Source organism: Armigeres subalbatus, chromosome 2 (genome assembly GCF_024139115.2).
Source record: "Armigeres subalbatus isolate Guangzhou_Male chromosome 2, GZ_Asu_2, whole genome shotgun sequence".
Taxonomy (NCBI): Eukaryota; Metazoa; Arthropoda; class Insecta; order Diptera; family Culicidae; genus Armigeres; species Armigeres subalbatus.
The window spans coordinates 453431158-453563251 of NC_085140.1; the positions used below are offsets into that span (position 1 = coordinate 453431158).

At 42.1% G+C, this 132094-nt stretch overlaps 5 protein-coding genes and 1 long non-coding RNA gene across 13 annotated transcripts; 5 read left to right on the forward strand and 1 right to left on the reverse strand.

The window, feature by feature from the left end:
• Positions 1-18534: 18534 nt before the first annotated feature.
• On the forward strand, positions 18535-31834 carry LOC134213784 (nascent polypeptide-associated complex subunit alpha, muscle-specific form-like). Its single transcript, XM_062693110.1, has 2 exons — positions 18535-20705; positions 29278-31834. The coding sequence occupies exon 1, from the start codon at positions 18941-18943 to the stop codon at positions 20690-20692; it is 1752 nt and encodes a 583-aa protein (XP_062549094.1). The 5' UTR covers positions 18535-18940; the 3' UTR covers positions 20693-20705; positions 29278-31834.
• A 3060-nt stretch (positions 31835-34894) lies between these two features.
• Positions 34895-39523, forward strand: LOC134218223 (uncharacterized). Of its 3 annotated transcripts, none has more exons than XR_009981283.1 (4): positions 34895-34981; positions 35048-35308; positions 35375-36262; positions 39177-39523. It is a non-coding gene; the product is annotated as an uncharacterized LOC134218223 (long non-coding RNA). The 3 variants fall into 3 exon arrangements; XR_009981282.1 differs by having other exon boundaries at positions 35375-35913; XR_009981281.1 differs by lacking the exon at positions 39177-39523 and having other exon boundaries at positions 35375-36287.
• A 7087-nt stretch (positions 39524-46610) lies between these two features.
• LOC134213778 (uncharacterized) lies at positions 46611-75692 on the forward strand. Of its 2 annotated transcripts, none has more exons than XM_062693100.1 (5): positions 46611-46843; positions 47356-49748; positions 49820-50221; positions 50278-50712; positions 75665-75692. In XM_062693100.1, exons 1-5 carry the CDS (start codon positions 46694-46696, stop codon positions 75675-75677), a joined length of 3393 nt encoding a protein of 1130 aa, XP_062549084.1. In that variant the 5' UTR covers positions 46611-46693; the 3' UTR covers positions 75678-75692. The 2 variants fall into 2 exon arrangements, with proteins under 2 accessions (XP_062549084.1, XP_062549085.1); XM_062693101.1 differs by lacking the exon at positions 75665-75692 and adding an exon at positions 60129-60153.
• Positions 75693-75732: 40 nt separating this feature from the next.
• Positions 75733-76902, forward strand: LOC134213779 (uncharacterized). Its single transcript, XM_062693102.1, has 3 exons — positions 75733-75889; positions 75955-76112; positions 76179-76902. The coding sequence occupies exons 2-3, from the start codon at positions 75990-75992 to the stop codon at positions 76890-76892; spliced, it is 837 nt and encodes a 278-aa protein (XP_062549086.1). The 5' UTR covers positions 75733-75889; positions 75955-75989; the 3' UTR covers positions 76893-76902.
• A 973-nt stretch (positions 76903-77875) lies between these two features.
• On the forward strand, positions 77876-111747 carry LOC134213780 (zinc finger protein 271-like). 3 transcript variants are annotated; one of them, XM_062693104.1, is made up of 4 exons: positions 77877-78149; positions 80475-82151; positions 92775-93694; positions 110636-110776. In XM_062693104.1, the coding sequence occupies exons 1-3, from the start codon at positions 78027-78029 to the stop codon at positions 93687-93689; spliced, it is 2715 nt and encodes a 904-aa protein (XP_062549088.1). In that variant the 5' UTR covers positions 77877-78026; the 3' UTR covers positions 93690-93694; positions 110636-110776. The 3 variants fall into 3 exon arrangements, with proteins under 3 accessions (XP_062549089.1, XP_062549088.1, XP_062549087.1); XM_062693105.1 differs by lacking the exon at positions 92775-93694 and having other exon boundaries at positions 77876-78149; positions 110636-111747; XM_062693103.1 differs by lacking the exon at positions 110636-110776 and having other exon boundaries at positions 92775-93866.
• Positions 111748-127602: 15855 nt separating this feature from the next.
• Positions 127603-129890, reverse strand: LOC134213781 (cyclin-dependent kinase 11B-like). 3 transcript variants are annotated; one of them, XM_062693108.1, is made up of 4 exons: positions 129606-129890; positions 128833-129419; positions 127952-128098; positions 127603-127856 (listed from the first exon to the last, which is right to left on the reverse strand). In XM_062693108.1, the coding sequence occupies exons 1-3, from the start codon at positions 129726-129728 to the stop codon at positions 127966-127968; spliced, it is 843 nt and encodes a 280-aa protein (XP_062549092.1). In that variant the 5' UTR covers positions 129729-129890; the 3' UTR covers positions 127603-127856; positions 127952-127965. The 3 variants fall into 3 exon arrangements, with proteins under 3 accessions (XP_062549092.1, XP_062549091.1, XP_062549090.1); XM_062693107.1 differs by having other exon boundaries at positions 127603-127880; XM_062693106.1 differs by lacking the exon at positions 127603-127856 and having other exon boundaries at positions 127908-128098.
• Between the last annotated feature and the right edge of the window lie 2204 nt (positions 129891-132094).

A 132094-nucleotide genomic window follows, 5' to 3' on the forward strand; every position in this document is an offset into this window, starting at 1 on the left:
TTCTAGGGCCTGGTTCCTATGGGGAAGTGGCCAATTTTCGTTCGCTCTTGGAACCCATCTTGCGACATATCAAACTTCATGATTTTGCAAAACAAGTACACTGGAGGACATTTCGGCGATTTTCGATCGAATTGGCCACCCTCCGGGTTCCTCCAGAAACTCCTCCCGGATTTCACCTGGAAGCGCCTTCAGGAATTCCTCCAGGAATTCATCTGGAAGTTCCTCTCGGAATTCCTCCGGAGGTTCCTGCAGGAATTATTCCGGAAGTTTCTCCAGGAATTCCTCCGGAAGTTTCTCCATGAACTCTTCCGGAATTTCCTCCAGGAATTTCTATGGAAGTTTATCCGGAAGTTCCTCCAGGAATTCCTCCGTAAAACTGGAATTCCAGGAATTTCAGGAGGATTTCCTAGAGAAGCTTCCGGAATAATTCCTGGAGGAACTTCCGGAGGAATTCCTGGAGGAACTTCCGGAGGAATTCCTGGAGGAACTTCCGGAGGAATTCCTGGAGGAACTTCCGGAGGAATTCCTGGAAGAACTTCCGGAGGAATTCCTGGAGGAACTTCCGGAGGAATTCCTGGAGGAACTTCTGGAGGAATTCCTGGAGGAACTTCCGGAAGAATTCCTAGAGGAACTTCCGGAGGAATTCCTAGAGGAACTTCCGGAGGAATTCCTGGAGGAACTTCCGGAGGAATTCCTGGAGGAACTTCCGGAAGAATTCCTAGAAGAATTTCCGAAGGCCTTCCTAGAGGAATTTCCGGAGGAACTTCCGGAGGAATTCCTGGAGGAACTTCCGGAGGAATTGCTGGAGGAACTTCCGGAGGAATTCCTGGAGGAACTTCCGGAGGAATTCCTGGAGGAACTTCCGGAGAAATTCTTGGAGTAATTCTTGGAGAAGCTTCCTGAAGGAACTCCCAGACGATATCCGGGAGGAGTATCTGGAAGAATTTCCCAGAGGCATATATAGAGGAATATCTGGAAGAATGTCCAAAGGAATTTCTTGACGATCTTTTAAAAAAAACTCGTGGAGGAACTTCTGGATGAATTTCTGGAGGAACTTCTGAATAAATTTTGGCGCTTGAAACTGGTTCACGCCGATCCACGCCGCCGCCAATCACCAACGGCGTGACGCCGCTGGCTGAAAATGATCTATCACGCCACCGCCGGTTAAATTTCAATCAGCGCACAGGTCTACCTGGAAGTACCCGGATGGTGGCCAATGCGATCGAAAATCACCGTCATGGACTCCAGTGTACTTGTTTTGCAAAATTATAAAGTTTGACATGCCGCAAGGTGGATTCCAAGAGCAAACGAAAATTGGCCACTTCCCCAAGGGAACCAGGCCCTGCTTCCTTCGGGTACTTCCCGGAGGGTGGTCAATTCGATCGAAAATCGCCGAAACGTACTCCAGTGTACTTGTTTTGCAAAATCATGAAGTTTGATATGTCGCAAGATGGGTTCCAAGATTGAACGAAAATTGGCCACTTCCCCAAGGGAACCAGGCCCTGAAAGTACCCGGAGGGTGGCCAATTCGATCGAAAATCGCCTAAATGTACTCCAGTGAACTTGTTTTGCAAAATCATGAAGTTTGATATGTCGCAAGATGGATTCCAAGATTGAACGAAAATTGGCCACTTCTCCAAGGAAACCAGGCCCTGGAAGTACCCGGAGGGTGGCCAATTCGGTCGAAAATCGCCGAAATGTACTCCAGTGTACTTGTTTTGCAAAATCATGAAGTTTGATATGTCGCAAGATGGATTCCAAGATTGAACGAAAATTGGCCACTTCTCCAAGGGAACCAGGCCCTGGAAGTACCCGGAGGGTGGCCAATTCGATCGAAAATCGCCTAAATGTACTCCAGTGTACTTGTTTTGCAAAATCATGAAGTTTGACATGTCGCAAGATGGGTTCCAAGATTGATTGAAAATTGGCCACTTCCCCAAGGGAACCAGGCCCTGGAAGTACCCGGCGGGCGGCCAATTCGATCGAAAATCGCCGAAATGTACTCCAGTGTACTTGTTTTGCAAAATCATGAAGTTTGATATGTCGCAAGATGGGTTCCAAGATTGAACGAAAATTGGCCACTTCCCCAAGAGAACCAGGCCCTGAAAGTACCCGGCGGGTGGCCAATTCGATCGAAAATCGCCTAAATGTACTCCAGTGAACTTGTTTTGCAAAATCATGAAGTTTGATATGTCGCAAGATGGATTCCAAGATTGAACGAAAATTGGCCACTTCTCCAAGGGAATCAGGCCCTGGAAGTACCCGGAGGGTGGCCAATTCGATCGAAAATCGCCGAAATGTACTCCACTGTACTTGTTTTGCAAAATCATGAAATTTGATATGTCGCAAGATGGGTTCCAAGATTGAATGAAAATTGGCCACTTCCCCAAGGGAACCAGGCCCTGGAAGTACCCGGAGGGTGGCCAATTCGATCGAAAGTCGCCGAAATGTACTCCACTGTACTTGTTTTGCAAAATCATGAAGTTTGATATGTCGCAAGATGGATTCCAAGATTGAACGAAAATTGGCCACTTTCCCAAGGGAACCAGGCCCTGGAAGTACCCGGAGGGTGGCCAATTCGATCGAAAATCGCCGAAATGTACTCCAGTGTACTTGTTTTGCAAAATCATGAAGTTTGACATGTCGCACGATGGATTTCGAAGCCGATCTGCCAGTGACCATTTTTTCCGGGAGGGAGGTAACCCCAGTACTCCCCGGAATATATCCGGAACCATGGCCATTGGACAAAAATTGACTTCGGTTCCTAAAACTATAGGAATTTTGTGATCGATTCCAGAAGATTGCTTGAAAATCCGTCAGAAATTGGCTGAGCTGCGTGATTTTGAATTTTGAGTTTTGTCGTAAAATGGGGGTTGGGGACGTACGTGTTAAGAAAAGAATGTGTGTTCCAAATTTGGTTGAAATCGGTCAAGGGGTACAGAAGTTACACTGAGTTGATCGATAACTGAACAATACTCCTCCACTCTTTTCCAAAGAGCAATCCTAACACCCCTATCTCCTTAAGATAAAGAATGTGTATTCCGAATTTTGTTGAAATCGGTCAAGGAGTTCAGAAGTTATGCTGGAACATAAACACAAACATACAAACATTGAGTTATATATATATATATATATATATATATATATATATATATATATATATATATATATATATATATATGATTCTGCCAGTGGCCCTTTATGGACAGGAAGCATGGACGTTAAAAGAGGCCGCTAGGAGAGCTTTCGGGACTTTCGAGCGAAAAGTGCTGCGTACAATACTCGGAGGGAAACTAGAAAATGGTGTGTGGCGGAGACGCATGAATCGTGAGCTGTACCAAGTATCCAAAGAAGAAAATATTGTGAATCGTATAAAATACGGCAGACTTCAGTGGGTTGCTCACTTAGCGCGAATGTCGGAAGAAAGAATAGCGAAAATAGAGAACCAGATAGAGGCCGGCGACTTCGTGGAGGGCCACGAACACGCTGGCTGCACGAGGTGGAATCGGACCTGGGGACCCAGAACGTTCGGGGAAATTGGAGGAACATCGCCCAAGTCCGACGATTATGGAGCTCTACAATACGCCAGGCATAGGTATATCGACGCTGTAGCCAACCATGTATCCAGGTAGCTATTCATTAATCATAATCATAGAATTTTGCATTTAATCATTAACCATAATCATATTCATAATTGTTTTGAGTTTATTCATTAATCATCAATTTCAATCATTGCATACCTCGTTTTTATTCATTACTAGCAGGCCCGACAAACTTCGTTTTGCCTAAAATTTGTTTATTCTCTATTTAGTTCTCAAATTATGCAGAAATTTCTGGTTCATTTGTATGGGAGCCCCCCTTTCTTAAGAGGGAGGGGGGTATCGAACCATCTTAAGAACCTTTCCCGGCCCCAAAAACCTCTGCATACAAATTTTCACGCCGATCGGTTCAGTAGTTTCCGAGTCTATAAGGGTCAGACAGACAGAAATTCATTTTTATGTATATGTATAGATATAGATATAGATATAGATATAGATATAGATATAGATGTATAGATATAGATATAGATATAGATTCTTTAATCATAATCATATAATTTTTATACCTTTTAATAACCCAATTTGGAATGAAGGGTACTTGATTATTGATCACTATCACTGGCGGAGTTAAGCTGGGGCACGATGGGGCACGTTACCTACCAAATTGAATATTTTCCCTGAAATTTAATTAAATACGCCAAATTTTTCTGGGAGAAAAAACTGATTTTCCGCCAATTTGCCAATTTTACCTAATGAAATATTTTGACTCCTCGAATTTCTGAAAGAATTTCTTCAGAAATTCTTTCAAAAAATCAAGTTCAACTTCAAGTTTTTGTTTAATTTTTTAAATTATTCCCGAAATTTCTTCGAAAATTTATTCAGTAAAACTATTAGATATTGTTTGAACTTCTCTAGCAATAATATAGGAATTTACCCAGGAAATTCATTTCGACATCCCTCCAAGCATTGGATTTTCGAAAATTCAGTAGGATTTTTTTTTTGGTAAATTATTAAAGATTGAAATATGTGAAGGAATTCTAGGAAGAGTTTCTAAGGAAATTTTTAAACATGAAATTTTCGATGGAACCCTTGAAGTAATTTCCAAATGATTCCTAAAAGAATTTCTGAATGTATTTCCGAAGAGATTTCTGGAAGAATTTTTTAAGCCACATCCAAAGGTCCCAAGGAATTTATTAAAATTTGAAAGAATTCGTGGATGAAGTTCAAAGGAGTTCCAAGAATTTTCTCCTAGAGTTTTGAAAGGGATTTAAAAAAAGGGAGAAGTTCCTAAATAAATAAAGTCATACAAGGAATTGTGCTAAAAGAATTCTTTCAAAAATCTTTCGGACATTCAATTTGGAAATTCTTTTGGGAATTCCTGCGAAAAAAATCTTTTTTTTTCGAAATTCCGTTAGGAAATCGTATGAAATTTTCGGTTGTAGCTCCTCCGAAAATTCCTTTAAGATTTACTATTTTTTTCTTCAATAATCTTCATCAAAATTCTTGCAGGAATTTTATATAAATTACTCCTAGAGGAGTTCCAGAAAGAACTTTTGTATGATTTTCTAAATAATTTTTGGAAGAAATTCCTGGTGGAATTCCCAAATGTATTTCAACGGGAAATTCCGAATTAATTCTTGAAGCAAATTTTTTAAACATTTCTGAAGGAATTTCCTAAGAAATTATTAAAGGAGTTCATGAAAGAATTTTCAATAGAATTTCCAAACAAAAACCTATTGGAATTTTCATATAAATTTATAGATTTCTACTTGAATTCCTTTTGACTCGTGAAAGAATTCCTTCTGGAATAACTGAAGAAATTCCTTCGGTTTCGAACAAACGGAAAAAAAAGTTGCGGCTACTTTTATAGAGTGTTGATTTTTGCCCATGAATTGATGAAAAAAGAAAGTTTATTTAGGGGAACTGTTCCGTTTTTCATCTCACTGTACATATATTCATCGCATCGAGAAACAAAGAAATACAGCACAGAATTCGTCGCTTCTTTTTGCTAACATACGTGCTCACTGCTGAAAAAAATACAAAAATAATAAACAAAAAAATACCTTTTCATTGCTTTGTTTTTCATGGGATGGAAATCAGAGCTATGAGATGGATTCAAGGAGCAGTAACCCTATTTTAGAAGTCTTCATGAGCATGAGCATGAGCAGGATAACCGTACAATTCGTAGTTGCTACTCCGTGATTGATTAGAACTTGCGAAATTGCACAGGGAACCAATTGAATGGAGCTTGGGTTTAGCTATCATTCTCAATGTGCAAATTTCGGAATTTCAATGCATTTTACTAAGTCAATTACGGCACCGGCCACGTCCTTACGGTCATCAAGGGAAGGAAGGATTATTAGTTCAACTCTCGTTGCTACTAGAGACCGAGTATACCTCTGGATCTCCACGATAGTCTTAGGATAGGATATTGTGTTAGTATGAAGGGATATATTATCTGGATTCACTTTGGTAAGTGATGCGATCTATGGGATAGGAATAGGGTATCTGTTCCTATATCAATAACAATAAGGCAATGGGCATATAAAATGCATTGATTTCTCACCCAATAATCAAGAAACATGAAAACAATTATGCTCGGCTAACGTAATTTTTAATTGAAAACAATTTGGTAACTTCAAAAATGAAATTATTATCACATTATAGAACTATTTAGCTAAAAACATCATCACCGCCATGTACCTATTTCAATAACATTCAAAAACAGTTAATCCTATGCTTGTACCTATATCAATAATACTGGTTCCAACACAAAATACGCACACTATTACTTGTGCGTATACGTAACGATATGATTGCAGTGATGCCGAATTCTTCAATGTTTTGTATTTGAGTTCAAATATAATTACAAAATTGCAGTTTTTATTGTAGTTTTATCAACTTATCAGTTTAGTTTTATGTTTGTCATAGATTATTTTTTCGATATACCTTATTTTACAAACATAAGAGTTGAATTTCACAGTAAAAGTTCATTCAAGCATTTTTGAAATAAAAATCTAGGTCGGCAACCCTTGAGAGTACTGCAAGCCATGTAAACAGTTTGGAATACGGACAAGGATAATTTAGACGTTGTTCGAAATAAACCTATATCAAACTATAGGAAATCGCGTTAGTTTTTCAAATATAATTATATTTATAGTGAAAATGTGATGTGCTTTATATGTTGTGAAGTGAATTTTGAAAGGATACATTTGTGTTAGCTTGAAATTGAGTGGAAAACAACGGCGTGAAAGCAGATGAATCTGCTAGTAGCAATCCAGCAGTGCATCAAACCATCAGTTCAGAGGTAGGAAAATGAAAATAAAAGTGCTTTATAATATCTTTTAATTATTTGATTCTTGTGCATTAAAACATTACTGAAACAAAATATTGAATGATATTCCAAACATTCAAGAATGTGTTCCATCCATTATTGTGTACATACGATTTGTGAAATTGAAATTAAATTGATTTTTTATTTGGTTTATCAACGGTTGGGATTAATATACGGGCTGTTATTAATATGGGAACAGATACCCTATATGAATTCTAGAAGTAAATTCTAATGGGATTCATTTTTTACAATTAGAATTTGAATGCTATTGGATTCTAATACCACGCACACGTCTACCACACCATCGCTACCCGGACGTCAACCCCACACATTCTTACTTGTATGAGGCCTGCACGAGCATAGCGACCGTGTATAGCATTCGTATGCGGGTACAAATGAATACCAATCTATTTTTACATTTTATTTACTGCTACTAAGTAACAGGTAGCTTTTTATGACAATTCTATATTTAGAATCATGCTTGCTAGCAATGAGAATTTAATTTGCAAATAGATTGAGTTATATGATTAACGAAATTATCTAATAGGAAATTGGAAAGGGCCAGGGATCAAACCCTTAATCTCCTGCTTATGAGGCAGAAGCAGTGACACAAGGCCACCAAGCACCCTAGGAGCAGTAGCCCTATTTTAGAAGTCTTCAGAGGCAAAAATGACAAAATAATGGGCTTCAATTGCAAAATTAAAGTAAATTAGGCCGTTACATATTTCATATTAAAATTATGTCCAACTGCTCTTCTTGCATGTGAAATAGCTGGTTGTCATGCCAGCGCGCTTGTTTTATTTTTCGGTATTTTACCTCTTATGCAAGGCTACTTCATACCAATTTATGTTATCGACGTCGTCGCTCTTGCTCGGGTTTAGCAATATTTTCTGAAATTCCTTCAAATATTTCATCGGAAATTCTATTCCCTCGACTCCAGTAATTCCTTCGGACTATTTTTCAGGAATTTCAGGATTTCTGAAGGTGTTTACTAAAGGAATGTCCGACATTCTTGAATTTCTCTGGGTCCAATAATTCCTTCGGAATTTCCTCCAGGTATTCTTTCGAATAATCCCCAGGAAATTACTTTGGAGACAGTTCCCCAAATTCCTTTGGAAATACATCAAGATATTCCCTAAAGAATCAAAGAAGGGATTAGGAATAAGGAATACTTGCGTCTTGGGAATTTCTTCGGAAATTCCTTCCGAAATTTCTTCAGAAATTACTTTGGAAATTTCATCGGAATTCCTACGGAAAATTCTTCGACAATACCTAAGGAAATTTTCTGGAAAACCTTCCGAACTTCTTTTAGGATAATTTATTTAAGAATTCCTTTGGAAATTGCTTTAGGAATTCCTTTGAACTTTTTTAAGGAATTGCTTCAGCAATTATTCCAGTAATTTCTTAAGAAATTCCTACGAAATCTCTAGAAAGAAATTCTCGTAATTTTTTTAAACATTTCTAAAGAACTTCATTCAGGAATTCTTTCGATCAGGGAATCATTTTTTTTTTGAATGCGCCTGCGAAACAAGCGACAAAAGAGAACCGACGACAAAGCTTTGTTTTTGTCGGAGATAATAATGACAAAGATCCGAAAAATTTTGTCAGCAACAAAAAAGAAAACAATCTTGTTGCTAACTTTTCATCCCGTTATTTTGCATTATTTGTAGTGAAAACTTCGGTTTTATGCTATCATAGTTTCTGCTTTTATGGAAATATTCGAGAATCTAACAATGATTACAAAATTAGCAGCGTATTTTCAGAGATATCAGAGCATGCAAGGCAAATGATTCTTGACATATTGTGTTCGGGTTCTGATAAAGGTTTGTCGCTAGGTGCGTTTGTCAGTAACAACCCAAGTAACCGTAAGCATTAAAATAAGCAGTACGTGCGACTATAACGCTATCACAGGGCTAACAAACTTTCTACTGGCTCTATAATAGCCCTATATAGCCGAAAAGGCGAAATAAAGTGCTAATGGTTACCTGGGAAACTCTGTTGATGACAAAGAGTATATTGTTAGGCGTTGCTCGAATATTGATTCCCTGCTTTCGATTTGTTTAAGGAATATCTTATTGGAAAAATTCTTCCAACAAAATTTCCGGAATCAATCCAGCAGGAATTTCGGTATGGATTTACTGAAAGGAAGGATTCCTGGAAATAGTTCGGAAGGATTTCCGGAGAAATTTACAAAGTAATTTCCAGAGATTTTTCCGAAGGAATCGTTGAACGAATGTCAAAAGAAATTCCTGACGTAATTTTCTAAATTGTTCCTGGAGTGAATTCCTGGAGTAGTTCCCGGAATAATTTCTGAAGGATTGCATAATTCCAGAAATTTTTAAATCAATTTCATGAGAAAAGATTTTGGGAAAATGCCTTCCCAACACAATTTCTGTAGGAATTCCTGAAGGATTTTTGTAGGTATTACCAAAGAATTTTTCAAATGAATTCTAAAGAAATTCCTGAAAGAATTCGTAAAGAAAAAAACTGAGAAAATTTTCAAAATTTCTTTAAAACGGACTGAAACTTTTGTAGGAGTATATATATATATATATATATATATATATATATATATATATTTTTTTTTTTTTTTAACGAAGGTAATGGAAATCTGCAACCAGACACCTGGGGAGGCGAACCCAGGTAGTGTGGGGATGGGATCACCACTCCCGACCCACTAAAACCAACTCCTTCCTCTCCAGTCATTCCCCCGGCCCGCAATTAAGCAATACTTCGGGGGATGACTATTGGGCATTGCGCCCTCTCCATGACGTACACAAGTGCACGTATGCGCCTCAACTCTTCGACACTCCCCATGCAACACATTTGCACAAGACACACTGGCACCACATGTGCCCCAACACTCACCTGCCTATGCCGCTTGAATGACTGCAAGGATCAAATTTACAGGTACCCTGCAGGGGGTACCCCATGCCGCCATCTCACAACATAGACAGTCCTCATTCAGTATGGTGTTCACCCCGTCCTGCAACAGGGTGGCACCACTTGTCTACCAAGCCGGAGGCGACCCTAGGTTGGTTGCTCCTATGCCGCTCCTACCTCAGCTACGTGGCAGACCCTTTCATGTCTCCTATTTCTGAGGTGCCGCAGAAGCACTCCTGCCAGTCATAGCGAGACTTTCGTGTCCCCTACTTCTGAGGTGCCGCAGAGGTATCTGCCCCCCGACACTCCTGCCAGGCCTAGCGAGACTTCACTCAATCCGTCCCTGGCAGCCGGATCACACTACTGCCTAAGCAGCCACTCTGACCATACGTACCATGCGAGTCTAACTTGTGTGCTCGCTCATACATTCAGTCCCAATCGCTTGCACCACTTGTGCACCACTCTCTTTGACATTCAGTCACTCACTCAGTGGGGTTGTAATACCCCATCTCCCATTTTATCCACTCTGTGCACCTCCTGTGCATCGTTTGGGCGTGGAACACCCGGCACGTCAAGCGTGCCTAACACTCACCTACCCAGGCTTTGGTCCTGCCAATAGGTCCCCTGTTAGGTACTTTGCTGGCAGCACCCACCCATTGACATTTCAGCCCAGGTAGTCCTCAGCCAATGTGCGGTGGTCTCCCATCCTGGAACGGGGTCGCACCACTACCTTACATGTCTCCGATTTCTGAGGTGCCGCAGAAGCATCAACCCCCGACACTCCTGCCAGACGCAGCGAGACTTTCGTGTCCCCTACTTCTGAGGTGCCGCAGAGGTATCTGCCCCCCGACACTCCTGCCAGGCCTCACCAGACTTCAGTCATTCTAACACTACCGACCATGCGTACCATGCAGAGACTTACTTGTGTGCTCACCCATACACTCGGTCCCTCATTCTGTGGGGTATTACGAGTAATACCCCAACTCCCATTCGCTTGCACCACATGTGCACCACTTGGGGTGTGTGGGTACCACCCACTGCCACCCGCTTGCCGCCGAAGCAGCCCTCACTCTGTGGAACCTCCACAGGCTCCGTTAACGACCTGGCTAATTGTTTCACCCCCCAGGCCATTCATCCTTTCGGCACGGGTCGCCTGACACCTTGGGATTCGGGGTTAGGGGCTTGTATGCTTTAAGCGGCACACGGTCGCTTGATAAGGTTTGCTTGCGGATATGTGGTTTTTGGGAGGGAATTAACAGCGCCCCCTGTTAACCCCACCACCTCCTAGGCAGAACCCCCTGACTCACAGACGGCTGGGGAGGGGTCGTCAAGCCCTTGGACATGGTCCCTGCTGCCCGCAAAATGTTCTACACTGAATTTTCCTAGATTCGAACTGCTGACCTTTGGGGTGGAAAGCGCTTACTTTACCCCTAAACCATCGGGACACACAATGTAGGAGTATATAGCTGGACCATCGTCATCGTCAGAGGACATCCCGGAGAATTCCCTGAGGAGCTCCAAGAGAAATTCTCGGAGGAGCTTCTGGGTGAATTTCTATATAAATTCCTGAAGAAAACTAAATGAATTCCAGAAAGAAAGCCTGAATGAATTCTGGAGAATTTTCCGGAAGAATTTTCAGAGGAACCCCCGTAGGAACTGCCGATAGAACTACCGGAATACTTCTCGGAAGAAATCCTGGAGGAACTCTTGGAGGACTTGCCGGTGGAACTCCTGGAAGAATTCCTGGAGGAGTTTTTGGAGAAACTCCTGGAGGATCTCCCAGTGGAAATTTTGATGTTTTCACCGGAATTCTTTCAGGATTACTTTGGGAATTAATCTAGGAATTCCTCCGAAAATTTCATTTTCGGTATAATTTCTGTATAAATGTTCGGTGGAATTCCAGGAGAAATTCTTTGAAATTTTCACAAGAAATTATTTGAAACTTTCAGGGAAAATTTTATGGAATTTACACAAGAAATTCGAAGATTTTTTGCGAAATTCTCAGGAATGTTTACTGGCAGTTCTGCGGAATTTCCACGGAATATTCTTAGGAACTTCACGGTGCAATTTTGACGTAGGACTACGTCTGTGTTTTCTATATCGGGGTACACTTTACGATTGCGAAAATCGGGGACCGTCACGAAAATATGATAGACTTTAAACTTTAATATCTAAGCCGTTTCTCGATGGATTTTCAATTTTTTTGGACCATTCGATCAAGGATGAGTCAACGCTTCTTTGTATTTATTTGAAAATACTGATTTTCAACTATTTATTATCGATAATTGATAAACAGTTTAGAAATAGGTAAACTAACCAATCACGTACATGCATCACTAGCACAGACATCAAAAATCAATCACTTGCGGGTTTGGATCTAATCCTCAGTTTGAACAAGATTTCACGCATAGCAGACGCATCAAAGCGATTGTAGCGGAGCGGACACAGCATCATGGAGGCGCTAATAACATTTTCAAAGAAAATCCATCGCATTGGTGGTGGTGCTCGAAGTGTTGCTGCAGATCATTCAACCTCAACGAACCAGAATTTCATATGAAGAAAAGGTAGACCATAAAAATAGCACTGTGGCGATCCCGCACCAAATTATCAAAATTTATTACAAATTGTGGTGTCAGTTAGTTGGAAAGGAACATTGGGAATAGAAAATTGGTTCTTCTCAGGACCAACATTTTATAAAAAGAAAGAGTTAATTGCGAAAATGGACTGTTTCGGTGGCATCGGGTTTGGCGTGGTAGTTTGGTTGCTGTTAGTGATCCCATCCATTAAAATTCACTACATCATCTCCCTCCGACGCGCTATCAAATTCGCTATTTACGATTGAGTTTTGAACTTTGAAGAAAGTTTATTTCGGATCAACTTTCTTTTGTATAAAATCCATGAAAACTATCTACCTACAGCAACTACCCATTAGTGAACGTCGCTTGGACAGACATCATCTCCCTCCGACGCGCTATCAAATTCGCTATTTACGATTGATCTCATACCCAAATTCAGAATCTTTCGAGAAAGTTTTATTGGATTCTTAGAATTCATAATTCTTCGAACGGCCCGTTGTCTGTGGAAACCCGATCGAACTGGCTCGCGCGCGCGGAAAAGCAGCTTTCTTATATCTAATGAAGTAATCCCATTAGCCCCGCCCCTTCATTAATCGTTATGAGTGCACATTATATTTACACTATATCAGCTCACAAAGGGGCGGGGCTTACGGGTTTAATTTATTAAATACAAGAAAGCTGCTGTTCGGCGCGCGCGAGCCATTTTGATCGCGATTCCACAGAAGGCGGTTCGACATCGGATGCAGCGAAGCGGACACAGCAGCACGAAGTGGGTGGCAGTGTGGCAATGCTGCAAATTTACACAAGCGATTGGATGCAGTTAGTGATTGGAATGGGAATTGGGAAGAGAAAATCGGTTCTTCTCAGGACCAACATTTTACGAAAGGGAAGAGGTAATTGCGAAAATGGACTGTTTTCGGTGGCATTTGGTTTGGCGTGGTAGCTTGGTTGCTGTTAGTGATCCCATTCATTAAAATTCTCTACATCATCTCCCTCCGACGCGCTATCAAATTCGCTATTTACGATTGAGTTTTGAACTTTGAAGAAAGTTTATTTCGGATAGTCGTATCAACTTTCTTTTGTATAGAATCAATAAAGTCGCCACCTTTGTGAAAACTATCTACTTACAGCAACTACCCATAAGTGAACGTCGCTTGAATAGACAGATGCCAAGAGATAATGTTTGGTAATATGAAGAAACTTTGTTTTGAGTCGAATTTCTGTTGTCATTCCTCGCAACAATACGCATCTAAGATAAACAAAATCTCATAACCAAATTCATAATCTTTCGAGAAAGTTTCATTGGGTTCTTAGAATTCACAATTCTCCGAACAGTCCGTTGTCTGTGGAAACCCGATCGAACTGGCTCGCGCGCGCGGAAAAGCAGCTTTCTTATATCTAATGAAGTAATCCCATTAGCCCCGCCCCTTCATTATTCGTTATGAGTGCACATTATATTTACACTATATCAGTTCACAAAGGGGCGGGGCTTACGGGTTTAATTTATTAAATACAAGAAAGCTGCTGCTCGGCGCGCGCGAGCCATTTTGATCGAGATTCCACAGAAGGCGGTTCGACATCGGATGCAGCGAAGCGGACACAGCAGCACGAAGTGGGTGGCAGTGTGGCAATGCTGCAAATTTACACAAGCGATTGGATGCAGTTAGTGATTGGAATGGGAATTGGGAAAAGAAAATCGGTTCTTCTCAGGACCAACATTTTACGCAAAGGAAGACGTAATTGCGAAAATGGACTGTTTCGGTGGCATCGGGTTTGGCGTGGTAGTTTGGTTGCTGTTAGTGATCCCATCCATTAAAATTCACTACATCATCTCCCTCCGACGCGCTATCAAATTCGCTAATTACGATTGAGTTTTGAACTTTGAAGAAAGTTTATTTCGGATCAACTTTCTTTTGTATAAAATCCATGAAAACTATCTACCTACAGCAACTACCCATTAGTGAACGTCGCTTGGACAGACATCATCTCCCTCCGACGCGCTATCAAATTCGCTATTTACGATTGATCTCATACCCAAATTCAGAATCTTTCGAGAAAGTTTCATTGGATTCTTAGAATTCATCATTCTCCGAACGGTCCGTTGTCTGTGGAAACCCGATCGTAATGGCTCGCGCGCGCCGAAAAGCAGCTTTCTTATATCTAATGAAGTAATCCCATTAGCCCCGCCCCTTCATTATTCGTTATGAGTGCACATTATATTTACACTATATCAGTTCACAAAGGGGCGGGGCTTACGGGTTTAATTAATTAAATACAAGAAAGCTGCTGTTCAGCGCGCGCGAGCTATTTTGATCTGGATTCCACAGAAGGCGGTTCAACATTCGATGCAGCGGAGCGGACACAGCAGCACGAAGTGGGTGGCAGTGTGGCAATGCTGCAAATTTATTTCAACCTTTGGAGGCTCAGCGAAAAACCATCAAGTGGCGGTCGGACAGTTGCAACGCAAGGTGTCGACAAGCGATTGGATGCAGTTAGTTATTGGACAGAAGGCGCATTTGGGAAAAGAAAATTGGTTCTTCTCAGGACCAACATTTTATGGAAAGAAAGAGTTAATTGCGAAAATGGACTGTTTCGGTGGCATCGGGTTTGGCGTGGTACCTTGGTTGCTGTTAGTGATTCCATCCATTCAAATTTACTGCATCATCTCCCTCCGACGCGCTATCAAATTTGCTATTTACGATTGAGTTTTGCTCTTTGAAGAAAATTTATTTCGGTTAGTTGGATCCTTCTAACGTATAAAATGGTGGCTTTTGTATAAAATCAATGAAGACGCCACCTTTGTGAAAACTATCTACCTACAACAACTACCCATTAGTAAACGTCGCTTGGACAGACAGATGCCAAAAGATAATGTTTTGTAATATGAAGAAACTTCGTCTTGAGTCAAATTTCTGTTGTCATTCCTCGCAACAATACGCATCTTAGATAAACAACATCTCATAACCAAATTCAGAATCTTGCGAGAAAGTTTCATTTGATTCTTAGAGTTCATCATTCTCCGAACGGTCCGTTGTCTGCGGAAACCCGATCGAACTGGCTCGCGCGCGCCCGAAAAGCAACTTTCTTATATCTAATGAAGTAATTCCATTAGCCCCGCCCCTTCATTAATCGTTATGAGTGCACATTATATTTACATCATATAAGCTCATAAAGGGGCGGGGCTTACGGGTTTAATTAATTAAATACAAGAAAGCTGCTGTTCGGCGCGCGCGAGCCATTTTGATCTGGATTCCACTATTCCACAGAAGGCGGTTCAACATTCGATGCAGCGGAGCAGACACAGCAGCACGAAGTGGGTGGCAGTGTGGCAATGCTGCAAATTTATTTCAACCTTTGGAGGCTCAGCGAAAAACCATCAAGTGGCGGTCGGACAGTTGCAACGCAAGGTGTCGACAAGCGATTGGATGCAGTTAGTTATTGGACAGAACGCGCATTGGGAAAAGAAAATTGGTTCTTCTCAGGACCAACATTTTTTGAAAAGAGTTAATTGCGAAAATGGACTGTTTCGGCGGCATCGGGTTTAGCGTGGTAGCTTGGTTGCTGTTAGTGATTCCACCCGTTCAAATTAATTGCATCATCTCCCTCCGGCGCGCTATCAAATTCCCTAGCTACGACTGAGTTTTGCTCTTTAAAGAAAGTTCATATCGGATTGTCGGATCAACCTTCTTTTGTAAGCATAAAGACCTTTTTGGAGGACACCATCCTCAAAAATGGCCGAAATAAAGGAGAAATAATCAGAATCAGAAGTGGCGTGAAACCAAACGCAAATAGATTTATATGCAACGTTTGGTTTTCACCCGCGATGTAAGCGTTCGTTACAAAGTAAGGATTGTGATGTCCCCGACTGAAAGCCAGTCGAGTGGCTTCAGCGGACAATAAGACATGTTAATTACACGGTTAGAGACTTCCATCCAACTGGGAACAACTATTCGACCTCTTGATTCAGTTGGCCTCCGAGCAGTTTGCTCAATGTTAATAAAACGACACACACTATTATGGCAAATACTATCAATTTCGAATAGCTACGTAGTCCTACGTCACCTTTGCGTACAACCCGATTGGGCTGCACCTTTGAGTTTTTTTGATGAGGAACAGCGTGAAGAATTATCGGAAGAATTTCCTGCAGAACTTATAAAGGAGCTCGTGGAAGATTTCTTGGAGTAAATAATGGTGAAATTTTTGGATTATTTCCCGGTTAAATTAATGGTGAAATTCCTGAAGACATTGCCGAAGAAGTTGCTGGAGGCATTCTTAAAGAATTCCTGATAGAACTTCGGATAGAATGACTGGAGCAATTGTCGAAGGAATTCCTGGAGGAAGCTTGCATATTGTTTTTTTTCTGCCTATTTGATAATAAATATTATTTCAGAGCGGATTTGTTTAGAAATTCAAATATCATTATTGTTGTTTAATAAACGCACAACGCGAACGTTGCATTGTGGGCATGAATGCGTCACGTTTATTAGCGTTGCGTTCTAGTACAAAACGCTGACTTCAACGCCCAGCGCAACGTGCTATTGTGATCCAGCCTTTACTGTTGGTTGTGGATTTCGTTTCAAAGTTTTTGGAACTTAGAAGGAAATAGTGCCAAGCACTAATATTCATGTATTTTCATAAAACCACTATAAAACTACGAATTAGAAGACCCAAAAAGGAGTTGCTGGGTCAGAGGCTAAGGACCGCGAGATGGGGTCTATTTTATTCTAATAAAGCCGATAAACAAATCATTCATTACAATCACGGTCGTAAAATCTGTTTCAATTATGAAAATAAAATTGGCTAAAAACAAAAAAAAACGATGTTCTATCCAATAAGATCGAAATCGGGTGATTGGAACAACACGTCACGATATGGATATAGGTACCTCCATGAATTCCGCATAAACCTGCCGATCGATAGGATTGAATGTGAAACAGCACATGGGTAGATCGTTGCCTGGATCTTTTTGACTGTCTTGGGACGGGGGTTTCCATACCACTAACCAAGCAAGCCGTCCACAACCAGGACGCCTCGATTGTGTGCTGTTCAATAAATGGTCTTTCTTCCTCCATTTCACATTCTATCGTTTCATACTTGTTCGCGCCCTAGCGAACGGCTTTCAATCAGTTGATTTTTAATTATCTTTCGACTATCTACTCCCTTATACTTTGAGTAGAACTGACCGATAAAGCCGATAAACCGATTTAACCGATTTAGCTGATTTAACGATGTACCTAGTACAAATAGTATCAACAAGTAAGATATACAAAATAAATATAAAACACAAATAGGAACACTTAACTAGAAGGAATGACAAGATCCAATAGGAAAAGAACTTAATGTCTACTAAAACCAAATAAATAAACTCATGGATGACATCAGCTGAAAATCCCATTGAACGACATTGACAAAGGCCACGTGAAACTATCATCATTCATCTCACGCCAAATCGACTCGGCTCAACCGACAGCAAACCCGCACACGGCGTGCAAATGCAAATGATTAGCAAATAAAAACTGCGCGGTATTGGGCACTTCGTGGCTACTTCCTAGAACAGCAAGGCAACGGACGTTACTAATCTTCTGAAAACGAATCAGTTATGCGCGGTTTTAGTCGATAAAATGTATTGCATTGCAAATGACTTGAATAGGTGTAGGTGCACCAATGCACTAACATTTTTAGCACTTCTTTCCCACTTTTAGTAAATCATGTTGTTTGTATATGCTACGGTAGCATATAATGTGATTGCATTCAATTTATTTAATTCTTTAATAATGATATTTTGAATATACCTCCTTCGCAATAGAAAAAAATATGATAGGTAGGTCACGGTAGACATTAGAAAAGTTCGTACATTCTCTTCAGATATTGAGAAGAGAGAACACAAAATAAAAAGGATTTTTAGCGACAGTCAGACGCTTCACGTAATGACATCGGAGACATCTCTGCTTTGCACCAATTTATTTCGCCATAAAGCCTTTTCTTCACGCAATTTCAGTAGCAGAATTACAATGCTATGGCATATTATTGTCAATCATTAGCAAATAAAACTTGCGGATCCCATATGGGCTGAATAATGTCGAAACAAATTTACCTCCCAAAGTTGTTTTCATTCCGTTCAACCGATGATGAATCTCACCAGCACATGTACACAACTTCGCACTCGCATCCACATGGCGCATGGACGGACACATACTCACGGGGCTCGACCTGAATGGACTTTTTCAAGTTTATTATACCGTCGCGTCATGGCCAAGCACAGTGTCTGCCTCTGTAACATTCGTTCGTGGCAACTGGTTAGTGAATGGTGCGTCCAATACGCGCGCTTCGTGGAGTGAACTAATATGGAAAACTATTGATTTTTCCTTTTCGCAGTCGTAGAAAATTAAAATCGCATCTAGCCATCAGTGAAAGGAGTGAATTATTGTGCAAAATTGCACAATTTAGTGACATTAAGGCAGTGGTCCAGGGCTACTGGAACAGATTGTATCAATCAGTGAAGTGATTAACAAAGGCTTATTTGAGTGGGGGATCGAAGTGAGTCAGTGAAACGACGAGAAGCAATATCGAAGATTTGCAAACCAGTTTGCTGTGCTCGTGGAAGAGAAATGAATAATAAAATGAATCGGGGGGTATCTTTGCGGATTGATAAAAACAAGCTTAAAGTGGTCGCGTTTTGCGTATTGCTTTGCGCTTCAAATTTTTTGCCTGTTTTGGAAGCAAGAAAAACCAGTAGTGGAAAGAGTAAAAGCTCATCGTCGAGCTCAGTTAGTCGCGGCCGTGTTTCAAAACCAAGTCAAACTGCTCCAGTGTCTTCTTCAGTAAGCAATCCAGGCAGCTTGAGCTACAACAATTATCAGCAAAAGCCCAAACCAGCTCCATCTGCCCCGGTTGATACCTCGGCGAATTCGCGTCCCATTGGATGGAATGTCAACAGCAACCAGCCGGCTAAACCAGCTGCAGCTGCACCACCTTATCCAGTACAAAATGCAGCTAAGCCACCATATCCAGTTCAAAGTCCCGGACAAGCAAAACCACCATATCCAGTGCAGCAGCAGCATAACGTGCATCAAACTCATGGAGCGCCCCCACCACCATACTCGGTGAATCCACAGCACGGTGCACCACCACCGTATTCAGCAGTGAACAATCCAAATGCTCATTCTCCGTTCAATCAACCCCCACCAGCATACAGCCCAGGAAGTCAAGGGTTCAAGCCTGGACAACCTGGTGGTTTCAACCAACCAGGGTTTGGACAACCAGGAGGGTTCAACCAGCCTGGTAGTTTCGGGCATCAACAACCAGGTGGATTTGGTCACCAACAACCAGGTGGATTTGGTCATCAACCATCAGGTTACGGTGGATTCCCATCCGGGGGTACCGGATATCATGCTCCAGCTGGTGGGTATAGTCAGCCACATGGTGGTTTCCAAGGCGGAGGTGTCGCTCCTGCGGTTAACTACGCTCCAGCCCCTAGTTTCCCCATTGCAGCCATCCCTGTGGGTGCCTACAAACCCCAATCATCAGGAATCGGAATAGGAGGTATCGCCGCTGGCGTCGGAACAGGACTTCTAGCAGGAGCCGCAGGTGCTGCCATTTACAACGCTCTGAAACCTGAGGACCGTGTGATCTATCGCGATCGCGTTACTGTTGTTAATGAATCCCCCGCCGCTGCCCCTGCCGCTGCTGCTCCGGGCGCTCCGGCTGCCCCCGCTGCTGCTGCTCCGGGTGCTCCAGCTGCCCCTGCTGCTGCAGCTCCAGGTGCTGCTCCTGTTCCAGTCCCAGCTACCGGTGATGCTGCAAGTCCACCGCTGGCTACCAGTGAAAATAAGGACTCCGCCGCCGCTGTTCCAAACACCCCAGTGATTATGAATAATAATGGAACCAGTGACCAACAAACCAACTCCACAGAAACATCTACACCAACGCCTCTGGCCTCGTATAATGAAACTTCAACAGCCCCAGTACCCACAGGAAAGCAGTATTTCCCACCACCTGGCCAGTACTACCCGGCCACCGGTCAGTACGTTCCTCCAGGCGAATATGATTCAGTAACCGGAGTGTTCACGCCCGGTCGCTACATTCCGGACACCAACATTTTCCAGCAAGGACAGTACGATCCTCTCACACAGATATTCACACCAGGATCGTACGATGCAGCTTCGGGACAATTTGTGCCAGATCCGAACAATGGCCCAGTTAATTTGGCTGCCGTTGCGGCAGCTCAAGATGCTCCAGTTACAGGCCAACCGTTGAACCAAGAACCAAACGGAGCTACAATCGTAATGGCCACCATGATGAAAACCCTAATGTTGACCACCATTTTGCCAACGGTTTTCGCTGCGATCGTGGCCTACTAGAAAGAGAGATGGGGTGAGTATCTTTATTAAGGACCTAGTTGGAAGAGTTCCGAAGACTTATGGACGATGCGTTCAGTGTAGCGATCTGAAAATGTAACTCGATGCTTGTTCACCCGCAACATGCTTTGAGAAACATTGACTGCTCTGTACGCTGAACGAATCGTCAGCAATGCGCTCGAGAAAAAATCGATTGATGTAATAATTCTTAATTGTCTTGTGGTATCAAATTGTTCAAATGCGTAATGCTGTTTGGGGTTGACGACAGAGTTAAGAAATTCCTTTGCATGATCTGTGAGATTTTGGGGTAGCAGTACTGGCTATAATCGCATTTAGCGAAATTGGAAATTATGTGGGAGGGACACGTCATATCGGTGGACGGATTTCCCAATGCAATTGCTTTTAACTTGACTAATCAATCCGATGCATTTTTTTTGAGTTTTGTAAAATAAACTTTCTTAGTATGTCAGTGAAACGTTTAGTAAAGGTTGCTTAGCTTACTCTGCATATCAGAAAGCCGTTGGGCGTCAGCAGCCAACTCGAGGTCATATACTGTCGTGAATCACAATTCAGTCCTATCTGTATATGGCGTCGTGCATATACGTAAGCGCCTAGATGCTGGCAGCGGCAGGTCGGAAATCAGCCACTGCTAATAATTCATGCGCATTATTTTTCTTGTCAATATTCAGGCTGACTGCATAGAAGTGATATGGCATAGTCATAAACGACAAAACGGCCATGTGTTGTAATCGTTCGGAACGCCGGATTTTTTGCGAAGTGGAAAAAAATCAACTTCAAAGAGCAAATGATTAATTAGTGCGCGACGGATCGTGAGTAGAACTTTTTCAATGCGTTTTAATGTATCCTATCATGGACAGCATCACTTATCGAAGTGAATCCAGTTAAAATAGTCTTTTATAACTCTTGTAAGAGTAGCAGGGATAAAAATACGTCTTGTTATAACTGTTACATAAGAATATTTTCTAAATCGTTTCCGTTTTATCTTCAACATTTCTCCTAAACGGTAATAGTAGTCAGTCCAATCAGTGCCAGTATTCCCAATCTTGTGCGCGCTAATGGCTTTGTTAATAAATCCGCAATCATGTTTTGGGTTGGGCAGTAGATGCACTCCATTTCTTGTTTGTCAATAAGGTCTTTTGTGAAGTGAAATTTTGTTGTTATATGTTTCATTATTCTTGTTAGCTTCTTTGTCTCTCTATTATCTTCAGACAACTTTGGTTGTCTATATTGATGATCACTCGCTGCCCATCGTTCAGCTTTTGCTGCAGTTTTTTTTTCAATTTCGTTTATTTGGTAGGCTCAGGCGTGTATGACACTTTACGGAGCCATGGTTCTTTGAGATATGTACAATCAATATCATTTTATTATGAAATTAGTAAGAGAGGGGAAGAATCCAATGAATAAATATAAAATATAATATTATATTGCGCTTTTTGCACTTTATAAGAGTTCTGCGAGATTTTTTTTCTCACAGTCATCTTTTTCTCACACTCAATACACTCAAAAAAGTTTGATTTTCCGTGTATAATATTTGTGTGTGAGTGCTCAATCTGAAAACAAATAGACGTCAAATCATGGCGGGAATCGATTTAGTGTACACGCTTACATATGACTAACGAGTAATGGGTTATAATTGGGTAAATTTCAGTAACAAAAATCGATCAACTCGAAATGAGAGTGGGTGTGAGGAAAAGAAGCGGGCAAATCACAATCTACACATAACTCTTCAAATTGGTGAAATCGGCAATATAATATAATATTATCTATATAATAAAAATGAGTTGAGATTTCCTTCCTGACGATTTTACTTGCGAACTAATCGATTCGTTTTGAGATTCGCAAGGTTTGTATGTACAAAAAGTTCTTGGTGAATTAAACGGGGAAATGTAAAAAAATATATAAGAACACAAATTTGGGTCAGCTGTTGAGAAAACAAAACAAACGCAAAAAAATGATCTAGAGTGCGGTGCTTCAAATAGTTCATTGTGACATTTGCAACACCCGGGCAAAGCTGGGTTTCTTTTGCTAGTATAATATAATATTATATAATATAATATTATATAATATAATATTATATAATATAATATTATATAATATAATATTATATAATATAATATTATATATTATAATATATTATAATAAAATAAAATATTTAAAAGCTTTCGTCCAAGCTCATTTTTATTGTGTGAGCAGCAAATTAAGGAAAAAAACACCCAAAAATGCTGAGCACCACTGGTCTAAATGAATAATGTAAATCTTGATCATAACTGGAACTTCAACGCTGCCCTTCATGAACATCGCACCAAATACGCCAACCTATTACAACAAAGTGGTTTCCGCACGGAGATTGGTAGAAGGAGATTTGTGAATGTACGCCCTAGAATGTTTAATCTGTCCTGAACTGAAAGCATAAGAAACTCAATTTCAATCCACAGTAGGGTGGCTCAAATTAGTATGGGAAAAACTTTGTTCAATTTTTTTGATGGGCCGCCCTCTTATTCGGTTCTATTTGATGCCCTGATGCTCTGGACAAAATTTCAGCCAAATCGGTCAACGTTTGGGCGGTGCTGAACTCGTTGGAAGTTTATATGGAAAAATGTATGCAGAAACATCCAAAAACAGTAAATTGCAGCTGGACTACACAACATACGATCAAGAACTATGATACTATGATCTTGGAGAATTTAATACAGAATGTTATGCAGAAAACCGCGAGAAGATTCGAGTTTGCCCGGCTAAGTTATTATCATTTCTCTGCAGTGGGGTTTGAGCAAATTTCGTTTCTTTTACCTTTGAAAAGAAATAAATTCACCCCCACAACACTCCAGTAAAATGCTAATATCTTTGCCTAATAAACTCTAATCTTCTCGCGGTTTTCAGCATAACATTCTGTATTTTATTTTACAAGAACTGAATGAGTATAATGGTTCTTGACCGTAAATTGTGCCGTCCAACTGCAAATCACTGTTTTTGGATGTTTCTGCATACATTTTTCCATATAAACTTCCAACGAGTTTAGCACTGCCCAAACGTTGACCGATTTGGCTGAAATTTTGTCCAGAGCATCAGGGCATCAAATAGAACAAAATAAGAGGGCGGCCCATCAAAAAATTTGTAAAAGTGTTTTTTGAGCCACCCTAATCCACAGGTTTGATAAAAGTCTGTGAATTCACATAAAATGTTATATGAATAATTGTCTACTTTCTCCGTGGAAAACAGGCTTTGGCCGCCGATAAACAATCAGCGTCCTACCGCCTCATGAGACGTACACTGAATGTCATGTGACAGTCTTGCAAAATGTCGTGACCATCACCAGATGATCAGATATGAAAACAAAAACCACCACGCTTTTAAACGATGTTCTTTACTGACAATCACTGCAAGCGCATCGTGACATGTAGAAGCTGACACGTGAGTACCTTCGGTAAGCGTGACACCCAGATTGACAACCACAAGCTGAGAGCCATAAAGAGCATCAGGTCGGTCAGCTGTCAAAAGTGCAGGTGAGCACCGTTATTGATTGATTTTGTTGTCGTTTGATTGGACTGACGTCGTTTTTAATTGATAAATTGGATAAATCAATAGTTAAATTAAGGGTTCATTCACAAATTACATAACGCTAAAATGGACCTGGGGCTTAAAGCCCCACCCACCCTCTCGTAACGTATTTTGTATGGGAGGGTTCTGAAATTTGTATGGGCCGTATTTGTGAATGGCTCTAACTAAGTTTTTTCAAATTTGATCCAGACTATCTTTTGAAAAAGGCCAAATTTTTTTTATTGATTTTTTCAAATGGATATGTACAATCAAAAAACGACGCATCCTACAAAAAATGTTATATGGGTGACTATCGCAAAATCAGTCAAAGTTTCTAATAAAGATATCGGAAACAATTCATATTGAGCCCCACACTGAAAAAAATCAGTTTCAACAGTTTCAAAAATTAAAACTCGATTTGCGAAAAAACGCTTTTTTTGATTTGTATGAAATTGTGTCTCAAGATAGGTGATTTTGTTCCCTACCAACCGTCCATACATCGCAAGCTGGGCACTTTGAAGGAAAAAAAGTTTTTCTAACTTCTAATTCTAATTTCTAATTCTAATTTGAATTGTTTCCGATATCTTTATTAGAAACTTTGACTGATTTTGCGATAGTCACCCATACAACATTTTTTTGTAGGATGCGTCGTTTTTTAATTGTATCCATTTAAAAAAATCAATAAAAAAAATTTGGCCTTTTTCAAAATATAGTCTGGATCAAATTTGGAAAAACTATGTATGTACTTTTCTTTTAATAGCACCTCTTAAAATAATGCACAAAAGTCAATATAAACAATAAGAACACTTAAATGTTCCCAAAAATTCTATTTTGGCTTCATGCATTTTTATCACAGCAAAAATTCATTAATTCCGCTAAGTGGATTATTCCATTGCTGTCGAGCGTTGATTTCGAACCAAACACCGCATAGGTCAAGTGATCATCACGATAGTCAAGATGACATGGATATGACAACCACAACATCAGGAAAGTTTTGCTATCATTCATGCTGGTGATCACAGGCAGAAGAAGTGAAGACATGGTGAGTGACCAAGCGCTAGTTGCTAAAATGTCACTTTCATGGTGATCGTTACACCAAGCATGTGAGATCCACATTGAGCATCACAATTGAGTGCTTGACACATGACCTGGATTTTGTTATTGTCACGCTTTGCGTGACTTGTACGGTGACACTTTGCAGCACTGGTCATGTCACCTTTCGAACAATCTGCAGGGTTGTTACGACTACGCGGATTTCGCGATTTTCGCGGATTTCGCGGTTTTCGCGGATTTGGCGCGGATTTACATAACGATTTCAGGGCTTCGCGCGGATTTGGCGTGGATTTAGTTTTAGGTGAAAGTTTAACAAATAAAAAGCTGGATCTAAGGATGTTTATTTAAAAATTAGTTTTATGTCTATTTAGATGGGCTTCATTTTCGTTAGCAAATGTTGTTGAAGACTCAAGTCAGTTACTCACATTATTTTTCGGATATTTACCATTCTAAAGCATGACGCATGCGAAACATGTCTGTTGAAGGACATGAACACCCGAGATATTTGTCAGTTTCTGATTGATTATTGTAAAAGGAACCACATAGCATGATATATCATATCATTTTTCGAAATTTTTTTCGTCAGGAATTCTGATATAGTGTTGAAAGTTACATTGCTTTCATAGCATTAATCTAAAACGAATAAGGGTTTATTCAACAATTGGAAATACACAAATGTTCCTTTATTTGATGCAGATGCCTCATTTAAATAAGTACTTCAGCAGAAATTCGTTCAAACATTGGAATGTAATTTTCGAAAGGTATTGCTGAAAAAACGCAGTGATTCTAGAAGCATTTTTTTGCAATTTTTTCAGATAACTTCCATAATTTTTTCGCAGGAATATTCACACAAAATTTAAGAGACCATCTGAAGAATTTTCACAAGGATTCTATGAGGAATTTAATAAATATATTTATGCAGCCTGAAGAGGTTTTCTGCAGCATTTTAAAACCGAAAAGTTGTAAAGAAAATTGTGGATGAATTTCTGCAAAACATCTTGGAGCACTGACCACAGGAATTACTGTAAAAAAATCGCAGCAATGCCATATTAAATTTTCGAAACAATTCTCGGTTATCCATAGGAATTCACCAAAGAATGTCTGCAGAAATTTCTAAAACGATATCCACAGAAATTCACAAAGGAAGTTCCGAATGTATTTCCGGAAGAATTTTTACAGATTCCCAGAGAAATTTCCGCAAAAATTCACTTTGCAATTTCCTCAACGTTTCCCTCAACCTTTCCTCAACGATGATCACAGGAATTTCTTTAAACAATCTTCATAAATTGCGTCTAGATTTTAACGAAAAATCAATTTCTGTATAAATCAATTTCTGTATAAATGACCAAAGGGATTTCCGCAGAAATTAATAAAGAAATTTGCACATGTTGTCTCTGAAAATGTCCCGTAGGTTGTTCTTTAAGGGTTTTTTTTTTTAATTTATGTCAAAGAGTTTCAGCTTAGTTTCCCAGGGGAACTTTTGCAAGAAGGAGGAATTTACACAAATGTTCTAAGACAAATATTCCAACAACAGCAGTTGGATTTCGGCAAAAAATTCCAGAATAATTTCCGCGAAAATTCGTAGAAATTTTCGAGATAAATGTGTGCGAATGATGAATTTTTGCGGATATTCTCGGAGGTTTTAACTGAAATTCTACTAAAATTACGAAAAATGGGTGTTAAAAATGTTAATTGGCGGAATTTTCTGCATGAACTCCTAGACAAACTTGTCACAAGAATTGAAGAAGGATTTTCCGCACAAATTCCGTAATAATTGTTGCTGGAGTGTAGGCTAATTTTTCTACAAAATTTCCGATGAAAATGTTTGCTGAAACATTTATTATTTGATTCTTGATACAATTTGTTTTACAGAAGTTTTGGTTAAATACGAAATTGTACGGTCTAAGTACCCAATGTCAACGCAAGCATGTCTTGTGATCGAAAAACAACAACAAAGCTGCATAATTTGTTACTTGAGAAGAAATTGCGGTTTCGGTAGATTTTTTATTATTTGCCAAGTTTATCTATAATCAAATCTGGCCTGAACATTCCTTGTATATCAATGCATCTCGTATAGTTCTATCAACAAGAAATCCACTGCAAATAATGAAACAAAACATGCCCAAACCAGCAACTTATCTAAGAAGCGGTGCTTATTGAAATAGTTTTGGCTTACTTTTAGTGAATCAAAGGACCATCTAGAAAAGTTGTTATGTTAACTGCGATTTTGTTAGTCCTATTTTCAATTTGTTGCAAACTTGAGTGAAGTTGAAGTTGAAAATGATATTTAATATCAGTAATGTTATAAAAACGAACTTGAAGAGATTATGTTCAGTTAAACTTGATATTTCACGTATATTTGAGAAGGCAGTTCGCGCGAATTTGACGCGGAACGGATTTCATGTCGCGCGGAAACGGCGCGGATTTGATTTTAGTCGGCGCGGATTTGGCGCGGCAAATATTTCAGGATCTCCGTAACAACCCTGAATCTGTTAGCCTACTGGGATTGGATTTCAAATTTCTTCTCATTAGCTTCGTAGTGTGCTCAGTGTGCTAGCATTTCAAATACCTACTACGATTGAATTTCAAATTTATTATCTTTTTGACCCTTCCTTCGTTTTTCCATTATTGTCATATGAAAGAATTTTAGTTTACTCTTTTTATTATGAAACTACCTAGTCGAACCTGCCCGATCTTACTCGGGTTGTTTTTTTCTTCGTCCTAAATGTCCATCGTTTAGTCGTCGCCCTCTAGATCGATTTCAGTTTGAGCTTGCTGGTTTTCTTCAGAATTCATTGAAACGTAGCATTTTTACATTTGATCAACTTCCCCAGCAAAATGTTTTATTTTTTCATTGCATAAACACAGACGAGTCCAGAACGATTCGATTGGATAGTAAATCTTGAAAATCGGTCACCCGGTCATCGGTCGTGAGCAAGGAATGTAAAATAACAACATTGCCAATGACAACAACATTGTCCTCTCTTGTAAATGTTGGGACAAACTCAACTCGCAATAAGCGTTTGTCCCAAACTGCAACAGAATAGGACAATGATCGCCTGCCGCTCATTATGAGATGTAGTCGGTTTACGATGATGTTTTTGATTAAATAAGTATCAGTTATCATAGCTTAGACATAAACTTAACCATCTGTACACATGGTTTGTGTTTTACTTCTGAAATATGCAAGTTATCGCAGTTTGAAAAGTTCACAACAATAACCTATCCATGTTTGTTGCAAATAAAACGGAACGCAACAATGTCTTTATCCTCTGCAGATGAGGACAAAGAGTTATCGCTATTCTCTTTTGTCGCTTGTTTTTCGCATTTTTCAGCGACAATTACATTCCTTGGTCGTGAGCTATTTATATTGCCTCAAAGGAAATCCAAAATCATTTTTTTAGGTATATATAGAAGATATATAAGACATACGTTTTACTTTATGAGATAGAGATTCTATCAATGTAACCAAAAATGCGAATTGTTTATTCAGGCTCGCTTTATTCCCCACATGTACTTCGTCTTCGACGTGTTGATGACTATTCCAAACCGGTTATCTTCACCCTTCAGTCTGAGCTATGGAGCTCATGGAAGAATGGTAGTTGGAAATCAACTAAATGTATGGGGAATCACATATTTATCGAATATGAGGGGGGGCGTTTGAGAGGAAAATAATTATGAAGAATGAAGTATAAGATGAAAGGATTATGTTCTGCATTTAGCTTGCACTGATTTGTAGTTTTAATAGTGATGAAATTTCAATTTTACTACCACCGAATCAACGCCATCTTTCGAATACAAAGTTTCGACTGGTACCAGTGGTACCTCATTCCGAAAAAATATTTTATAAAATAGCACCCGGGTGTACCAGGCCGATTCTATATATTGCTTTCTATAATAAGCGAAGATTATTTTTATTTTTATTACATTTTGAGCATCAAACATCTAACATAATCGTCTTATTTCTGTATTTCTAGATAAGCAAGTTGAGCTCATATCGTTGCAAGAATATACAAGCGGAGAGCAATGCTACAACCAACATTGAAGTGACTGAGAACTTAAATGACAAATAAACACCGATGAACCACCATCAATCAAATTTATGAAATCAATTCCATGATCGTGCGATTATTTTTAAACCAACATTAACGAGCATCCAACATGAATCAAAACAACAGGAATTGCATGGTAGTATACTCAAATCACTATAATTATTCGATACCATTTCAGTTATCAACGTTTGTCACGCTTTTTGAAACAATGCATCTGTTTTTTAAAACAAAAGAAAAACAAATCAATTCACCTAATAGTGATACTGCCTTTCTCGTAATAAGCCAAGACACCAACCTTCGTGGTTCATCACAGCATTCGTGTCCCTAACTTTCGACGTAATGGTCGATCGCAATCAATAGTGACCAAGGCTTTATTCATCGTCAAATTGAACTTGTCGCGAGAAAATAGAATGAGATTTTGTGTGAAAAGATGACCAATGTTTTTCTTAGCGTTTGTGCATACACACGGACAGACAGACATTTGCTCAATTCGTCGAGTTAGGTCGAAAGGTTTATAAAACTATGATAAGAGCTTCCTATCAAAAATGCGCTTTTGGATCGAAATGAAAGTCTCTTGGCACTTTGTAATACGAGAACGGCAAACATGAAATTGGCACTATTTCGCATAAAAAAAAGTAAAAACTAAGATGTTGAGGATTAGGTAACTAAATAAAAATTGAATAGTTTCAAGCGATGTGACATGAGCGAACTAATCTCAATCAATGGTATAACTAGTCAGCTATTAAGTTGAACAAATTCAAAATAACTCAATATGATACGATTAGATGTGCTAATAGGAATATGAGATAGCATTTAGCGAAGAGACTTCCAAAAACATTTTCGGCTAAATTACATCATATGTAAACATTTTGATACATTTTTTTTATTGATCAAAATGTGTAGAAATCCTTCAGCTATCCTTTTTCCATATCAACCGTTGGGCCGATATGCAAGTGCAAATGATTTACTAATGAGTTATTAGCTAATGAACTTTGTAGACTAGAGTTGCATCACTTGATAAAGTGTATTTTGATATGAAACATCATGTAGGTATATTCTGGGACGGGACTTGCAAAAAGGAAAAAATGTAACTTCATCTGCAACCAGCAAGCGCTGTCACGAATTGTCAGATGCAACCAGCACCTTTTTGTGTGGAAGTATTGGTATCCCTCAAAAAGTATTTCGAATGATTTTGTTTTACGAGTACTTTTTCACTTTGAAAAGTATTCTAGAATAGCCGGACAGATTATTATTGAACAATTAATAAATACAGGTTTTATTTCCGATAGGAAAATCTTTATAAAAATAAGTTTACAAATTCGTAAATTGCAAACACTTTTATTGTGCTCAGAAGATTCTACCCAGGATTTAGGTGAAACACTAATGCTGTCCAATGAGCAGCTCGAAGTAGCTCGAAGTTGTTCCCGTCCTGCTCGTTCTTTTTCGTCAACAAATGGGCAAGAGAGGGATGGGAAGAACTTCGAGCTACTTCGAGCTGCTCATTGGACAGCACTACTCAAGGAAACAGTTGAGAATCGATGATCAACTGTGATGAAAAGAAGAACAAGTGTCAAAACAAGGAAAAAGAAAACCGTCTTTGCAGGTCTCGTCTCAGCATCTGACAATTCGTGACAGCGCTTGCTGGTTGCAGATGAAGTTACATTTTTTCCTCTTTGCAAGTCCCGTCCCAGGGTATATTATATCCTGAGAAATATACCCAGTAAAAAATGTATATGTGATCTTTCACATCAACCTACGACGTCGATGCAATAATATCAAAATTTTGAACTGTCTCAATCAAATTTTCAGTCCCCAAATAAATTTGCCTTAAAATACATCTAAAACGAATGAGGTGGTCAAATATGCTATCAAACCAGTGTGTTTACAATATATTTCAATTTGAATTCTTACAAATTTATTTTTTCAAGCCTTTAGTGAAATCATGCCCACAAGTCTCTCTCTTGTCGTCTCTCTGTCCATGAATGTCTAGGCCAAATCTTTCTCTAGTGTTCTGTGTACATCTATCCTATTGTAGACTTCACATTAGGTATACTGTTTATAGATTTGTTGACACCATTTATATAGTGTTATGTGATACCTATTATAAACTTTTATAAAGAGATCTATAGTTTTTTTTACAATCTCAGATTGATAGTCAGTATTCCTTAGCATATTGGGAAAACATAACTCATCGATGTTTGAATGAACAATGTTGTACAAAACTTAAATACAATCCATTTGATGTGAATGAAAACAAAACATAGAATTGAACTCAAAACCTAATAAACCAAAATGCGCTTTTAAAGTACGATCATTAAATTAGTGCCGCTTTTAAGAACCAGCATAACCATCAACAGACATACCGTGTGTGTTTACTAACTGTTTGCACTTAATATTGGCGAAAAGGTGCACAAACATCGGCAACTGTTGAATCTCAAAATTTTCATTTTGTAAATAAACGATATTTTTCATTAAATACCCATATGAACATATAATTATTTTTGATGACATATCCCCGTACGTTATGAATTTATTCTACAAATTCATATCTATACACAATATCTACATATATACACAATCTATAGGAATAGGATAGGAATCAATGGGAGAGTATTCTGGTTCGAATGAAACTTGTTGCGAGTAAATCGGTTAAGGATAAGTGCCTGAAAAATGAGTGACATTTTTTTACTCATTTTTTCTATAAAAAAATGTATTTTGGCCATAACTTTCGAGCCCATAGTCTGATCTGAACAATTTTCAATAGGAAACAACGGTAGAGTATCCTGCGTCGAATGCAACTTGTTGCAAGTAAATCGGTTAGGGACTAATGCCTGAAAAATTAGTGAAATTTTTTTGGGTGGGTGCGCACAGACACACACACACACACACACACACACACACACACACACACACACACACACACACACACACACACACATAGCCACTGCGAGTTAGACCGGGACCATCGTCCCTAACCCCTAATCCCAAGGCGTCAAGCGACCCGTGCCGAGGGGATGCATGGCCCGGGGGGGTGAAACAATAAGCTAGGCCTTTAACGGAGCCTCTGGGGTACCTGGGCACCCTCCACAGTAATTGTCCCTTACGCGTCATGCTGGGCTCTGGCGTGGTGGACCTCTTTTTCCCGAGCAACTCGTGGGACCAAAATGGAAAACCAAGTCAATTCTTTAATTAGTGGTAGTAGTATAGGCGACAACCCCTTCGCAAGAGGTGGGTTGTTCAGGTCTCCGCCTAGGAGGTCAGAGGCAATAGTCGGCAGCTCAGTGCGCAGCGCCAGCGTGGGTCACTCAACCTTCCTCTCGGCTAAAAAAACGCCGGTAGGGGTTATTGACGACCCATGGCTTGTGGAGGCGATGAACCGCAAACGCAATGGGCTTTCGGCCTTCGGAACAGTGGCGATGGAACAGCTGGACGCCATCATCGACTTTGCGTCATCGAAGCATAATATCAGTAAGGACCTCAAAAGGAGCTTGCTGAAACTTCGAAAGTCGATGCTGGACCCCAAGCTGGAGAGGGCGGTCGGGACGGCCAAGTGTAAACCCGTGAAATCGGTGGAGTCGAGGTCTACCCAGACTGAGGCCCAAGGATTCGCGGACTCGGGCAAGGTCGAATCGACCGAAGGCGTGCCAGCGAAGACGGTGGTACCAAAGTCTACCCAGACTGAGGCTCAAGTATTTGCGGGTACGTCGGGGGTGACTGCTCCAACGGAGCAGACACAAAAACGGGAAGACAGTCTCCAGGGGATGAGCTCCCTAGGGGCCGCTCCAAAACGCGGAAGGTTACTACCCCGAACAAGGGTAGTGGGGCTGGGAAGCTGAACCCCGGCCAGGTACCTCCAAAACCGGGGGAGGAAGGACCTGGAATGGTCCGTCCACCCAGGAAAGACGGTGGTAAGGGGTTACGGCAGAGCTCTCAGCCGCACCAGACCAGGGAAATAGAGGGGGATGACGCCTCCTGGACCCTGGTCAAGAACAAGAGGAAACCAAAGACGTCAAGGGCCGAAAAGAAGGCTCAGGTGAATGAGGGTAACAAGAAGTCTAGGGTAGGCGCCAATCGCTCCAGGGGCGATGCCCTAGTCATCACGGCGGACGAGGCTAAGAACTCGAACGTCTTGAAGGCGATGAGGAGTGACATCAAGCTCGGTGAACTCGGCGCCGACGTACGTCGAATAAGACGTACCCGGATGGGCGAGATGATCCTCGAGCTGAAGCGAGGCGTCTCGCAAAAGGGCGCCGCCTACAAGAAGTTGACGGAGGAAGTCCTAGGCGAGACGGTTAAGGTGAGGGCACTCACGATGGAGGTGAATCTAAGGGTTAAAGACCTGGACGAGATCACCGAAGTCGAAGAGCTCGTCACGGCACTGCGGCGACAGTGTGAAGTGGAGACGCCCACCGCAGCCGTTCGGCTACGGAAAGGTCCGGCAGGGACGCAGGTAGCATTGGTTCGGCTATCTGCAGCGGACACCTCCAAGGTAGTCAAGTTAGGGAGCGTCAAGGTGGGATGGTCGGTATGCCCTGTGGGCATATACGAGCAACCCGAAGTTTGCTTCAAGTGCCTGGAACCGGGGCACAAGCAATGGGACTGCAAAGGCCCTGACAGAAGCAATCTCTGCCAACGCTGCGGATTGGAGGGACATAAGGAACAATGCTGCACGAACCCTCCCAATTGTTTGATTTGTTCCAGCAAAGCTGTGAACAGCAAGCACCCCATGGGGGGTTCGATGTGCCCGGCGTTTAAGCGTGCTGCAAAATCACAGTGCAGGTAACGCAGCTGGCTTGCTCGGCCTCGCCCGAGTGTTTGGTGTGCGCAGGTTTAGAGGAAACGGCGGAACACGTGTTGTTCGTGTGCTCACGTTTTCGCGCAATGCGTGACCACATGCTTGCCACATGTGGTCTGGACACTACCCCGGACAACCTAGTTCGGAGGATGTGTAAAGATGAAGTTGGCTGGAACGCCGTTTTATCGGCTATCGCCCAAATCGTCTCGGAGCTACACAGAAGGTGGCGCGTGAACTCAAGGATGGCTATAGTTCAGGCGCAAATAAGAGGTGGTCCAAGGGATCGGAGTTGGCTTCATGGGTCATACCGGTGGTCATGCTCTGTGGTCGAACTCGATCCTTTTATCGAACAAGTGGCCGCGCGAAGAACAACATGGTATCGTCGCTTTCGCGGCGTCGCACAGAAGAGTAACTACACAGCAAAAAGAAATGTAATTTGCTCCAATGTAATTCATGCTATGTACTTAAATTCCAATGTAATAGGCATTTTCAGATATAAATTTGCATTCACTTCAACACAATATTACATCGCTCTTCAAATTACACACAAGTAAATTCGCTTTTCTAATTACATTTTTCTATGTATAAATACGTAGAAATAACATGAATATTACATAGATGAAAATGCAACCCATTGATTATAATATGACTGTGTGAAATTACACAAAAAGAATGTAAGATCACATAAAAGTATAATGCAAATTTAAATCTAGCAACACTGTTCATCCGCTTTCCATCGCTGAAGTTTCACAACGCTCAGTCCGCTCTCCGCCATCTTTCGCAGCGAAGTATTTTTTCCAACATCATTTTTCGAAAGGTTTATTGATATTAATGGTAATATACATAATTTAGTTTATTGTTCTTCAAAATGTTCTCTAATGTTTTTTTTTTGTTTTGCAGCTTTATTGAAAAACAAAAACGAATAGCCGGAATCGCTCTCGGGAGTTCATTTGTGCGGACAATCGAACAGAAGCTATACAAGTTGCATCCAGATTCCAGACCATGTATCTATAAACCGGTACCAAGCTTGCAGCTCCCAACTAAATTTAATACCGGCCGGAGCAATGCTGTAAAAATGAGAAAAGGCCAGATTACGCCCCGTTGTAATCCGTAAAAATGTCCTTAGTCATCTGTAACCGCAATGCATTAGCCAGGAAACAGGTACACCTGCATAATAATCTGCTTTTTGTTACTGTTTTTCATTCCTTATCCACATCTGCTTTCCAGAAACCAATTTGACACCGTAGCGTAGTACGATTTGTTGTACACAAATATCGCAAGGACGGTACCGGTCGTATGACTGGTGGCACACTCCTCACATCTGCTGGCTCGATGTAGGATGCACCGAATCGACGAGAGTTAGATGTTTAGTTTACTTGTTTTTTTAAAGCTTGTCCGGAATTTTCGCAAAAAAAAACGCCGACTTTACCGACAGCAAAACTTTTAGCCAGAATGGGTTGTCGCGTACTTAGACCATCAAGAAGCTCATTAATGAGATATATACTATACTCGGCTGACGAGGAATCTCCACAGACATGCGCTGCATCGAAGAAGTGGTTATTATTCCTACCGCCCCTGCGCAACTGAATTGCCGCGTTCGAGAAACATCTGAAAAAGCGTCTGCGTCACCCCCAGGTGCGTGGTATTTCCATCAGGCTGCAGGAAGAGGAACATGAACAAAGGGTTAACTACGTGCCAGAAGTATGCGCTATGAAGGACACCATCGAAGTTGATCCGAGACCACCTTTAACAACATTGTCGTGCAGGTAACGAATCGTTCCGCACAAGGTTATAACCGACTGCAAATAACAACATGATTAAGTCCGAGAGCACTGGAAAAATTTAAACATCTGTGGAAAGAGAGTATTTGTATTGTATGTAAATTGGCCGATTTGTGGAAAGAAGTTTGTAGAAATCTGAACGGCGACATATGCATCAAATGCTGGGAGCAGTTTGCAAAGTTTTCAACGAGGAAAAATAAACGCGCTTTCACCAACTGAGGTTTGGATATGACACCAGCTGACCACAATCAATTTAGATATCCCCTCTGTACGCCGGGTAGGGCAAGTTGGAAGCAAAATCGATTGTACGGTGTCTCGCCAAGTGGAAATACAGGTAGTCAGCGAGTTGAACATGCCACCATGACCTGTGTGGGCTTCCGGAGTGCATCCATACGGGCTTTCGAAGAAATCGAAGAAATCTTAACGGGCCCTGAAAAAATTGCATATGGGGCACCTTGGGATTCCCTTCATAATCCCATCGAATTTTTCGAAGAATCCCCTCAGGAATCCAAAATGGATTCCCTTCAGAGTCCCAAAAGGATTCTCTTTAGAATTCAAAAAGGAAATCCATCTGAGACTTCCAAGGAATTCTTTTTCAGAATTCGAATATTTATTTTTCTATTCCTAAAAGGATTTAAAAGGTTTTTTCTTAGTATCCAGAAACGGTTTTCCTTCGGAATCTCACGATTCCTTTAGAAATCCTTATAGGATGCTCCTCGGATCCCAAAAGGATTCGCTTCGGGTTTCCGAAAGAATTCACGATTTACTTCGGAATACCCAACTAACATTTAATGTCAATGTAAATGTTATTTCAACTCGTCTATACGGCTTCAAGCTGAATATGTGTGCTATACATATGATCAAGAACTTCTATTCAATGCCTTTACCAGCAAATCTGGCGAATCTATTCAGCTGTTTTTGACGTGCCTGCACAACTGCTTTACAGCATGTTACACAATTTTTTCTCAATCTTTATTAAACCATTTAGTAATATAATGGAGCGGAGTAATATAATGGAGGCGCTTATTCAGATCTTTTAAATCTGTTAAATAAATTTAATACAGCCACTGAATTCATTTTGATCAAATATTATTTGAGAGGAGAGTAAATTTCGGAGTTTTTAATGTTTTTTTTGTGAAAACCCAAATATCAATTTTGTTGCTACCTAGATTCGAACTCCTGATCTCCTGATTCAATGGCCGCTGCTCTGTCATCACCGTCACTTTGACATATGTAAATAACAAAGAAAATTATGGTGGTGCTTCTTCGCACACCCTATAGGTTGTTTTACTAACGCAATTTTCAGATTCATGCTGTATAAACGTTAGAAAGAGGCATACATGCTGCTTTCAGCACATAAGCTTAAAAAGTATGCTTTCAGCATTATTTCAACCATTATTCAACCATCTGTCAGCATGTTCTGTGGGCTAACTTTGATGCATCATCAATCGCTGAAATTGTTTTTAGGCAACATTTTCTCGATCTGTATAGATGCTACTCTGCTGCTAATCGTTTAACAGTAGCCGTCAACAGCAATATCGCTTCTAAATGGCTTGTTTTCTTACACTATCTGCTAGCATTAATGACAGCGCTTTGTCAGTTGCTATAAGAGCAGGTGAATGCCTTTGTAGCTGCATTACAGAAATCAATAGCTCATACACAGCTCCGGCAACAAAAATCAAATGTAAACATTGCGGTTTTGACGTTCCATACTGATAAGCTATAAAAAGAAGCAGTATAAGGTTTACTTAAACGTTGTGTAATCTTCAAAGATACAGAAGTTGCCTAAAAGCTTCGTTAGTTCATTTATAGCGCCATTACGCTATATTGTTAGTTCTATAACAACAGCGAAAACATTTTCATTGTGAATGCTACTCACCGTAATATGGGAAGTTGCTAACAAGCAACTTAATTACATACATCAGCTCTTAACCGATAAGCTTTGTTGCTAATTCAGACAGAGCTGTTTTATGACTATATGAAAGCTGCATAAACAATAAAAGATGAAATATATTCGGCACAAACTGACTAGCTGATAGATATTTGGGTAATAGTCGAGTTAAAGTTTAAGGGATTATTTGCGGAGGCTTTTCTTTTATTCAGCATTGGCTGCTTTTATTCAAATATTATACAGCCAAAGGCTAGAAGTTGAAGCTTTTAGCACCAAAATTGTTAGTTGGGTAACGAAAGAACTCATTTCGGGATCCCTGAAAAATTCCCGTCGGGATTCACGAAGGATTCCTTTTAGAATCTGATGGAAAACCTTAAGGGCCACCAAAGGAATTCTTTTTTAGGATCCGAAGATCCGAATGGGTTTTTATTTAATTCCAAAAGATTGTCTTCGGAATCCCAAAAGGTTTCTTTCTGGTATCCAAAAACGATTTCATTTAGAATTCCACGATTTCCTTGGTAATCTCTAAAAGATTTTCTTCGAATCCCAAAATCATTCTCCTCGGAATCCCAAAAGAATGCACTTCGTATTCATTTTGGAGAACTCTCATTAGGCTTCCCTCCAAAGCCCATAGGGATTCCTTTCGGAATCCTATAAGGTCATAAGGACTCCATTCTGAATCCCCTAAGAGGTCGTACACTAATTACGTAAGCACATGTGGGGGAGGGGGGTCTGCCATTTTCTTACTCTTCATATAAACAAAAAATAATTTGTTTAGGAAAAATCTTACAAGGGGAGGGGAGGGTCGTCCGAAAAACCAAGAAAAAATGCTTATGTAATTATTGAACGACCCCTAAAGACTCTCTTTGAAATCCCATAAGAATTCCCTTCGAAATCACAGGATTTATTTTGGAATTTCATAAGGACTCCTTTTGGAATCTCATTAGGATTCCCTTCGAGTTCGATAAGGATTTATTTTGAAATCCCATAAGAACTTCCTTTGGAATATCATCAGTGCTCCATTCGGAATGCGTAGCAGGATGCTCTTTGAAATATCAAAAATATTCTATTTTGAAGCTCAAGGATTTTTTCGGAATCCCAGAAGGTTTTCTTTCGGAATCCCAGAAAGATTTCATATGGACTCTATTTGGAACTCCAAAATAATTCTATTTATAATCCCAGAAAGATTCCATTCAGAATCCCAGATGGATTCTTTTCAGTATCCCAAGGATGTTTTCAGAAGACAAGACAATTCTGGGGAATCATCAGTGATGTTTTTAAAAAAATAACAAACATGAATCGTTCTAAAAAATATCTATTATCGCTCATAAGCCTCACTTTTTATTCTCGTTTTCAGCGTTCGACGTCGCCCAAGACTCCTGAAGTCAGTGCCGCTGTTGTTTTCCACGCTGGCAAGTTATCTGGAAGTGACCTGCGAGTTTCGAGTGAGAAGCCGCTCACCTTTCGCCGCATCGGAAGGTTATATTCACTATGGCTCTTTGACCTGGCTGATATTGCCATTACATTTTAGAGCTGCGGATAGACCGATCCAGGACAACGAATCAAAAATCAAATAAACGAAAAATGGTCACCGAGTCGCATTATGCCGCTTCAGCTGTATAGAAAAACATTTCTTTGCATGACATTATTTTATTAATAGAAACATATATTATCAAATAATAAATATATAAGAACAATTAAGTATCATGCTACCCGTAACGCTGGGTAGATACCTCTTCGTGGTGTGTTACGGGGTAAGTTCTACCATGGTCACATTGCCAGCTACAGGCACATCCTGATCCAACGAATACCTTCCCAATATCCAACTCCGTGGTACTTCTTCCTTCTCTCCCTAGTGACGGTACAGATAAGCGTGGCCAGAAATAGTTATTCTAATGCTTTTGTCATTTTTGTCATAGATTGAAATTAAGGACTACACCCACCTTGATTTCTGATAGCAATCTGGACAGAGATTTCAAAGGAAACATGAGTATCACTAGTTTCCAGTCCACGAAATAATTTATAGTAATTTATTTATTTTCCATATTTCATTATATTTATTTTTTATATTTCACTATATTTATTTTTCATATTTTTACATTTTAATTTTTTAGGTTTTCATATTTTTTATAATTTTATATTTTAACATTGTATATTTTTTTAATTACGTATTTTATACCTTCCTAATCTAACATTTTTATGTATATTATTTCTGTGCATTAAAATTTTAATTTTATTATGTTTTTATATTATCATATTTTATACCTCTTTAAATTTAACATTACACTTTCTTTTGATATTTAATGATTTAATATTTTTAAACTTTTATATTTTGTATTTTGTATTTTCATATTTATATAATTTCATGTTATTACACTTTCATATTATAATATTATTATATTTTCCATATTCTTATATTTTTCCCATTTTATACTTTTATGTGCTCACATTATGACGCTTTTATATTTTTATATTTTCAGGCTTTCACATTTTGTTATTCCTGTATATGTTCATATTTTTTTGTCTTTGTATTTTTAATTTCAAATTCCATATTTTAATCTTTTGTATTTTCATATATTTGTATTTTCGTTTTTCATGCTATCATATTCTCATATTGTTATAATTTCTTAAAATTAATTTTCATATTTAAATTTTTGTCTTTCTTATATCTTTATACTTTCATGTTGTTATAATTTTATGTTTTCATATGTTTTATACTTTCATAGTTCTCTGTTATTTTTTTTTGTGTTTAAATATGTTTATATTTTCTTATTTTCAGCTCATCTTATTGTCATATTTTTCATCTCGCTTGTGACATTTGAAAATTTTTCAATAATTTCATCTTCTCATGCTTTTTGGTTTTTTATACTCATATTTTTGTATCTTCATTTTTAATTTCATGTTTTCATATTTTTTCATTTCATATAGCAATTTTTATTCTCTTGTTACATTATATTTTTATGTTTCTTATTTTCATATTATAAAATTTTCATAATTTCATGCTTTTATATATTTATATTATTGTATTATGTATCTTCATATTTTCATGATATAACATTTTCATAGTACACTACAAAACATCCCAGGAATGAAAGCTTCACAACCTGCCATGTAACCTTTATGCAGACGACGTCCTGGCACATGACCTGCTATCTGATACTCATAACATTCTAAATAATAATCAAATTCTTTACAATTTCCAGCTTCTTCTACAAGAGATGTACATACATCCCGAGTTAACTTTGGCTCCAAATTGATGTTATATTCTACAAATATATAGGGGGAGTGACGGCTTTGGCAGGTTTTGTTCTGTTGTTGGCAGGGGGTTTTTTATGACTGACTAGGCTCAAATTTTGCCTAAACATTCTTTGCATATCAAAGAATATTGTGGCCAAATTTCATAAAATTTGGTCGACGAAAACCCCCCTGCTAATAATGGAGCAGGGCCTGCCAGGGCCGTCTTTCCCCCTATATATGATTTGATATAATTTCTTATTCTAATGCTCTTTATTTCACTACATATTTTCAAAAAACTATCAAAATAAGAACTTAAACAGAACGCGGTGCGTATGGTACGGTATGTCCACGCATTCTTCAAACCCTGTAGATTCGTGATATGTATCATGCTGAAGTGACTACTTGAACACGATACATCTCGAAGAATCATCTCTGCGGCAAACACAACGCAGTGGGCCTAGCCGCTTTGAAGTTTATGTCATACCACTGGTATGCTGTAAGCCTCAATATTGACAAGAAAAATTATTGGGCGTCATCTAACTCAATGATTTTCCAGGATGCTTTCTTTGTACTGGCTGCGTTTGTGTTCGATTAGATTAGATTAGATTAGAAGAACAATTAAGTATCATGCCAATTCAATAAAAATAAATTTGAAAACGAAAATTCATCGAAATAATTTCATTCATTTCAGTGCATTGCGCACGGATTTACATCACATTCTTCTACATCGTTTTGATTACATCTTATTTTTTACATCGAAAGAAATTACATCGCTCTTGTTTATTACACAGCAAGTTCTCGAGTACATCGTGCAATGTAATATTCAACAAGCGATGGATTCAACGGGTTGCAGCGATTTCGATGTAATATTCAACAACTTTTTTTGCTGTGTAGAACAAATTCGTGGACAAAACCCAAAAAAAAATTTTCAACATTTATACGTTCTTATATTTTTTTTAGATACTTAGAAACATTCTGCATACTATGGCTTATTTAGAAGTGACCCAAAATTTTGTAAAAAAATATAATTAGGGCTCAAAAATGAGGTATTGAATTGGATTTTATTCACTTTATTCGTGGAGTATTTGGAAAATCTGATTTTTACACAACATAAATGTTATCAACAAGCTATTATTAGTACACAATGAGTAGATTATAGTTGTATGTCTCTATTTTGTTCATGTTTATGGTCAAATTAGAAATTTTATGTTTTAGGTGATGACTACTTGAAAATCACTATTTTTTTCTTTTTTTTATGTTTTTCTTCAGAGGAAAAGTTAATCTATACGGCAAGATCCGGCAAAGATAAATCACTTGGGTGTAACTTCAAGATATGGACTAAGCATTCCACGTGAAAACTCGTCCGCAAATTAGATTCTGAGCTATTTGAATAAAATGCGATTTTTCATCATTTTAAAACAAAATTTTACCATTTGCTCATAAATTACCACATATCTCGGGTACTTATTCAAAAGGACGTATGTGATTTTGTAAACAAAGATTCAGACGTCGATTTGTCCGATCTGATTGCCCTCCCACGCAAACCATCACCATAGACAGATAGGGGAAGGCTTCGGCTACCTGTTAGTGGTGTTGGTTTGCGTGGGAGGGCCATCAGATCGGACAAATCGACGTTTGAATCTTTGTTTACAAAATCACATACGTCCTTTTGAATAAGTACCCGAGATATAACGAACCCAGAAGAGAAATATTATATTCATTACATCACCTTGTAGATCAACAAACAATGTGATGTAATTTTGGGATATTCTGGGTCATCTAAACTGTTCTTGAGTTCAGAACTTGCGGAACTTTTTTTGTTACATATATTTTATTTATATTCACAGCATCTCCTGGACCAACCAACCAACCTGGATGAACCAAAACCAACTATCATTGTAAAATAGTTATGGGATATTTTGAATCAACCAAACTGTCCTTGATTTCAAGACTTACAGCTGCTAAAGTAACCTTTTCTGTCACACTCATTACATCTCTCGGAAGACCAACAAACACCGCAAGACAGCTTTGATATATATATTATATAATTTGAGTCATCCAAACTGCCTTTGAGTTCAAAGCTTGCGATCTACAGTCATGACAGTATCTTTTTTGTCACTCAAAGCTCCGATATATATCCGATCTAGCGGCGTTTTTTATTTGTAATGAATTTCCCAAAGCTCTTTTCCGATGTGTATTGACCTTCAAAGGAATAAAGTTTGAATGAAAAAAAAACTTTTTAATAGCTGTACATCTAAAGTCCTGAACTTAAGTATAGTTTGGATACCCTAGAGCGTCCAAGGGATATTAAAAAGTAGATTGTTTACCGCAGTACCTCTATAGGTACGTTTGAATGATAATCTTATTTTGGAACAATACAGATGCTTCTATTGTACTGAATATTTTCTGTTTCCGAACTTTGCTATGTTCAGGACGTTCTAGGTTGTCGTAATGCTTCAAACGCCCATACCTGATAATATTCCCTGATAGGGAGTTAAGGAGAAAATAGTGTTCAAGCAGAAAACAGTGTTTACTTTTGTGCATGCGAATTTATACAACCATTTTTCTTTTGGGATCTTGGGCATGGGTTAAAATAAGTTAGATGTTTTTTCCCTATGTATGTAAATGTTAGAAAATCCATTTAAGGATAGAGCTTTACCCAAGCAGCACACTTGTCATAAATGAGTTGCTGTCACTTATGTACGACCAAATTCAGTCATATTGAGTTGTTGCAACTAAATTGTTTTAAATTGTGCTACTCGGGTAACTACGGGTTTCTTGCTACTTTGTAAAATATAGCCATTTTAGAATCGTTCACGTAGCGGCAGCAAGAGATTTTGATTTTACATAAAACGCGAGGTTTTATTTGAAAACATATGTATTTTGAGATTTTTATCTGGTTTTACACTGTTAGGTGGATAGATTTAGCCAAAAAATTGCATTTTCCTGCATAATTGGCAATTATTACTTCATCCTAGGAATATCAGGGCCAAATAACCGCAAAAAAATAGTTTTGGCCAAGAATTGTCTTATTTACTCCTATGTGCGACTATAACAAAGTATTTCGACCGTCATCCGCCGTAGCGCTTCAATCATCGTTCGCCTGTTTTACGCAAGAGTGGACTATATTGTTAATATATAATATTTGAGTTTAGTTAGTAGTTAGTTTAGTAAATAGTTTAGTTAACTAAAATATCTTTTCCCGGCGTAGTGTCACATGAAAAATCCGGGTACAAACCTGGGTATGCGGATAGAGCCGCTTTTCTGCGCTCAAGCGAGCAGAGGGATATTTTGAAATCACTCCCATAAACAAAATTATTTTGCAGTTACTTGGCTGTCAAACATTTCCCGCTCTTCGAATTTCTCTTTCCACGCTGCATGAGAGCGCACAAATGCGCTAGACTCTACATAACTTTACGATTGTTTACATACATTCATGCTCCAATCTGCTGCTAAATCTCGTGAAATTTCGTAACGAGTGCTTTTTAGCAGCATTCCCACTAATTTTCCACTCGAAATATAAAGTGAGAATATTTGTTACAAAGAATACAAAACTCAAACAAAGTTTATTTTTATTTTTTCCTAAAATAATAACAATACTTCTGAATATTAAATCAGAAACGAACATAACCACAATCTTCAATGTTTGGCTCCGGCACAATAGAAAATTTTGGCTTCAATTTGACAACCAAATCGATTCTATCCGCACCACCCAGGTACAAACGACCCATCTGAACGGAAACTTCTATCGTATTTTGAATGATTTTTGCCTCTTCCAAACCCCATAACGATAACCAGATGATTTCTAGTATAGATAGTAGAATCATAGATGAGCGATGACGTTACAGCCCTTAACATTTCCATTGAAATCGTGACGTCATGCTCGTTTGGAGACACGTTTGACAGTTCGTTTGGAGACAGAGGATTTATCTTCGCTCATCTATATATTCCACTATCTATAATTTCTAGCGGATTTTCCTTCAATTAAGTCCACTGAAATCAAAACAAGCTGGTAAGAATGGGTAAGAATGTCCTCTGTTTTTCTCACTATCATGATCAAAATAAACAATTGTTGACTGATTTCCATTCTGATTCTGTCGATTGCATTCTATATATAATAAATTAATTTTCGATCGGATTTTGATGATTCTAAGATTCTAATATGGTTAAGCTCGCGGTATTTCTGATTAAGTAAAAATGGAAACGAAAAAATATGAACACAAAAATATCAGTTTGTAAAATCAGTAACTCTTTTATTTAAATCTTTTAATTCATCGTATCATAAGCGTACCTTAGTAAACAACAATTGAAGAATTGCTAGTTTTGTATACATTTAGTCAGTTTTTCAATAGAAAAACTGCCAAACCTTAGCAAGTATCCATTATTTGTGGCTCTTCACCCCGCGATTAGCGTATGCATGCGGCTTTTTACATAAATGAAAATTCTGATCACTAGATTGCTCTGTTGCCCGATGTCACTGAACTGCACGTTCAGCGTAGTTTCCATACCGTTGCAATGTGTAAATCGAGCGTTGTTAGTCCGTTGATAGATGGTCCGAGTTAATGTTGATAGATGGTCCCTTTTTTAACTGTGGTAGCGCCGACTGCAGTAAATTTCTGGTGCATCGCCCTATTTACAAGAATGATTTAAAATAATCTTATACCAATTTAAGCTATTTTGTTTGACTTATACATACCTTCGAGCAGTTATTCGTTGCACACAAATTTTCCGAGGAATTACAGCGTACATCACAACATGTCTTTTTCTCCTAATCAGTTCTTGACAATATTGAGTGATTTTAGATTGGATGATCGTTACATTTGACGGAAACTTCCATCGTATTTTGGATGATTTTTGTCTCTTCCAAACCCTATAACGATAATAAGATGATTTCCAGCGGATTTTCTTTTAATTTAGTTCGTCGAAATCGAAACAAGTTGAAGAACCCCTCCTTGAATGATATTATTTCTCAGAATCATATATATGATTTGTTATTCATCTTTTTAAATTTTGTTATTTACTATAAGAATGCATTTCAAATGATATCGAGCGGAAAATCATCCAATCTGGTTGATCATTTGAATAATGGAAGATCCCATTTTAGATCTAACTGAATGAGAATTCATTCATTTTCTAGCTGATGTTTTCGTTCAGTGGTCAGCGAATGAGTTGTTTCAGGTTAGCGTGTAGAGTTCATTTCTTTGAAGCGTGTTTCTTTTTTTGGTTTTCCGAGTTTTCCGTGTTTTCCTGGGTTCATGAATCTGTCACGAGTGACAAGTCGTTCATTTTTTCTTGCATGTGTTTATAAATATTTATTTCTCGGGTACTTATTCAAAAGGACGTATGTGATTTTGTAAACAAAGATTGAAACGTCGATTTGTCCAATCTGACGGCACTCCCACGCAAACTATCACCACAGATAGATAGGGGAGGCTTTGGCTACCTGTTGGTGATGTCGGTTTGCGTGGAAGTGCTGTCAGATTGGACAAATCGACATTTGAATCTTTGTTTACAAAATCACATACGTCCTTTTGAATAAGTACCCGAGATTTTTATTTGGTCGCGAAATAAACAACAGATTTTTATTTTTGGTACACAAACAAAATTTAAATTTATTTCTCAAAAGTGGCAAACAGAATGGCTAGTGACAGTGAAAATCCACCAGAAAACCTCCGTTGCCGATTTTGCTTGGCCGAGGAAATGAACGAATTGATTCCGGTGTTCTGCATTGCTTCTACCCAGAACATGTTGATCTCTCATATGGCGCTGGCTTGTACAGGACTGGTGGTAAGTGTGATAAACGATTTATCTACCAAGTCAAGATGGAACTGCCCTTCTCGTGATTAAGCCCTATTTAGACCAAGGATGCAACTCCCCAGATACATGTTCTTATAATATCGTTGGAAGCTAGGAGTTAGGACAAACACATGACCTATAGGACAATGACCCTGAGTTGTAAGAGCAGCGCTCCGGTTGTCATCAATATTCGGATTTCATAAATGAGTTCTCTATGGCCCCTCCGCCTAAATATTGCTGAACTACTGGTCATGGAAATAGAGGGTTTAGTTAATAGTCTTTCATCCTTGACCCGAAAAATAGTTGTAACTACCAGGTTTTCGTTAACACTAATAAATTACAAACTACAAATAGTCTAAATTGCCCAATCTCACCACCACCTGGAATACCTTCTCAAATTTCCGCAAAGTATACGCCACTGTTCTATATTGCTCGATGTAACTTGGTCGACTTCACCGATATAAATATGTTGTTTGAGATATTCAACTAATATTTTCTTTCAGGTATCATCCCGCGACAACATGCCACAGTACTCATGTGACGAATGCTTGGGACATCTTGATCTAGCATATGCCTGTTGGAAACGATGTCGTCAGTCGTGGGGCAACTATAAAAAAAATTCCTCGCTAAAATCGGACGACGAAGATTATCGATGCCGGATTTGTCTGAAGCACGAAGTTGATGAACTGGTTTCAATATTCTGCGTGTGCGATAGTCAATCAAAGACAATAAGCGATATTTTGAAACTTTTCGCTGGATTGACTGTAACGAAAAATGACAAGTTTCCGCAATTTATTTGCGATGTTTGTTTGGCACATTTAAGCGCTGGGTACAATTTCAGAAAAATATGTCGGCGGTCGCTTGATACCTTGCGAAGAGAGCTTGAAACTGCTAAAAATCAAGATTTGGATGAAGATAGATTTCGAAAAGAAGCATCTAATAATTCGAAAAATCTTGATAAATCAGTTCTTAATGAATTCTTAAATTTTCACGAACCTTCGATTCAAAATTCACCTTCTAAAAATTCGCCAGATAAGCAAGCAGAAAGCATTCCAGAGGTTGAGTATATTCCAGACGTGATTGATGAATTAGAGATATCAATGCCTACAAACCCACTTACTGACAGCTGTGACCCATTGAAAATTGAGGATCCTGTTGAAAAAGGAAATATCCGGTTTGTATCGAATCCTACACACAAAGCATTACCGTCGAATCAAACATCGATTCAACCACGATTTGTGTTAGCAAACTCTAATGTTACAAATCATAAAAACCTGTTTGCCCGTAACTCCGCGGTAAAGAAGCTGTCGCAAATTATGGAAGCATCATTGAGTAAACGTAACAAGGAATCAACCACTACTACGAGTATAGAATCCAGTTTTCATAAAGTAACGACATTGGCAGCTAAGGAACCTCCATCAAACCAAATGAACCAAGCAATAACTGTTCCAAGTTCCGATGCACGATGCAAAGTGGTGACTAAACAAACACACCAGTCAACAAAAACCATTAGCACAAGTGGACTTGTTGGAAAAGGGAGTACTTCGTGTACGAAAGCACCGCCATCAAATCAAACACAAGTTACAAGTTTTGACCCAGGATTGCAAAAGGTGATGATGAAGCCAACAATCCAGCCCACAAAGTCCATCAATACAACTCTTGAACCGCGTTTTTATAAAGTGAGTACGGTAGCACCGCCATCAAACCAAGCGGTTAATAGTGCTTCTACATCTGTTGTGAAGAATTTCTGTCCTATTTCCTTGGGTGATAACGACAGTGAAGTGCGTCGAAAACCTCACTATTCTTGGGCACAGATTGTAAATTTTCAATGTAAAAACTGTCAATGTATTTATAAACCACCGGACGCAAAAGAGGAATGTACTGTCTGTAAGCTTAAATTCGATAATTATTTTTCATCTGGACTTGATATGCAGACTTATGATAAGGAATACATAAGCGCATATCGCTGTAATGAATGTGATTTTTTTACGATTCGTCTTGAACCAATGATTAACCACCTGACGACCCATCAGAAATATATTCCACATTCCGCTGTAATGCTGAAGCACAGGACTGGCAAGCCGGTAAACGTTTTATCAAGTCCTCTTACTGTGGTGTTCAAGACAAACGACGTATCAAGTAAACCCACAAAAAAGCCTGACGAAACCACAAACATGCCCAAGCCTCCAATAGTATCGAGACAAATCAAACAGATCACAGGGAATAACGCAGCAAAAGTTGCTACTGTTAAACCATTTGTATATATAAAGAAAATACCCGCGTCCACATCAACGTTAGCCATAAAATCGGTAATAATGGATAAACCATCGGTCAAATCTGGTCAATCAGAAAATAATCTAACGAAGGCTGCCTCAGTTAAACCTCATACGCTTTTATCGCAACTCAACCCATCAACTGTGGTGAGTAAAATGACAAAAGCCTGCAGCTCGTCTGGGCGGTTAGACGAACAACAAGTTGTCGTCAGTCGACCCACATCCAAGAATAGCCGTGGCGATATTCCTCAGCCTACAAAAGAAGGGTGGACCAAAGTCAAACCTGCGATAACCATCAGCAAGAGAAGCACCGAAGTAATATCTGATCCAACCCAAGCGGATAGAGACAATCCCAGTCAAATGTCGGCCAAGAAACTGCGGCTAGACACCAGCGGCGCCGATAATTCACCACCAACTAAAGAAGGATGGACCAGAGTAGAACCTGCGCTCTCTATCAGCGATAGCGATCCGTTATCCATCGACGATGATGACGCAGATATGCAGCTCAAGTTTGAACACGAACCACTTGATATTGACGATACCTTGGATTTGATGCCCGTTGAGTCGATTGAAGTATCTTCCGAAGAAGAATTCGAAGGCTTCGAGGAAGATGAAACCATGGGGTAAGATTTAAAAACATTACTTTTGTTGGCATTTGAAATAAGGAAGTTTTAAATAATGATTCATTTTTCAGGAGATCATCTAGCATAGATACAAACCATTTCCAAGTCATGCTTGATTCGGATGAGTATCTCGTTGTGTTCCTGAAGGGTGTACTTTGTTGTGGCTGCTCGATGGTATTCGATACGCGCTATCAGCTTCAAAACCATCGAGAACAACATCACCGGCGAGTGCAGTCCAGTGCAACCCCGACCATGTGCATCGACTGTAAAACAGGAACCAGCAGTTCATCGTCCCATCGGGTGCTGAGTGCGAAACGCATTTTCTATTTCTGTAAGCTTTGCTCAAAATTACTACTAAATGTAGTAGACTTCTATGGTCACCGTAGAATTGAGCATGCATTGAGAGATCTACCACCCCGTACGTATCCAACGAAGCCTTTCGTTTTGAAACAAGGCGCTGAAACGCTTCTGAGGTTTGTAACTTAGATTCATTTACCATAACTCATGTTAACAAAAGATTTGTTTACAGGACCATAGAAAACTATACTCATTATGCACAACCTTTCAACATGATTGAAAACGAACACATATTCCACATTGTAAAGGAAACCAACGAATACAAGCTACTGTTTATGACGGGTCACCTGTGCTGCGGGTGTCAGCACTGGTTCATCTCCTATGACGCGTTGCTAGCCCATTGCGACGAAACACATGATCGCCATTCCGAGCCGGATACGTCTCGGTGTGATCTTTGTCAAATCGACTGCAAATCCGAGAGCCGCTTGATGCGCCATCGACTACAGCGAAGCAGGAGGTTGCATTACTACTGTAAGCTGTGCCACGATATTCTGATATATCATGCGGATAACTATCAAGCCCATCGAATGGTGGCACACAGAGACACGCTGAGAATAGTCAATACCGGAATCAACAAAAATATGGATATGCTTGTTTGCAAAGTTGTGTGAGTATGAAAATAAGTTCAATTCTCATATGTTTCTGTTATTTTTTAATTGATAATATCAATCAAAATAGCATGAATTTATTATTATTTCGATAGAATTGAAAGTTAATCCTTTAGTAAAAATGGCTTATCGACACTTCAGTTAAGCCCGTGGGCCATTGATTGTCATGATGACAAATATTTGTCAAGTTTATCCGGACATCTATACTGATCAGGGTTTGCAGAAATCGCTCTCAATAGATAACGAACAACGATAAAAGAGAGGCAAAAACCTCTTCGAATCACAACAAGCCATGAAAACAAAACTATCGCACTTGTATAAGGCACTGCACGGACTGCTTTGTATCTTTCTCGCTGCAAAGAAATTAGAAAACAACAAGGCCAGTAAACGTCAAAATTTATGAGGAACGAAAGAGAAAGACATGTTTCCGTGCAGTGCCCTATACAAGTTAAAAAAAACTGATTCGGATAGGCGGCCCCCACCTATGGGGTTTGATAAAACGCTTTGTTCTCGCTCATTTCATGTTGGGGACTATATTTTTTTCGCACAACTGTGTAAAACAAGTTTAAATGCATCATCAGAACCGGTGCCCCCCGCAATTGGGGCTTATTGAAAGAAATTTACCATGGGTTGTAGCCCATTGTTGTAGTTGTAGGTTGTAGTGGAGGTATTAGTAGATCCACAAAAGAATTTTTTTTTTAATTGATAATTATGGGAAATTTACAGCTTTAATATCTTAGTCAATAGATAAACTAATAAATTTGCTAACAAAAATGAGATAGATGTTATTTAACATCAACAATTACCAAATATTGCTTCCACCACTGTTGACGCAGAAATGGTGAACTGGCCACCCTGCCACCGTCGTTTCTAAAGCGGCGCCGAACCTGTCAAAGCGGTGCGTTGTTCGAAGTGACAGACGTCAACGAGTGACGGACGACCTGTCAAAAACCATTTCCGGCCCTTCATTCTTTTTACAGTTCGCAGTAAAACAAAGTGCAGCTCGCGTAATAAAACCTTAACTAAAAATAGGATAGAAGTAGTGAATAAGTAGTTTATAGTGAATAGTGTGTATTTGAGCCATATTCACACAGTGAAAGTGAAATACGTTGCGTTTGAGATGAGTTTATTAACTCAACCAATTGAGTCCAGCATAGTCCGTTGTCCGAGTCCACCGCCAGTCCGTTGATCCGTAGATACCTGAAAAGAGAAAGAAAAGTCTTGCCACAGAATGTCACGTGGACGATAAAATCGAACCGTAGGGTGCGCAAACGAAGGGCACACCGAATTCAACAACAACAACAACAACACCAATAATAATAACAACAGAATACAAATATCGTTCGCTATCAAAACGGCTCGCCTAATTATTTGACCCTACGACAGCCTTGACAAAACTTCAAAATTCGTGGTCATGGACAGGAACATGGATGGCCTTGCGGAAGGGCAGGAGGAGGACTCCAACTGTGCGGCCTGCCAACGTCCGGACGATGCGGAGGATATGGTCCAGTGTGACCAATGCGACATATGGATGCATTACACTTGTGGCGGAGTGAACGAGAGCATCGCAAATCGCTCGTGGGTGTGCGGCAATTGCACCACACTGCAAGAAGACGTCGTTTCGGTACGCAGTGGATCCAGTCGGTCCAGCTCAACCTCGGTATTCTCAGTTTGCCTTAGTCAACTGGCGGAAAGGCAACAATTAGAACGCGCTCGTTTGGAACTGGAGCTGCAGCGCCGTCATTTGGATAAGCAGCAGCAGCTAATCAACAAGGTAATTGGCGGAGAGGAAACAAAAACCACTCACAGCAGAGCGAGCAATGCAGTGACATCGCCTCCATGCGACAAGCGCCAATCGACTCCGCTCCCTCCCGGAACTCCAACAGCTTCGAAGACACGTCGGTCAGTTCCACCATCTGGCACTCCTCGTTCTACTGCACCTGTTATGGTGTCGATTCCTCTTACCGCGCTCGAACCGCGCACAGTTAAGATTTTGGAAGGTAAGAAGAATCCACATGTCGCACTGCAGGAACTCAGGAACCGGGTTGAGCAGTGCGAGCGTCGCGCCAATCCAACACCTGACCAACTGGCAGATTTGAATGCGCAGCTCGAGCTATGCCGGAAAGTTCTGGAAGGGTTCCAGACCGGCGCGGAAGCAAACGACATCAGCAATCTGGCGGAGGTACAGCAACCAAAGCACGCGAGCCCGTCGCGCTTGGTAAAACAAACCGGCACAATCCCTAAGGCGAATCGGAAACTGCAGTCGGTTCCCGAAGGCGAACTGGGAGCAGTAGGTGATGCCTTCCCGCAGAGACATCTCTGGCCATTGGAGAAGGCGGTAAGCCAAACCGGCTGGCCGTCGGTGAGTAAAACGAACCCATCATCTGAAATCCATCCGAATGATATGGAACCCCCAGGTAAGCGTCAAGCCTTGAGCCATTCTATCAAAATTATAACCAAGAAAGCGTCCAATTATTGACCCACGACCAACAATCAAATTACCCAAGGGCAGCTGCGAGTTAATGCGCGCCCGGGGGAGTTTGTATACCTCCTACAAATTCCCATGAGCAGCTGCGAGATTCATTCGCGCACCAGGTCAATGCAACCTTGTACCTCAATCAACACAATCAATTCCCGGTGCCGGTCTAGGCAATTTTCGGATTGGAAATTGTCTCGACTTCCCTGGGCATAAAAGTATCATCGTGTTAGCCTCATGATATACGAATGCAAAAATGGTAACTTGGCTTAGAAACCTTGCAGTTAATAACTGTGGAAGTGCTGATTGAACACTAAGCTGCGAGGCGGCTCTGTCCCAGTGTAGGGATGTAATGCCAATAAGAAGAAGAAGAAGAAGACCACAATCAACCTGAACAATATTCAACCGGTGTGCAAACGCGTAATCTTCCCTCGCGGTTGAATCGTCTCTGTCCCCTCGTCAATCCAAAAGTGTTCAACGAAACCAGGTGATTCCCCAGCAAGACCCAGCTCGCCCCACACAGCAGCAGCTTGCAGCAAGGCAGTCCCTGGTTAAGGAACTTCCTCGATTTACCGGTGACCCAGCTGAATGGCCGATCTTCATCTCAAACTACCGGTACACAAGCGAAGCTTGTGGTTTTTCGGATGGAGAAAATATGCTCCGCTTACAACGATGCCTATCTGGTCCTGCTCTCGAAACAGTTCGCAGTCGCTTGGTACTTCCAGCAGCAGTGCCACAAGTGATCGAGACCCTACGTATGCGGTTTGGACGTCCGGAGCTGCTGATCAACGCTTTGCTTCGGAAGGTGCGAGAAATTCCAGCTCCTAGGTCCGACAGGTTGGAAGGGCTGATCGAGTTCGGAATGGCGGTGCAGGCACTGTGCGATCACATCGAAGCAGCGGATGAACGCGCTCACCTATCGAACCCATCGCTACTGCAAGAGCTTGTGGCGAAACTTCCCGGGGATCAACGAATGATGTGGGCGGGATACAAACGAGGATTCCAATGCGTCGATTTGAAAACCTTCGGTGATTATATGGCAACAGTGGTACGGGATGCAACTAGTGTGGTGACCTTTGAACCGGAGGTAAAACGGAGCAGCGTTCGTGACCGTCCGAAGAACAAAGGATTTGTTAACTCTCATGCAACGGAAGCATCTGCAAAACCAGAGGATTCATTACGTGAACACAAGGAAATGCCGAAGCACTTCGATTGTACTCACTGCAACAAAAGCGGACACCGAGTGCGTGACTGCAATGCGTTCAAGCAGTTGCACGTCGACGATCGCTGGAGACGAGTGCGATCCTTGGGTCTGTGTCAGAACTGTTTATTCAGCCACGGAAGACGTCGCGGACGAAAGCTCTGTGACATTGGAGGGTGCCAATTTCGCCACCATCCGCTTCTGCACTCTTCTAGAGGTCCACCGAAGCCGTCGGAACTCACGATGCAGATAGCTGAAAATCATACTCATCGCCACCTGGCTTCTTCAACGCTATTTCGGATCATTCCAGTGACTGTACATGGAAGTAAAGGATCGATTGACACATTCGCCTTTCTCGATGAAGGTTCTGACCTGACGTTGGTAGAAAGTGATTTGGTTACCTCGCTCGGTGTGAAAGGTAATACCCTTCCTCTATGTCTACGGTGGACCGGGAATACATCTCGCGTAGAAAAAGGCTCGCAGCAGATTTCGATCGAGATCGCTGGAATCGGTCAACAAAAGCGGCATAAGCTGCTGAACGCAAGAACGGTAAACAACCTAGGACTCCCTGCTCAAAGTTTCCAGATAGAAGAAGCAGCTCAACTACACAAACACTTGAAAGGCATCCCTATTACTAGCTACCAGAACGCAGTGCCCAAGATCCTAATTGGGGTAGACAACTTGCGCCTGGCGCTGCCTTTGAAAGTACGGGAAGGTGAAGGATCAGCACCGGTGGCGGTTAAAACCAGACTTGGTTGGTGCGTCTACGGTCCACGAGGAAACAGCAAACAAGAATCCTACAGTTTCCACGTTTGTGAATGTTCCTGCGACGAAGCACTCCACGAGGCAGTGAAGGAATTTTTCGCCGTTGAAGGAGTTGGCGCCCGACCGACAGAAATCGCGCTGACGAAAGAAGAGGAACGAGCACTCACTATTATGGAAGCTACTACTCGGCGAATAGGAAATCATTTCGAAACAGGCCTCATATGGAAGGAAGACCAGGTGGAATTCCCGAACAATTACTACATGGCAGTACGTCGACTAGAGTGTCTAGAACGCAGAATGGATCGCGATGCGGGACTGAAGGAGAATCTCCACCGGCAAATTCGCGAATACGAGGCAAAGGGCTACACGCACAAGGCTACGAAAGCGGAAATGGAAGCAGCAGATCCTAGAAGAGTGTGGTATCTTCCGGTTGGAGCGGTGATAAACCCCAAGAAGCCGGGGAAAGTCCGTATCATGTGGGACGCAGCGGCCAAGGTGGATGGCATATCCCTGAACAGCGCTCTTCTTAAAGGCCCCGATCAACTCTCTTCTCTTCCGGCCGTTCTTTTTCGCTTTCGGCTGTATGGAGTAGCACTTAGCTCGGATATCCAGGAAATGTTTCACCAGATCCGAATCCGTGAAGAAGACAAGAGCTCCCAGCGTTTTTTGTGGCGTGCCAAACCGTCCGAAAAGCCAACCGTCTACTTGATGGATGTCGCCACATTTGGCAGCACCTGTTCACCAGCTTCGGCACAATTCGTAAAAAATCGGAACGCTGAGCAACATCGAGAGCTTTATCCCGAAGCGGCGAAAGCGATTGTCGACGACCACTACGTCGACGATTATCTGGCGAGTTTCAGTTCGGAAGAAGAGGCAGCAAAGATAGCAAGCGAAGTACGATACGTACACAATAACGGGGGATTCCAGCTACACAATTGGCGGTCGAACAGTGCTACGGTACTAGAGCGTCTGGGTGAAGTGCAACCTGAAACAGACAAGCAGCTAAACCTGGTAGATGCAGCGAAATCCGAAAGGGTGCTCGGAACGCTGTGGAGCCCTTCAACCGATGAACTGAGTTTTTCCACACAGATGAGCGAAGAGGTGCAAACGCTGATCCGTACAACGACACGGCCGACGAAAAGACAAATATTACGGTGCGTTATGACCCTATTCGATCCTTTGGGGCTGCTCTCTCCGTTTATCATACACGGCAAGGTCCTTATTCAAGACCTGTGGCGCGAAGGCACGGAGTGGGACGAGCAAGTCAGTGACATCGTCTTCGCAAAATGGGAGAGATGGGTACAGATGATCCAGTATATTGCCAGAGTCCGGATTCCCAGATGCTATTTCCGTCATGCCAACAAGAGGACGTACCGCAATTCCGAGATACACGTTTTCGTTGACGCTAGTGAGGTAGCATACTCTTGTGCAGTCTACCTGCGTACATTCGACAGAGTCGGAGATCCGCAGTGCTGCCTAATTGCAGGCAAATCAAAGGTCGCCCCGCTGAAGCCGTGGTCGATTTCCAGACTCGAACTGCAAGGGTGTGTCCTAGGTGTACGATGGTCGAAATTCGTCAGGGAAAACCACGATGTCCCCGTCTCCGACATAGTGTTTTGGACGGACTCCAGGACAGCACTGGCCTGGATCAAGTCAGATCCTAGAAATTATCGGCAATTCGTGTCCTTCAGAGTAAGTGAGATTCTGGAGCACACAACAGCAAGTCAGTGGCGATGGGTGCCATCATCGTCCAACCCAGCGGATGAAGCAACTAAATGGGGCAGTGGACCTTACTTTCACCACGACAGCAAGTGGTTTCAGGGACCCGGCTTTCTACGGCTTCCGGAACATGAGTGGCCCCGCTCGAAAGAGTCAGTGACTGCTACTAGTGACGAAATGCGTACGCCAGTTCTACATCACTGTTCATTTCAACCGGCGATTGATTTCGACAGGTTCTCATCCTGGGATCGCCTACAACGAGCAACAGCATACGCTCTTCGATTCATACACAATTCGGCCCAGAGGCGTACGAAATATACGGGACAACTGCAACAAGCAGAGCTGCGGGCAGCAGAGGAAACCATTTTAGGTTGGCACAGCAGGAATCATATCCAGATGAGATAGCAGCACTATCGAACAAAGCGCCGAACGAGACCGGGCAGGAGATCATCGGGAAGCATAGCTCCATCTACCGACTGATGCCAATCTTGGATAAACACGGCTTGTTACGAGAGCACGGCAGGGTCGGCGCGGCAGAGGACGTCTGCTACGACGTGCGCCACCCCGTAATCCTACCGAGAAAACACCTAGTAACGGAGCTTCTTGTACATCGATACCACCACCACCTCCGCCATGGCAATGCAGAGACAGTTGTTAACGAACTTCGTCAGCGGTACACTATCCCTAGACTCCGCGTGGTGGTTAAGCAAGTCAGCCGTAACTGCGCTTATTGTAAGATCCGTCGGGCTAGGCCGGCGAACCCACCAATGGCACCACTTCCAGCTGCGCGCCTGGCACATCATGAACGAGCCTTCACGTATACCGGGGTGGACTACTTCGGACCACTGTTGGTGAAGTTGGGAAGATCCAACGTCAAACGATGGATCGCATTGTTTACATGCCTGACAGTGCGCGCCGTTCATCTTGAAGTCGCTTATACGTTATCCACAGAGTCCTGCATTTCCTGCGTCCGTCGATTCGTGGGTCGGCGGGGACCACCCGCCGAATTTTTCAGCGACAACGGAACAAATTTCCAAGGTGCCGATCGAGTGTTGCAGCACCAGATAAGCCAGGGACTGTCAGCAACGTTCACCAGTACCAACACAAAGTGGAACTTCATTCCGCCGGGAGCACCACATATGGGCGGGGCATGGGAACGCTTAGTGCAGTCAGTGAAAGCAGCGATGGGCGAAGCGTACTCCGAGGAGAAGCTGGATGACGAGGGGCTGCAGACACTGGTCGTGGAGGCGGAAAGTATAGTCAACTCAAGGCCTCTGACGTACTTACCACTTGAATCCGAGGAAGCAGAAGCACTCACTCCGAACCACTTTCTGTTGCTGAGTTCAAGTGGAGTGAAGCATTCAATAACCCAAACCGAAGAGGGCCCGCGAAGTGAGCTGGTTCGCCGAAAAATTCTTGGGAGATCACACGAGCAAATCCGCACCAAGCTTGACGCTTTCTGGAAACGCTGGTTGGTAGAATACTTGCCGGTGATCCGTCGACAACCGAAATGGTTCGATGACACCAGAACGATGATCGCAGGAGACTTAGTGATGGTCGCGGAACCCTTTAAGCGTAATGGATGGGAACGCGGACGAATTGTACGTATGGTTCCGAGTGCAGATGGGCAGCATCGACAAGCCGTCGTGAAGATAGGACAGAAGAGTCTGCTGAGGCCGGTGACAAGGCTGGCGTTACTAGACTTGGAGGAAAACGTGAAGGTTCCGAAGGAAGGCTCCGGACTACACCCGGGGGAGACTGTTGACGCAGAAATGGTGAACTGGCCACCCTGCCACCGTCGTTTCTAAAGCGGCGCCGAACCTGTCAAAGCGGTGCGTTGTTCGAAGTGACAGACGTTAACGAGTGACGGACGACCTGTCAAAAACCATTTCCGGCCCTTCATTCTTTTTACAGTTCGCAGTAAAACAAAGTGCAGCTCGCGTGTGGAAAATAAAACCTTAACTAAAAATAGGATAGCAGTAGTGCATAAGTAGTTTATAGTGAATAGTGTGTATTTGAGCCATATTCACACAGTGAAAGTTAAATACGTTGCGTTTGAGACGAGTTTATTAACTCAACCAATTGAGTCCAGCATAGTCCGTTGTCCGAGTCCGCCGCCAGTCCGTTGATCCGTAGATACCTGAAAAGAGAAAGAAAAGTCTTGTCTCACGTGGACGCAAAATCGAACCGTAGGGTGCGCAAACAAAGGGCACACCGAATTCAACAACAACAACAACACCAATAATAATAACAACAGAATACAAATATCGTTCGCTATCAAAACGGCTCGCCTAATTATTTGACCCTACGACAGCCTTGACAACCACTATGCACACTTAAAAATTTTCGCCGAGATCTCAGCATTTTTTGTATATTTTCCCGAGGTGGGCACCGCCCAGTTTCAGCAAACACGATTTTGACGTAGGACTTACGTCTTTCTTTACTATACTGGGTGTCATTTAGATTTTTGGAAATCGAGAGCGTTGGATTTTTTAGATTTATATATCAATCGACTCGGACACTCTCCACCATTTTTTCTATTTCATTGAAACTCAAGATTATTAATGATAAGCTATTGAAAATTTCAATTCTTGTCCAAGCCAGTAAAAATTTCATATGTTACCAATCACGTGCATTCCTAACACGGAGATCAGAATTCGGTATGTCACGGGCCTTCGGGTCTACCGGAAGATTTTCTTTGTGTATAAAAGAAGCAGTGCCTGCCGTGTACGAGTCATTACAATTTGTGACAGCAGCGCGTACTGACGTGCTTTTTGCTCGCGCATTTTTCGTTTCGTTCGTTCGTTCGCTTTTTACCTACACAGCGACAGCATGCAGTCACCAGCGGTAGAACTGCCGGTGGGTCTGCGAATATGCATGAAAGAAGTGAACGCATTTTTTGTCATTCTGGTGTCGGTTGCGATGGATGCAATCGCCCATCGCATCGCTCGGAGTTAACGACTAGAGGCCGATGATGGCTGAGGCAGCGAGGGCAGCGGTGGTGGATGAAGAAGAATAAAATTAGAGAGATTTGGTCTGCTCATCCAGGTGATTGGTTCCATAATCCACATGATCCCGGGATGGGTACGAGTCATGTCATATGACTGACCATATGTTAAGTTGTGCTTGGTACTAATCGACACGTACATCAAAACATGGTTATACTATAACAGTTCTGATTCCCCAACAAAAAAATCAACTACACTGATGAAAATAAAAATTTGATTAAAATAATTACTTTCATTTATTTTCAGAAGGCATTAGCAATTAAAGATACACAATCAGCAATAGTGTTAATATCCATTTTAGATTAGAAAATTTCGCTGTATTACATGTAAATGTTTTAAAAAAGTCCGCAAAAAGTAATTTCCAGAAGAATATTTAAATAAACTATCTTATTCTTTGTTTTTCATTTTCTGAGAAATTATATTATTAAACTTGACGTAGACTCGGAGTTTGGAATCAAAACATAAAATAATGTTTCGTTGATGTATTAGCAGTACATACCTTCTCTATTTTAATAGGGTTACTGCTCCTTGACTTGTTTTTTATTGTTGTGTTTTTTCATCAGTAAGCATGCATGTTAGCAAATAGAAGCAACGAAATTGGTGCTGCATTTCTTTGTTTGGAAAACGAGACAGTTCCCCTAAAATAGCACATTTTACCCAAGCCTAAAAATTTTATAAATCAAAATTTTTAAACTTCCAATAGGGGAAATGAAGGCTTTGGCAGGTTTTGATCTATTATTGTCAGGGGGGTTTTTGTTGACCAAATTTCATAAAATTCGGCCACAATATTCTTTGAAATGCAAAAAATGTTTATGCCAAATTTGAGCATAATTGGTTATAGAAAACCCCCCTGACAATAATAGAACAAAACCTGCCAAAGCCGTCATTTCCCCTACTATCATCAATAAGAAATCTATAAATGCCCTACATTTGCTTGAGTAAATAAGGGCTTAATAGTTAGAAACAAAGCAGAAATTCCAGAAGTTTGTGATAAACAAATTGCTAATACTTGTACACAGCATGGAAGTTTTCATTTTCAATATCAACACTATAATCAAACTCCAAAGTTAGAAGTTAAATGTAAATACGTTACGTTTATACAAGTCCTACGTCTACTCGCGGTTATGTTGAAAACATTACCCATTGCTCGTTTTTGCCGAGATCTCTGTAAAAGTGACGTTTCATTTGCCGAGATACGGTAAATATTTTGCTGAAAATCAGTAATAAACCAAATTTTCTGCCGAAGTTCAGTTCTGAAATCTACTGAGCTACAGCGGTGCCCGATTTTGCCGAGCTCGAGAATCAAAAACTTATGTCGTTTTCGTTTTTGCGGTGTAGCTGCACCGGGTGTACACTTTCTGCACTGAAATTGTTCGTTTTTGGTTTTCGCTCTACACTCAAACCCCACTTTTTCGTGCACCGTACGGAAAGTGTACCACGCATAAAATCGAGAGTGTAGCTTGTTCGAATGGTGGTGTTACCAATACAGTCGCATGTCACGTGCTTGTTGCTGTCAAATTCTGTTTTGTTTTGGCTTCGGTTTTGATGTGCCGGGTGCGCGTTGGAGTTAGTTTTTTTTTAATAAAATGGGAATGGTAATTGCGCGTTGTTTTAATTATATTTATCTAATGCAAAATAAATAAAAATGTAGTTTTATGTATGTCATAAGAAAAGGATAATTAAAAACAGTGTAGGACATTTACTAATCTATTAGTTTATAAAAGTTAGGCGATTAACCAAGGTAAAAGAAGTTGCTTACATTCAACCAGTTGTATTGTACTAATTCACGTTCCTACTATTTAATTTTATACATTCGTTACCTTGACCATCGGTTTTAATATATTATTAGTCATGAAATTATACCAATAAAAAAGTTTTTTTTGTGGAACTTAAAAATAGTTCTTCGAAATATCTTTTGCAAGAAATCAACTGGCTTAAGGTGAAGAATCATTCTATAAACTCTTTTGAAAGTTTGCAAGTTTTTGGTATTTGCAAAGCATTTTCACAACATTTTCAGATTTTGAATATTTAGCTTTGATCTATTGAGATTTTGTAGATTTTTATTATCTTATAGAATCTAATGACTCAATAGCAAAATTTACAGTCTTGATTTGCTAGCTCCCATTTTATTACATGGGCCACGTTTTAGTTGAGCCTTTGCTGGTTAATCCATGGAATTGAAAACGTTGTTGAGCATATTTAGCATAATTGAACATATTTGACCCGTAATGCTGGGTAGACACCTTTACATGGTGTGTTACGGGGTAAGATCTACCACGGTTACATTGCCAGCTACAGGCAAATCCTGACCCAACGATTACCTTCCTCATTATCCAACTCCGTGGTACTTATGAGGGTGTCGCTAAGTCGGTGGCCTCTCGTTAAGTAAGTACTACATCAACACTTCCTTCCTTTTCCTAGTTACGGTGAAGATGGGCCTGGCCAGAAGTAGTAATCCTCATGCTTTTGTTATTTTTATTTGAGACTGGAGTCAAGGACCACTCCCCTTCTTTATTTCTGATAGCATTCTAGATAAGGATCTCAAAAGTAAAACATGAGTATCACTAGTGTCCAATCTACGAATTACACCGTAACAATGCTAATGCTAATATTTAGCATAATTGAACATAATTTGTGAATTATAATTTTAAAGTCGCAGTACATATGTTCAAATGGCTGCCAGGTTACCTCTTAAAAATAAAATTCAATAGGTGAGGCGATGTGTTATAGCCTATTCAGATTACGTCATTAATCTTAATAAATTTTGTGTTCAAGTGGAATAGAAAATTTAATGTAGGTGGATTGGCGTCAATTTACTCTTTATCATATTTATTATAATAAATGGCGTAATTTTAAACGGATATTAGCTCAATCAGCATATCACGAATGTACATGTATAACAAGATCAGTTTAGAGTCAAGTATAGAATGTATAAACTGATTTGAGCTTTTTAATTTGTTTAATAAATATATTTTATAAAATTAAAAAACTTTGAAAACCAATTTCATTTAAAACACATTCTACTTTCTACTTATTTTGTGAATGCTAAGAAAAATGTATGTCTCTTACGAAACGAAGTTTGCCGCAATAATAGTTGTTGTAATATAATAGCAAATTAAGGATTAGTGAAAACGTTTCCCTCAGAATCCAACTTTCTTCTCAAAAACCTGAAATGGCCCAAGAATTCCCAATGAAAAGCCAAAAAATCAATCTACTTGTAGTTTTGTATTGTGATTTATTGGAATATGTTTTTGCATATTTAAATACTTCCATCAGAAACAAAGAAGCTCTTACCCTATACCACAGAGAACAGACATGGAGGCTCGAACAAAATTTCTTGCAAAACATGTGTAAACAAACACACCGAACCTCAACGCCACCGACGTCGACATTGCAACTCACAATCTCATTTTGACAACACGATGGCGCTGGTATGCTCTTGCATGCATAACGACACTATCGCACAGTGGCATTTTTTGATGACGCTAGCGCTGATTATGCACGGGATAACGTCGACATTCCAAAGTTATTCAAAATGAACAGTAAAAAGTTATCACAACATAGCGAGTTCAGCTTCAACGTCTGTTCTCTGTGCCTATACCCTATACTACGTATAATGAATTATTGGCCGTGGAATTTTGCAATATTTGATTGGTTTTGAAATCATCGTTTTCATGATCTGTCAGACAGTGCGTACTGTGTTCAGCTTTAGATAATTGAACCAATTGAACAGAAAGTAAAAGTAAAATGTCTATAAGAGTGACACTATTCATGTAATTTCAATTTAAGCCCAACAAGAATGATTGGAATAACATACATATTTCAAAGCAGGCAGCAAGAACAAAAACAAATATGACAGAAGCATGGAAGATGACCGATGTCACACATACTTCCGCAATCTTATGAACTAAACCATGATGACGTCACGCGTCAACTTTCAGTAAGAAGAAAACCTCATCTGAGGGCAAAGTTTACAAAAAATGAACATCAACGTGAACATCCGGTGAACTAAAAGCTCCGAATTCACGCAAATGTTCATCGGCCCGCAGCGGATGTCATTTTTTCGAGCGAAAAGAAGAAGATTCGTGAACAAAGAAGACGCTCGTGGTTAAGTCCATTGGGACTGCACTGAAAATGTTCGTTTATGTGGTGCAAAAAGATGCACTTTCCGGTGTAGCTACACCACAAAAACGAAAACGACATTAGTGTGTGGGTACACTGTTCCTTTAGTGGCGGTAAAAATTAATTTTGGTTCCCATAGTGGTGCTATCCATTGGTTTCTTATGAGACTCGCCACTATTGGTACAGTTGCACCACTATAGGTGCAAAGGAGTTAAATCTGTTAAGAGAATTTTTTGTTGTTTTTGTTTTCAATAGATTTTCAAACGAAATCTTAAGATAAGATAAGTAAAATGTATAAATATTGGGGGGAGGGGGTACTTGCGGTTATTGGTGACCATCGGCATCCGGTTGCGAATGGGTGGCAGGAGGCAGGTAGGTTGACGTTTACGCAGGCCGGGTTCTGCACCGGACGGAGGCTTGGCGACGTACCGGATGGAAGCTGAACGATGCGCCTGTACGATAGCTTGACGATGATCAAGGTTGGAGGATGAACTGGGTGAAGGCCGGGCGGCGTACGTGCTCGATGCACCGGGCGAAGGCTTGATGATGCGCTGGATTAGGGCTTGACGATGCGCCGGACGATGGCTGGACGATCCGCCGGGCAAATGCTTGACGATGCGCCGGGCTAAGGCTTGGCGATCCGCTGGAAGATGGCTTGACGATGCGCCAACAAAATGCCCGCACTTACTGGCGACCGGCGTGTAGGGTAAGAATGCGATGAAATGAATAAAATAACGACGGCCAACTACCCTGACGTCAGCAGACATCGCATCAAACAAACGGCCCTTTTTCAGGGCCAACAGTGATTGAGGAGCAAACGGTCCTTATCAGGACCAAGAGGAAGAGCGTGTAAGAGCCTACTTTCGGTCGCAATGAGGACGCCCGACTACGACACGGCGTAGTTACTTTTTGATGCGATGTGTGACGCCGAAAGCTGTCCCGAGATGTCGATGGCGACGCACCGCCCACGTGGATACCGTGATGACGGAATGGCAGCTGACGGAACACTGAACACGCTTCGACGAGAACGATGTCCAAGATGGCGGAATTCTTCCACGAAAGACCGTTGCTGTGTCTGGAGTCCTGTCCGAATCGTCCGGTGCATACGGTGGGTGAGATTTTCATTGACTCTGTTGTGTTTAATGACCATTGCGATTACCTGAGAAGCAACCAGCAGGAAGCCGCAGTATTCTATTTTATCTCGAGATGCATAATAATTCTAAGATACGACGAAGCACGAACATTACCGAACATTGACAGGGTTGTCGATCTGGCAACCCTTCCGTGCACCATCTATTAGCAGATGAAAAAAGTATGGTGGGAACTCTTTTTGGCTCACGCTCAAACCGCTGTAAACCGTTGATTAATTGTTATCACTTCGTTGAGTACTGGTTTGCGCTCGTTGCGGCTTCGACGACAGGCTTCGTTTTCGTTCGGTTATATTCGTATCAGGATCGTGTGTTTGTTCACGCCACCACGTGCTACTTCGGCGACATCTCGGGACTGAATGGGTCGAAGCCATGTGACTTCTGTGCTGCCATGGTCGATCTTCCAGCTTGCTGCAGCTCACGGTAACTTGGATAATGACAGGGTTTCTATTTTCTTTCCTCGCCTAGACTTCTCATCCTGTAAACAAACATAGACGGCTTTTCAAACAGTAAAAGAAGAAAATACGAAACACTTAACTGGGGCGGAGGCTACCGACCTCCACGGGTCCGTTTCCGGTCGATGGTCGATGGCAGTGAAGTACTGAGCGTACTTGTGCGGAATGGAGAATCAAGTTACCGAGCTCCCTCAGGTTCTTGCATTTCACCTAGCAAATTCACAAGTCTATCGGACATACCGTGAATGCATTGGGTCAGCTGCAGACCGTCGAAAAGCCGCCAACTATAGAACCTCTCGTTGGGCGGTTTGATGCAAACGATGCCATCGCAGACGCAGGGAGACGAAACATTTCATTAGCTTTTTTTCTAATACAATTGAAACAAAACGACGGGTCTTGTGACCCCCCGGTGGTGCGCAGTAGAGGACTGCGATTGGTGGAAGGATTTCAGTTTCCTTCAGGTTGGTCGACGGTGGCGCAATCATCCAGTTGATTAGGCAACACACAGATTTTAGATATTCCTCGGCGGTATTCGCCGTCTTTCGTTCGCACGTCGACTTAAATGCAATTATCATCTCCCATGAAGATCCTCGTGATCCGTCCTATTAATTCTCCATTTCAGTGGAGGAAAGTTCTCCTCCTTCACCAGAACCAAAACTCCGACCTTTATGTTGTTACGCCGCTGAGTACAACGCGTACGGGGTTGTAGCCCGGTAGTAGTCTCGACGTTATTACACATCGACTTCAAGGGTGGTAACCTCACCATCCGTCGACCACAAGCTATGATAGTAACCTTATTATTATTTATTTATTCAGACTAAGGCCGAAGTGGCCTGTGCGGTATATCCAGTTTTCCGCGAGCGGTAATGGCCGCCAGCTTGTCTGCGGGTCAGTCTCTGATTTGACATTTCTGGAGGTCAACTGCACCCACCGTTCGAACATTTTGATCAATGTGGTATATAAGAAGGCTTGAATTCACTTAATCAGCACCTTCTTATATGCCACATTGGTCAAAATGCTCGGAGCGGTGTCAAATCAGAGGCTGACCCACAGACAAGCTGACGGCCACTATCGCTCGCGAAAAACTGGATAAGAGTCTTCTCCATTCGGCTCGGTCCATGGCTACACGTCGCCAACCACGCAGTCTACGGAGGGTCCGCAAGTCATCTTCCACCTGATCGATCCACCTTGCCCGCTGCGCACCTTGCCTTCTTTTACCCGTCGGATCGTTGTCGAGAACCATTTTCACCGGGTTATTGTCCGACATTCTGGCTACGTGCCCGGCCCACCGCAGTCGTCCGATTCTCGCGGTGTGAACGATGGATGGTTCTCCCAGCAGCTGATGCAATTCGTGGTTCATTCGCCTCCTCCACGTACCGTCCGCCATCTGCACCCCACCATAGATGGTACGCAGCACTTTCCTTTCGAAAACTCCGAGTGCGCGTTGGTCCTCCACGAGCATCGTCCAGGTCTCGTGTCCGTAGAGGACTACCGGTCTAATGAGCGTTTTGTAGATTGTCAGTTTGGTACGGCGGCGAACTCTATTCGATCGGAGCGTCTTGCGGAGTCCAAAGTATGTACGATTTCCAGCCACTATACGTCTCCGAATTTCTCTGCTGGTATCATTTTCGGCAGTCACCAGTGAGCCCAAGTACACAAATTCTTCTACCACCTCGATTTCGTCACCACCGATGCCAACTCGCGGTGGGTGGCTCACATTGTCTTCTCTTGAACCTCTTCCTATCATGTACTTCGTCTTCGACGTGTTGATGACTAGTCCGATCCGCTTGGCTTCCCTCTTCAGTCTGATGTAGGCTTCCTCCATCTTCTCAAAGTTACGTGCCATAATATCCATTGGCGTAACTAATGGAAAATTCTAGGGGGGGGGCTAACTTTTTTTTTAAACTTTTCTAATTTAACACTCATAAGACAGAAAGTTTACAGGCCTGGTAGCGGGTCACTTTTTAGTGACTTGGTCACTTTTTTCGGGCAAGTCACTAAAAAGTCTCTTTTTTCGACCTCAAGTCACTAAAGTCACTTTTTCTCGCAAAAAGTCACTATTTTCAACTATTTTGAAACTATTGACTACGATTTTTTTTTAAATAAAAGCTCTATGTATCCGTCGGATGATGCTTTGTTCATGGTGGAAATGCTATTTAACTCGCTGCTTCTATTGGCATTTCACCAGTAGCTAATTGTAGGTGTTTTACGTCACAATTTATAAATTGGTATACCCGCCGATTTTTTTTTTTTAAACTCAAACTTTATACAGTAGGGGAAGGTGGCGATTCTTGATTCCTTGGGAGACTTGACCCCTTGCCATAGCAGTACAATTCAAACCTATTTGGTTGCGGCGAAACGTTAATAAATTTGGTTGCATATGGGTCACAGAAACTTTTGTGTAACATGTGTGCTGCTCGGGTGGGAGACTTGATTCTCCCCTGTTTTACCGAGAACTAAAGTAGAATTGTTGTAGCGTATTTTTATAATAGATCCTCTAGACAAATGATCGTTATGTGGCGAGTTATTTGACAACCTTATTTACTCTATTATTTACTGTGTTTTGTCTCTCCTAAACATGTTTTTTAGTGGCCACCAGTGGCGTTTTCCTAACCTCAATCTACCTGTGCACTAAGTTTAAATTTAAGGAATTGGTGTGCGGAAATGCCTAGAATAACTAGATTTTGATTGGTTTAAACCACTCTGATAATTTTCTTTCCCAATTGGGCTATAACAATATCAAAATTTTCACTTTTTGGGTCAGTGCACAGGTAAAAAGTGAGGTTACGCGACGCCACTGGTGGCCACGCAAATTTTCCCAATATTTTTTTTCACAGCACAAAGCCATACATATCCTAAATGATCTTCACTGATAAAAATGTCAACATTCCACCACAATTTCAGGATATTTGGATTTAAAGTTGTTGCCTTAATATGAGGAGACTTCAAAATATTTTTTGAGTAGATATCATAGAAAGGAGATCAAGTCTCCCCAATTTTGAAGAGTGTGTGCGCTGCCGAATTCCACAGCAAAAATAGTTCATGCTTACGCTCAGCAAGTCGGAGAATCTGCATATTTAGGAGGAAAAGTATTTAAAAGTTCAGAGAGCATGTTCCTGCATTATAAGCAGGAGGTCGAGCGTTCAATTCTAGGCTCATTGTACACGAATCTTCATAATTTTTGTTCCTTTTTTTTACCAAAACGATCCGCACTTCCATTTAGTTGTTCCTTTCGCACTAAAAATTCCAAAAACTTCCGTGGTACCTATGACAATTCGTAGAGATCTCTGCATCTTCCTTAAGTCGGTGTTCAGCTAATCAAGTCATCGTAATTTTCACTCATTCTCACGAGAAGAGAATGCTCATTCAAGCAGATTTTCGCCAAGAAACTGAAACTGACAGAAACTGAAAGTCACTATTTGGTCAATTTTTCTGCAACTGAAAGTTACTATTTGGTACCTTTTTTCGTCAGCTTTGGTCACTAAAGTCACTATTTTGAGCGGCATCGGTCGCTACCAGCCCTGAGTTTACCATTTTTGCTCGATTCAACTGATGTATATTGTTGGTCTACAAGACGACGACTTAAATATTTCAAATGATGTTCATCGACGCTCAGCCCTGTTTCAAAAATCTAGAAATCTCGTAGTATTCCTAGAATCTTTTATAGGTTCAGAAAACCATAGGTGTTGCGCTCGCCGTAAATAGAATATGAAGCACGATCCTGATTTTCAAAGGATTTTTTATTTGCTTCGAACCTAGAGTTCATTATAAATTAAATATTAGTTAGTTAAACTCTTTTCGCCAGCTTTCAATTCAGTGGCCTGACAATTTCTACGAGCTTTCAAACGGCGATCTGACCACAACAAACTAACCTTTCTTTTCTGTTAGAATAACTTCTAGGATGATTTAAAAAAAATCAGTTTTACATCCCAATACAAGTTATTGATCGTTAATTTTCAATTTAGTTAAAAAAAATTGCAACAAATTAACTTAGGGGAGACTGGGTAGACTTGATCCCCTTTTCTGATTTCCGATATATCACAACCAAAAATTAATAAACATACGCGATTTCCACACAGACTCTATAAGAAATATAGTATTTAACTTCACTGATGTATGACAGTCCTTAAATTATTGTTGTTATTGATACATAATCGATTTTTTGGAGTGCTGTAAAAAATCGACTTTGAAAATATTTGGGGGAAATTGATCCCTCTCCAAGAACTTGCTTTGATAAAATTAGACAGGTGCCCTCAGATTTTTTAAATATTCTCCCTCCAAAATACGCGGAATTATCGAATTGCTGTGCGTATACTTGAACGATTTTTGTTATTGATTTCGACAGCACATGCAATTTTGAAATTTGGGGAGACTTGATCCCCTTTTTATGAGATCTACGCAACAAATATTTTTTCCAGCCAACCCTTCATCAAATCCGTCAAATCTACAAAAAAATAGAAGCCTAAGAGAGGTTTTTTAATTTTTTTGAATTTTTTCGCCAAATTTTTGTATGTGTGACTAACGGGGGATCAAGTGTCCCCATATTGAGGCAATAACTTCCAATCCAAATATCCTAAAACTTTGATGGAATGTTGACATTTTCATCAGTACAGATCAATAAGCGTATTTATGGCTTGTTGCTGTGAAAAAACGAAAGCATTTGATCATTGTTATGAAAAGTTGTTCAATATTTGCGTGGCCAATAAAAAAATCTTTAGGAAGGTCAAAACATACAAACCGCCCTGCAGAATTAATAAGGCTGTCAATTCAAAAAATAACTCACCACATAAAGGTCATTTGCCTAGAGGATCTATACTAAAAAATACGCTAGAACAAAACTACTTCAGTTTTCGATAAAACAGGGGGTGATCAAGTCTCCCCGGGGATCAAGTCTACCCACCTTCCCCTATAGGAGCATTTGTTAGCACATAGGAACATTTAACAGGTCTGTTTCACGCCTACTGTGACATTTTCACTGGTTTCATTGCTGCAGCGACAATAGGAGTTTAGAGAATTAAATAGTATGCAGAGTTTTTAAAATCCATCCGAAAAAATACAAAGTTCTTTCTTATTCAACTTTTAGTTACCTCTACTTGAAATCTAAGAGTTTTACCGAACCTTTCTCAAGAAGCCTACAGTGATAATTAAAATGCGCTGCAGCTTTTAGGATTGGTATTAGTTAGGAAGGTTGAGATCATACGCTCAATTTAGATAACAATTACTCACAAAACCCGAGAAATAATATATTTTTTAATTCACTTGTTGATGAGGTATTTCCTTTGATTATAACTTTGGTTATATATATAAGTTATAACGTGTTTTGAGGGGTCCAGATTTTGTCGTGAGCAAGCCTTATAACAATTGCTCGAAGTTCAAAAACTTGAGCGAATAGATTCAACTTGCTGTAGTGTTTCGAAGAGAGGGATTGGATAATGAAGACAATCCTTTCTCTGCATTTACCCCCGTATATAATCAGTGGACTAGATATGTGCAATACTTATACAAAGTAACAAATTTTCTAGGGGGGGCTAGCCAGATCCTAGGTGGGGCTATAGCCCCCCTAGCCCTCCTGTAGTTACGCCAATGATAATATCTATGTCGTCGGCGAAGCCAAATAGCTGGACGGACTTATTAAAAATTGTACCACTCGTGTTAATCCTTGCTCTTCGTATTACCCCTTACAAAGCGATGTTGAACAGCAGACACGAAAGACCATCACCTTGCCGTAACCCTCTGCGGGTTTCGAAGGGACTCGAGAATGCCCCTGAAACTCGAACTACGCACATCACCCGATCCATCGTCGCTTTGATCAACTGTGTCAGTTTATCCGGAAATCCGTTTTCGTGCATTAGCTGCCATAGCTGGTCCCGATCGATTGTATCATAAGCGGCTTTGAAGTCGATGAATAGATGATGTGTGGGCACGTTGTATTCGCGGCACTTCTGCAGTACTTGGCGAATGGCGAACACCTGGTCCGTGGTGGAGCGTTCGCCCATTAAACCCGCCTGGTACTGCCCCACGAACTCCCTCGCAATTGGTGCTAGTCGACGGCATAACATTTTGGAGAGTACCTTGTAGGCGGCGTTCAGCAATGTGATTGCGCGGTTGTTGCTACAATCCAGCTTATCGCCCTTTTTGTAGATGGGACACACGACACCTTCCATCCACTCCTGCGGCAAAACTTCCTCCTCCCAAATCTTGGTAATGACCCAGTGCAGCGCTCTAGCCAGTGCCTCACCACCGTGTTTAAATAGCTCTCCTGGTAGTTGGTCAACCCCAGGGGCTTTGTTGTTCTTCAGCCGGCCAATCTCCTCCTGGATTTCTTGGAGATCCGGAGCCGGTAGAATTATGTCCTGCGCGCGTTCCCCCAGGTCCATCACCATACCGCCATCTTCGTCTGCCACATCGCCATTCAGGTGCTCTTCGTAGTGCTGCCGCCACCTTTGGATCACCTCGCTCGTTCTTAAGAAGGTTCCCGTTTATGTCCTTACACATATCAGGCTGTGGCACGTGGCCCTTACGTGAACGGTTCAACTTCTCATAGAACTTTCGTGTGTTATTAGCGCGGTACAGTTGCTCCGTCGGGCAGCAGGGACTATGTCCAAGGGCTTGACGATCCCTCCCCAGGCCATCTGCGAATTGTGGGGCTTGCCTAGGATGTGGTGGGGTTTGACAGTGGGCCCTGTTAAACCTCTATAAAAAACTGCATGTATCCGCAAGTAGGCTCCACCAAAGCGACCGTGTGCCGCTCAAAGCGCACAAGCCCAAGTCCTGGTGTTAGGTGGGACGCTAAACAGCCCTGACACGACGGCCCTCCGACGAGACAGGAGGTTTGCGCAGGCCCAATAAGCCGCCTAGAAAACCAATCATTACGAACAATATAAGAGATAATGCGACTCGATATAATCGGCAAAGACCTAGGCGACGAATACAGGATCACGATTGGAAGCTTGGAACATGGAATTGCAAGTCGCTAGGTTTCGCAGGTTGCGACAGGATGATCTACGATGAATTACATCCCCGCAACTTCGACAGAAAGTGTGGAAAAGCGGGCATCGAGCGGCTACCTTCTACCAAAGCTGTGGCACCACCAACGAGCTGGGAACCGGCTTCATAGTGCTGGGTAAGATGCGCCAACGCGTGATTGGGTGGCAGCCAATCAACGCAAGGATGTGCAAGCTGAGGATTAAAGGCCGTTTCTTCAACTATAGCATCATCAACGTGCACTGCCCACACGAAGGGAGACCCGACGACGAGAAAGAAGCGTTCTACGCACAGCTGGAGCAGATATACGATGGATGCCCACTGCGGGACGTTAAAATCGTCATCGGTGACATGAACGCACAGGTAGGAAGGGAGGAAATGTATAGACCGGTCATCGGACCGGATAGTCTGCACACCGTATCGAATGACAACGGCCAACTATGCATAAACTTCGCAGCCTCCCGCGGAATGGTAGTCCGAAGCACCTTCTTTCCCCGCAAAGGCCACATGGAGATCACCTAACCAAGAAACGGAAAACCAAATCGACCACGTTCTAATCGACGGTAAATTCTTCTCCGACATCACGAACGTCCGCACTTACCGCAGTGCGAATATTGAATCCGACCACTACCTCGTTGCAGTATGCCTGCGCTCAAAACTCTCGACGGTGTACAACACGCGTCGAAGTCGGACGCCGCGGCTTAACATTGGGCGGCTACAAGACGGTAGACTAGCCCAAGAATACGCGCAGCAGCTGGAAGTGGCACTTCCAACGGAAGAGCAGCTAGGCGCAGCATCTCTTGAAGATGGCTGGAGAGATATTCGATCCGCCATTGGTAGCACCGCAACCGCTGCACTTGGCACGGTGCCCCCGGATCAGAGAAACGACTGGTATGACGGCGAATGTGAGCAGTTAGTGGAAGAGAAGAATGCAGCATGGGCGAGATTGCTGCAACACCACACGAGGGCGAACGAGGCACGATATAAACAGGCGCGGAACAGACAAAACTCGATTTTCCGGAGGAAAAAGCGCCAGCAGGAAGATCGAGACCGTGAAGAGACGCAACTGTGATTTGATTTATTCAGACTAAGGCCGAAGTGGCCTGTGCGGTATATAAGAGTCTTCTCCATTCGGCTCGGTCCATGGCTACACGTCGCCAACCACGCAGTCTACGGAGGGTCCGCAAGTCATCTTCCACCTGATCGATCCACCTTGCCCGCTGCGCACCTCGCCTTCTTGTGCCCGTCGGATCGTTGTCGAGAACCATTTTCACCGGGTTACTGTCCGTCATTCTGGCTACGTGCCCGGCCCACCGCAGTCGTCCGATTTTCGCAATTCGTGGTTCATTCGCCTCCTCCACGTACCGTCCGCCATCTGCACCCCACCATAGATGGTACGCAGCACTTTCCTTTCGAAAACTCCAAGTGCGCGTTGGTCCTCCACGAGCATCGTCCAGGTCTCGTGTCCGTAGAGGACTACCGGTCTAATGAGCGTTTTGTAGATTGTCAGTTTGGTACGGCGGCGAACTCTATTCGATCGGAACGTCTTGCGGAGTCCAAAGTATGTACGATTTCCAGCCACTATACGTCTCCGAATTTCTCTGCTGGTATCATTTTCGGCAGTCACCAGTGAGCCCAAGTACACAAATTCTTCTACCACCTCGATTTCGTCACCACCGATGCAAACTCGCGGTGGGTGGCTCACATTGTCTTCTCTTGAACCTCTTCCTATCATGTACTTCGTCTTCGACGTGTTGATGACTAGTCCGATCCGCTTAGCTTCCCTCTTCAGTCTGATGTAGGCGTATTCTTAGGCTAGTCTATCGTCTTGTAGCCGCCCAATATTAAGCCGCGGCCTTTGACTTCGACGCGTGTTGTACACCATCGAGAGTTTTGAGCGCAGGCATACTGCAACGAGGTAGTGGTCGGATTCAATATTCGCACTGCGGTAAGTGCGGACGTTCGTGATGTCGGAGAAGAATTTACCGTCGATTAGAACGTGGTCGATTTGGTTTTCCGTTTCTTGGTTAGGTGATCTCCATGTGGCCTTGTGGATATTTTTGCGGGGAAAGAAGGTGCTTCGGACTACCATTCCGCGGGAGGCTGCGAAGTTTATGCATCGTTGGCTGTTGTCATTCGATACGGTGTGCAGACTATCCGGTCCGATGACCGGTCTATACATTTCCTCCCTTCCTACCTACGCGTTCATGTCGCCGATGACGATTTTGACGTCCCGCAGTGGGTATCCATCGTATGTCTGCTCCAGCTGTGCGTAGAACGCTTCTTTCTCGTCGTCGGGTCTCCCTTCGTGTGGGCAGTGCACGTTGATGATGCTATAGTTGAAGAAACGGCCTTTAATCCTCAGCTTGCACATCCTTGCGTTGATTGGCTGCCACACAATCACGCGTTGGCGCATCTTACCCAGCACTATGAAGCCCGTTAATTTGAATGAGGTACCGTTCAAATTATCGGGGGTCCACGGTATTCCGGACTTATCCGCAACCCAACTGCTATGTTTAGCAGGGATGCGGTACGGGTCGGACAGCAAGGCAACATCAGTCTTATTCTCGTGCACTGACTGTTGTAGCAGCGCTTGCGCTGCCACGCAGTGGTTGAGATTTAGCTGAGCTACTTGCATGACCAAGCCCATCTGGAGGCCGGGCAGGCCTGCCCACCGGATGGGTGTTTGTTGTGCCAGGACCACAGATCAAACACCTCGGTGCGGCCTGGCAGGTTCGAGCCTTGTGACCTTCAGCTCCACACCGCCGGCCTAGCCAACTCCGATCAGGGCCATTGCAGGAATCCAACTTCCGTCGAAGTTCCTCCATTTGCCGTGCCGCGATGAAAAAGTACACAACCCAACCGAAACCTAAATAAAAGTCAACTGCCCCGTGGAATTCGACAACATTGTTTTCTCCCCATCATACTAAGCTGGGCCAGTCTAATCCTCACGTCTGTTTATGCCACTGTGATTCAATATTTTTCACAAGGTATTTTGGGTATTTTATATTTTTGGGTATTTTTACCCAATATTTATTTGTGTCAACAACAAGCACTTTTTTTTAAATTTTAGTTGCTTCGAATAAAAGTGTAAATGAATTATTCATCCGTGAACCAAACGTGGACCTTGGCGTGAACCGCATGTGAGCATAAAAAAGGTAAACAAAACATTATGCTACAATGACGGCTGATAAGACGACCAAACTGGGCAGATGTATGAAAAGTAGTGATAAAATTGATTAATTATTTCTAATTACAATATTGCTTCTACAAAACCAAGCGGGCGCTACTACAGAAGGTAACAAAATTATACAATAAATCAGCTTAAGATGATCACATTAGTAATCCTAATAATACCTACAGGCTATTTTCACTCAGAATCAATCAATTCGAGAAACATGACGATATTTTGCCGCGTATGTCGGATGCAAATATTCACCCAACCAATTCTGCTGAGTAGTAATTCTGAAAGGCACTCGAGGCGAATCAACGAAATGATTTATGAATGTACACAAATATTAGTAAGCTCTTGATATTTTGTTTTTCTAATGTGCATGTTTGATTATTGAACCAATTTACTGCTTCAGCTTACCAAAGATCCTCGACTACCACAGTATCTATGCGAATCTTGTTTGATACGATTGGATGAAGCATTCGCATTTCTCAAACTATGCCGGGAATCAGAAAGAATGTTCACTGAAACTATTCCAATGGCCATTAAACTGGATAGCAAGTTTGAGTTCGGCATCAATATGCTGCAAAGCCACTCGGCTAATTCTCTCGAGTCTACTAAATCCTTCCAAACCAGCTCATCGGCCATAAAGTTAGAACTGGAAAGAGAAGATCCCAAACCTTTGGAATATGCTTCGACGAGTTCCTTCTCTGAGTTTACCGCCTTTGCCGCCGCTGCAGGCCACAGTGGCACAAACGCCTCACCAGACAGCAAAGACTGGTTGTCGGAGGCACGTAGGCACCGGGAACGCCAGCGAGTATCAACGGCAAAAAGACGTGCAAACATGACACCAGATCAGCGAAAAAAGGAACGTGAGAGGGCTCGCATTAAGCAGGCTCAGAGGAGAGCCTTGCGTACTGAGGAGCAAATACAAGCCCAACGGGAACGGGATAGAGTTCGACAGGCGATGAAACGGGCACGATACCGACAGGTAGAAATGACACAACAAGAGCAGTCTCAACTTCAGCACCAACCCCCGCAACTGGATTTACAAGGACAAACCACAAACCAGCCACATGAACTTAGTACTTTTCCTCTCGAAGAAAGAATAAATCAACTGACCGGTTAATTGTAACGAATTCATGCTTCCTTATTCATTACTATTTGTGGGTCTGAAATGTATAAGCCTATAAAGTGATTATACGATTATGATAGTGTCTTCAAATCACCACATAGGGGAACTGTCCCGTTTTCATCTCACTGAACATATATTCATCTCATAGCAAAATAAAGAAATACGGCACCAGTACAACACAAAAATAAGAAACAAATCAAATTCCCTTTCATTGCGTTGTGTTCCATGGGATGAATATCGAAGCTATGAAATGAAGTCCAGGAGCAGTAACCTTATCTGTGTTCTATGGAAGGGTCGCAGTATAACCATTATGCAACGTACACACCAGTCAAGCAGTAAGACGAACATTGACTCCGCCCCCAAGAAAACGCTTCGGTTGCTGCTTTGTTTTGAACGTGTATGAAGCTGTTCGAACAACCATTTGACAGTTGGCGGCTCGGTTGGAAAAAAATAAAACGGTTTGATTTTGGTTTGAGTTGTCGGGGGTGGAGTCAAGGTTCGCCGAACATGTTCGAGCATTTGTAGTAAGGTTGCACAAACCCCCATATATTTTTTGATGGTTGGTGCTCAAGTTGGCGCTTCGGTCGTTCGTGTGTGATATTGTTGGTCGAATAAATTGATTGTTCGTGCCGCTGTTGTTAAAACTTGATGGATGTTTGAATAAACGAGAGGTGGAGTCAATGTTGGTCAAACTGCTTGACCGTGTGTACGTTCCATTAGGTCTCCAAGGAGGTCGCTGTCAATTCACTCCAACATATTTCCAAATTGACGTCCTGTCTGTGTCTTGCTGGGTGAAATAAAAAATAATCACACAGCCCCATTTTTTTTTCGTGGTGCCTTCAAAGCCAATAAAATTGAAGAAAATTTTGACGCGAAAAGATAAATAATTGATAAAAAGACCTATTTTAGTTACTTACCCTACTTACCTGCTGTACATTTACGTTTTTTTTTATTTCAGTGTGTACGCGCTTGACATAAATTTCGGACACCCCTCTCACAACGACAAAACATAACAAACAAAATCAAACGCGCTTTGAAGTTTCGAGTTTCGACTGTCGACGATGTCGCAGGAAGTGCTGTTCTGGTGCTGTTGATTAAAAACTTTATCGTCCAAAAATTGTAATAAAAATGAAGCGGAGCTGTCGTCTGTGTGAACAGCAGCAGGAATCATTGATTCCACTTTTCAACGCAGCAGCTCCTTCGAAGCAGAACCGCCTACCCCTCATGGTGTCCATTTTCACCGGTTTAGAGGTAAGTCAAAAATCAACATGCATACCTAATTAGGGTGGGTCATGAGCCTAAAGCAACTTTTTGCCTTTCTTGTACAACTAATTTGTATAAGGGTTGCTGACGTTTAATCATCTTTCTCTTTCAAGCGCACGGCGAAGATAGAGTTTGTTTTCATCGGGAAACGTTTCCCTATCCTATCTGTACCGAAAGAAAAGATATTTAAAGATACAAGCTGTTTACAAGATAAATATTGTCGGAACATCTTTTGCTGGCGAGGATAGGGTGCTAAATGTCAATGAAGGAAAAATACATACGATATGACAGTTTGGTACCCAACATATTTCGGAAGGCAGAACAAAAGGAACCAAAGCGACTATCTTTATCTTTAAATTTTCACTCTAAAATCGAACTGGAAACTATATAAAAGTTCATTTAATTATCATACAATCTTCTGTGAAATTGTTCTATAACATACCAACTGCCCTTTTTGCAATTATGAGCTCAATCGAGCAATCAGAACTAATTTCCAGATCGAATGAGTGACGAAGGTGCATTTTCCTATATATGTTGGCGGAAATCCCCATACAAACTTCAAGTTAAATGCGCCAGCTTATGCAACAAGCGATTGAGCTGAAGTTTTGAGAGATTGATTTACTTACCCAAAGACACAATCATGGGGGGTGTCCCGTGGAATTCGACATTTTTTTGTTTCCTGTGAGTCTAACTTGGGTGCCCACCCTTTACGCACCATGTGAGACTAACTTGGATGCTCACCCTACCACCTGATTCACGCTCTAGCAGACCAATCTGAGACTTATTTGGGTGCTCACTCTAGCACACCCTGCAACTCCTCCTGACACACCATGAGGAACTTACTTAGGTTCTCACTTCTGACATGCCATGCGAAGCTGACTTGGGTGCTCACTCTACTCTCCTCTGCCATGCCTCGAGGTGTCCAACAGTTCTACGCTACGACCCTCCTACCTCGGCATGTGCAGTCCATACAAACACCTATGCGCTCACTCTTCTGCCATGCCTCGTGATGGCGACTGCGGTTGCCACCCGCTCCGATACTGCTGCGTCCCACTTCTCCACCGCTTGGCACATCCTTTGGATAAGCACCTGTCATAAGACGAGTTTATACAATCCCATTGAATTCCACCACTTAATTGTATCTTGACAGATACGTATTTCGACCTCAAAAGTAAGGCCGTCTTCAGTGTCTCGTACTTGACTCGAGCTCAAAATAATTTCCTTTGGATAAGGTTATCCGGGATTGTGTCCCGACTGCAAACGTCTACCTCTTTTTTCGACGACGAAACGAGGACATACGAATAGTATGTGCTCTGCAGTTTCATCAACACCTGGGCAGTCAGGGCAGACGGGGCTCTCCGCGTGCCCAAACATGTTGAGGTACTGCAGGAAGCAGCCATGGCCTGACAGGAATTGTGTCAGATGGAAGTGAACATCCCCATGGGGTCTCCCCACCCATCTCGATATGTTAGGTATCAGCTGGTGGGTCCACCTACCTTTAGAAGAGAAGTCACGAGAGCGCGATGGAATCCCAGCTTGCACTGTTGAATGCGTTCTTCACTTCACATCAAGTGTCACTAACGCACAGTATCGAATACCTCGCCGTTTCTGTTGGATCGCTATCTCGGCGGTCTTTACCACCGAGTTAATAGCGTCCAACGTGGGCTTACCCTTGCGAAAACCGAACTGATTGCTTGACAGGCCGTTCGTACCCTCTGAGTACGGGGTCAGCCTGTTGAGGATGATCCTCTCTAGCAACCTTGACCATTAAACGAACATAGCCTCACGATTGCATTTCAAGCAACGGAGTGTGAATTGGTCCAATCCTTCTAGAAGGATTGCTATGGCTTTGACAATGTTCAAATTCGTGCAAAGGCGTAGGATTGCCAATTCGGAGATGGCGAGTTCGATTCTCGGTCTGATCCAGGATGTTTTCGGGTGGGAAACATTCTTGAGTCCCTGGGCATTGTTGTATCCATTTTACTGCCGTCATACGCATATTTGTCCCATGTTTGCTGGGATTTCCTATGTACATGAGACAGTTATGCGTATAACGGCAGTTTACTTGCCACACAAGATACATTATGATACAATGGCGGGCATAGAAAAGCTTTCAATTAATAACTGAGGAAATACTGAGAGAAGTTGAAAAGCAGGCCAAGTTCCAGTTGGAATTTAGAGCTATTGAAGAAGAAGAAGAGAAAAAATTGCTTCTATGAGTCGATATCGAGTCATAGAACATTGACTTATGGAGGTTTAACTGTATATTGATCGTTTCATTTATTCAATTGTTTTTTACGATTTATGTTTCAGGTGGAACGATGTGATCGCCTGCCAAAGTATATTTGCAAAGCATGTCTCGAACAGTTGGAACAATCCTATCGTTTATCGATCCAGTGTCGGAATACTTTGAGGAAGGAATTGGTACAGCCAAAATCGAAGCTTGACAACCGCTGTCTTACATGCGGTGGGTTACTCGACAAAAAAGCAATGCAAGCAAATGTTTCATTCAATGAAAAGTGGAATAAAACCATCACTGACATGATACAGTACCTGAGTTGTGCCCTGAAGACAGTCAAGGATCAACGGGGTCAACATTTCTGGTTAGCATGCGAATGCTGTTTGGAAAAAATGGATCGTTCCTATAGGTTCAAGGAACAGTGTCTGAAATCGGATACAAACTGGCTTCAGAAGTTATCCCATCCGTGGGAAAAGATGGAAGTGGACAGCAAAAATTTGAACCAACTCGTGGTGGATTTATTTGCAGAAGTAATTCAAGAACGTAACGATGGAGATATGTTTTATTGTTCCGTTTGTTTGCTTAGAGTGGCACTGGAGCAAGTAGGTGAGAAGTGCGAAGGTTGTCGGCTGATGTTTAGAAATGTTTTCAACGAGCAAACGACGGATACATCAGAAATTGAAACTTCTGCAGAATTAGTGCAGGCCAAAGAGACGAAACAGAATGAATTAATTATGGACGAAAAAAGTTCTGAACCCCCTATGGTTCAAAATGATCAACTAATGGAAGAACTCGTTGAAATGGAGGAAATTCTTTACGAAGAACCATTATCAGAAACTGCAATTGAAGAGCTTCATAATGACCGGAGATATAAGAAAGTGGACAAAATTAGTCACAAATGCTGTCGTTGTGATAAATGCTTTTCTTTCGAGAGAAATCTACAGATTCATCGTACCGTAAAACACAAATCTACAAACAATGCGGAACTACCGGAAAACAGTTGCCAATATTGTCATGAACATTTTGATGACAAATCTAAACTCTTGCAACATCAGCATCGCAGAATCCATACCGTATCCTATCAGTGTCAAACTAACGGCTGTACGTTTACTAACACGGATCTAGAGTTAATGGAGACCCACTGTAACGAAAATCCACATCAATTACAGAGCAACAATGCTGAAAATAATCCTGATTTGAAACATTTCGATATAATCGGCAGTATGGATGACTGTATCGACGTCCTGAAGCTGAAGTCCGAAATGTGCTGCCGATGTTACAAACTATTCGACAGCCTAGAAGAGAAGCTAGTACATTTACAAACCCATACCATTCAGAAATCCTTCCCATTCCAATGTGACGTTTGCGGAAGAGGCTTCGGTAGCAAAATCAGTTTGAACATCCACAACAACATCCGAAGGCACGGCAAGCACTATTTCTGTCGGCCGTGCAATCTATTTATATGGAACAAAACGACTTACATAAGCCATGTAGCGATGCATCATTTCCCGACGAGTTTGGAAGATCAAATAGAGACAGAAATGGACGACTTCGTAACATGCTGTGGTTGCAAAGAAAAGTTCGACACGGAAGAGGATATCATCTTGCATCGTGAGGAAAAGCATCCAAAGTTATTTGATCCAGTACCGAAGGGGAAGGCCAAATGTGATTATTGTCAGACAACAGTGGCGGCATCCGCAATGAGGAAACATGTCGCAACATATGAAGTTCGAGAGTCTTACAGATGCAAGGTAAGTCAATTATCTCTTCAATTTCTTTTGGACCTTGTAGAAAATTCATGGTTTGATGGCGTACGGTGGAAGCAGCATATTTGACGCGATTCTATGACGCTGCCCCGAACGCCAGTACCCCGAAAGGCTATCTCCCCGAATAACCCGTTACCCCGAATTATCATTACCCCGAATGACCATTACCCCGAAATTGTCAAAAATAAAAAAAAAACGTGTTCTCACTTTCTTGTTCACTTTATTACTTTATTAGGTTGCATTTCAATAATGAAGTTGAAAATAGAAAGATATCAGTCAAAAATAACATTCAAAATAATTAAAGTATGAATCATTCACTCACCCGTCATTCCGGGCTACCGCATTGTTTAAAAGAAGGAAACATTTACTTTTTCGTCTCATCCCGGCCAAATGCGTGCTTTATAAGAAGTTATTTACTCTTCCACCTTATTCCGGGCAAGTGCGTGGAGTACGTGCTTTAAAAGAAGGTGTCATTTACTCCCCCACCTTATTCCGGGCATTTGCGTGCTTTTAAAGAAGGAAGCATTACACTCTAACTGTCACCTACTCAGTGACTGAGTAAAATTGTATTGCCATCTCTTTTCTTCCCACGGATATTTTACTCAATTTCCGTCAAAAGCAGGATTACTCATAGTTTTGAGTTGTCCTGCTTTTAACGAAAATTGAGTAAAATTTTCGTGGGATAGAAAGAGAGAGCAATACAATTTTACTCAGTCACTGAGTAGGTGAAAGTTAGCGTGTAGTTTTAAAGAAGGAAGCATTATTGATTGTGCTAATCACCGCGAGTTTACCAATTAATTAATCCGCTAGATTGGCGAGAAAAGCCAATCTAGCGGATTAATTAATATAGGAAGCATTATTCCGGAGGAGCGGATGCTTTAAAAGAAGGTGTCATTTACTCTTTCGCATTAGTTCTGGCAAATGCGTGCGTATGTGTGCAAATTCCAAAATTCACTACCATATAAATCTCGCTCATTTTTAAGGTATTAAACATCATTAGTTTTACAAAATTAGGCAGCCATAAGGCAAAATATATGTTATTATTGAACGCTATTGTTTCGTTTCGTTCAGATCAATGACTGATTAAATTAGTTCTGGATTAATTAATATCAAGGTCTCTGGAAATTACGAGTATACATGCAGCCAGCGTTACGATAGTTTCTAACCAACCATGTTACCATATGTTACAATAGCTATTCAGTCCGACGAGCGCCTGATAGATAGGCAACCTGACGTACAGTGCGGAATCATTCATTTTATTGTCACTCAACCCATGGAATCCGCCTTTTGGTAGGCAATTAATTTGTCATTCACACTTTCAATCGCCGTGGGAGGTTGAGTAGTTTTATCTCGTTTTAAATACTGGAGTCTGAAAATATTTCCTTTTAATTAAGGAAGGGTCAAAATCTCACTGTAGGTGGATTAATCTGGGGTTTTCTGGGTAGATGCGTGCTTTAAAAGAAGGAGGCATTCACTCCCTCGCAATATTCTGGGCAAGCACGCTTTACAAGAAGGTGACATTTAATCTCCCATCTTATTCCGGGCAAGTGTATAATTTAAAAGAAAAAAGTAATTTACTCTCTCGCCTCGAAGGTCAAGTTTATTTTAAATCCGCCGAAGATGTTGAGAGAGAAAAGGTCGCGGCTGAACCCGAAACATTAGCGAACGCCTCAGCGTAAGCTTCCAGACTTCCGAACTATTTCAATGAGGTTCGCGGGAAATGCGAATTCCATTTCGGCCGAGGTCATCATCCTTAATCTGAGGGTAACGGTTTCAAATTCAGTTTCTCCCAAACCGCCAACTGAAGCAGAAGTGTCGCGCCCTTTTTGTCCGTGATTCGTTTCTTGTTAAAGTGTAAGTTAAACAACGTGTTAGATTTTCTTTATTTAATTCTATTTCTTTTTGTTAAGTAGTGTCAAATTTGCTTAACAAACGTAGTGTGTGCGTAGGGATCAGTTTTGTGCGTTTCTCGAAGAAATTGACCAGGTAATGTGCTCCGCGTGCTCATTGTTTCCCGTGCATTGTGTATAATTAATTGTCCTTTATGTAGCCGACCGCTACATTGGTCGTAGGCAACCGCGTCACACCGCCATCGTTGGGACGAAAGATTCCCGGCATCCGTCGCCGGAGGGGGCCAACCCGTCAACACGTTGGTCCCAATTCCAATGGTGGTCGCCAATTGCCACACATCGCCGATAAAAGCCCTCTCCCCGCCTCGGAGGATTTTTTTGTGCCGACCGTAGGACGATGACTGACTGAGTCAGGAGTTTGGACGCGTCCATAAAATTTTGAGGTAGGATATGGAATTAATAAAACGTAATTCGTGAACGACCCATCCAACATCTACACGCACAGCTGAAAGTATGCTCCTTTCGGCAGAAATACACTCTTTTGCGGGAGAATGGGACTACCCACAAAAGGAGTAAAATTTGATGCATAAAAAGGATAAGTCTTACACACTTTTCCTGTTTTCATGCATAGATGTTAATCATTTGTGAATAAAAGATAGACATTAGGGTGGTTCAAAAAATCGATTTTGCTCCACAGTGCTCATCTGATTCTTTACCATGTTCTGAGTGTCCTCTGAAAATTTGAGCTCATTTGGATTAAAACTGATTTAGCACAAGCCGTTGCAAGTTTGCATGCAAATTAGTATGGGGAAATTTATTTTTTCATTATACTGTTAATGACGCTTCCCCATCAAGCGCATGTTAAAAGAAAACCTACATAGCTGAAAGGAATACTCAACAGCTTTCACTCAGTGAAAACCGCGTCTTAATTAATCGTTCCAATAATTAGTAATCGAATTTAATCTAAACCGTGGTTTTCTGGAGCTAATTGCATAACTCATCAACAGGCAACATTGCTGCTCGTGGCGCGAAAGATAGCACACACAAATTCAGGCTACTATGTTGCACTGCACATTTCAGTGATGCCCTCAAAGAAGTTTAACGATCATGACCAAAGATTCGCAACCTGTCTTAAAATCGATTACTAATTATTGGGACGATTAATCAACATGCGGTTTTCGTTGGGTGAAAGCTGATGAGTATCCCTTTTAGCTATGTAGGTTTTCTTTTAACCTGCGCTTAATGGGGAAACGTCATTAACAGTATAATGAAAAAATAAATTTCCCCATACTAATTTGCATGCAAACTTGAAACGGCTTGTGCTAAATCAGTTTTAATCCAAATGAGCTCAAATTTTCAGAGGACACTCAGAACATGGTAAAGAATCAGATGAGCGCTGTGGAGCAAAACCGATTTTTTGAACCACCCTAATAGTCATAATTGTACCAAATATTTATTCCTTTTTGTGTGTAGTCCCATTCTCCCACGAAAGAGCGTACTTTGAAGTCATAATTGAATACTTTGGGTCTGTCTCATTTGGAGAATTAAACTTAAAAGTGACAGTTCGAAAATTAAAAAATCACCCCGTTATAAGAATGGCTGGTGCTACCCAGCAATTCCAATAGGACATCGATGGAAAATGATTCGATATCTGTCAAAAGTAATCTTGCTCTGCGAGCAGGGTTATTTGATAATTATTGAAATGTCACTTTTAAGTTTAATTTCAGTTTAATTATCCAATTGAGACAGACCCTTTATAGTCAAAAGAGCACACTTCAAAGTCTTTTGTGTGTAAACTTTTTTAGCAGTGTATTGTTAGACACCCGGGTGTGAAGTTACTCGACGTCCGTTGATTGCTGAATGAGGATAGGACGACACAATGCATGAGCACGCTAAAATAGAGTAGATCTTGCGCTTAGTTTCATAGGGGCGTAACTGTATTGATCGATTTCTCTTAAACGATTTTATATTTTGTTAATAACTCAATTGTTTCAAAAGCTACAACCGTGATTATTGATTCTGGTGCAAGATAAAATCATCCTTTATCACACTAAACCATTAAATCATCGACAAACTAGCGCATTTTGGTACAATAATAAAAAGAAAACATCGACGAAGATAAATCGATCAATACAGTTACGCCCCTATGAAACTAAGCGCGAGAGATAGAAGAAAAAACGCACACACAGACAGGACAAATGTAGTTGGTAGAAAGCTATTGAACAAAATACAACATTAAGCATGCTAGCAAAATTAATTATGTTCTTCGTTTTACCTACCAATAAACAAAATTCCGGTTGTGTTGTCAAACCGATGGATTATTGTTAGATGTTCTGCGTTATAGTTTTGAAGAGAATAAGTGTTTTCCCGTTGCTTCGGTTCGTTTGATGTTGAGTTTGAATGTCTTCCGCGTGGCGGAATTCGACTGTTTGCGCATTTTGTTAAGAAAAGTCGAGTCAAGTACGAGGCACTGAAGACGCCCTTACTGTTGAGGTCGAAATACGTATCTGTCAAGATACAATTAAGTGGTGGAATTCAATGGGATTGTACAAACTCGTCTTATGACAAGTGTTTGCGCATGCTCTTCCGCGTTGGTTGCGTTTCTGGTGGACTTTAGTTGAAGTTACCAGTGATGAAAAGAGAACGTGCAACGTAGCATTGCTGGTTGCAAGGGTATGCGTGATCTCATACCGTACTTTGGAGAAATAGTTTGGAAGTTTTGAGATTTATGCTGAGGTGTGGTAGGGTAGTTTCCCGAGTTTCTGCGTAGTTAGTAGGCGGGCTGACTCGATCTCCTCCTCGGAGTTTTTCAAATGGACTCGCCCTGAGGCAGTCTCGACCGGGCAAGCTAGACGCGTCGTGCGGTCTCCGAATGGAGCGGCGCTTAAGCCGTACGATTTTTAGAGCATCGGTCAGCGCCGACTACAACTTGCCACTAATACTACTATTACCGGTACACCCACCCTATTTGAATTTGAATTTCTTAAATTTGTACCCTGTCCATGGATAAGGGGCTTGACGTTGATATTTCAAGTGTCTTAAAAAGATTTTTATTTTATTTTTATTTTTGTTGTTTAATAGAGTGCTTTTTTCAAACAAAGGTTAAGTTCAACACTAAATTAAAAAATTAAGATATTTTTCCATTTTTATATCTCCTTCACAAGAATATCGTTATTTTAATGGTAATGGTTTGAAAATAAGCTCCGTAGAGAAACTTTTATCACATCTTACTTAAATAAGGTCAACAGTTATACCAAACACTTGAGGTACCATGCCTCCAAGTTAACTAATGGTTAGTGTCGCACGATCTAACAACAACTGCCTATTGGTAAATTTGGAGGTGCCGGCAGGGCTCAGTAGGGGTCTAACTAACATAACTCTAATACTAACAAGACCCTGAAACAAACGCTTATCCAAATAGCATACATCTATTTATACTTGTAGTAGTAGCTAACAATAATTCATTTTGTACCCGTATAGCTGAAGTAGAATTTTAGTAGTGAAAAGTAGAATTTGTAGATTTACTAATTTGGCATTGGAGATAGTGAATGTATCTATTATATCTTCTCGATAATCTTTTTATTTTAGTCTCTCTAGCTGCATGGATCAACGCAAAAACTGTTTCTCTCTTCCTTCTATTAGGTTAGTTAGAAAAATTAGCGGATATATAGGGGACATGACTTAGTGTTTCTCGTATTAAGACAAATTCGCTGACCTTTACCTTATAATAAAATAAATGACTGAAATTTAATGATATCAAATAAATAATAAAAAACGAAAATAAATACATGACTATCGGTGGACAGAAAGACAAGAGACAGAGTTCTGTTTAGAATAGTTAATTGAGACCATTGCACTCACAGGATAGAGAATAACTAGTACCACTATTATTGCTACAAGACTAATAACTTGACCACTTACGGAAATGAGGATAGACCATATGATGCGTTCATCCACTATTATATTGAATATTGTATACCCTGAATCTGGATAACTGAATTTTAGACCTCATTATTTTAATAAATAATAAAGGTTTGAATATTAGAAAAGGGAATAGAACTTGACCAAAAAAAGCAATTACGGAACAACTGGACAGAAATTTTGTATAATGATCACTATTAGACTACTGAAACTTGAACATATGACATTACTGTGACTGATAGGATACAATTAACTCGACGACGTATTGACAAACATCCGATACTCAACCGTGTTAAAATAAGGGAAGCTCTGTGTCCATTTATTACAATAGTACTTAAATTAATCTATTTAGAAACTACCCTACCAGAATGATATCATTACATCTTAATTCGAAATTGTTACTTGGAAATGGCAACAGTACCACCCGTTGTCAACATAGACTACTATTAGGTATTGAATGTCGGCTCCAAGTAACTATTAATTAAATTTACATGTTAACTACTTATTCAGAAAACATCTATGTACATGTTGAGCTTCCATTATTTGTTCGGTTTATAATTGACAGACTGTAGATAGAAAGAATAATGTATCGGTATGATCACAATACAAACCCAGGCCGCAGTGACCTAGTGAGCAACATAGCTTGAGTCGTCTGCTAGTATTGTGTATCACATGGAGAGCCCAGTCGAGATACCAGTCTATTAAGACTACAACTGGTCAACTCTCGAAAAAAAAAAAAAAAAAAAAAAATTTCTTAAATTTGTACCCCCTGAATTTAATTTGCGGCAACGACGCACATCTTTTTGTGCTCTTTTTTGTACTCTCCAATGTTGGTCACTATCATCGCTTCTGGAATGGAAAAAGGGACAATGGACTAGAGAAGGATGGACGAATAGGAGAGGAGGTAACGAGAAAAGATTGGAGAGTCTGGTAGAGATTGCGTGCATGTACGGTCGAAGGTCCCGAAAAATTAAAAAGTGGAAAAACGTGTCGACCGGTGAATCGGGAGAGAGACCGACTGCAAAGTGGAATTTCACACCATTGTGCCTACACTAACAACCGAAGTTTAGCGGTTCGCCGAAGTGCATCGTGGTTTCGACGATTTGGCTACGGGAGAGCCATGGCCTGTGTTATGAAGGTTAGAGCCTTGTGCTCAATATCCGATAGGTTTTGCCCCCGTTCGCGAGCATGTAGGACGTCAGCTTGCAGGCTCTCTGTTCTCTGGTTTTGTTGGTAAAATTTGTTATTGAAAAATTTGTCCTCCTATTATTACATAAAAATTTGACAGACATACAAAATAGACAATAAATACAAAAATTAACAAATTAAAATAATCGACGATCTCTCTGTGCCCCGAGAGAAACGTCCAATGTGTTGCCCATTGCGAGATGTGACGAGGTTTCCTTATAAGATTTTTGTACATCAGTCAAATCCCGCAAATGTGTTTTCATTGCGTTTTGCATTTTGTCTACAACAGCCAAGTAGTTGTATTCATAGCTCTATTTCGTGTAGGATTCAGATCCTATTTGGGCACCCCCAATTAATTTGTGCCATGTGGCACCAGCAATATCAAGTCTGTGTCTGGGAATTTCTCTATTTATAATTTTAATTGCCTATCTTCAGGCCCAAACACAGAACATTCAGGAATGGAACATTACACAATTTCACTCAAACATTAATTGTCACTTACAGGTAAGATAAAATGAACCGTAACACAACCTTCAACCAACGGGAACGAAATTTTTGTGGATGGTCTAGAAGCATCCACAAAAAAATCGTCAATTTGATTGGAGGAAAAGTGTTGAGGAGGACGATTACTTCCTAATCTAACTAAAATTACGCAATCTCAAACAAATACTCCAAAAGTCGAGTCAAGTACGAGACACTGAAGACGACCACACAGTTGTGGTCGAAATACGTATCTGCAAAGATAACGAAAATTAACTGGTGGAATTAAATGGAGAGTACTTAATTCGTCTTAGACGGTTGAATACATTCCACTAAAAGAGCTAATATATTTTTCTGAAATACTCCATGCAATGATGGAACTTCGAGCATTACTTTAGGTTACAGAAAATATAACATAACGGTAACGGTAGCAATAACAAAAGACAGTAACCAAAACATAGTTCCTGACGCATCACTTACAGATGCCAGAAAACAGGAAAGAAACACCACCCTTGGTGCCAGAACTTAAAATTACTTAACTTACATCTAGGTAAGTGAAGAATCCTGTCCTCAACACCTGAGTTACAAGATTTTCGTCGGGGAGCCATATTACATAACATTATTTTACAAACATTAACCCTTTCCTTCCCATGGTAGCTGTAGAGCTCCATCAAATTTTACACCTTCCAACATTCATCGAATTATTTCAACAACAAAAAGCAGTATTTGGCACAACTTTTTGGTTCCATTAGACTGCAAATATAATCAATTTTGAGTAAAAATAGTAAAACTATTGAAAACAATCAAGTAACTATTGATTTACAATCAAAAACTTTTTTTTTCGTTTTCCACTAATTTGAGCCATACCAAATAACTTTTGTTCTAGCATTTTTTCCATAGATGATTCCTTCCTATTGAAATCTTTGAAAAAAGTCGTGGGAAAGAGAGGGTTAAAAAAAACACTTACAACAACACATTTAACAAATTAAAATAACTGACGATCTCTCTGTGCCCCGAGAGAAACGTCCAATGTGTTGCCCATTGCGAGATGTGACGAGGTTTCCTTATAAGATCAGTCAAATCACGCAAATGTGTTTTCATTGCGTTTTGCATTTTGTCTACAATAGCCAAATAGTTGTATTCATAGCTCTATTTCGTGTAGGATTCAGATCCTATTTGGGCACCCCCCATTAATTTGAGCCATGTGGTACCAGCAATATCAAGTCTGTGTCTGGGAATTTCTCTATTTATAATTTTAATTGCCTATCTTCAGTCAGGCATCTTCAGGCAACACAGAACATTCAGGAATGGAACATTACACAATTTCACTCAAACATTTGTCACTAACATGTAAGATAAAATGAACCGTAACACTCCCTGAGCAAATAAGAATATGGCCCTGAGTTAGACGTTTGTCTCATCCCTAAGGTTGCTCGTATCCCAGCTAGCGCCACGAGGAGGTAGGGATAGGAGTTGCTGGGTAAAAGGCTTAGTACCGCGAAATGGGTTCTATTTTATTCCTTCAGGTACGCATTACCCAGCATTTGCCATGCCACAAGTTCATGTTAGAATGTCTAATTTTCGATCAAATTTATTTATTTCAACGCAGTTAGTACCACATTACCTACTATGATACTTTCACTATATCACTATAAATTTTACATTGCTCGACGTGATTACACATTTTATAGAAAGTGTGTTTCGCATTAGAAACAATGCTGAAAAATATTTTACCTTGCCATGATACTCTAACAAAATAAAATTTTATCATCAAATCGAGTGACAATAAAGTAGAACCAAGTTATTTCTCTTTATAACCGCCACATTGAAATGTATTACGATGCTCAAAAACGGCATTGAACCTATAGACACTATAGGTTTGTGCTATAGGTTTCATAGACAGGGATTGAATCCTAAATAGAATGAACAAGTCTCTCACTTATCATCTCTGCATACATATACGATATGTAGCATACCGCGAGAGACTTTTTTCACAAGCTTTCATGATAGAGAACTGATTCGGGAGGCTATACTGCTGTCATACGTATATTTGTCCCATGTTTTCAGGGATTCCCTATATACATGGGACAGTTTTGTGTATAACGGCAGTATACCTCATGATAAATTTCTTTTAGAAAGCTTCAAATGCGGGGAGCACTAGCTCTGATGATGCATTTCAAATTGTTCTACACAACTGTGCAGCGAAAACAACACGAAATGAGCGAAAACAAAGCGAGAATCACCATTTGTCTGTGGGGGCTTCCTATCCGATTCTGTTTTTTCGCACTTGTATACAAGTTTGATAAATTTGTTATCATGGCTTGTTATGATTCGGAACAGTTTTTGCCTCTCTTTTATCGTTATTCGTTATCTATTGACAGTACATGTACTGCCGTCATAGTACATGTACTGCCGTCATAGTACAGTACTAGGTATACAAAAAAGCGTGACAGCAGAGGGGGGGGTCTAGAAATCCCAAGAAATGGGGACGTCATATTTGAATCGCCGGTACAGGTACTTTACCGTGACTCATCTTGCCGCGCCTTACCTTACACGTAGATTGGTGGCTGAGCTAAGAAAATTTCGCTAGCCATTGTGGGGGTGGCGGTAGTATTTTTTTTTCATGGCGTCAGCGTGGAAGTGCTGATTGAACACTAAGCTGCAAGGCGGCTCTGTCCCAGTGTGGGGATGTTATGAAGAAGAATAATTTTTAAATGATGTTCTTGTCGTAAGACGAGTTTATACAATCCCATTTAATTCCACCACTTAATTGTACCTTGACATATACGTATTTGGACCTCAACAGTAAGGTCGTCTTCAGTGTCTCGTACTTGACTCGACTTAGTCGACTTAGTCGAGTCAAGTACGAGACACTGAAGACGATCTTACTGTTGAGGTCGAAATACGTAACTGTCAAGGTACAATTAAGTGGTGGAATTAAATGGGATTGTACAAACTCGTTTTACGACAAGTGAAGACATTCCACTAAAAAGCTCAAAATAATTTTCTTAACAATGATGTCTTCTTCCAAATTTGAAAGATAGTTTTATGTATTATTATTAGAGTTCGCATTAGTCTCTTATAAAAAAATAGACAGTTTAACGAATATTTGGATCTGTAGTCCTGACTTCCAGAATTTGACAGCTTGTAATGTGGTCATTCATTGCAGGTATCGAACTGTACATTCCGGTCCAAGGAAACTGATGAAATGAAGATACACACTTTTCGAGCCATCCACAAAAACTCTGAAGGAAAAATTATGAAGAGAAACAATTCTCTTACAACCACTGAATATTACTATTGCTGTATTTCCAATTGTGGCTTCAGCTCCACAGAGTACGACGCACTGATCGAACATTTTAAACAGAAGCATAGGAAGAAGCACCATAATAACACCAAGTTTCAAGGCAAGCTCGTTTTCAAATGTCCAGTTTGTGCAAAAGGTTTCGAACATAGAAGCGCGCTAATGAAACACCAATTTCAGCGAAAATACTTCTTTTGCAAACCATGCGATACAATGAATCCAATAAGTGCACGCTCACTCCATGCCGTTTGCCAGGACTTAGCACTATCTTCGGAAGAAGTACTCAAAAGTACCTCAGAAGAAGTATCTAAAAGTACTCAAAACAATGAACCTAAGAAACCCATAAAGAGCGTTTGCCATATCTGTGGAAAACTAGTGAAACACCTGGAGGATCACATGGCTATGCATGAAAATAAACGGACATGGGAGTGTGGAATATGCGAAGCGCGATTCAATCGTTACTCAATTGTTCTGAATCATCAGCGGATTCATACCGAAAACCGGGACTACAAGTGCCGTCACGGCTGTGAAAAAAGTTACAAGGCGCATGGCGATCGGGACCGGCACGAAAAGCTGGTTCATTTGGGGATTAGACCCTTCGCGTGCGATTATTGTCCGGCAGCTTTTGTGCGGGAACGTGACCTACGGCTGCACAACCGAAAGCATACAGGAAAGAAGCTGTTTCACTGCAATCGCTGCGGTGCCGGGTTCAATAAGAAGGCAGAATTTGATCAACATGAGGAGCAATGTGGAAGGAGTAAAAATGTGGACGATTGCTAAACCATGTATGTATTACTAAGGTCCAATTTCTTCACCTCCACTTAAGTCTTAAATCAGGGTTACGCATATGGGTAAGCACCGCTTAATAGTTTAGCAGAGGTGAGGAAAATGATTAGCATTAGAGTTTGGGAGCGATAACATTGTCTGTTTATCTTTGTATAAACCGGTCTTAACCAAATTGTGGGGTGTCCTACGAAAGGCTGAAACACATAAGGCTGAATGCTCATAAGGCTGAGCTCAAAATTTGAAATCCCGAAAGGCTGAAAGTCTCAAAAGGCTGAAAATATCAGAAGGCTGAAATGCATGGAAAGGCTGAAATTGATGGGATGAAAGGAATCCCAACCATACGATATATTGTTCCTACTATGTTGAGTTGTTGGATAGTGAATAATTGATAAAGAATAAAGATTAAAGAATGAAGAATAAAGAATAAAAGTTGCACAGAGAAAAAGCAAGGAGGAAAGAGAAAAAGAAGGAGGAAAGAGAAAAAGAAGGAGGAAAGAAGAGAGAAAGAAGACGGAAGAAGGGAGAAAGAAAAAAGATGAAAGATTAAGGAAAGAAAATAGAAGAAGGAAGAAAAATAAAGATGAAAGAAGGAATAATGATGAAGCAAGAAGAAACAATATAGAAGGAATGATAAAGATGGAAGAACAAGAATGAAGAAAAAGAAAAAGGTAAAAGAAAAAAGAAGTAAAAATGGGAAAAGAAAGGAAAATGAAGGAAGAAGAAAACAGGACGAAATAAGAAAGAAATATGGAGAAAGAAGGAAACAAAAAGATGAAAGGATTTAAAAAAGGAAAAAAGGTTGAAAGAAGGAAGAAAGAAGAAGAAAGTAGAATGAAGAAAGAATAGAGAAAAAGGAAGATGGTTGAGTAAAGAAGACAGAAAGGAAGAAAAATCAAAGATATGAACGAAGGGAGAAAGAAGAAGAACAAACAAGGAAAAGGAAGAAATAAGAAAGCAAAAGAAAATAATGAAGAAGGAAGAAGAAGAACAAAGAAAAATACAGCAACAGTTCGCCAACTGGGCGCTTTTTAACTGGACTGTTTTTTAACTGAGCGTTCGCTAACTGGGCCAAAGCCCAGTTAAAAAGCAGTTATCCTTAAAAAAACAACAACAAAGACTCAGTGACGAGGGGACTCTGAATGGTATATTCTTTAAGCTTCATGTAAAACACGATCACAACAATGCATCGTGAATTCCCTCGTCAGCCCAGTTAAAAAGCGGTGTTCGGTAACTGGGCCGGTGTTTTCGCCCAGTTAGCGAACGGTTTCTGTAAAGGGTGAAGCAACCAGAAAAAAAGAAGTAGGAAGAAAAAAGAAGGAATAAGGAAGGCAGCAGAAGGAAGAAGGGAATAGGAACAAGGAAGGAGGCATTAAGAAGAAAGAACGTAGAACGAAGGATGAAGAAAGAAACAGGAAGAAGGAACAAGGAAGGGTCGAAAAAATAAGGAAAAAAAAAGAAAAAATTGAATAAAAACTCAAAGGTGCAGCCCAATCGGGTTGTACGCAAAGGTGACGTAGGACTACGTAGCTATTCGAAATTGATAGTATTTGCCATAATAATTTGTGCCGTTTTATTAACATTGAGCAAACTGCTCGGAGGCCAACTGAATCAAGAAGTCGAATAGTTGTTCCCAGTTGGATGGACTTTGAGTCTCTAACCGTGGAAATAACATGACTCAATGGTCGCTGAAGCCACTCGACTGGCTTTCAGTCGGGGACATCACAATCCTCGCTTTGGGGCTGTCCATAAACCATGTAAACTCTTGAGGGGGAGGGAGGGGTTTCGAAAAAGTCTACGTTAGTCTACGAAGAGGGACGGGGGGGGTATACCAAAGTCTACGTATACTTTTTTATTTTTTTGAAAAACCATTTATACACCATTATTGTGTTCACTATTGTTTGATTTTTTTTTTAGGATTTTCCCAGTTTTTTTTGCAAGACTGTTCATTTTAACTTAAAATTACCTCGGGAAATAATTCTAAATTTTCACGGAAATTTACTCGGAATATTAACGGGAATAGTTTTGGAATTAAGAAGGAAATTCTTTGGATTTCAACGGATGGTTATTCAATGGGATATTGCTTGGAATTTTTAAGAACAGCATAGGAATTTTCACGGAGAGTTCTTTGAAATATTATGGGAAAGCTTTGAAGTTTATCAATCGGGATCTTCTACGAAAATTTCCACGAAAAAATTATTGGAATGTAGACTTGACATTCTCGGAATTTCAACTCAAACTTTTCGAAATTCAGGAAATTATTCGCTTTTCTGCCAATTTGAACCGGAGTGGAGAATTATAGGCCAGATGCGTGACAGATTTTAAGCAGCGTGCTGATGCAAAAGTGTGCACACCTCAAGGAGGAGTCGAAATTAACAGAAATTAAATTAATAGACTTCGAGGTTTGGTTTCAGGAGCTGTGTACAGAAGATTAAAATTGATTTTGATTTTGATTGTCCAATCACATATGATATTTTGTAAAATTTTAAAAGTCTACGTAGACTTCCAGGGGGTGGGGGAGGGGTTATGGAATAGTCTACAATAGTCCACTAGGGGAGAGGGGGCGTTTTGAAAATGTGAAATTTTGGTCTACGTGGTTTGTGGACAGCCCCTTTGCCACGAACGCTTACATCGCGGGCGAAGACTAGAGATGTCGCAAATTAATCGATTACTTCGAATCATCGATTCATCGTTGTGATAATCGATTAATTTTGAATCGATTATTACCCAACGATTAATCTTGTAATCTTGTAATATCAACGCACCCTCTGACCATAGCCTATCTGCGTTGTATTTAAATACCGCTGAGCGATACGTCTACTGGGCAACACGTCCGGTGTGCACTGCACTAAGATCTCCTTAGATGCAACCGGACCGAGATCTTACTTAAGGCTCCCAAGGGTCCGTTTCGTTGTGATATGTTGCCATAAAATAGAAATATATGCACTTGCTTTTCTAATCTACGGGAATATTTAAATTTACTAATGATATTGATTAGTGACAAGTAAATTCATTCATCGATCAGATTAGAACGAGCTCAGTGCAATTAAAATATAAACGCAATACTTATCTGCAATTCACAGAAGATGTTGGGATTGTCCTTGAAGTAATCACGTTGTGAACACAGACTTCCTGTATTGACGGTGGTTGTTATGAATATGAATACCACTGCTGATACCGGAACAATAAGATTTTCTTCATCACTGGTCGTCTGGAAAGAGGTAGATAAAAGAATTGGGCCGCTTTCACTCGCCGGCCCGCAAAACATTAGTAAGTAATTAATCTTACTACAAAGACAAAAATACAGTTCTAATAATTCTGTCTTATTAATGGATATCACACATGCCCATCTGATACTCAACTTAACCAAAAACATATCCTCAATACTTAATAAAATGATAACTGTATATAGTTTCTATTATTGTCCATATAAACCTACTATTCAATCTAGGATTCCAAATCGGATAAATTAATTCAGTTGCTAACTAAAAGCTTATCCTCAACGCTTTGGCTGTCAATAGTCTCCACAATATGAACCTTAAAGGTTATAACTTTGTTCAATCCTACATCTGTTTATATTAAAACTCAATCGTATCTGCTCTGAAACCGCTTTCAACACATAACTGCCCTGAGCACAGCCACTACATGCGACCCACAGGACCCCAATCGAGGACGGCCTACACTATACCGTTGTGAGCTTACACCCTCTCCTGGGCTGTGCGACGCTGAAAACATGCTCCTAACGTTTGATGCCTAAAATAAAAATAATTAAACTAATTACACTAAATCTTACACTTTTGATCGAACCCGGCTGACATTCGCGTTAAACAATGTGTTCCATGAGTGCTGATCACTCATGATAACGCCCCGAATCGGCGAATAAAATTCAGTTTAACGCAGAGTTTAAACCCTCTCTTGCGCTAAGTAATGCTGAAAACCTAACTTCTAGGAATTTGATTCGTAGAAACAAATTATACTGAAACTGGTGCGTGGCAAAATAAGTTATACTATTAGCTAATTTAGTTAAACCCTGACTACCCCACATTATACTGGCCCGTTTGGAGTCATCCAGTGGCACTTGGTCTTAGCATTCGTTTTCTTTTTAAATTCTATAACAATTCACCACGCTTACCCCCATATTAGTAATATGTAGAACGAATGCTTGACTATTACTATACTAAGTATAGTAAAAGACCGGAAGTAATAATTGGGCCAGCCACCACCATTATTACCCAACGATTAATCGATTCAATAATCGAGATGAATCGTGAGTAATCGATTAGTTACTAATCGATTAATCAGAATTTTACGACATCATAAGGATGTCGAAAATTAATTGATTATTTCGATTAATCGATTCATCGTTGTGATAATCGATTAATTTTGAATCGATTACTATACAATGATTAGTCGATTCAATAATCGACAAGAATCAAGAGTAATCGATTAGTAACTAATCGATTAATCGGGATTGTACGACATCTCTAGCGAAGACCAAACGTTGCATATAAATATATTTGTGTTTGGTTTCACGCCACTTCTGATTCTGCTTATTTCTCCTTTATTTCGGCCATTTTTGAGGATGGTGTCCTCCAAAAAGGTCTTTATGCATACAAAAGAAGGTTGATCCGACAATCCGATATGAACATTCTTTAAAGTGCAAAACTCAATCGTAAGTAGTAAATTTGATAGCGCGAGGGAGATGATGCAATTAATTTGAACGGGTGGAATCACTAACAGCAACCAAGCTACCACGCTAAACCCGATGCCGCCGAAACAATCCACTTTCGCAATTAACTCTTTCTTTCCATAAAATACTGGTCCTGAGAAGAACCAATTTTCTTTTCCCAATGCGTCTTTCCAATAACTAACTGCATCCAAACGCTTGACAGCACCTTGCGTTGAGATTGTCCGACCGCCTTCGTGCTGCTGTGTCCAATGTCTGCTGGATCGAATGTCAAACCGAATCCCGATCAAAACGGCTCGCGCGCGCCGAATAGCAGCTTTCTTGTATTTAATAAAATAAGCCCGTTAGCCCCGCCCCTTGGTGATCTAATATGGGTGTTAATAAAATGTGCACTCATAACGATTATTGAAGGGGCGGGGCTAATGGAATTACTTCTGTTCGGGAATGTAACGGGATCGATGGGTTAGGTGGACTGTAAATCCGGCAACGGAGTGAACCACACACTGGCTGTAGGGAACCAAATGAAATGTGCCACGCACTGTGGCTACCATGGGAGAATACCACGCACTGTGGCACTACGGAACGGATACTACTGAATCCCGATTGTCACCCTCAGTGACACCGCGGATGTTGGGAAACGGAACCAACTTGAAATAAACTCGATGCTACATTACAAACTACACTACAAAAATTCCACACATTTTTATTGGCAAAAATCCATTAATTTAATTCATGATTCTAATTAGTGCACACATAACCACTCTCCACGCGAAGTACAAATATAATCTATAATCAAATAAAATGTATGTGTGGTCTCTAATATGCAGTTATTGAATTTATGTGTGGGTACAAATTGCATATATTTGGGTCGCCAAATTGCAAAAATTTATGTGTGCGACAAATATATTCAATATAAAGAATTTTTTTGGTGTACTTTATTTGTATTCTATTTGGTTACACAACCGTTCTCTTCAGAGTCGAAATTAAAAACTAAAAAACTTTTGCCGCTTGTACGGCTCTTCTTCGCGCTCGCATCGGGAGCTTTTTGATCGTAGCAACCGAGGGGTCGTTGAGTGGTGACAGAACATACACCCCCCGTTGGAATGCAGATTTCAACACTTCTCTACAAGCTCTTGACCAGGACGGTTGTCCTCAATCGGCAAGATGGAAACCTTCGTGATGGGACGCCGGTACGTTGAGCCATTGCAGAACACATCAACCACGCGCACTAAACCGTCTTCGCCCGGGTGCACGGCAGTTATTCGTCCCAACTTCCAGCTAAGCGGTGGTTGGGTTTTTTCGTGAAGCAAGACAATCATTCCAACTTGTAGATTCGGTAATGTCTTCAAGTACTTCTTACGCGGCTGTAAGGTGTTTAGATAGTCGCGACTCCAAGCTTTCCAAAAATGATCTCTCATTACTTGCAGGTGCTGCCAGCGGTCCAGACGGCCAGCGTTGATGTTTTCCAAAGACGGCTCGGCTGGAGCAACAAGGGGACGACCAATTAAATAATGAGCTGGAGTGATCACCGTACAATCGGCCGGGTCGTTGGAAATGGCGAACAACGGCCGGGAATTTAAAACTGCTTCGATCTCGGCCAACACGGTGGCAAGTTCCTCGAACGTCAATTTGGAGTTCCCAACGATTCTCTTCAGGTGCACTTTTGCCGACTTAACGGCCGACTCCCAAAGTCCACCGAACTCTGGGGCGTCGGGCGGGATGAAGTGCCATTCTACCTCCCGTGATTGGCAGAAGCGATAAATTTCCTGGACAGTTTGCTAATTTTGGAACTGCGCGAAAAGTTCATTTATTTCGTGATGGGCGCCCTTAAAATTTGTAGCATTGTCGGAATAAAGACGTTGAACTAGACCTCGCCGGCTGACAAATCTCTTCAATGATGCCAGAAATGCGCTAGTGCTGAGGTCAGAGACAGCTTCTAAATGGATCGCTTTTGTGGCCATTCAAACATACACTGCTACGTAGGCCTTCACTAGTTTCGGTCGGTACGTACCTTGTTTGACCCAAATAGGGCCCGCGTAGTCAACACCCGTTGCGGCGAATGGCGGAGATGGATTTACCCGCGCCAGTGGCAGATTTCCCATGAGCTGCGTGGTGCCTATCGGATTGGTGCGAAAACACCGTACACAGCTACGTGTCACCTGTCGGACCGTTGAACGCGCGTTGAGCAACCAGTACTTTTGGCGGATGGCGCTGATGAGACCAGTCTGCCCAACATGGAGCAGTTCTCGGTGAAGGTTGCGGACGAACATTCTCACCACTGGATCCTTATCTGGCAGTATAATAGGGTGTTTGGCTTCAAACGGCAATGCTGACTTGTCTAAACGCCCACCGACACGGAGTAAGCCACCCGTGTACACAGGATGCAGGTTGGCAATCTTCTTACATGTTTCACCCGACGAGGCTAGTTTGATCTCCTCACTCAAATGCGATAGCTGGACTACCCGAAAGATGTCATCGGTTGCTCGACGTAATTCGCTGATGGTGGGATATTGTTTCTTCACTCGTTGGCACGGATCCACCGTACGGCAGTTGTCCAAAAACCGTCGAACGTACGCCATGACTCGCTGAATCTTGCGGAAATCACTAAATTTGTGGAAGAATTGAAACATTGAGTTATCCACTTTGGCTGCTACTGCTACAACGATCTTCATTTCTGGCAATGGGTCCGGCGGAGCACATTCTGGAATCTCCATATCGTATTCGGAACCCTCTAGAAATTCTGGACCATGGTGCGATTCTGACGATTCTGGCTAAGAGCTTCGGGTAACTGTCCTCTTGAGACGATGTCAGCGGGATTATTTTTTGACCGAACATATTTCCAATGGTAATCCGATGTGTTTCTACAGATCTCCCCTACACGGTTTCGCACGAAAATCTGAAGCTGATCCAAGGGTTTCTTCAGCCATCCAAGGACGATGGTGCTGTCGGACCACATAACTACTTCGTCAAACGTTATTTGCATTGCTGGAATCACTTTCTGTACTAGACGCATCAAAAGTAATGCTGCACATAATTCCTTCTTGGGAATCGTCAGGTCGTGGAGTGGCGCTACCTTCGACTTGCTGGCCAGAAGCACAAGTTTGGCGGATCCATTCGCGAACACGCTCCGGACATAACAACACGCACCGTACGCAACTGCAGAAGCATCTGCGAATCCGTGCAATTCAACGGCTACAGCGTCGTCACTTGTTACTCTTCTCGGAACCTTGATAAGCGCTAGCTGCGGAAGGGCGTTTTGAAATTCGTTCCATTTCTGTTGATACTCCTGCTCCACCGGATCATCCCATCCTTGTTTGGCTTTCCACAACTTCTGAATGAGGAGCTTTGCAGTTACGATCACTGGCGAAAAGAGACCGAGAGGGTCATACAGCTTTGCCACTTGCGAGTAGATTGCTCTCTTGGTAGCGCGATGAACGAACACTGATGCTGGGGCTGACGGGAAGGAAATTTGAAACGTATCAGCCTTTGGATCCCACACGAGGCCCAACAACTTGATCAGCTCGTTCGCTTCATACAACGGAATCGATTGTTGTTTTTCCTGGTCTTCTGGTGGGACGTGCTGCAGGAATTGCGCCGAGTTGGAACACCATTTCGTTAACGGGAAACCTCCTTGTGCCAGAGATGATTTCAGCTGCTCGTAGTATTCAAGGGCTTCATCAACTGAATCCGCGCCCGAAAGAACATCGTCCACATAGAAGTCCTCCTTAATTATCCGAGCCACTTCGGGAGGGATACTTGTGTCTTCTTGAGCAAGTTGGACGAGACATCGTGTGGCTTGGAACGCTGCTGACGCCGTACCGTACGTCACCGTATTTAATTCCAGAACTCGTAACGGCTGTGACGGGTCTTCTCTCCAAAAAATTCGTTGATAACATGTATCGTTCGGTGATACCAACACCTGCCGGTACATTTTGGATATATCGGCGGAGAATACAAATTTATACTTTCGAAAGCGAAGCGCTATGGTGAATAAATCGCTTTGGACGACTGGACCCACGTGAAGCACATCGTTCAACGACAATTGAGACGGGAATGCCCTTGCGCTGGCATCGAAGACGACTCGGCATTTGGTACTGGAACTTGTGGGCCGCAACACGGCGTGATGAGGCAGATAGTATTTTTGTATTTCCGGAGGATCGTCGGCTTCACTCACCTGGTGGCAGTGGTTCAGCGACTCGTACTCCCGAATGAATTCAACGTACTGCGCCTTCAGTTCGGGGTCTCGCTTGAATCGCTTTTCGAGGAGCAAAAAACGCTTCAGGGCAACTTCGCGACAATCGGACAGTTGATTCACGTTCTCCTTGAATGGAAGCTTAACCATAAACCTCCCGGATTGGTCGCGACGATGGGTCGACTGAAATTGTTCCTCGCAAAATTGCTCTTCAGCCGAGTGTTTCGAAACGATGGGAACCTCTTCAATCTGCCAAAACTGGTACATCATTTTTTCGATTTCATCGACTGTCGCCGTATTTGACACCGCTGATCTGACTGGAGCATCTCTGTCGGCTATCACACCAGCCACAATCCAACCGAGGTGGCTTTCACGTAACAGCGGCAGGTGAGGTGCAAGCTGTATCTGACCTGGTTTTAGCAGGTCGAAGAAATGTGCGGCTCCAATGAGCATATCTACGTGGGACGGCTTGTGGAAATTGACATCGGCTAAATGAATTCCACCAGGGAGCTCCCAATCACTCACGTCGATATTGGAAGTCGGCAGGATTCCTGTTACCTTCGGAGTTATGAGGCATTCCATATCAAGATGGAACGAATTATGACGGGAATGGAGTAGATAGAATAGAGCGGATTGCACTAATGCCGGTGATCTGCACGTTTGCCTGTCGCTTTGGGAGACCAAGTAAATTTGCCATCCTTTCGGAAACAAAATTGACTTGGGAACCGCTGTCGAGTAACACTCGACACGGCTGGAGCTGATTCTTCGAGTCAGTTAGGTTAACCACCGCAGTAAGCAAAAGAACAGTCTTCGTTGGCTGTGCATAGTTGCAGGAGCATGATGTCGAAATCGTTGTGGTTTCCTCTGACACTGATTGTGGAGATGGTGTTGACGGTACCGCATCTGTTTTTGGGATGGACGACACATTTGATTTCATTTCCTGTTTCGGACCTGCTTCTCTATCTCCGTGCAGCAACGTGTGGTGATGTTTTTGGCATCTTTTGCAGGTCTTCGATGATGTACACTCCTTTGACTGGTGCCCTTTCCTAAGGCAGTTGAAACAGACACCTGCAGCGCGGATGCGTTCGAGCCTCTCCGCTGCCGTTAGACTACCTAAGACGTCACATTGGAAGTTTCGATGCTGACCACTGCAGAAAACACATCGATCAGTGCTGCTCGTGTTGGTGGTTGGAGGTTTGGATGAATTCGTGCTATTACTGTAGTAGCACTTCTGAACTTGCTGGACTGACTTACTGGAGGTGGATAAGGGCTTCGGCTTGGTTGATTGTGATGGTGGCTGCATAGCTGCTTCGCAGTTCTCCAATATCTGGCACCTTGCCTTGAGAAATTTAACGGTCGGTTCGTATTTTGGCAACTCTCCCTTCTTTAGCGTTGATTCCCAAGATTTCCGGGTGGATTTATCCAGCGCGTTGGAAATGAGGAACACAACCATGTGCTCCGACACACCCAGTAGTTCCTGCTTCAGGAATCGAAGATTCTCCACATGACGCGATGCTTCATCGACCAAGGCACGGAGCTCCTTGGACGACTCTGATGTTATTCGCTTCAGGGAAAACAATCCTCTGATATGGGACTCCACGATGACCCTTTCGTTCTCGTACCGCTCGGTTAGTATTTGCCAGGCTTGATTGTAGTTTCCTTCGTTTATGGTCCGAGCATCCAGAATTCCGGCGGCCGACCCGATCAACGCTTTATCCAAGTGGTAAAGCTTCAAAGCATCGCTATCATCAGATTTAGCCATCAGGTCGCTGAATATGGCCTTGAACTTAGGCCATCCAGCATAACTACCGTCGAAAGTAGGGATCGGTGCTTTCAACGGTTGTTGGATTATCACTTGTCTTCCAGCGGGTACATCAGCAGCTTTAGCATCCAGGATATACTGTTCAACAACTTCTGAAACGAAATTGTACAGATCCTCAAAAGTAGCATATTCATCTTCCTGCTCTTCGAGGCCTTCATCCGGAATCAATGCCATTACCTGGCTGTGGAAAGCACTGAACTCCGCGTAAGCTGCTATTAGATTTCGGGACATTACGTTCAATTGCGCCAAACTCAATATCTTGCCTTCCGAAACCGTTTGGTTCATTTTAACTATTTTTTGGTGGACCTGCTTGCGTTGCCGGAACACTGCTTTCAGCTGCTTAACGGTTTCGTTATCCTTGGAGAGCTCCCACTGACTGAATCCGTGGAATGGATTACTCTCCGACGCCGTCGGACGGAATAAAGGTCTTGGCACTTGCACGGTATTTGTCGCTCTTGGAGTTTGATATTCCACCTGTCGGGCAGCCTTCTCCTGTCCTGCCGGCGGTGGGGGATTTTCGTTGCTCATTTTTTGTTTTGTTTTTTTTTTCTTTTTTAGCACTACGCGATAACACGACGCTTCGCGACACTAACGACGGACGAATGTTTTGCGTTTACGCCCACGCAGTCGCGCGACGAATCACTTACCGAACGATCGAAAAAGTTAATCTTTACACACACACGCGGACGATGTTTGTTTGTGTTCACTAGCGAGTCGCAAATTGCGACGGGATCTTTTTCTACGATAGAACACTCTTGTCGGACGGTATCGGCTGTACCGTGTACACTCGCGACGACTCTCGTCAGCATACACTTGCGACAGAGCTTTTAACCGACGACGAACTTGCCGAACGGGATCGAACAAGCTGGTTGTCACGCATACAGGAACGACACTCGTTTGTGTACACGCGAGGTGGAGCTTTTTCTCCGACGGAGACGGGATGCTTGTGAAATGCTTTTCACACACACACGCGCGGAAACTTGTTCACCGAACAAGATCGAACATGTTCACTTTCGAGGTTGCTCGAAATGCGCTTTTTTACGTTGGGAAGGCGGAACCCACTTTTTCTTGTAGCACCAAGCTGGACGGGATAACTTTCCGGGAAATGTCCGCTGCTATCCGGTTCGTTACGGACCAATTTATGTTCGGGAATGTAACGGGATCGATGGGTTAGGTGGACTGTAAATCCGGCAACGGAGTGAACCACACACTGGCTGTAGGGAACCAAACGAAATGTGCCACGCACTGTGGCTACCATGGGAGAATACCACGCACTGTGGCACTACGGAACGGATACTACTGAATCCCGATTGTCACCCTCAGTGACACCGCGGATGTTGGGAAACGGAACCAACTTGAAATAAACTCGATGCTACATTACAAACTACTTTATTTGTATTCTATTTGGTTACACAACCGTTCTCTTCAGAGTCGAAATTAAAACTAAAAACTTTTGCCGCTTGTACGGCTCTTCTTCGCGCTCGCATCGGGAGCTTTTTGATCGTAGCAACCGAGGGGTCGTTGAGTGGTGACAGAACAACTTCATTAGATATAAGAAAGCTGCTTTTTGACGCGCGCGAGCCATTTTGATCGAGATTCCGCAGCAGACAACGGACCTTTCGGAGAATGACAAATTCTAAGAATCTTATGAAATTTTCTCGCAAGATTCTGAATTTGGTTATGAGCTGTTGGTTATCTAAGATGCGTATTGTTGTGAAGAGTAACAACATAAATTTGACTCAAGACAAAGTTCCTAATATTACCAAACATTATCTCTTGGCATCTGTCTGTCCGAGCGACGTTCACCGATGGGTGTTTGCTGTAGATTGTTTCCACAGAGATATTTATACATTTTTGTACAATAGAAGGTTGATCCGACTATCCGAAATAAAGTTTTTTCAAAGTGCGAATCTCAATCGTAAATAGCAAATTTGATAGCGCGTCGGAGGAAGATGATGTAGTGAATTTGAATGGATGGAATCACTAACAGCAACCAAACTACCACGCCAAACCCGATGCCACCGAAACAGTCCATTTTTGCAATTAACTCTTTCTTTTCGTAAAATGTTGGTCCTGAGAAGAACCAATTTTCTTTTCCCAATGTTCCTTTCCAACTAACTGACACCATAATTTGTAATAAATTTTCAGCATCGGCACTGGCGGTGCGGGATCGCCACAGGGCTATTTTTATGGTCAACCTTTTCTTCATATGAAATTCTGGTTCGTTGAGGTTGAATGATCTGCAGCATTACATCGAGCACCACCACCAATGCGATGGATTTCCTTTGAAAATGTCATTAGCGCCTTCGTGATGCTGTGTCCGCTCCGCTGCGATCGCTTTGATGCGTCTGCTCTGCGTAAAATCTTGTTCAAACTGAGGATTAGATCCAAACCCGCAAGTGATTGATTTTTGATGTCTGTGCTAGTGATGCATGTACGTGATTGGTTGGTTGACCTATTTCTAAACTTTTTATCAATTTTCGACAATAAATAGTTAAAATTCAGTATTTTCATATAAATACAAAGAAGCGTTGACTCATCCTTGATCGAATGGTCCAAAAAAATTAAAAATCCATCGAGAAACGGCTTAGATATTAAAGTTCAAAGTCTATCATATTTTCGTGACGGTCCCCGATTTTCGCAATCTTAAAGTGTACCCCAATATAGAAAACACAGACGTAGTCCTACGTCAAAAAGCGCCAGCAGGAAGATCGAGACCGTGAAGAGACGGAGCAACTGTACCGCGCTAATAACACACGAAAGTTCTATGAGAAGTTGAACCGTTCACGTAAGGGCCACGTGCCCAGCCCGATATGTGTAAGGACATAAACGGGAACCTTCTTACAATCGAGCGTGAAGTGATCCAAAGGTGGCGGCAGCATTACGAAGAGCACCTGAATGACGATGTGGCAGACAACGGTAGCGGTTTGGAAATGAAACGCAGCGCAGCACATGCGACTTCCTGCTCCGAATCTCCAAAAAAAACCAGGAGGAGATCGGCCGGCTGAAAAACAACAAAGCCCCTAAGGTTGACCAACTAGCAGGAGAGCAGTTTAAACACGGTGCTGAGGCACTGGCTAGATCGCTGCCCTGAGTAATCACCAAGGTTTGGGAGGATGAGGTTCTGCCGCAGGAGTGGATGGAAGGTGTCGTGTGTCTTATCTACAAAAAGGGCGATAAGCTGGATTGTAGCAACTACCGCACAATCACATTGCTGAACGCCACCTACAAAGTACTCTCCTAAATTTTGTGCCGCCGACTAACACCAATTGCAAGAGAGTTCGTGGAGCAGTAACAGGCGGGATTTATGGGTGAACGCTCTACCACAGGCCAGGTGTTCGCCGTACGTCAGGTATTGCAGAAATGCCGCGAATACAACGTGCTCACACATCATCTATTTATCGACTTCAAAGCCGCATAGAATACAATCGATCGAGACCATCTGTAGCAGCTAATGCATAAAAACGGATTTCCGGATAAACTGATACGGTTGATCAAAGCGACGATGAATCGGGTAATGTAGTTCGAGTTTCAGGGGTATTCTCGAGTCCCTTTGAAACGCGCAGAGGGTTACAGCAAGGTGATGTTCTTTCGTGTCTGCTATTCAACATCGCTTTGGAAGGGGCAATACGAAGGGCAGCGATCGACACGAGTGGTACGATGTTCACAAAGTCCATCCAGTTATTTGGTTTCCCTTAATAGATATTATGGCACGTAAGTTTGAGAGGATGGAAGAAGCCTACCTCAGACAGAAAAGCGAAGCTAAACGGATTGGACTAGTCATCAACACGTCGAAGACGAAGTACATGATAGGAAGAGGCTCAAGAGAGGACAATGTAAGCCACCTACCACTAGTTTGTATTGGTGGTGACGAAATCGAGGTGGTTGAAGAATTCGTGTATTTGGGCAGCAGAGAAATTCGGAGACGCATCATGGCAGGAAATCGTACGTACTTTGGACTCCGCAAAACGATAGAATAGAGTTCGCCGCCATACCAAACTGACTATCTACAAAACGCTTATTAGACAGGTAGTTCTCTACGGACACGAGACCTGGACGATGCTCGTGGAGGACCAATGCATACTGGGAGTTTTCGAAAGGAAAGTGCTGCGTACCATTCATGGTGGGGTGCAGATGGCGGACGGTACATGGAGGAGGTGAATGAACCACGAGTTGCATGATCTGCTGGGAGAACCATCCATCGTTCACACCGCGAAAATCGGACTACTGCGGTGGGCCGGGCACGTAGCCAGAATGTCGGACAGTAGTCCGGTGAAAATGGTTCTCGACAGCAATCCGACGGGAACAAGAAGGCGAGGTGCACAGCGGCAAGGTGGATCGATCAGGTGGAGGACGATTTGCGGACCCTCCGCAGACTGTGCGGTTGGCGACGTGCACCGAGCTGAATGGAGAAGACTGCTATGTATTGCACAGGCCACTCCGGCCATAGTATGGTAATAATAATTTTAATCGCATAGATCGATTCAAACCAAATTTGTAAACACGTATTCTCTCCCAAAAATACTATTCTAGAGAGGCTTTGAGGGACTTTTAGAATGCGGGAGGTTATTGGGGCTGGGTTTTGTGTAGAAAATGACTTCTTTAGATAACATTTAAATTCCTTATTATTTTGTTCATCCGAGGTTCTTAGACATTGTAGAATACTCCGAAAACCGATTGTCAGAATTCATCAAAAATAGCAAATCCTCGACAATAACATTTTCCTGAAAATGAGATTTCCCCTTAGGGGCCGTACACATATTACGTAAGCACTTATGGGGGTAGGGGGGGTCGGTCAATATCTTACGCTCCATATAAATAAAAAATCACTTGTATGAAAAAAATCTTACATGGGGGGAGGGGGTGTCGAAAAACTCAGAAAAATTGCTTACGTAATAAGTGTACGACCCCTTAAACGAAACTGATATTTCCCAAACATGATACAAAAAAATTGCCTAGACCGGCACCGAGAATCGAACCCAGCCACCCTCAGCATGGTCTTGCTTTGTAGCCGCGTGTCTTACCGCACGGCAAAGGAGCCCAAGTAACATTTTAAGTTTTATAACGCTCTTGAAGACCATAATTTACTCTTTAAGGGTGTTATAAAACCAGTTTAAAACAAAAATGTTACTAGGGAGGGCCCTAAAACCGATACTGCATTGCTTATCAATAGTAATGAAGTAATTCGACATGCACTTAAACACTAAGGATACTGGTAACGCTGCAATAGAACTAATAACAGGTCGCAGTGGCACACCCGAACAGGAAAAAAAATGCTACCTGTTATTCCTTGTTATGCTGCTGTGTTTGGAATTCAGAACGAATTTTCATCTAAAAATGCTTAAATATTATGACAGACGTTCTTGGCAAGGGGTTTAATAAAAACACTCAAAATGGCGCCTTTTGTTTAAATTATAAAAGTTTAAGGATATTTCTCTGTTATTTAAAGACAAAAATTCTTCATTATTTATTATTTTGTTTTGCGTGAACGGAAGGTGTTGATTGGAATAAGGGCACAGCACGGTACTTCGATCATATGGATTGTGCAGATGTGCATTTCCGGCTAATTTTTTTTTCGTTTTTTTTTTGAGGTTTTGAAAACCTGTTTTATATTCTACGTCACATTTTACATTGATCCTATATTTATTAAGGTACGTTGGGGCAATCAAAGGCCAGGCATGTTTTCTAAGTTATATATGGCCGGGTTTCTGCTAAATCGCACCAAGCACCAATGAAAAAAAAACACCCATATTTTCGTTCATGCTTTCGTGTAGCACAGCGGTTCTCAACCTGAGGTACATGTACCCCTGGGGGTACCTTTGCTGGTCTCTGATGCTACTTGAGACAAAAATGCGTAATGGCGGATGTTGTATTATAATTATATATATTTTCTGTTAAATTTTTCGAGCTCGTGGCGAGTTTAGAGCTACTCTCGGCTGGCAGTGGGCGAGTGATTGCATCATCAATTCCATCTCATCCTCGATAGACCGTGAGGACGTGGCCAGCGCCGTTATTGTTCATATAGCACTATACTAGAGCTCTCGAACTGTGCACATTAAGGTTGGAGAGCAAATCCCATGCTTCCATCCATTGATTCTCTGTGCAATTGCCATTGTTCTGGTCAATCACGGAGTAGCAACTACGAAATGCACGTTCAAAGCTCAAGCACATAAACCGATGCCTCGTTTTTCATCTTATCAAAACTTGAATTTTTAAGCTCATATTCTTCTCGTCAATTGCAGGTACCGTTCTGCCGCTTCCGGAACAAAAGAATCGATTTGATGAAAAAACACACTTATGCAGGCACCCATCACAATGCTGATGGAGAAATCATACAAAGAAATAACAATTACACTGCAACTAACCGCCTCTATTGCTGTATCAGAACTTGTGGATACAGCAGCACTGATAACGAATTGCTAATTGAACATTTCAAGCAGAAGCATAAGGCGAAACGCGATTATTACTCCAAATATTACGACGGTCGCGAGTTCAAATGTCTGGTGTGTACGAGAGGATTCAACTACAGGAGAACACTGATAGATCACAAATATAGAATCAGATATTTTCGTTGCAAGGTGTGTGACAAGACAGATCCAATCAGTGAACGCGCAGCTCATGCCAATTGCCGAAACGAAAACCCTCCAGCTGAAGCCACTGAAACCTCCCGAATTAAACGTAAAACGAAGAAATATAAAATCACCAAGCTCGTTTGTCACATTTGTGGAAAACTGGTGAAGCACCTGGAAAGCCACATGATTATTCACGAAAACAAACGCAACTTTGAGTGCGACATATGCCACAAACGATTCAACAAGTTCGATATTGCCATGAAACATCAACGGGTTCACGATGGACAGCGGATGTACGTCTGTCGTCAAGGTTGTGGGAAGAGTTACAAAGCCGATGGCGATCGGGTTCGTCACGAAAAACTTGTTCATTTCGGAATCAAACCTTTTGCATGTGAGTACTGCCCTTCAGCTTTCGTACGAGAACGCGACCGTCGGCTGCACACGCGGAAACATACAGGACAGAAGCTGTATCCTTGTTCACAATGCGGTACCGGATTCGATAAAAAGGCAGAATATATTCAACATGAGACGGAATGCAGTCGGAATACAGGTGTGAACGATAGTTAGGATAGCCAGTGAATTTTCGAATCTTTTCACCGTTATCTACTATTTCGTGCTTGAATTTGTTCGTTGCCGTTAATTTTAGTGATTTAGTTGCATATTAATCAAGAAGTGTTGAAAAGAAAAAGACAAAAGAGTCGATCAATTAACATGAAAACAGAATAATTTCCATGTATAAGAATCAGTTATCAATATAATAAAGACAAACCATTTTTCTAAAATGCTCGCGTTCTTGTAAATGTACATTTGATTGTACATTTTACGAATGAAATTTTAACATTAGGCTTATCATAAGTTTGATGATTTTGAAAAATGGTTCTATTGAATAATGTAAGATGTTCTGATAAAAACCATAAGTTTATCTTTCGTTTACACATTATTTGATGTTCGTTGTAGCTCAATGTGACTTGATTCGCGGCGGGTGCAAATAAAAGATATTTTAGTTACAAGATAAAGATTGTCGCTTCGGTTCCCTTTGTACTGTCAAGAGACCATCAGTTCAATTTTTGTATTTGCCCGACTTGTGCTGACTCTTTCCCTCAAGGGGACTCTTGAACGGTCGCTGGCTCGAATGCTAACGGACGCGAAAATTCTTCCCCAGTACTTTGCTTCACCTTTTCCCTACTAAACGCCTTAAGCTCGCTCAACCCACGAAAGATCAAAACGGACGGTCTCGAACATTTTCTTGAGAATACAACCGAAAACGAAATGGCTAAACGGTAAACGCAATAGGGGTGGAGTTTCCCAGCACCGTGAAACGTAGCAAAACTGAAACTTTAAGCCAAAATTCTCAAAAGGGTACAATTGGTATTTATTTCGCTCATTCGGTTTGGACTTTAATTTAGTTCAATACGGAATACGAAATGAGCTAACTTATCATGGCCATGTAAGAAGGGAATGCTCACGTACCTGCGCAGGTTTTCTCTGATGCGGCGTCTCGATGGTTGATGATTGTTTTCCGCCGGGAAGATGGCGGCGTTTGTCCTCCACAAACTGGAATCCGATGGCGGCGAGATGGCGTAGCCGCGAGTGCTGCTGTTTGGCGGCAGCTATGGAGGTTTGAGCTCGTGCAACAATGGCCGTATCTATAATTACTGAGGGGAAGCGGCGGCTGGACGGAAGGCCTTCGATTTTGAGCCGAAAGCGTCCGGCTGACCATTCCCTCTAATTGGAAGCCCACGTTTTCCTACACCCGGCTTCGCGTACCTTTCCTCTATGACCGTGCGAGGCTAAAAATGGAACTCTCAACTGTTGGTTCTAGTCCGGTCCTGCGCACGATAGTTTACGACGTGCGGGGACCGCGCTCTGGTAAGATATCGATCCACGGGGAAAAATGGCGTGTATGGATCAAGCCGACGGTTGGTTGACTATCGTCGGGCACTTTCGCTGTTCTAACGAGCGACTTCGCTCCCCTCCGTTCAGCTACCAAAAAGGCGGGCCTTGACGGATTCACAAGCTCCACAATGTCCGAAACCTACGGACGGGAAGTGTTCTAAACTTCTACGGTGCTCCCCGGTGCCACATCTAGTCGAACTTTCGAACTCCAGCCCTACCAAAAAGCGCTGGAAAGTCTAACGCGAATTCACTTTAGTAATTAATATTAAAATTCAAAACTGTTTGTAATTACCTTTGTACGTTTCACTAAACACTATTTGAAATTCTTCGCGGAAATGGTCAGACGTACTGACACCCGCAAACCTTTCGAACGGAAACAAGAAATTTGAAAACTTATTAAATGCGCGAAACTCACTCCAGTTACACTTGGTTTACCTTGCGATCAAAAAGTATTAAACTAAAAGAAGTGTACTTAGTACAATTATTATTATTATTATTATTATTATAGAGTTTTGGCATTTCCTCAGCAAGCGTGCTGGGAATTTTCACCTACCCCGGGGAATCTGAATGCCAAAGAGGATTAGGCTCTGTGGATCTCATTCGCCAGTTGACTTAAAATCCTATAATAAACGTTTGCACCGGATGTATCAGATATGGTGGTTCAGGAATCTTCTTACGATGCTGCAAGTTCCAAGAACCACTGTTTTTTTTTGGATGCTTTGGAGGTTATGAGATAGTTCCAGCTCTCCTAAGGAAATCAGAAGAGAATTGATAACAACCGGAATTATACGCACGTCCTCCAGGTGCCACATCTGCTTCAACTCCTCCGCCAAGTCGTGGTACTTCGTTATCTTGTTGGAGAATGTTGTTTGGACATTATGGTCTAGCGGTACAGCAATGTCGATGAGGGTTACCCGCTTCATCCTTTTGTCGTAGACCACAATATCGGGCCGATTGGCACGAATGAGGACATCCGTTATGATCTCGCGATCCCAGTACAGCTTCACGAAACTATTTTCCAGAACCGGGACAGGCACATATTTGTAGTAGGCGACAAACTGGTTAACCAAGTTGTGCTTTAAAGCAAGCTGTTGGTGCACAATCTTGGCTACTTCGTTATGACGACCGAGATAGGCTGAATCAGCTAAGGCTGAATACCCGGACACGATATGTTCGATCGTCTCTCCTACTGAATTGCACTTCCTGCAGCGGTCCTCCACGTTTTCGTGCAATATATAGTGCCGATAGTTCTTCGTCGCAATTACCCGGTCCTGGATGGCTACCATGAATCCTTCTGTTTCCGAGAAGAGTTCACCCCGCACCAGCCACGTATTCGACGCCGCTTTGTCGATATATTCCAGCTCCAGTTGATGGGGGTGCGTCCCATGTAACTCCTTCTGCTTCCACGATGCGATCATCTCGTCGACAGATTTGATGTCGCAATTCAGCTGATAGTCCTCCTGCGCCAGATGCAGGGCACTGAATCCGTGGTCAGCTTCACACACAGCGCGATAGATTTCGTGGCGGTTCTGGCTTTCCACGAAGTATCTTCGCAACTGCTGGATCTGGGAAACACATAGTGTTTGTATATCGGTGACGCCTCTTCCTCCTACTGTACGTGGCAGGGTGACTCTCTCAATGGACGATTTTGGATGGCGCATGCGATGCTTAGTGAACGCCACTCGTACTGCTCGTTCTAACGCCTCCAAGTCAGTCTTGGTCCACTTCACCACCCCGAAACTGTATGTCAACAAGGGCACAGCAAACGTGTTTATCGCCTTCACCTTGTTGCCGGCCGACAAGAGGCTCTTCAAAATACCGTTGACACGATGCAAGAACTTTTCCTGCAGCTCTTTCTTGATCGTCGTATGGCGAATTCCTTTCAGTTGCAGGAAACCTAGGAATTTGTACGTTTCGCCTTCAACCATGTTTCGAATCTCCTCCTGTTCGTTGACGCGGAAACTGTCGGCATCCACCAGGTGACCCCGGTGTAGATGTATAGATCGACATTTATCGATACCAAACTCCATCCGGATGTCGTTGCTGAATACCGTTACAAGCCGCAGAAATTGGTGCAGCTTCTCCACAGATTCCGCAAACAGCTTCAAGTCGTCCATAAAGAAGGTGTGGGTAATGTTTGTACTCCTTTCCCCACCCTTCAAATGATAGCCATAGTTGTGTTGGTTGAGTGCTCTGCTAAGAGGGTTCATGGCAAGGCAAAACCATAGAGGACTAAAGGTATCGCCTTGGAATATGCCCCTCCTGATGCTGAGAGTCCTGGACCGTAACACCTTTTCTCCGTCGGTAATGTGTGGGGATGTGCTCCACATCCCCATAGCGTCTGCATTAGCCTGATGACGTTACCGTCTATCTTATACAACTGCAGTACCTTAAGAAGGTACGAGTGAGGTACTGAGTCGTATGCCTTTTATAGTCGATATACGCCATGCTCAGGTTTCTTTGCTTGTGGGTGGCCTGCCCAACAACGACTGCATCAATGATGACCTGATCCTTGCAGCCTCGTGTGTTACGTCGACAACCTTTTTGTTCCTCGGTCATCAGGTTGTTGACGTCGCAATGGTTCTACACCCTCCTCGCTATTACCGATGACAGCACTTTGTACAGACTCGAAAGGCACGTTATTGGTCTGTACTTGGCTGGGTTCAAAGTGTTCCGATCCTTCGGCAGAAGATAAGTGACACCCCTAGTGATGAATTCCGGTAGCTGCTCGGGGTTAGCTAGTACCGTGTTGAAGCATTCCGCCATCCGCCCGTGGACCGTTGTGAGTTTTTTATACCAGAAATTATGCACAAAATCGGGTCCTGGTGCAGCCCAATTCCTGGTATACCGAGTAGCCTCACGTATGTCTTGGGCGGTCACGTTGATAGCGGTCATGTCTCCAATTCCACCACAATATTGCTCTTCTTCAGCCATCCACACCCCATCGCCGTTGTGTATGACGGGGTTCTCCCATAGATTGGACCAAAACTGCGTGACTTCTCCAATCTCCGGAAGGTTCTCGCCAAAGTCGGCTTTGTCGTTTCGGATGTGGTTGTAGAACTCCCTTTCGTTGATGTTGAACATTCGATTTTGCTCCTTCCTCTTCGAACATTCTCCATAACGTCGCAGTCGTTTAGCAAGAGCACTCAACCGCTGTACATGGGTGTCGAGGATCTCAGTTATGTTCGCCTCGGTGAGATCACGGAGTTCTGTGGGTTTCACAATTTCAGCAACATTCCGAACTAGCCTGGTTGATCGATTCCCCTGCTTGTACTGTGTTAATCGACCAACCTTTGACCGCAGTGTGGCGATGCGGGTCTCCAGACGTCGCATCCACGCGGGTTTTCGTGCTTTGGGGCGTGCGCGTCCATCACTCTCACCTTGTGGGCGCGTTCGCAATCCCAACGTTCTTACAACAGCCACTGCAGCCGAATACACGATAAATTGTAGCTCCTTAAGGTTCTCCACGGTTTCCAAGGACTGTGGCAAAATATCCTGGTTAAGGATGCTTACTGTACTCGTCAACCGATAGGAGTACTGCAACCTGGGTATCCGTTGTCAAGACATGGGGTCTGTCCCACGGAACTGTGTAACTGCTGTGCCCATATGATTGGCTAGTTTGTCCTTCAATTGCTGTCGTTGTAATTCCACTGTTGGTCCTGGAGCGGCAGGTGCAATCGAATCACGACGGTTAATTGCGATTGATGCATCCAACCCTTCTCCAACCCAACTCCTTCTCGACGTATCGCTCGATCTTGCCTCCTCCTCCACTCCTAGTCCCCTCTGCACTTCACGCTTGATGTACTCTACGTCTTCTGGAGTCAGCATATTATATGACATAATAGCTCTCTGGCGTGTGTACAACTTGTTCTGGTCAAGCTGGGGTGCAAACCAAGGGAACCTCTCGTTGAACATCTCCAGCATCGCCGGTCTGCCGGACTTATCCGTCTCCATCCTGGTGCAAACGTAAGCTTGACCCGGATTACGTACTGATTCATCTCCCTTGTCCACATGATCCGTTGCCGTCGGCGGCCCGCTAACGTGAGTGATTGACGTCGATCAACCACAGCAACATCAGCAGGTGCAGCATTGCCTTGGTGATTTCTTCTGCTGCCGTTTCTGTTTTTTTGTCGGCACGGGCTGAGCCCGATGACTAGAGGGTCGCTGTTGCACCTCTCCTTCCTCTAGCCGCTGGCCGCTCGCTCTGTCCCCCGTTCCAGGACCAGCTCCAGTAGGGGCTCCCTCCTCGGGCAATCGCATGGGTGGTATTGTTCTTGAGCGTAACTCCATATTTGGGTGTGCTTTCATTCCCGGAAGCTACGGGTTCTGTAAAGTTATTTAATTCTTTACAGTGCTAAATAGCTAGGTTCAAGCGCCAGTGCTCGCCCGAGGGTGGTTTTTCATTGGTGCTTAGGAATTGGGCCTTCAGCTCCCACCTACTCGAAATGGTGGTTTTTCATGGACGTCCAGGGTATTTCACCTGAGCTCCAACCTATTTGGCACTTCCTCAGCAAGCGTGCTGGGAATTTTCACCTACCCCGGGCAATCTGAATGCCAAAGGGGATTAGGCTCTGTGGATCTCATTCGCCGGTTGACTTAAAATCCTATAATAAACGTTTGCACCGGATGTATTAGTTATGGTGGTTCAGGAATCTTCTTACGATGCTGCAAGTTCCAAGAACCACTGTCTTTTGGATGCTATGGAGGTTATGAGATAGTTCCAGCTCTCCTAAGGATCTCAGAAGAGATTTCGGGACGATTCCGGTAGCTGAGATAACAACCGGAATTATACGCACGTCCTCCAGGTGCCACATCTGCTTCAACTCCTCCGCCAAGTCGTGGTACTTCGTTATCTTGTTGGAGAATGTTGTTTGGACATTATGGTCTAGCGGTACAGCAATGTCGATGAGGGTTACCCGCTTCATCCTTTTGTCGTAGACCACAATATCGGGCCGATTGGCACGAATGAGGACATCCGTTATGATCTCGCGATCCCAGTACAGCTTCACGAAACTATTTTCCAGAACCGGGACAGGCACATATTTGTAGTAGGCGACAAATTGGTTAACCAAGTTGTGCTTTAAAGCAAGCTGTTGGTGCACAATCTTGGCTACTTCGTTATGACGACCGAGATAGGCTGAATCAGCTAAGGCTGAACACCCGGACACGATATGTTCGATCGTCTCTCCTACTGAATTGCACTTCCTGCAGCGGTCCTCCACGTTTTCGTGCAATATATAGTGCCGATAGTTCTTCGTCGCAATTACCCGGTCCTGGATGGCTACCATGAATCCTTCTGTTTCCGAGAAGAGTTCACCCCGCACCAGCCACGTATTCGACGCCGCTTTGTCGATATATTCCAGCTCCAGTTGATGGGGGAGTCCCATGCAACTCTTTCTGCTTCCACGATGCGATCATCTCGTCGACAGATTTGATGTCGCAATTCAGCTGATAGTCCTCCTGCGCCAGATGTAGGGCACTGAATCCGTGGTCAGCTTCACAAACAGCGCGATAGATTTCGTGGCGGTTCTGGCTTTCCACAAAGTATTTTCGCAGCTGCTGGATCTGGGAAACACATAATGTTTGTATATCGGTGACGCCTCTTCCTCCTACTGTACGTGGCAGGGTGACTCTCTCAATGGACGATTTTGGATGGCGCATGCGATGCTTAGTGAACGCCACTCGTACTGCTCGTTCTAACGCCTCCAAGTCAGTCTTGGTCCACTTCACCACCCCGAAACTGTATGTCAACAAGGGCACAGCAAACGTGTTTATCGCCTTCACCTTGTTGCCGGCCGACAAGAGGCTCTTCAAAATACCGTTGACACGATGCAAAAACTTTTCCTGCAGCTCTTTCTTGATCGTCGTATGGCGAATTCCTTTCAGTTGCAGGAAACCTAGGAATTTGTACGTTTCGCCTTCAACCATGTTTCGAATCTCCTCCTGTTCGTTGACGCGGAAACTGTCGGCATCCACCAGGTGACCCCGGTGTAGATGTATAGATCGACATTTATCGATACCAAACTCCATCCGGATGTCGTTGCTGAATACCGTTACAAGCCGCAGAAATTGGTGCAGCTTCTCCACAGATTCCGCAAACAGTTTCAAGTCGTCCATAAAGAAGGTGTGGGTAATGTTTGTACTCCTTTCCCCACCCTTCAAATGATAGCCATAGTTGTGTTGGTTGAGTGCTCTGCTAAGAGGGTTCATGGCAAGGCAAAACAGTAGAGGACTAAAGGTATCGCCTTGGAATATGCCCCTCCTGGTGCTGAAAGTCCTGAACCGTAACACCTTTTCTCCGTCGGTAATGTGTAAGGATGTGCTCCACATCCCCATATCGTGCTGCATTAGCCTGATAACGTTACCGTCTATCTTATACAACTGCAGTACCTTAAGAAGGTACGAGTGAGGTACTGAGTCGTATGCCTTTTTATAGTCGATATACGCCATGCTCAGGTTTCTTTGCTTGTGGGTGGCCTGCCCAACAACGACTGCATCAATGATGACCTGATCTTTGCAGCCTCGTGTGTTACGTCGACAACCTTTTTGTTCCTCGGTCATCAGGTTGTTGACGTCGCAATGGTTCTGCACCCTCCTCGCTATTACCGATGACAGCACTTTGTACAGACTCGAAAGGTACGTTATTGGTCTGTACTTGGCTGGAGTTCAAAGTGTTCCGATCCTTCGGCAGAAGATAAGTGACACCCCTAGTGATGAATTCCGGTAGCTGCCCGGGGTTATCTAGTACCGTGTTGAAGCATTCCGCCATCCGCCCGTGGACCGTTGTGAGTTTTTTTTATACCAGAAATTATGCACAAAATCGGGTCCTGGTGCAGCCCAATTCCTGGTATACCGGGTAGCCTCACGTATGTCTTGGGCGGTCACGTTGATAGCAGTCATGTCTCCAATTCCACCACAATATCGCGCTCTTCTTCTGCCAGCCACACCCCATCGCCGTTGTGTATGACAGGGATCTCCCATAGATTGAACCAAAACTGCGTGACTACTCCAATCTCCGGAAGGTCCTCACCAAAGTCGGCTTTGTCGTTTTAGATGTGGTTGTAGAACTCCCTTTCGTTGATGTTGAACATTCGATTTTGCTCCTTCCTTTTCGTTCGAAAAAATTCTCCATAACGTCGCAGTCGTTTAGCAAGAGCACTCAACCGCTGAACGTGGGTGTCGAGGATCTCAGTTATGTGCGCCTCGATGAGATAACGGAGTTCTGTGGGTTTCACAATTTCAGCAACATTCCGAACTAGCCTGGTTGATCGATTCCCCTGCTTGTACTGTGTTAATCGACCAACCTTTGACCGCAGTGTGGCGATGCGGGTCTCCAGACGTCGCATCCACGCGGGTTTTCGTGCTTTGGGGCGTGCGCGTCCATCACTCTCACCTTGTGGGCGCGTTCGCAATCCCAACGTTCTTACAACAGCCACTGCAGCCGAATACACGATAAATTGCAGCTCCTCAAGGTTCTCCACGGTTTCCAAGTACTGTGGCAAAATATCCTGGTTAAGGATGCTTACTGTACTCGTCAACCGATAGGAATACTGCAACTTGGGTATCCGGTGTCGGGACATGGGGTCTGTCCCACGGAACTGTGTAACTGCTGTGCCCATATGATTAGCTAGTTCGTCCTTCAATTGCTGTCGTTGCAATTCCACTGTTGGTCCTGGAGCGGCGGGTGCAATCGAATCGCGACGGTTACTTGCGATTGATGCATCCAACCCAACAGAACTCCTTCTCGACGTATCGCTCGATCTTGCCTCCTCCTCCTCTCCTAATTCCCTCTGCACTTCCCGCTTGATGTACTCTACGTCTTCTGGAGTCAGCATATTATGTGACATAATAGCTCTCTGGCGTGTGTACAACTTGTTCTGGTCAAGCTGGGGTGCAAACCGAGGGAACCTCTCATTGAACATCTCCAGCATCGCCGGTCTGCCGGACATATCCGTCTCCATCCTGGTGCAAACGTAGTAGCAACGGATCACGTACTGATTCATCTCCCTTGTCCACATGATCCGTTGCCGTCGGCGGCCCGCTAACGTGAGTGATTGACGTCGATCAACCACAGCAACATCAGCAGGTGCAGCATTGCCTTGGTGATTTCTTCTGCTGCCGTTTCTGTTTTGCCTTGTCGGCACGGGCTGAGCCCGATGACTAGAGGGTCGCTGTTGCACCTCTCCTTCCTCTAGCCGCTGGCCGCTCGCTCTGTCCCCCGTTCCAGGACCAGCTCCAGTAGGGCCTCCCTCCTCGGGCAATAGAATGGGTGGTATTGTTCTTGAGCGTAGCTCCATATTTGGGTGTGCTTTAATTCCCGAAAGCTACGGGTTCTGTGAAGTTATTTAATTCTTAACAGTGCTGAATAACTAGGTTAAAGCGCCATTACTCGCACGAGGGTGGTTTTCATTGGTGCTTAGGAATTGGGTCTTCAGCTCCCACCTACTCGAAATGGTGGGTTTTCATGGACGCCAGGGTATTTCACCTGAGCTCCCACCTACAAATTATTATTATTATTATTATTATTATTATTATTATTTACTCAGACTAAAGGGGCCCCCACAATGTTGAGCGCAGCGGCGCGTTCTGACAGTTAACCCATGTATTTTCTGTCAAAACCTGCCGCTGCGCTCACCATTGTGGATGGGCCATAAGGCCGAAGTGGCCTGTGCGGTAAATAAGAATCTTCTCCATTCGGCTCGGTCCATGGCTACACGTCGCCAACCACGCAGTCTACGGAGGATCCGCAAGTCATCTTCCACCTGATAGATCCACCTTGCCCGCTGCGCACCTCGCCTTCTTGTGCCCGCCGGATCGTTGTCGAGAACCATTTTCACCGGGTTACTGTCCGACATTCTGGCTACGTGCCGATTTTCGCGGTGTGAACGATGGATGGTTCTCCCAACAGCTGATACAACTCGTGGTTCATTCACCTCCTCCACGTGCCGTCCGCCATCTGCATAGATGGTACGCAGCACTTTCCTTTCGAAAACTCCAAGTGCGCGTTGGTCCTCCACGAGCATCGTCCAGGTCCCGTGTCCGTAGAGGACTACCGGTCTAATGAGCGTTTTGTAGATTGTCGGTCCAAAGTACGTACGATTTCCAGCCACTATGCGTCTCCGAATTTCTCTGCTGGTATCATTTTCGGCAGTCACCAGTGAGCCCAAGTACACAAATTCTTCTACCACCTCGATTTCGTCACCACCGATGCAAACTCATGATGGGTGGCTCACATTGTCTTCTCTTGAACCTCTTCCTATCATGTACTTCGTCTTCGACGTGTTGATGACTAGTCCGATCCGCTTGGCTTCCCTCTTCAGTCTGATGTAGGCTTCCTCCATCTTCTCAAAGTTACGTGCCATAATATCTATGTCGTCGGCAAAGCCAAATAGCTGGACGGACTTATTGAAAATTGTACCACTCGTGTTAATCCTTGCTCTTCGTATTACCCCTTCCAAAGCGATGTTGAATAGCAGACACGAAAGACCATCACCTTTCCGTAACCCTCTGCTGGTTTCGAAGGGACTCGAAAATGCCCCTGAAACTCGAACTACGCACATCACCCGATCCATCGTTGCTTTGATCAACCGTGTCAGTTTATCCGGAAATCTGTGTTCGTGCATTAGCTGACATAGCTGGTCTCGATCGATTGTATCATTGTATTTGAAGTTGATGAATAGATGATGTGTGGGCACGTTGTATTCGCGACATATCTGCAGTACTTGGCGAATGGCGAACACCTGGTCCGTGGTGGAGCGTTCGTTCGCCCATAAAACCCGCCTGGTGCTGCCCCATGAACTCCCTTGCAATTGGTGCTAGTCGATGGCATAAAATTTGGGAGAGTACCTTGTAGGCGGCGTTCAGCAATGTGATTGCGCGGTAGTTGCTACAATCCAGCTTATCGCCCTTTTTGTAGGCACGACACCTTCCATCCACTCCTGCGGCAAAACTTCCTCCTCCCAAATCTTGGGAGGAGCAGTGCAGCACTCTAGCCAGTGCCTCACCACCTGAATAGCTCTCCTGGTAGTTGGTCAACCCCAGGGACTTTGTTGTTCTTCAGCCGGCCAATCTCCTCCTGGATTTCCTGGAGATCCGGAGCCGGTAAAATTATGTCCTGCGCGCGTTCTCCCAGGTCCATCACCATACCGCCATCATCGCCTGCCACATCGCCATTCAGGTGCTCTTCGTAGTGCTGCCGCCACCTTTGGATCACCTCACACTCGTTCGTAAGAAGGTTCCCGTTTATGTCCTTACACATATCAGGCCGTGGCACGTGGCCCTTACGTGAACGGTTCAACTTCTCATAGAACTTTCGTGTGTTATTAGCGCGGTACAGTTGCTCCGTCTCTTCACGGTCTCGATCTTCCTGCTGGCGCTTTTTCCTCTGGAAAATCGAGTTTTGTCTGTTCCGCGCCTGTTTATATCGTGCCTCGTTCGCCCTCGTGCGGTGTTGCAGCAATCTCGCCCATGCTGCATTCTTCTCTTCTACTAACTGCTCACATTCGCCGTCATACCAGTCGTTTCTCTGATCCGGGGGCACCGTGCCAAGTGCAGCGGTTGCGGTACTACCAATGGCGGATCGAATGTCTCTCCAGCCATCTTCAAGACACGCTGCGCCTAGCTGCTCTACCGTTGAAAGTGCCACTTCCAGCTGCTGCGCGTATTCTTGGGCTAGTCTACCGTCTTGGAGCCGCCCAATGTTATGCCGCGGCGTCCGACTTCGACACGTGTTGTACACCGTCGAGAGTTTTGAGCGTAGGCATACTGCAACGAGGTAGTGGTCGGATTCAATATTCGCACTGCGGTAAGTGCGGACGTTCGTGATGTCGGAGAAGAATTTACCGTCGAATAGAACGTGGTCGATTCGGTTTTCCGTTTCTTGGTTAGGTGATCTCCATGTGGCCTTGTGGATATTTTTGCGGGAAAAGAAGGTGCTTCGGACTACCATTCCGCGGGAGGCTGCAAAGTTTATGCATCGTTGGCCGTTGTCGTCGTCGGTTCTCCCTTCGTGTGGGCAGTGCACGTTGATGATGCTATAGTTGAAGAAACGGCCTTTAATCCTCAGCTTGTACATCCTTGCGTTGATTGGCTGCCACCCAATCACGCGTTGGTGCATCTTACCCAGCACTATGATGCCGGTTCCCAGCTCGTTGGTGGTGCCACAGCTTAGGTAGAAGGTAGCCGCTCGATGCCCGCTTTTCCACACTTTCTGTCCTGTCCAGAAAATCTCCTGCAGCGCCACGACGTCGAAGTTGCGGGGATGTAATTCATCGTAGATCATCCTGTCGCAACCTGCGAAACCTAGCGACTTGCAGTAATGATTGGTTTTCCAGGCGGCTTACTGCACAAACCTTCTGTCTCGTCGGAGGGCCGTCGTGTCAGGGCTGTTTAGCGTCCCACCTAACACCAGGACTTGGGCTTGTGCGCTTTGAGCGGCACACGGTCGCTTTGGTGGGGCCTACTTGTGGATGCATGCAGCTTTTTATAGAGGTTTAACAGGGCCCACTGTCAAACCCCACTACATCCTAGGCAAGCCCCACAACTCGCAGATGGCCTGGGGAGGGATCGTCAAGCCCTTCACGGTTACTGGCTAGAACCCATTAATGGGTAAAAAAGTATACATTTTTTGATAGTACATGGATCTGTCAAAAAGCGGGTATTATTTTAAATGGATAAATGAGTAAAAAAATATTCATGCTGAGAATTTATTTGAACCGAGATTTGAAGTTCAAAAATGTGCGTTTTTTTACCCATTAATGGGTGAAAAAATAGTTGAATAAAATATTCTTGATTTCTAGTCGGGTGAAATGTTTCGTTTGTTTTGGCCGAGGTTTTGGCAATTAAAACGTTTCGCAGGAGAAAAACGAGGTGGAAAATTAAAATGATCGAAAACACGTAGCCGTAAGTAGATATCCTATATAAATGTAAATGCATATTTAACAATATTACCGAATTTTCTTAATTTGTTGTATGACTAGCGGATTCCCATATAAATTCTTACCATGCCAAACTGGATAAGGAACACCACTCTAAATGCAAGACGGCTGTCAGAACCGGGCCATCATTCCAATTTCCAGGGCGAGATCAGCGTTTATCGTTACTGTCAGCAGTGGATCGTGACTATCAGCATCCAAAGCACGGCCATGGCAGATGACGCGGTGGGATATGAATATTTTCTTTGTTTCATCATGAGATATCTTAAAATAAATCGCCGAATTCGGTAAAATTTTACCGAAATCTCAACAGCAGAACTGTTCGGTAAATAATTTAACTGATTTTCGGTGATTTTGACAGTTGAGCAATGGAAAAAATTACAAAAAATCTGTAAAATAAATTACCGAACAGTTCTGCTGTTGAGATTTCGGTAAAATTTACCGAATACGGTGAAATGAGTTAAGTGTGTATATTGCATAATTGTGCTTTGTGAATAAACATATTTTGCGATGTTCGTTATTTACTTAAAAATGCCTTTTAAACACAATCTGCAGCTGTGAATAAAGCTAATAAATCCATTGCTGAAAAATGGGTATTTATTTACCCATTTTGCGGTAAATCTGCTATTGTTTGGTGGGTAAAATAGTACCCATCTTCTGACATAAATATCGATTACCCATTAATGGGTAAAACAGGTTTACTCATTAAATGAGTAGTGGCGGTTTTGGGGAAAATGGGTACCATAGTACCCATTAATGGGTTTTAGCCAGTAACCGTGTTGGGCATAGTCCCTGCTGCCCGCGATACAAATTATCTCCAAATTAAAGAACCTCGCGAAAAACTTCTGCACACCAGCCGTTCACTTTGCGAAATGATCGAGCTTAAGTATGGAAACTACAAGGCCACATCTTTTCATCCTCGATTGCGCCCCACGCTCGTCAAGTCGTTCTGCATCTGGTCAGTCTATCTTGCTCGCTGCGCTCCACGCTTCCTTGTACCTGCCAGATCGGAAGCGAACACCATTTTCGCAGGATTGCTGTCCGGCATACTTGCAACATGTCGTGCCCATAGTACCCTTCTGACTTTAGCTACATTCGCCGTAAAGCTGGGACAGCTCGTGATTCACCCTTCGCCGCCACACATCGTCTTCTTGCACATCGCCAAATATGGCCCTAAGCACCCGTCTCTCGAATACTCCGAGGGCTTGCAAGTCCTCCTCGAACATTGTCCAAGTTTCATGTCCGATTTGTACATGACACATTTGGTGCGGCGGTGAATCTTTTTTGAAAGCAGTTTGTTCTGGAGCCCGTAAGAAGCCAGAATTCCACAGATGATGCGCCTTCGTATTTCACGACTAACGTTGTTATCAGCCGTTAGCAAGGATCTGAAAGTATCATCGTCGAAAGTAGCATCGTCTATCGTAACACTGGTTCCAAGGCGGCCCCTGTCGCGCTCGGTTTCGCCCACAAGCATGTACTTTGTCTGCGATGCATTCACCACCAGTCCAACAACTTCACGTTTCAGGCGGGTGTATTATAGTACTGTCGCCTTTGCAAATATTCGGCCGACAATGTCCATATCATCTGGAAAACAAATAAATTGACTGGATCTAAATATTGAAAATCGTACCCCGGCTGTTACACTCGGCTCTCCGCATGATACCTTCTAGCGCAATGTTGAACAACAGGCGCGAAAGTCCATCACCTTGTCTTATTCCTCGGCGCGATTCGAACGAACTGGAGTGTTCGCCCGAAATCTACACACAGTTTTACACACCGTCCACCGTTGCTTTGATCAGTCTGGTTAGGCAAGCTGTTATCGTCCATAATTTTCCATAGCTCTACGCGGACTATACTATCGTATGCCGCTTTGAAATCGATGAACAGATGGTGCGTTGGGACCTGATATTTTTAGAGGATTTGCCGTACAGTAAAGATTTGGTTCATTGTTAAGCGGCCGTCAACGAAGCCGGCTTGATAACTTCCCACGAACTCGTTCACTATTGGTGACAGACGACGGAAGTTGATCTGGGATATCACTTTGTAGGCGGCATTAAAGATCGCACGGTAGTTTTCACACTCCAGCTTGGCGCCTTTCTTGTAGATGGGGCATATGACCCCCAGAGATGCATTCTGAACACGAGAACGCGTGTTAGTGTTCAAAACGTTCTAAACACAGCACACTGTTCAAGAGCACTGACCTAACATAGCAACTGTTATCCTAGGAAAACAAGCTCAAGCGACGGCATGCTACACATTTTTCGTCTAGTAATGGAACATGGGCTGGGCATCTACTGGATAGAAATCAAGCATGCTCGAATGTTTTTGCATAGTTTCAAATCTAGGGAACCTTCGTTACCATGATCGTTTTTGCCATACCCAGTGTACACTGAACTGTGTTCAGAGTTCAAAACTGTTTTTCCTTATTTCTTTATTAGCTGTTTTTTTATCTTAAAATTAAGTGAAACATACCGTCGTCCCTAAACTTCCGGGACTCGCATCGTTGTAAAAAGTACAACACATTCGAAAACAGCACGCGTATCGTTTACAACAGCGGCGGAACTGCAAGCTTACCTCGTACGACTTCCATCGTCAGTTATGTATGTGGACGACTTTCCAATGCTGTGATCAAAGCAGTAAACGGATCCGGCAAACTGCTGAGCACAATATTCATCTACAAATCCTTGTCGAGCTCTGGACAATGAATGCGAGTTCGTCGACCAGATGTTCTATCTTATTAACATAGGCTCCAATGTCTTCACCGTCACCATACCTACTCCATATGCATCACCTTTCGGTGGATAGCAGTTTTGCTGGTATCTGCTTCACGCGGGTCTCGTCTTTATTGTCAAACTTGAAATCAGAATATACTTGTCAAAACATTTTTGCGTTTAAATCAGACTTGATGCGTTCAATTGCATACCCTGATGAAAGTACACGAGTACAAGGAAAGATGTCTGCAAGCTGTCATTGGCAGACAAGTTAGGGAACGTCTTTATCAATCTGATAGTCTGATATCACGATACACTGCTCCTGTTGCTACTCGAAGAGAGCGTATCAACCTTAAGATAAATAAAATAAGGGACCTTTCGGCATTATTCAAATATCACCAATTGCTTTTGTTGTATCAACTACAACTAATTTCATCTATACAAACATCTTTAACGAAAATCACGAACTACTCTCTTCCTTCCAGATTTTACGACTCATGGCTCTTCTTTCTCTATCCTTTTCTCGATCAGCCTGTAGTTCTTCAGGTGTTCGCTTAGCTCGCCACATGGCCGTCCTCAATCGATTTTCCAACCTAGTTCAAAAAATAACTACGTTAAATACGTACGAGCAAAAATTAAGTGAATTTAGTTGTTTACACCCCCCCCCCCTCCAATGCGGCCCTGAGGGCAGGCTTTGGCAGACACCCAACTAACATTGATTGCAAATGTAAACGATATTTTAACTGGTTTACACAGCTTCAAACTGAATATGTATGCTCAATCTCTACCGAACAATTAAATTTAGTAATACAGTTCGTTTCAATGCCGACTTTTTAAATTGGCGGATAAGAAAAGTTTTATACAGCCACTAAATTAAAGATACATAATTAAATAACAATATGAAGGGGAGAATGAATATTCAAATTTATTAAAACTGTTAAAAATTAAATCTTATTGTTATTGTTGCCGTTCGTTGCGTTCGAGGGTTCATTGTTTTATAATGTGGTAGTTCCTTGGCCACTGAAGGCAAACGTGGCACAAAATTTTAAACAAAATTAGTGCCCAGAATAGATATCCACCAGTTGACACTAAACGGAACATACATTCCAGGAAGTGAATGTTTTTTAACTAACAAATTGAGGATATCGCAAAATAATACGCGCATAGAAAAGGAATTGATAAATTTTCGTGTACATTAAAAGGGCAAAGCATTTGACGTGTTGTAGGAATGGTCCCTATATAATATATATGGTCCCACTTCGGCTGAACGAAATTTATTTTCAATTAAACTTATAGATCTAGCTAGCACGTAATTCCCCATACATACCTTTCTCGTTCCAAGCCTTGGGCACTATTTCGTTTGGCTTCACGCCTCTGTGCGGTTCTAAGTCTATTTTTCTCCCGTTCAGCCATAATTTGTTCCGGTGTCCGACTGGCACGCCAAGCGCTCGTCCGCGCACGATTTTTTTCCTTCATTTCTTGATATCTCTCGCTTGTACGCGCGCGTTTTTCCTTCATTTTTTGGTATCTCTCGATCCGACTTTTTTTCTGGGCTGGGGCTTCTCGCTCGGTTTTCAGCGGAGTTAGCAACGAATCGTCATCTGTGCTATAATTCTCAGATTCCGATTGCTCTTCGGCTGGTTCCTCTTTGATTTCATGTTTGAGCGTCGTAAAATATTGACTATTTGTGTTTGTCGGCTTGTCCGACTCAGAGCTTGAAGGTGGATCCTTATTATCTGCCGTAGTGCTGGCAACAGCTTGAATATCCACAGGGATATTGGAACTGTCCGACTTCATTGTGGCTAAAAAGAATTCCATGGATTCCCTGCACATCATAAGGAATTCGTAAGATGTTTCCAGTAGCCTCAAGCATCTCAAACATAAACTGCTAGGAAAATTGTCCTCGGTAGTAACCTATAAAATAAATTAATTGTACAGCATTTGTGAGAGAATTTGAATTTTTATTCATAATTTGTAATTTGTTTATTTTATTGGACACGTATCCTATCGTGTATTTATGTGAACATCCTCTTTCTGTATCTAGGTAATCAATGTTGAAATATTTATCTATTCATTATTACTTATTGTTCTATTACAAACCTCAATTTGGGTGCAATCGTACATCATCTCCCAAACCGGGCGGCCAAAGCGATCGGAGTTGTTGGCCAGTCCGAAGGATTCGGCATTGAGGGGTTTCCGACAGGCACGGCAAATTGATTCCATCACCAGCACTTGTTATGTGGCTGCCCACCAGTTTCGATTGAATAACCGCAAAACTTTTTTTTTTAAGATATCCAGAAAATCTTTTAATTTGCCACTAAAATGCGGAGAAAGTGGAGAAAGTATTGTTTACAAAACGGTCACTTCCAGTTCCACACTGAATCAAATCCTCCACTATCAGTACACTGAAAACCAAAACTACCCAAAAGTGGGTTGTTTGCACTCAAAACCGTGATTTGGGCGATTTGGGCCAATAACCCAAATTTGAGTAAAATGACTCTTCTGGCACTAGGTAGTTTGCCTTTAATCCCATGTTAACAATTTACCCAAAGCTGAGTTTAATTTATCCAAAGCGGACCTTGATCAACCCAAAATAGAGAATATTGAATTTACTCAAATTTGGGTTATAAGGCTGAGCAACCTCGGTGAGGTGTTTGCATCTTGCTTTAGTTTTGATAGCAATCATGGGAAAGAAAGGGAAAACTACCCAAATTTGGGAAAATTTTTTCTGCGATGTTCTCAATAGTGCGTATATTTGAAGACCGGCGCAATACAAAACGAACACGAGACGATCAACTTTCCGAGGACTTGAGAGAAGACAATAAAACAAACGTGTGTACTCTTTAGCAGTCAAACACAAAGTAATTATTTATTCATACAGAACAGAAATATAGAACGCGAGAAGCGTTAAGTGTTGCCAGAAAGGCTGAACATAACCTGAGACGAGACCTGCAAAGACGCTGCTTCTTTTCTCTTGTTTTGACACTTGTTCTTCTTTTCATCACAGTTGACCATCGAGTTTCAACTGTTTACTTGACTGTTTCACCTAAGCCCCAGGTGGACCCTTCTGAGCACAATAAAAGTGTATCCAATTCACGAAATAGTTAATTCATTTTTATAAGGATTTTTATACCGGGAACAAAACACAGGTTTATTACTGATTATTAACAAGCTAAACGGAAGGTTTGTGTGGTAGTTATGATTGATATTATGATTTCGGGCTTTAATATTTCCATTGCGTTCAACATTTTGGCGAAACGCGTTTCAAAAATAATTTTATGGAATTAATATACACTGTAAACTCGACAATACCCATTAAAGAGTTGAAAAGACCCATTTTTTCATGATATATGGAGCTGTCAAAATAATGGGTACTTTGAAATTTTTGATAATGTGTACTTTTACCTCATTTGGGAGTTAAAAGATTTTACCCATTAATGGGTGAAAATCTACTTAATTTTTTTGTGTCAACCAAATCGAGAGGAAAAGCAGAGAAGCTGAACGTGCTGTACGAGGTTTCGTGTGGATTGAATGTAAGTTTTATTTTCGCTCAATTTAGTTTTTTTGCGTTATTAAAGGGAATTAAATTATTTGGTATTGCAGCTAACGGTGTTTCAATTTGTTTTGTTAAATTATGGTCGTCGGGGAACAAAACAAATCATCACCAGACAGGATGGGATTCCGCCTCTATACTTCTGTACCGCCGTATACAAATGTTGGGGCCACACAGGATTTGTTTCGCGATGAATGATGAAGCCCTGTATCCACCGCATACCTGTAAACCGCTGGATCTGGTGATGAAAAAGGAGCCTCTTTGGCGGATTTTTTGGAATCGTCTTCTAGTCAGATCATATTTATACTGTTGGGAAAGTGAAAGTGAGATCCCAATCCATCAGTGCAAAAACGATACACACATGTTATAGTTCATGTATATCATTATGCCGTTCATAAATACTTTTAATAAAAAATACGGTTATATTCCCCATAAATAATTTCTTTTACTATTCGATTGATGGAATATTTAATTCTTGTAGCTGTTTCTGAAAACAATAAGGGGTGAATTTTACCCATTGTCCAGGAACGCTGTTGCTCATTAGTGGGTAAAAATCACTCGTTAGTTTGACGTACAAACGGTTTACTCATTAATGAATAAACGACGTTTACTCTTTTAATGAGTTGAACTATTTAACTTCATAATGGGTATTTTTTTACCCATTAAAGAGTACTTTGGTGGCACAGTGTATTGAATGAAAGTGAATTTTGTTTCATTTTGACTTGTTTACTTTATGTGTGTATTCTATAAATTGAAACATTGAATTGGCGCTTTGATGTTGCATGAAGAAGAAGAAGCAGAAAGATGATAATCGAAAAAATCTAAACCATACGAATATTTTTATTCGAATTTTATCTTCTCAAAAATTCTAAAAGCAATTTAATTAAAAAGTCCAAGCAGTACTGGACTTCTACTGTTTAATTAAACACAATTGTTTATTCGGAATTTTTGAGAAGAGTTTTAAAAACTTCTTCGTATGGTTTCCCGCGGAGATTTTTTCGATTATCATCTTTCTGCTTCTTCTTCTTCATGCAAC

Bases quoted from the DNA above. Each gene is read 5' to 3' on its own strand.
- LOC134213779 (XM_062693102.1), top strand. From the start codon at position 75,990: ATGACGATATTTTGCCGCGTATGTCGGATGCAAATATTCACCCAACCA. The intron at 76,113-76,178 runs GTAAGCTCTTGA...TTACTGCTTCAG, and splicing joins ATGAATGTACACAAATATTA to CTTACCAAAGATCCTCGACT.
- LOC134213781 (XM_062693108.1), bottom strand. From the start codon at position 129,728: ATGGAATCAATTTGCCGTGCCTGTCGGAAACCCCTCAATGCCGAATCC. The intron at 129,420-129,605 runs GTTTGTAATAGA...TTTATTTTATAG, and splicing joins ACGATTGCACCCAAATTGAG to GTTACTACCGAGGACAATTT. The intron at 128,099-128,832 runs GTATGTATGGGG...TTTTTGAACTAG, and splicing joins CAAGGCTTGGAACGAGAAAG to GTTGGAAAATCGATTGAGGA.
- LOC134213778 (XM_062693100.1), top strand. From the start codon at position 46,694: ATGGCTAGTGACAGTGAAAATCCACCAGAAAACCTCCGTTGCCGATTT. The intron at 46,844-47,355 runs GTAAGTGTGATA...ATTTTCTTTCAG, and splicing joins TGGCTTGTACAGGACTGGTG to GTATCATCCCGCGACAACAT. The intron at 50,222-50,277 runs GTTTGTAACTTA...ATTTGTTTACAG, and splicing joins GGCGCTGAAACGCTTCTGAG to GACCATAGAAAACTATACTC.
- LOC134213780 (XM_062693104.1), top strand. From the start codon at position 78,027: ATGAAGCGGAGCTGTCGTCTGTGTGAACAGCAGCAGGAATCATTGATT. The intron at 78,150-80,474 runs GTAAGTCAAAAA...TTTATGTTTCAG, and splicing joins CCATTTTCACCGGTTTAGAG to GTGGAACGATGTGATCGCCT. The intron at 82,152-92,774 runs GTAAGTCAATTA...CATTCATTGCAG, and splicing joins GAGAGTCTTACAGATGCAAG to GTATCGAACTGTACATTCCG.
- LOC134213784 (XM_062693110.1), top strand. From the start codon at position 18,941: ATGAATAATAAAATGAATCGGGGGGTATCTTTGCGGATTGATAAAAAC.